The 142,443-nt window shown below is 49.0% G+C and overlaps 4 protein-coding genes across 5 annotated transcripts in view; all 4 read right to left on the minus strand.

Annotated features, from left to right (window-relative positions):
• Positions 1–8,825: 8,825 nt before the first annotated feature.
• Positions 8,826–24,614, minus strand: LOC125435544 (chromogranin-A-like). Its single transcript, XM_048501738.1, has 4 exons — positions 24,417–24,614; positions 13,358–13,404; positions 11,252–11,345; positions 8,826–8,953 (listed from the first exon to the last, which is right to left on the minus strand). Exons 1-4 carry the CDS (start codon positions 24,466–24,468, stop codon positions 8,826–8,828), a joined length of 321 nt encoding a protein of 106 aa, XP_048357695.1. The 5' UTR covers positions 24,469–24,614.
• Positions 24,615–32,258: 7,644 nt separating this feature from the next.
• Positions 32,259–92,666, minus strand: SARS2 (seryl-tRNA synthetase 2, mitochondrial). Its single transcript, XM_048501739.1, has 18 exons — positions 92,553–92,666; positions 92,430–92,501; positions 83,122–83,217; positions 82,156–82,185; positions 79,898–80,038; positions 74,573–74,627; positions 73,004–73,067; positions 67,791–67,896; positions 60,583–60,630; positions 59,128–59,236; positions 56,226–56,271; positions 53,147–53,234; positions 43,968–44,080; positions 41,530–41,623; positions 40,197–40,289; positions 39,820–39,888; positions 37,992–38,057; positions 32,259–32,939 (listed from the first exon to the last, which is right to left on the minus strand). The coding sequence occupies exons 1-18, from the start codon at positions 92,664–92,666 to the stop codon at positions 32,823–32,825; spliced, it is 1,521 nt and encodes a 506-aa protein (XP_048357696.1). The 3' UTR covers positions 32,259–32,822.
• A 3,632-nt stretch (positions 92,667–96,298) lies between these two features.
• QPCTL (glutaminyl-peptide cyclotransferase like) lies at positions 96,299–114,590 on the minus strand. Its single transcript, XM_048502366.1, has 7 exons — positions 114,303–114,590; positions 110,100–110,246; positions 107,170–107,457; positions 105,955–106,107; positions 105,272–105,371; positions 102,735–102,851; positions 96,299–97,147 (listed from the first exon to the last, which is right to left on the minus strand). Exons 1-7 carry the CDS (start codon positions 114,558–114,560, stop codon positions 97,002–97,004), a joined length of 1,209 nt encoding a protein of 402 aa, XP_048358323.1. The 5' UTR covers positions 114,561–114,590; the 3' UTR covers positions 96,299–97,001.
• A 10,511-nt stretch (positions 114,591–125,101) lies between these two features.
• FBXO46 (F-box protein 46) overlaps positions 125,102–142,443 on the minus strand; it is a 17,807-nt gene continuing 465 nt past the window's right edge. The window contains exons 2-3 of one of the 2 annotated variants that reach the window (XM_048502210.1): positions 133,397–133,484; positions 125,102–127,487 (exon numbers count right to left, since the gene is read on the minus strand). In XM_048502210.1, coding sequence (XP_048358167.1) covers positions 125,399–127,393 — 1,995 coding nt within the window. In that variant the 5' untranslated portion in view covers positions 127,394–127,487; positions 133,397–133,484 and the 3' untranslated portion in view covers positions 125,102–125,398. The remainder of the gene's footprint in view (positions 127,488–133,396; positions 133,485–142,443) is intronic. The other variant, XM_048502211.1, reaches the window with a different exon arrangement.

Here is a 142,443-nt window from a genome sequence, read left to right on the forward strand (position 1 = left end):
CGAGCTTACTCCCAGGTGAAGGATCACGCTTTAGCTCTTCGCATGAAAATCAGTGGGGTTTGACAGCACTTAACAGGGTTACCTACACTGCTTCCCCAAAACTAGGTCTTAGGTTTAATGCTAATACCGTGTTTCCCCGAAAATAAGACAGTGTCTTATATTAATTTTTGCTCCCAAAGATGTGCTATGTCTTATTTTCAGGGGATGTCTTATTTTTCTGTCGTCTGTTCATGTTAAGATCAGACATGCCTTCTAAACAAAAGAAACTTTTACTTTCGATCTCTGCTTTCAGGATTTTTAACCCATATTTCACACTCCATGAAACTACCTCTACTCCATCTTATTTTCAGGGGATGTGTCATGTTCAAGAGGGGAAACAGGAGTAGTTGGGCCCAGCTGGCCCAAAGGCCAGCCATGTATGTATTATTAATGGGGGGGGGGGGCAAGCTCTGTTTCTGCATTACCCACAGAGAGGGCTCTGAGTGCCACCTCTGGCACCCGTGCCATAGGTTCGCCACCACTGTCCTAGGAGATGAAGAGCCAGCGACGGGATCTTCCCATCAACTTTAAGTCAAAATAAAAATCCCATGAACCCCCAGTTTGGATCATGGTAGGTTTTTTGGGGGGGGGGGGAGAGATTACCTCTCCTCCCGCCCTTCACTTTTCCCCACTTCCATCAGGAGTTGGTTTGGATCCCTGGGCATCAAAACCTCTTTTCTCCCCCATGCCTGAAACTCACGATTCTTTAAAGAAACAGAACAGCAGGCTGTTTCCAGCTGGAGATCCTGCAGTATCTCAGCGGGTCTTTTTAGCCCGAGAGGCAACGTTTTCAGGGGAAATTCTAGAGCGGTAGCTGTCAGTGGCGTATCTGCCGAGGGACAAGGGCCCGGGCGCCACTCTTCTAGTCACGATAGAGAGCAGGCCAGGACTTCCTGCCTGCCACTTCCCGGCCTCCCTCAACCCCATCCTGGACTCCCCCCTCCCTTCCCCCCCTGCAGTCCCAGCCTCGAAGACTTTCTTTTATAAGCACTGAGGCTGGGGGTGGGACTTGGGGAGCAGGAAGTCCAGAGAGTGAGGGATGAGCTTTGCTGGAAGAGTCTGTTGGGGAGGAGGTGGCAGGCCCCTAGCGCACCCATGTCCATGAGTGACATGGGTGGAGTTCTCTAGAACAGTTAGGGAGGTGGAGCCTGGAGGCATCAGGGGAGGCCGAACTAGGAGTGAGTGAGGGCAGCAGAGGGGCAGCCAGGGCCTAGAAGCGTCCTGGGAACAGATTGTCTCCAAGAGCCATTACCCTGAATGCAGCTTCAGTGGCTAAAGCCATCTCCACCCCATCACCTAAAAAAACCTACAGGAGCCCAGCAGCACATTAAAGACGAACGAAAGGCTTTTTTGGGAGAAGCGTCGGAGGTCTGCATCCCCCTGGTTTGCGGAAGCCCAGTCCCTGCAGAAGTGTGCTGTAGCCCCCAAAAGCTTCCACTGTGCTAAAATGCTGTTGGGCTTTAAGATGCCTCCAGACTGTGGCTCGTGTTGGAGACGCAGTTGGAAGAAGGCGGGTCGCTGAGCCACGTTTCCACAGCAAGGAGCTGCCGGGGAGGAGATACTTAGCCAAAGGAGAGTCCCAGTTAACAGTCGAAAGCCAAGCTAGAGAGAGACAGTGAGAGTGTGTATATACAGAGAGGTTGCATGTGTCAAAGGGGACAGACGGAGAATGGAAGAGAGCCGTCTCTTCCTCCTCCTCCTCCTCCCCTAAACCTGCTGGTGACCTGACGGAAGAAGGGAACTTCTCTTCAGCTCCCGCAGCTTCTCAGCAGCCTTTTGAAGGTCACGCTCAATCTCTTCGAGCTTCTCCAGCTCCTGGTCCTAGAAGGTGGAGGGAGAAGAGAGGTGGTGAGACCAGGAATTCTGGACGGCTGCCTACCCTCGCCCCCCCAGCCCCGCCCCGGTTAACAGATTCAGAACAAAAGACCCCGATGTGGAGTGTGGGGGGGGGGAAGCAAACAAATAAGGTATCTCCCAAGTGGGCAGGTGCACATCAACCACATCAGGGGTCTGCAACCTGCGGCTCTCCAGGTGTTCATGGACTACAATTCCCATCAGCCCCTGCCAGCATGGCCAATTGGAGATGGCCCAGGTGTAAGCCCATGCTGACAGAGGCTGATGGGACTATGAGTCCATTGGAGGCTATCTGAAACATGCAGTCCTGAACCTAATTCGATGAACTTTGCATTTTGCAAGAGAGAAAATACAGCCATGGTGGCTGTGCTTAGAACCTCATGGTCAGCCAATATCTACCCTCCTGGAACTTGCCTTCGGGAGCTAGAGGGAATAAGTCCTGGCCCTCTTCCACAGGATGGTCCTGCAGGTATTTGAAGAGGACAGTAGGTTCGTAGTCCTCTTTTCCGGTTAAACCTGCCTCTTTCCTTTGACCAGTTCTCATAGGGCTGAATTTCCATGCACCCATACCACATCCAGCTCCTCTGAACAAATGTAGTTCAATGTAGCAAAATGTAAAGTGATGCACATAGGGGCAAAAAATCCAAACTTCACATATACACATGCTACAAGGGGTCAGTGCTATCGATGCAAAGACCAGGAAAGGGATTTAAGGTGTCTTGGTTGTCAGGTTCATAGGAGACTGGGGATCATTAGGAAAGGAATTGATAATAAGGGCTTGCAAAAGTTGTCATGCCCTTATATATAAAGCCATGGAGTGCGACCGCGCCAAGGGAGTTACTAATGTTCAGTTCTGGTCACCACATCTCAAAAAGGATATTGAAGAGATGGAAAAGAGATTATGAGACAGCAACGAGGATGATTGAGGGACTGGAGCACCTTCCTTATGAGGAACTTTTAAAGCGTTTGGGAGACTCTTTAGTTTGGAGAGAGATGTCTGAGGGGATATGATTGGAAGTCTATAAAATTATGCATGGGAGTAGAAAAGTATAGAATGATAGAGATAAATTTTTCTCTCTCTTTCTCACAATACACACGAACCAGGGGCATCAAATTTGTAAGAAAATGCTGGGGGCAGAGAATTAGGACTAATAAAAGGAAACACTTCTTCACACAGCGTGTGATTGGTGTTAGGAGATATACTGTTCACTTGAGGAGGTGGTGATGTGCCTCTCACCTGGATAGCTTTAAAAGGGGCCCGGAACAGATTTATGGAGGAGAAGTCGATCTATGGCTACCAATCTTGAGTCCTCTTTGATCTGAGATTGCAAATGCCTTAACAGACCAAATTTTCCAGGAAGGCCGCCTGGCAGCAGCAGAAGGCCATTGCTTTCACCTCCTGCATGTGAGCTCCCAAAGGCACCTGGTGGGCCACTGCGAGTAGCAGAGAGCTGGACTAGATGGACTCTGGTCTGATCCAGCAGGCTTGTTCTTATGTTCTTCTTAAATCCCACAACTACCTTGACTTCCAAAACTGAACCTAACTATTGCCCTGCTGACTCTCTTCCCGTCTTCCTCCTTCCTCCCCTTCTTATATCCCTCCCCCATCCCTGATAGCTTCTATCTCTCTTCCCATGCCACCTCCCCGGCCTTGCTCCCAGACTGCCCTGCCCAGGCACCAGCCATTTGCCCTGTTGATCCACCCTTTGGAGTGAGAGGGCAGGGCCTACTGCAGCCTCCTGGCTGCTTAGCAATTGGTGGGGCATGGCAGAGCATGCATGTGTCAATCCCAGGGCCTGTCCCTGCGGCACCTGCTGTGGCCTTGGGGCTTTCAAGAGCGGTCCCCGCACAAGTGCCACCAGGGGCCGGTCCAGGCTGCCCCTCTTAGATGGGTGGTCCAGTGAGCTGCAGCTGCTGATTCATGCTCTGGGCTATGCTGCAGCTGTTGGCTGTCAGTGCAGCAAGACCTGCCTGCTCCCAGCCTGGGGGTGTGTGTGATCACCATCCCCTCCCTTGGCCCCTTTCCTTTTCTCCCCACAGCCATCTTGGTAGGGGGAGGCTGGGGGCAGGCGGGCCCTGGACAACACAATTTTCTATTAAAGAACCAATTTTCTTCCAAACTAGATTGTCCAGGGATCCTGGAAGATTTTTTTACCCTCCTTGGGGCATAGAGCAGGGGTCACTGGGGAAATGGAGGGTAACTTTGAATTTCCTGCATTGTGCAGGGTTTGGAAAAGGTGACCCTTAAGGTTTCTTCCAGTTCTATATGTCTATATCCATCACAATGTCCAAGGTCAATTCCTCTACTCTGTGATCACATTCTTTTTGCCCAAAAACAAAACAGTGTGACCTGCATAATATGAAGGACCATTTATTACCTGAGGCAGGTCCATGGTTGTTCTGAAGGCCATGAAATCCTGAGACTTTCCTGACAACACAGCTCAGCACCAATGCTGGAGTTTGCTAGGACAACCAGCCTAAGAGTTCTTAACACCATCCCTGAGACCAGTTCTATCAGCTCAGGAAGGGAGATGGTTAGGGAGTGCGTGGTCAGTACACTAACAGAATCACAATCCTTTTCTCAATTGCTTGAAATACATCTTGAGTTCTACAAGTCAAAAGGTTTCCAATAAATATTTTAAATAAATAAATCCCAACTTTAGATACACAGCCTTAAAAACAGTACTGTCCTGGATGGGGTGCCATGCTAGGGGTTCAGAATCTTTATATACTCCAGCAACACTACCTCTCCACACTCTAAACCTATTCTGATATATTACCAAGTACCTCAGAGGAAACAATTGCTGCTGAATGTTGTTTAGGCATGGAGGAGATATGACAGTTTTCTAAATAGGTCTGTTTCTATTCAAGAGTATCTCATCAGCATGAATACAATAATGTAGAACAGAACAAGTATCTGGAGTAGTGCTATTATAAATTAATAATTCCACCAAGAACGCAACATACTTTGTTCAAGAAAAGCTGTATCCACACATTGTTCATTGAATTGTCCACACAGAAATTCTGTTGTGAATGAAAATCCAACTGCAAATGGTTCCTATAGCACAACACTAGTGCCATAGGTATACAGAATAAGGCCTAGAAAAGCAGCATTTTGAAGCATGTAATAAAACTCTGCAGTTTGTCTTCCATCACCACATCCTGCATAGATGAATATCCGCTGTGGATAAAATAAATGTCAAATACAAAAGCATAGTTCTGTCTGTTATACTAATAAAAATGCCTCTGTTGTCAAAATATGCTATTTTTGACTGGGTGGTTAAATGCCTCAGGGGATTGTAGAGAAGTTGAATACTTAATTGAATGTGTGTATTCAATTGTCCCTAAGGTACAACAATTTTCATGATTGCAACAAAACATTAAAACAGTTGCTTTCTATTTTTACAGACATGCAAATCAGGCATCAAAAATCATCAACACCTAAAAGTACTATTGTTAATCAATTCTTTAGTGCCACTACAATGCACTGTATAAAGAGAAAGTATTGTACTCTTCAACATTTTAAACTAGATAGATAGATAGATAGATAGATAGATAGATAGATAGATAGATAGATAGATAGATAGATAGATATAGATATAGATATAGATAGTTATATATAGTTATATTTATATAGTTCCTTCTGAGGGTTTTCAAGGCTATATATATAAAGCTAACCATGTATTTGTCAGTAACTGCCGGGCCAAGTCCTCTGAAAATTCCCAGCCACTGTAGTCAGCCAGGTGAGAGTGTTTTTAGATGTTCACATACCTGAAATTTCACACCTGGCCCAGGTAAAATGCCTTTTTCCTGGCGCTCCATGGTGAAGGCCATGCAGCTGCCTGTGTGTAACTGTCACCCTTAGAATGTTCATGCAGCTTACAATGTTCACTCAGATGGCCAGATAGGAGCAGTGGAAACAGTACATAGGCAGTAACTCGAGTGGAAGTGAAACACATACACATACATACACACGAGGGAGAGGGAAGGGAGGGAGGGGGAGGGAGGGAGGGAGGGGTGGCATGCAAGGGAAGAGAAGTGAGGGAGGGGAGAGAGTGAGGGGTGGCATGCAAGGGAGGGGAGGGAGGGGGCCCATCTGGATTTGACCCACCCACCCTAGCGGAGGGAGCGGGAAGGGTCAGCATCTGTTCCTTTCCCATTTCACCACAATAACCCACAGCAACGCGTGGCCGGGTACCGCTAGTATATATATAACATTTGACTTCTGAGCATATCTGCCCAATTCTTTGAATCTTGACTGCCCTTTGTGTATCTGGAGTGAGGAGAAGGCCCTCTTGCTCCCCTCAAAACAAGAACTGCAGCTCATGGAACAGAGCCAGCTGGCTGAGGAGATGGGAAGTAAAACCCACCCACCCCCCTCATGGAGGCCAGCTTGCTGTTCTTCCTGGCTGGGTGCCACGGGGGGGGGGGGGGGTGGGTGGGTAGGGAATATTACTCTGCCTTCTCTGCAGCCGGTTTGGTTTCCTCCCTGAGCGCCATCCTGGCGAAATAAGAGCACAGAGAAGAGGGGTGTTGGAGAGGATGGGCGGCCCTTTAATACCCACCATGGCACCAGGTCTGCAGCTCACAGCTTCCTTACCCACCATTCCCTTGGGCAGTGGCTGTTTCAAGAGGGAATGAATTTGCCCTTAAAGGACAATGAGTTTCCTGACTTTCCTAGAACGTGGGATGGGCGCTGCATCTGGGATCAGGACCCAAGAGAGCGCCAGGCGGCTCCCAAGCCACCGAGTGGGTATTCTTAGCCACCTTTTCATGGACTAAAATCCACTTGCCCTGTGTCCTCACTAGCAGGTGAGATTACGAAGGCTGGAAAAACACAAGTTCAGAGGGCGTCACGTAAGTGTCGAATGCTCTGCGGAAAAAGAGCAGGAAACGTTTGCCGCAGTCATGAGTGGCACGAGTGCAGCTCTTCGTTTTGCCCGGCAGCTCTCTGCCTGCAGTGGCTCAGGAACCCCAAGTCTTTCTGATGCTACATCAGGAGCAGCAGTGGCGTAGGGGGTTAAGAGCTCGTGTATCTAATCTGGAGGAACCGGGTTTGACTCCCAGCTCTGCCGCCTGAGCTGCGGAGGCTTCTCTGGGGAATTCAGATTAGCCTGCGCACTCCCACACACGCCAGCTGGGTGACCTTGGGCTAGTCACAGCTTCTCGGAGCTCTCTCAGCCCCACCCACCTCCCAGGGTGTTTGTTGTGAGGGGGGAAGGGCAAGGCGATTGTCAGCCCCTTTGAGTCTCCTGCAGGAGAGAAAGGGGGGATATAAATCCAAACTCCTCCTCTTCTTCTTCTACATTTGATAAGGATTCGTTGTGAGATCAAACTTGATGAGTTTTTTCTTCCCCACTAAAAAAGGAGACACACAGAATCAGTGTACCCTGACCCCGCCTGGCCCGGGCTACGCAAATCTCGTCACGCCTCAGAAGCGAAGCAGGGTCAGTCCTAGCTAGTACTTTAATGGGAGGCGTCGAGGAAGGCCTCAATCACTGTACAGAGGGAAGGCAACGGCAAACCGTCTCTGCGAGTTTCTTGCGATCAGTCAGCTGTAACTTGATAGCACTTTACATGCACAAATGGTATCAGAATAAGAGTTTGTATTTATACCCCACTTTTCTCAACCGTAAGGAGTCTCAAAGCACCTTATAAACTCCTTGCCTTCTTCTCCCCATAACAGACAACTGATGAGGTAGGTGGGGTGGAGTTCTGAGAGAACTGGGACTGGCCCAAGGCAACACAGCAGGCTTCATGTGCAGGAGCAGGGAAGCAAATCTAGTACACCACTCATGTGGAGGAGTGGGGAATCAAACCTGGCTCTCTGGATTAGACTCCACTACTTTTAACCACAATATCAGGCTAACCTGTTTGCTGTTGAAACCAGAACCAAACAGGTTTTTGATCAAACGTGCAAGATGCAAAGGCGTGTACGTGTGTGAGAGGGAGAGACTTTGAATGTGTGAGAAAGTGTGAGAGAAAAAGAGTTCGGATTTATTCCCCCCTTTCTCTCCTGCAAGGAGACTCAAAGCGGCTCACAAACTCCTTTCCCTTCCTCTCCCCACAACAGGCACCTTGTGACTCTCTCGGGTGAGGCTGAGAGAGTCTGTGACTAGCCCAAGGTCACCCAGCAGGCTTCATGTAGAGGAGCAGGGAGACAAACCCAGTTCACCAGATCAGAGTCCACTGCTCGCGTGGAGGAGGGGGGAATCAAACCCGGTTCCCCAGATTAGAGTCCACCTGCTCTTAACCACTGCACCACGCTGGCTCTCAGAAGCCTTTCTCACCAGGAAATAACGTGTGCATTATTTCATGGACAAGTCTCCAGCAGTGGCATAGGGGGTTAAGAGCTCGTGCATCTAATCTGGAGGAACCGGGTTTGATTCCCAGCTCTGCCGCCTGAGCTGTGGAGGCTTCTCTGGGGAATTCAGATTCGCCTGCGCACTCCCACACACGCCAGCTGGGTGACCTTGGGCTAGTCACAGCTTCTCGGAGCTCTCTCAGCCCCGCCCCCCTCACAGGGTGTTTGTTGTGAGGGGGGAAGGGCAAGGAGATTGTCAGCCCCTTTGAGTCTCCTACAGGAGAGAAAGGGGGGATATAAATCCAAACTCTTCTTCTTCTTCTTCCAGCTAAAAACATCAGGTAGTCGTTGCTGTGAACTCTTCAGGGCTGACCAGGTGTGTGTGTGTATGTGTGTGTGTGTGAGAGTGAGTGAGAGTGTGTGTGTGTGTGAGTGAGTGAGTGAGTGAGTGAGTGAGTGAGTGAGTGAGTGAGAGAGAGAGAGAGAGAGAGAGAGAGTGAAAGAGATGGTAGAGCTGTTACGAGTCCCTCACAGGGCCTTTCCAGAGCACTGAACTGGAAAGTTCGTTGCCAGCCAAGGGACCCCACTTCTTCGGCCAGACCCCCAGCCAAGAGTTAATCCTCAGCCTTTAGCAGCCGGCTCCCCCTCCTCGCCGGTAGGCAGCTAGCCGAGGCCAGCCCCATTTACCTTGATGAGCCAGGTCTTCCAGCTCGGTCAGCAGATGCTGGTGGTGGAGCATCGCCAAGACTCTTTCATCTGAAAGAGACACCCAGGCTGAATTCCCTGCAGGCAGACCCCAGTAACAGGAAACAACAACTGGATGGAAAACTCCTGGTGTCCTTTTACCGCTGTGCTATAGAGAGTGTCTTCACCTACTGCATCTGTGTATGGTTCTCCAGTTGCACAGTGGCGGATAGGAAGGCGCTCCAAAGGGTGATCACTACTGCCCAGAGGATTATCGGCTGCCCTCTCCCCTCCTTGGAAGAACTCTACAATTCCCGAAGCCGAAAGAAAGCCCAAAATATTCTGAGAGACCCGTCTCATCCGGCACACTCTCTTTTTGAACTGTGACCATCCGGCAGATGATACAGGTCTATCAAAACTGGGACAAAGAGGCTTAGAGACAGCTTCTACTCTAGAGCTGTGGCTATGCTGAACTCCGCGGCTTCGTGTTGATGTGTTTGGGGCTGTGTAGGGATGGGTGGAGGAAGGGGAAAGCGAGGATGGGGTATGAGTCTGAAATGGTGTGCATCGAGGAATGCTGCTGTAAATTTCGTTGTGCGTGCACAATGACAATTAAAAATGCTTATGCTATGTAAGGACACAAACAGCACAAAATGCACAACAGTCCGAGAGGCCGTAGCTCAGACGGAGGGAAGGGGAGAAGCCTTGCGCTGCACGCAGAAGGGTTTGGGTTCAAGTCCCCAGTGGCATAGCTAAAAGGGGACAGGGGTGTGCGCATTGCTCTGGGCACGTGCCTGGAGGGGGTGCGAAAATCACCCTTTACCCCGCCCTCTTCCCCCTCGTCCCGCCAGGTCTGGCTCCGCCCCACCAGCCCGGCCAGTTTTCAGTTGGCAGAAAGGTGTCTTCTGCTGGCTGGAAAAGCTAAGTGGGGGCCACGGGGAAGGGGTCGCGGCCAGTGGTGGGATCCAAAAATTTTAGTAACAGGTTCCCCCGCCAGCCCTGCCTCAGCAAAGTGGGCAGAGGCGTACCTAGGCAAACCTGAGCCCTGGGCAAAACCTGAGTTGGATGCCCCCCCGCCCCCATGGGCAGCCACTCCACCACATTTTTTTTGCACCCGGTCATTTCTAAATCATTATCACATTATAGAAAATGCCCCAACTCACAAATCTGAACACAGCAATGGTGAAACACACAGGTTCTTTGATAGAAACTGGTGAGATAAAAGGTACGAAAGGCTGAGAATCAGTGAATTGCAGTACCTGAAAGGGATTAACCCAGTTCATGGAGTTACATTATTAGTTGCAATTGTTATATGGAACCTTCACGTTCAAAGGCAGGATGCCTCTCGGGGAGGCGAGGGCGTGGAGGCGGAAAAGCGGACCCAATTAGTAACCCCCTCTCGGCACACACAAATAATTAGTAACCCACTCTCGGGAACTTACCTTTGGCCATGATCCGGAAACTGAAACTCGTACAGAATGCGGCAGCCAGACTCCTTTCCGGAGCAACAGCAAGGGACCGGATTACTCCGGTCCTATACCAACTGCACTGGCTGCCGATCGAGTACCGGGTCATGTTTAAAGTTTTGGTTTTGACCTTTAAAGCCATTCGCGGCCTTGGCCCTGCATATCTAAGAGACCGTCTCTCCCTATATCAGCCCTTCTAGGCCCCTCAGTTCATCGGAGCCGGACCTACTGGTGATCCCTGGCCCCAAAGGCGATCCGGCTGGCCTCTACAGGAGCCAGGGCACTTACGGCTCTAGCCCCTACCTGAGTGGAACAGGCTTCCAGGTGAGATCAGGGCCCTGCGGGATTTACAAAGTTTCCGCAGGGCCTGTAAAAACAGACCTGTTCCGCCAGGCATTTGGCCAGCCGGGATGATAACAACTGCAACAAAAAGCAAACATCTGGCCTCCCGTGGGTTCATAAAAGGGGGAATAGAATAGCTGAAGCCATCTTTAGTCTAATATTTTATGTATTTTAATTAATTTATATATATGATGTTTTAACTTTTTATTTTGTTGGAAACCGCCCTGAGCCTTCGGGGAGGGCGGTATACAAATACAATCAATCAATCAATCAATCAATCAATCAATAAACTGGTGAGAACCTGCTGGATCCCACCTCTGGTCGTGGGGGCAGAAAACATGGCGCACTCCTGCCCAGCTACACCTCTGCAGGCCCCTCTGGCCCCTCGGGTTTCGTCAAAGATCCTTCCCTACTGTAGACCCCAGAGAGCTGGCGCAGGTCTCTTTGCATCAGAGAAAAGCGCTGCCCTTAGCGGAACGGATCTGCCGGCTTCCTCCCAAGGCGCACGAACTTGCGTTGCCCTCTCGAAAATGCTTCTGCAAACCAAAACACCAAAACTCACCCTCCTGAAGGATCTTCATGCATTCGCTGGTCACCGGAACGGGGCTGGGTTTGGAAAGGGTGTCTGCGAGAATTTCCGTGATGCATTTCGTCACCTGGCCCAAAACAGAAGCGAAAGGGTTTTGCACGGTCGGACCCTGAACTCTTTGCCCAAAAGGAAAAGTCTGCTCCGGCTGCAGGGACAGAGGACCGCAGCAGCCTCTCCTGCCCCCCCCTCAGACTGCCTTTCCGCCCCCCTGCCCCTCTTGTGCAAGTCCCCTTTGCCTGGCAGCTTTGGGAAAGACGTCTGCCCAAAATACATTCATGAAGCATCTCCTGTTGAACTTCCGCCTGACTAATACTCCTAGTGCAGTGATGGTGAATCTATGGCACGGGTGCCAGAGGTGGCACTCGGAGCCCTTTCTGTGGGCACACACACAGAGTTCGTCATGTGGGGGGTGGAAATTCACCCCCCAAACACACATCTAGGCTGGCCTGGGCCAGTGAACACAACGTGCGTGCACCGCAGTGAGCAGGGATGACTCGGCTGGCAGGCCTGGTGCCTGGGCTCCGGGTGGTTGCTGCCCGAGGTGGGGGAGCGCAGAGGAGGCAGAGGTGCTAGAGAGGCACAGAGCAGTGCACCCAGGACTTGCTGGAGGCAAGAGCAGGCTGGCCCCTGCTCGAGCGGGTGGGGCAGAGAAAGAGAGAGCCAACCGTTTTTGTCTAAACGAAAACCTCAGCATTTCCGGTTAAATTGCCAGGTTGGCACTTTGTGATAAATAAGTGGGTTTTGGGTTGCAATTTGGGCACTCGGTCTCAAAAAGGTTCGCCATCACTGTCCTAGTGGCATTGGAGATGACGGTTCTAATCTCTCCCAGGTACCCATTCCCGTTCTGTACACCAGGAGGCCCCTGCTCCCTTACCGAAACGGAACCTCCCATATTTGCATATCTGTAGATTCCCAGCTTTATACCGGAAGCTACGCAGGGTCCACCCTGGTTAGTTCTTGGAAGGGAGACCACTGTGCAAGCCCAGGGCTGCTAAGCAGAGGCAGGCAAAGGCAAACCACCTCGCAGTGACTAATGCAGGGGTGTCCAACCGGCCATTCTGGCAGGGACCGATGGGAATCATAGTCCATGAACATCTGGGGCACCAGAGTTGGACACCCCTGGTGTAATGCCTTGAAAACCCTACAGGACTGCCACAAATTGGCTGCAACTTGAAGGCATTTTCCGCCACTCCCAGATTCCACGGCTTTCATTCAGATATGTGGAAACCCTGCCTCCAGCCCTCCCACCTCTTGAGTCCCACCAATCCATGATCCACGGCCTGATCTAATTTAATGATCCAGCTTGGGAAAGGATCGGAAAAAGCCGACTCTGGCCCCTTCCGCACATGCAGAATAATGCACTTTCAATCCACTTTCAATGCACTTTGCAGCTGCGCGGAATAGCAAAATCCACTTGCCAAGACGCAGGTAAGGGGAGGGGTTCTCGGGTTCAACCCCCCTCATTCATGTCCGAAGCTCCGCCCACCCGTTTGTGGGTTTTAAAAACATTTTTAGTGTTTTTCGGTTTTTGGCCTGCAGGGGGCGCATTGTTTAGGCTAGCAGCACCACACTTTCAGGGATTGTTTGGGGAACTCTCCTGATGATACTACCCAGGTTTGGTGAGGTTTGGTTCAGGGGGTCCAAAGTTATGGACTCCCAAAGGGGGTGCCCCCATCCTCCATTGTTTCCAATGGGAGCTAATAGAAGATGGGGGCTACACCTTTGAGGGTCCATAACGTTGGACCCCCTGAACCAAACTTCACCAAACCTGGCAGGTATGCTTTTATAAGCGCTAGGGCGGGGGCGGGGCTTGGGGAGGCGTGGCCATGCCCTAGGGGTGGGTGGGGGTGTGCCCCCACCCCGAACCCCCCCATTAAAAAATCTATACCTATGTCCCTGCCACTTGCAAACAATTGTAAAAGTGGATTGAAAGTGCATTATTCTGCACATGCGGAGGGGGCCTGTGTGTCGGCTGCTTCTCCGTTCTACTCAGTCGCTGCTCTGTCATTTCCCTTCAGCGAATATTCCAGCTTCCTCGACTCCAGCAGTCAACCCTCCCTCTTCCGTTTCCATCCTTACCTTCTCGTCTTCTTCTGAGAGCTGGTTTGCTAACGGTCGAGCATCGGCTGCAGAAATAAAAAGAGAGGAAAGAATCTCTTGAGTCCGTGTCAGATGTTACCAGATCTCCTGTTTGCTCTCACAACCAGTGCATTGCTATTTTGAAGCTGGGCAACAGGCTAAGCCTCACAGGGCTCTCCAGATGTTCATGGACTACAATTCCCATCAGTCCCTGCCAGCACGGCCAATTGGGGATTGTGGTCCATGAACATCTGGAGAGCCCCAGGTTGCAGACCCCATAAGCTGCACTCAAGAGGATACACTTCTAAGCAGAGACTCAACACCGCAGTCCAAGAAGGGCGATCCTGTGCGAAGGAGGACAGAGTTCTAGGTTTATTGATAGAGCTGGTCTGAGCAGTGGCGTATCTAGGCAAATTGGAGCCCTGGGCAAAACCTAAGTTTGATGCCCCCCCAACAACAACAATAACCTTTATTAGACATTGAAAGAAAGAAAGAAAGAAAGAAAGAAAGAAAGAAAGAAAGAAAGAAAGAAAGAAAGAAAGAAAGAAAGAAAGAAAGAAAGAAAGAAAGAAAGAAAGAAAGAAAGAAAGAAAACAAGCATTGGCAGGAAGAGGGTGGATTTAAAAAGAGAATCTGAGGACATTAAGAACATAAGAACATAAGAACAAGCCAGCTGGATCAGACCAGAGTCCATCTAGTCCAGCTCTCTGCTACTCGCAGTGGCCCACCAGGTGCCTTTGGGAGCTCACATGTAGGATGTGAACGCAATGGCATTCTGCTGCTGCTGCTCCCGAGCACCTGGTCTGCTAAGGCATTTGCAACCTCAGATCAAGGAGGATCAAGATTGGTAGCCATAAATCGACTTCTCCTCCATAAATCTGTCCAAGCCCCTTTTAAAGCTATCCAGGTTAGTGGCCATCACCACCTCCTGTGGCAGCATATTCCAAACACCAATCACATGTTGCGTGAAGAAGTGTTTCCTTTTATTAGTCCTAATTCTTCCCCCCAGCATTTTCAATGAATGCCCCCTGGTTCTAGTATTGTGAGAAAGAGAGAAAAATTTCTCTCTGTCAACATTTTCTATCCCATGCATAATTTTGTAGACATTTAGGGTGTGCCTGCTGTCAGGGGTGCAATTATTAAGATAGCAGCACCAAAATTTCAGAGTATCTTCATGAACCCCTACTGATGATACCGCCCATGTTTGGTGAAGTTTGGTTCAGGGGATTCAAAGTTATGGACCCCCGAAGGTGTAGCCCCCATCTCCTATTAGCTCCCATTGGAAACAATGGGGGATGAGGACACTCTCTATGGGAGTCCATAACTTTGGACTCCCTAAACCAAATCTCACCAAACCTGTGTGATATCATTAGGATAGTCTCCTGAAAAATCCCTGAAATTTTGGTGCTGATAGCCTAAAAACTGCTCCCCCTGCAGGCCAAAAACAGAAAAAACACTGAAAATTCAAAAAAATCCCACCTGCATTTTTGGCGCCCCCCACAAGGTGGCGCCCTGGGCAACTGTCCACTTTGCCCAATGGGAGGAACGCCTCTGGGTCTGAGGTAGCAGTTAAACTGGGACTAGAGTGAGAGAGACCGATTCAGATCTCTACTCTGCTATGAAAATCAGTTCCCAGTCTTGGGCTAGTCATTCTCTTTCCGGCCAACTTGCTCTGCAGGGTTGTTTTTAAGGATAAAACAAGGAAGACCTGTACATATATTCAAACACTGTATCTGGAGATCTCTAGAGGAGAAGCAAATCAAAAATAGTGATAACTGTGCAGCAAAGAAGATTCCAGCTGAATAAATTGTCTTTGCCCCTCCGGTTTGCATTTGCCAGAATTCTCTTTTGGTTGCACCACAATAGGGGTTAGGGCAGCAGAGGTAAGAACATAAGAAAGAGCCTGCTGGATCAGACCAGAGTCCATCTAGTCCAGCACTCTGCTACTCGCAGTGGCCCACCAGGTGCCTTTGGGAGCTCACATGCAGGATGTGAAAGCAAGGGCCTTAAGAACATAAGGAAGAGCCTGCTGGATCAGACCAGAGTCCATCTAGTCCAGCACTCTGCTACTCGCAGTGGCCCACCAGGTGCCTTTGGGAGCTCACATGCAGGATGTGAAAGCAAGGGCCTTAAGAACATAAGAAAGAGCCTGCTGGATCAGACCAGAGTCCATCTAGTCCAGCTCTCTGCTACTCGCAGTGGCCCACCAGGTGCCTTTGGGAGCTCACGTGCTGGAGGTGAAAGCAATGGCCTTCTGCTGCTGCTGCTGCTCCCGAGCACCTGGTCTGCTAAGGCATTTGCAATCTCAGATCAAAGAGGATCAAGATGGGTAGCCATAGATCGACTTCTCCTCCATAAATCTGTCCAAGCCCCTTTTAAAGCTATCCAGGTTAGTGGCCATCACCACCTCCTGTGGCAGCATATTCCAAACACCAATCGCACGTTGCGCGAAGAAGTGTTTCCTTTTATTAGTCCTAATTCTTCCCCCCAGCATTTTCAATGGATGCCCCCTGGTTCTAGTATTGTGAGAAAGAGAGGAAAATTTATCTCTGTTAGGTAAAAGAGAAAGCAGGTGGTACAGAGGAAAAAAAACACCCTAAAATATCTCCCCTTGCCTTAAAAAGACGAAGAGTTTGGATTTATATCCCCCTTTTCTCTCCTGCAGGAGACTCAAAGGGTCTGACAATCTCCTTGCCCTGCCCCCCTCGCAACAAACACCCTGTGAGGTGGGTGGGGCTGAGAGAGCTCCGAGAAGCTGTGACTAGCCCAAGGTCACCCAGCTGGCGTGTGTGGGAGTGCACAGGCTAATCTGAATTCCCCAGATAAGCCTCCACAGCTCAGGCGGCAGAGCTGGGAATCAAACCTGGTTCCTCCAGATTAGATACACGAGCTCTTAACCTCCTACGCCACTGCTGCCCGGGGAGGGGGGGGGGGCGGCGGGCACTTGGCAAGCCACTGGTGATGATGGAGAACTACGTTAAAAAGTGCAAAGACGCCGAATTTCACCTGGCAAGAGACTTGGGTCCCTTTGCAGTTATCTGTTTTCAAGCTCCCATCTTTAAATTGGCCATGAAATATAAATAAAATCAAGAGGAGGCCCCCCACTGTTAAAAAAATATATATGGGGAGGAAAACCACACGGCCAGGCTGTTGCAAACCAATCCTGTTCATTTCACGCCTACCCTGTTTCCCCTAATATAAGACATCCCCGAAAAATGAGACGTAGTAGAGGTTTTGCTGAAGTGCGAAATATAAGGCATCCCCCGAAAGTAAGACGTAGCAAAGTTTTTGTTTGGAAGCACCATGGCATGCAGCTGTGGAGCAGAAAAATAAGACATCCCCTGAAAATAAGACATAGCGCATCTTTGGGAGCAAAAATTAATATAAGACACTGTCTTATATTCGGGGAAACACGGTAGCAAGTGAGAAAGAGTGGCGGGCTTGTTACCTATCCAGGTGCAGTGGTGTGCGCGCTCTCTCTCCCCATTCTGCCAAAGCTTTACCTATTAAAATTGCATGGGACACAGCTGGTCACAAAGGCCTCCCGGAGGACACACAGCGTGCCCAGAAGGTGCGTCCCTCCATGGCATTGTAAAAACCAGTACAGTGTGTTCTGAATTGTCATGGAAAGAAGGGCCGCTCGGCTGTTTGCCAGCTGCTGAGGACTAGGGAACGACCAGCTTCTTTGCAAAGCAGGGCGGGCCTTCCTTATTGGTCAGGCAGGAGCATTTCCTGGATAGCACAGCCAGCCCATTAGAAGAAGAAGAAGAGTTTGGATCTATATCCCCCCTTTCTCTCCTGCAGGAGACTCAAAGGGGCTGACAATCTCCTTGCCCTTCCCCCCTCACAACAAACACCCCGTGAGGTAGGTGGGGCTGAGAGAGCTCCGAGAAGCTGTGACTAGCCCAAGGTCACCCAGCTGGCGGTGTGTGTGGGAGTGCACAGGCTAACTTGAATTCCCCAGAGAAGCCTCCACAGCTCAGGCGGCAGAGCGGGGAATCAAACCCGGTTCCTCCAGATTAGATACACGAGCTCTTAACCTCCTACGCCACTGCTGCTCAGGACTCTCAGCCCCTTCTACCTCCCAAGTGTCTGTTGTGGGGAAAGAAAGGGAAAGGAGCTTGTAAGCCACCTTGAACATCCTCACAAGAAAGAAAGGTGGGATATGAATCCAAAGTCTTCTTCGGCTACTCCAGATTAGATTCAATTGCTCATGTGGAGGAGTAGGGAATCAAACCCGATCCTCCAGATTAGAATCCATTGCTTGTAACCACTATACCAGTGGTGGCGAACCTATGGCACGGGTGCCAGAGGTGGTACTCAGAGCCCTCTCTGTGGGCACTCGCAAACAGAGTCCCCCCCCCCCACATCTAGGCTGGCCTGGGCCGCTGGGCTCGATTATTAGCATTAAACCTAAGACCTAGTTTTGGGGAAGCAGTGTAGGTAACCCTGTTAAGCGCTGTTAAGCCCCACTGATTTTCATGTAAAGAACTAAAGCGCAATCCTTTACCTGGGAGTAAGCTCGGTTGCTGGCAATGGGGCTTGCTTCTGAGTAAACCCTCCTGGGGTCATGATTCACCCGTTGGAAGAGTTGCACGGTTGCTTCAAAGCAAAGCCACCGACTACTACCAAGGTTACTCCTGAGTAATGCATGCCTCAGAGCCAACCGTTTTTTCTAAACGAAAACCTCAGTATTCAGGTTAAATTGCCGTGCTGGCACTTTGCGATAAATAAGTGGGTTTTGGGTTGCAGTTTGGGCACTCAGTCTCGAAAAGGTTCACTTTCCCAACTTTCCCAAGAGCAAATCTAGGAATGGAAAACTGTTTAGAAAACAGAGACACACACACAAAGAAGAGTTTGGATTGATATCCCCTCTTTCTGTCCTGTTAAGAGACTCAGAGGGGCTTACAATCTCCTTTCCCTCCCCACAACAAACACCCTGGGAGGTGGGTGGGGCTGAGAGAGCTCGGAAGAACTGGGACTAGCCCAAGGTCACCCAGCTGGCGTGTATGGGAGTGCACAGCCAGCAAAATTTAGACCAGCTCGGTTCAAGTCCAGTATCTGATGATTTGGCTTTCAAAACTCATGTCCTGAAAGTCTTCACCTTCCAAGTGCTACTGGGCTGAAATGTAGCTCAAATGCTGCAGACCCGCTTGACGATGCTGTGGAGCAAAATGTAGGGAAAGCTGGCTTGCTGCACAGAAGAGAAGAAGAAGAAGTGTTTGGATTTATATTCCCCCCTTTCTCTCCTGCAGGAGACTCAAAGGGGCTGACAATCTCCTTGCCCCTCCCCCCTCACAACAAACACCCTGTGAGGTGGGTGGGGCTGAGAGAGCTCCGAGAAGCTGTGACTAGCCCAAGGTCACCCAGCTGGCGTGTGTGGGAGTGCACAGGCTAATCTAGTTCCCCAGATAAGCCTCCACAGCTCAAGCAGCAGAGCTGGGAATCAAACCCGGTTCCTCCAGATCAGAGTGCACCTGCTCTTAGCCACTGCTCTTAGCCACTACGCCACTGCTGCTCCTAAGTCCCTTTGAGGAGACTCAAAGGGGCTTACAATCTCCTTGCCCTTCCCCCCTCACAACAAACACCCTGTGAGGTAGGTGGGGTCGAGAGAGCCCCGAGAAGCTGTGACTAGCCCAAGGTCACCCAGCTGGCGTGTGTGGGAGTGCACAGGCGAATCTGAATTCCCCAGAGAAGCCTCCACAGCTCAGGCGGCAGAGCTGGGAATCAAACCCGGTTCCTCCAGATTAGATACACGAGCTCTTAACCACCAGAAACTGAAGCTCAGGCTGTATTTGCAAGCGTTTAGACATGCAAGAGTCTCTCCTGCCCCAGATTTTGGGAGAAACGCAGGGAACCTGCAGGGTTCTCTTTTACCAGAAATCTACCTCAAAAAGGGCTATTGCATGTCGGATATCAAAGAAAGGGAGCCGTGGGCCTCCAAAGGGAGAAGATGATGGGATTTGACAGCCCATCTTCAGTCCACTTGCAACAGGCTAGAGCCAGCCCCCAATTGGCTGAGGAGGCTAGAAAAAAAAATCTCAGGTGAGCTTGCATAAGCCTGTTACATAACTCGGGATGCAGCAGAACAGAACAAAAGGTGGCTGACAATCCTGAAGGTGTTTACGACTGATAAACAGAAGACAAAAAGACCCCCACCCCCCATTTATATCCCCCCTTTCTCTCCTGCAGGAGACTCAAAGGGGCTGACAATCTCCTTGCCCTTTCCCCCTCACAACAAACACCCTGTGAGGTGGGTGGGGCTGAGAGAGCTCTGAGAAGCTGTGACTAGCCCAAGGTCACCCAGCTGGCACGTGTGGGAGTGCGCAGGCTAATCTGAATTCCCCAGATAAGCCTCCACAGCTCAGGCGGCAGAGCTGGGAATCAAATCCAGTTCCTCCAGATTGGATACACGAGCTCTTAACCTCCTACGCCACTGCCATGGACCTACCTCACAAGGTGTCTGTTGTGGGGAGAGGAAGGAAAAGGAGTTTGTGAGCTGCCTTGAGTCTCCTTGCAGGACAGAAAGGCAGGGTATAAATCCAAACTTTTCTTCTACCCATCCTGCCCCAAGCAAGCTTCTGGCTCAACTAGGTTGTGAATCCTTTGGCACACGGCTGTGTCCACAGGACAACACTGCCCTCCTCATTCTTGATCAGATTTTCTGTCCAGGTTGTAAAGCTGATAGCAGACCCAAAGAGAGCAAAATGGGCCGTCAGCCAGTGGACGGCATCCTCACATGCTACTGGGGCAGGTCTGTAGCAGAGTGGGAGACCGCCTACTATCCGTGGTGGCGAACCTTTGGCACTCCAGATGCTATGGACTACAATTCCCATCAGCCCCTGCCAGCATGGCCAAGTACTGCCCTGTGCTGAGTCAGACCGTTTTGGTCCATCCAGATCGGTATTGCCTGCTCCAACCGGCAGCAGTTCTCTGAGACCTCAGGCTGAGGTTGCTCACACCTCCTGCTTTCTAACAAGTCCGACCTCTGGGTCTGTCAAGATCCGTCTTCTCCATTCTGGCTGGCAGCAACTCTCTGTGGTCTTTCATATCATCCACTGCCCCAGGTGGGGATTGAACCGAGGGCCTTCTGTGTGCAATGCCCCCGCTCTGTTCACGAGCTGATCACTCCCTCCCACTGCCCCCATATTTCCTGCAGGATAAGAAACCGTGATTCCAATGGTTAAGAGCTCATGTATCTAATCTGGAGGAACCAGGTTTGATTCCCAGCTCTGCCGCCTGAGCTGTGGAGGCTTATCTGGGGAATTCAGATTAGCCTGGGCACTCCCACACATTGTGCCAGCTGGGTGACCTTGGGCTAGTCACAGCTTCTCGGAGCTGTCTCAGCCCCACCCACCTCACAGAGTGTTTGTTGTGAGGGGGGAAGGGCAAGGAGATTGTCAGCCCCTTTGAGTCTCCTGCAGGAGAGAAAGGGGGATATAAATCCAAACTCCTCCTGCTCCTGCTCCTGCTCCTGCTCCTGCTCCTCCTCCTCCTGCTCCTCCTCCTGCTTCCTCCTCCTCCTCCTCCTCCTCCTCCTCCTCCTCCTCCTCCTCCTCCTCCTCCTCCTTCTTCTTCTTCTTCTTCTTCTTCTTCTTCTTCTTCTTCTTCTTCTTCTTCTTCTTCTTCTTCTTCTTCTTCTTCTTCTTCTTCTTCTTCTTCTTCTTCTTCTTCTTCTTCTTCTTCTTCTTCTTCCTCGGGCCTCTATTTCATTGTGTTACTACGGACTTCACAACATAGCTATCCCACTTGCAGTTTAATAACTCAAGAAGAAGAGGAGGAGTTTGGGGTTCTACCCCACCTTTCTCTCCTGGAAGGAGACTCAAGGTGGCTTCCAATCGCCTTCCCTCCCCCTCCCCCAACAGACATCTTGTGAGGTAGGTGGAGCTGAGAGAGTTCTGAGAAAACTGTGACTGGCCCAAGATCACTAACCTGGATAGCTTTAAAAAGGGCTTGGACAGATTTATGGAGAAGAAGTCGATTTATGGCTACCCATTGTGATCCTCCTTGATCTGAGATTGCAAATGCCTTAACAGTCCAGGTGCTCGGGAGCAGCAGCAGCAGCAGCAGAAGGCCCTTGCTTTCACCTCCTGCAGGTGAGCTCCCAAAGGCACCTCGTGGGCCACTGTGAGTAGCAGAGAGCTGGACTAGATGGACTCTGGTCTGATCCAGCTGGCGTGTTCTTATGTTCTTATGTTCTAAAGGTCACCCAGCAGACTGCAAGTGGAGGAGCAGGGGAACAACCCCAGTTCACCAGATAAGAGTCTGCCACTCATGTAGATGAGTGGGGAATCAAACCCGGTTCCCCACGCTAGAGTCCAGCTGCTTTTGACCAAGCCCCCCCCCCCTCTCCCTGCAGGCTCTCCAAAACTAGTCCAAAGGAGTCTTTTCAGAGTGCCGATTTATGCGCCACGGAAGCCGATTTGGTAACTGAGGGGGGGTTTCAAAAACCAGTTTAGACTCTGCAGTTGAAAGGGGATTTCTTTATAAAGATCTACTATAACAGTGATGGCGAACCTTTTCGAGACCGAGTGCCCAAACTGCAACCCAAAACCCACTTATTTATCACAAAGTGCCAACACGGCAATTTAACCTGAATACTGAGGTTTTAGTTTAGAAAAAAGCGCAGTGATTTGGCTCTGAGAGCGTGCGTTACTTTCGGAAGCCAGTAACCTTGAGTGAGTGAGTCCGGTGAAAGCTTTGCTTTGGAAGCAACCGTGCAACTCTTCCAACGGGTGACTCATGACCCTAGGAGGGTTTACTCAGAAGCAAGCCCCATTGCCAGCAACCGAGCTCACTCCCAGGTAAAGGACTGCACTTTAGTTCTTTGCATGAAAATCAGTGGGGTTTAACAGCGCTTAACAGGGTTACCTGCACTGCTTCCCCAAAACTAGGTCTTAGGTTTAATGCTAATAATTGAACCCAGTGGCCCAGGCCAGCCTAGATGAGGGGGGGGGACTCTGTGTGCCCACAGAGAGGGCTCTGAGTGCCACCTCTGGCACCCGTGCCATAGGTTCGCCACCACTGTACTATAAGAAGATGCTTAGCTCTTTCCGGTTTGGCGGAGGTGCACGCGTGTGCGTGTGCGTGTGCGTGTGTCGCTGTCCAAGGTCCTGAAGTCCCTGCATTCCTCTGTCCGTCCGAGGGATGGGACTTGGTCCAGAGCCTTTCCCCTATGCTTTGCAGGGAATTGTCAAGCCTCAGTGCTGCTCTCCGGAGGAGAAAGACCTTCTAATGGGATTGGGCTTTTTAAATATATAACAGGACATTTTACAGTCTAGTAAACAAAGAGGGGGACGGGGAAAGGGAGAGAAGGAGGCGGGCAAAGGAGCTGGGGGGGGGGCAGGAAGAGGTCTCAGTTCTAACTTCGAAAAAGACCTGGGTTTCTCAAAGAGAACAGTTGAAAGGAGAAAGATGGGTGTCAGAGATCCTCTGGAACCATGTATACCAGGGGCGGCCAACCTATGGCGCTCCAGATGTTCATGGACTACAATCCCCATCAGCCCCTGCCAGCAGGGCTGATGGGAATTGTAGTTCATGGACATCTGGAGCCTCATGGGTTGGCCACTTCTGGTATACACCGTCCTGTCATGCAAGAATCAACGTTGGAAGTATCAGGTGATATCTAATACACGTACCCCAAAGTGCACACAAAGAGTGCCCCCCCTTGCAGAATTTGGCTGGCTGGGCTGCCTTCTTCTGGTGCTGCAGAGCTGAGAAGGATGCTGAGCAGCAGTGGCGTAGGAGGTTAAGAGCTCGTGTATCTAATCTGGAGGAACCGGGTTTGATTCCCAGCTCTGCCGCCTGAGCTGTGGAGGCTTCTCTGGGGAATTCAGATTAGCCTGCGCACTCCCACACATGCCAGCTGGGTGACCTTGGGCTAATCACAGCTTCTCGGAGCTCTCTCAGCCCCACCCACCTCACAGGGTGTTTGTTGTGAGTGGGGAAGGGCAAGGAGATTGTAAGCCCCTTTGAGTCTCCTACAGGAGAGAAAGGGGGGGATATAAATCCAAACTCCTCCTCCTCCTCCTCCTCCTCCTCTCCTCCTCCTCCTCCTCCTCCTCCTCCTCCTCCTCCTCCTCCTCCTCCTCCTCCTCCTCCTCCTCCTTCTTAGCACCAAACCTCCTTCTTAGCACCAAACCCCTTCTCGTCCTGCCTGAGCCACGGATGGGAGAGAAAGAGTCTGGTTATTCACAATGCCTCAAAGTTCATTTCGGGGCATTGATGGAAAAGGAGTGGGGGTTTTACAGAGCAGCTAAGTATAAATCCCAATCCAGGGAGGGCGAATCTTACTGGGGTAGCTGTGTCAAAAATTTGGAAAATGCCTAACTTGATTCTGCTGGCATGCCACCCTCCCCTCTCCTACAACATATTGATTTTTTTAAAAATACAGTCCAATAATGTGTGGTGCTAAGTATTATATAAAGCAACATCAAATAACTCCAAAAATGACTCAAAAAGGGGAATGGTTGTTGTTGGAGGGCTTTTGTCATCTTTGACTCGCGTGCCGTAGGTTTGCCCTAACCAGTAAATGGGGAAACTTTAGATAATTGGGGGTGGGTTAGAACAGAAGAAAGCTCCCACTGACTGTGAAGTTTGGGTGGGGGGAGTGGGTTGGGGGGGAAGCAGAGTCACCTGCCACTTCGCTTCCACAGCTCCTTCTCTACAGCTTAGGTAGGACCCCCACCGACCCACCCGCAAAGTAGAACCCCCACCGACCCACCTCCAAAGTAGAACCCCCACCCACCCGACCCACACCCATGAAGTAGGAACCCACACACCGACCCACTTACTCCCAAGAGTGAGAGACCCCCACCGACCCACTTACTTAAAGTGGGAGACTACCACCGTTACAGGCCCCCCCAAAGTAGACCCCCCACCGACCCACCTCCAAAGTAGAACCCCCACCGACCCACCCCCAAAGTAGAACCCCCACCGACCCACCCCCAAAGTAGAACCCCCACCGACCCACCCCCAAAGTAGAACCCCCACCGACCCACCCCCAAAGTAGAACCCCCACCGACCCACCCCCCAAACTTTGGGTCCCTTGCAGACTTACCTTGGCAGAAGATCAGAAGAAGCAGGGACGCAGCGGCTCCCTCCGAAAGCATCTCTGGGGTCCTGGCAGGGCTGCAGTCCTAAGACCGGCAGCGATCAACGGGGAAGGGATGCGGGGAAAAGGAGCCGCTGTCCTTGGTGCTGAAGGGCGAAAGACTTCTGCCAGGGCGAAAAACTCAGCATCTGAGCGGCATCTGAGACAAGGGGGGGGGGGGGGATTTTAAATAGGAGGGAGGTTGCAAAGGAAGTGATGTCAGCTACAGAAGATGGGGAAGGGAGACATTTCCCCCCTCCTGTATGCACTGAAAAGTCTTTGTGGGGGGGAAAACCCGCAACTCTAATTGTGCAGGATTCAAGGGCACAAAAGGCAGGACGTGCATGTTGTAAATAAATCTTTAAAAATGCATTTTAATCATGAGTTCCTTCCCTGCATCTCTCTTTAGCTACAAAGAGCTCAGTTTCCTATGGGATGCCGCAAGGGCTGCTCTCTGTGTAAAAAACGAAGCAAGGAAGCAGTGTGTGTGTGTGTGTGTGTGTGTGTGTGTGTGTGTGTGTGTGTGTGTGTGTGTGTGTGTGTGTGTGTGTGTGTGTGTGTGTGTGTGTGTGTGTGTAGTCGCAGTCCTCCCAACTACTTACCAAAGTCTCTACATATTGGTACCCAAAAGAGAAGAAGTTTGACAGAGCCCGAACCCATCCCAAAATTAATGGGATTTCCTTGTAAGGTTTCCCACACAGAATTATTCCGGAAAGTTACAATTCAGCGCATTTTCCCGCCCATCAAAACCTTCCTTGGAGGACTTTCCTCCTGCGCCCTCGCCACGGGGCCTCCTCTGCAGCGGCTTCTTCTTTAAAAAAAATTTTTTTATTGTATCATTTGAATATTACATTTTATATTAATGCTTTTCTTCGTTCGTTTTCAAACAATACATTTGCTCCTTTTTCCCCCTCCTATATTTTTTTCCATAGTTTTATCAAAACATACAGCTTGTAAGATTCATTCTTTGTAGTCTTTCTCTCCCATATCATCCTCATCGTGACTCTGGCAGCTTCTTTCATCCAAGTCCGCACGTCATATATGAGTCCAAGATTTACAGCTCTGTTTATCTTGCCACAGTTTATTCTTTGTTATTATTTCAAGAAATGTCCAGTGTCCCTTGTTCCCAGATGTATTCTGACCATTTCTGGATTGTCCATTTTTTCTTTTCTTTCCAGCCTAAAGCTATTGTTGCATGTGCTGCTTTGAAGTCATTATTTTATACATATAGCTGTATTTTTTATCTACCCTTCTATCCTCCACGACACTATGAAGACAGTAAATCATTATTTCATCCCAATATTAATCTCCACCAGTTTCTTGATATATAAGCATTCACGGTTGTCCAAAAGAATTTTTCACTTCCTATACGATTCAGTCCCACATATACTTGGCTACTCAAAATCTCTGCCTGTGGTGGCGAATCTTCTATAGAGTTCTCCACCAGCTAAGCCTCCTTGTGCTTCGGGGGTGATGTGAAACTTCTCTTATTCTCATGTGCCTTTCTCAGATTTTTTTTTTTTTTGGGGGGGGGTTCCCAACCACAACTACACATGAATCTTTTGCTCTATGGCAGGGAGAACTAAGATAAATCTAGAGAGGCTATTTTTAGGATTTTCCAGCTTGGGGATATACTAGATGTTACTGGTCGAGTTCCGCGCCTTACGTTGCGTTATCGACCCTAAGATTCGAGCTGGATTCGACCTAAATTCTCCGCTTTAGCCACTGGGATCAGCCGTGGTTTTGTACGCAGCTCAAGCCCGCCTTAGTCATGGTCAAACTCAGACTCCAGTTGGGAATGACTACTTTTCAAGGAACCAGCTCAAACTCAGCTTCGGTCTTCAGTAAGTCTTGGCGATCTCTGAACATAGAGTCCCCATTCAGCCAATCACAGCTGGGGTTTGGGCATGTGTATAGCTGGAAAACCACCCGAAATGGCCCATCAGCTAATCCCCCTTCTTTCTTTAGCGTTGAGAGAGATTGGCTGGTTAAGCTTTCATGCGGCTCTGAATTTCCAGCGTGCCAATGTAGCTGACCAATCAAAAGCATGCACCTTACGCCGTCCCTCAAACACCGTGGCAGTTTTGGAAATAGCGGTGTTAATGTGGGGATAGGCGGAACATGGCCGTAGGAACAGTAGCCAGATTGGAACCCAGGTGAAGAGGCACAGGATGATTCCGCCCTCCGAGGCTGGGATCAAGCGCTGGTTGCAGTGGGAACAACAATGAAAGCCGACCTAGGTCAGTTTACCCTTCTCCGGGGAACTGGTTGAACCTATTTTTACTCCTGTCTTGAAATCGCCCACTGTGGATTTTGTTGTCAGCTGCTGTCTTAAAGCTAACTACGGCTCTCTAGGGCGGACATATTTCTTATTCTATTGATCAGCCGTTTCAGCTTTTAACGATTACGTTTACGAGCTCCCTTTTTAAACAAGGTAGCAAGATAAGAGTTTTTATAATGAAGGCCGTTCCCTTATGGGAAGATGCAAGCCCTGCGGAGCAAGCAGGATTTGTTTCCAAGGTTCTTTGCCTCAGATCAGGCATCGTGCCTGGAATCGCACATAGCGCGGCACCCAAACACTTCAGAGTTTTTCACCGAAAATTAAAATCAGTTTCCCTGCGAGCAGAACCAACCTAGGAGAGTATCACAGCAGCTTAAATATAACATAGATTTCCAGCAACAGCTGCCTTCGTGGACTATAGAGCACTTCATCAGATGCACAAAATGTAGCTTCCATTGGCAGACTGATATAGATATGTGTGGAGGGGCAGGGGTAGGGATCCGTCTGGGTTGGCTGCGTGTGCGTGAAGAAGATGAAGAAGAGTTTGGGTTTGTACCCTGCCTCAAGGAGGCTAAAGGCGGCTTACTGGGTCCTTTCCCTTCCGCTCCCCACAGCAGACACCTTGTGAGGTAGGTGGGGCTGAGAGAGTTCAGAGAGAACAAGGTCACCCAGCAGGCTTCATGTGCAGGAGTGAGGAAACCAATCCAGTTTACCAGACAACTCATGGGGAGGAGTTGGGAATTGAGCCCAGTTCTCCAGTTTAGAGTCCACCTGCTCTTAACCTCTACAGTGGCGTAATGGCTAAGAGCAGTGGCTAAGAGCAGCAGTGGCGTAGTGGCTAAGAGCAGTGGCTAAGAGCAGTGAGGCGGACGTGGCTTAAAACAGTGGCTAAGAGCAGCGGTGGCATTAGTGGCTAAGAACTGGTAGCTAAGAGCAGGTACACTCTGATCTGGAGGAACCGGGGTTTGATTCCCCGCTCTGCCGCTTAGGAAGGAAGCTGGAAACTTATCCTGGGGAATTCAGATTAGCCTGTACATTCCCACACATCAGCTGGGTGACCTTGGACTAGTCACAGCTTTTTTGGAGCTCTCTCAGCCCCACCTACCTCACAGGGGTGTTTGTTGTGAGGGAAGGGCAAAGAGGTGTCAGCCCCGCTGGAGTCTCCTACAGGAGAGAAAGGGGGGGATATAAATCCAAACTACCCCTCCTCCTCCTCCTCCTCCTCCTCCGACTATAGAGCACTTCATCAGATGCACAAAATGTAGCTTCCATTGGCAGACTGATATAGATATGTGTGGAGGGGCAGAAGGTAGGGATCCGTATGGCTTGGCTGTGTATACAGTGGAACGTGTCCACTTGGAGGGAGCCATAACGGTCATTCACACAGCAAATGTACAGTGGGTTGCAGTCTTTATAAAGGAACCTGTTTTCCCGCTCACATGCATTCTGTGCAGACAGCGATTGGAGCCCGTGGAGCCCACAATCCAGGCTGCTTTTGCATCCTTGCATGGAGATGCGTCTCTCTTTTTAAAATTTCCTGCAACACATGCGTAGCTGCACAGGCAGTGGCGTAGCACCAAGAGCTTTGGCCACTCAGTTCTCCTTTCTCACCAGCTGTCCACTCCTCCGTCTCCTTGGCCCTCTTCCCCTTGGCCCAGACAGCCTCATTTCCTGGTTTGGCAAAGCTGCCTGCTCTCCGGATAGCCTGGATTCACGGGGATGGTGCTGAACTTTCCCAGAAAGGAGGGGGCAGCAGGCACCAGCAGTGGCGGAGGAAGCCCGGCCAGGGGCACGGACATGGTGCCTTCCCCCGCTCTGGCACTTCTGCCCGACTCACGGGAGCGGGAAGAAACAGAACCTGCCAGCGTGCACATGTTGATGCATGAAATGGAGACTGACTTGGGCCCATTCCCCCCAGAACCACAGTGGAGTGTTGGAGCAGAAGGATCTTGGGTCAAACACACACTCTCTCTCTTTCATTAGGTCTAACCTACCTCACAGGGATGTTGTAGTGACCAAATGGAAGAGAGGAGGTTGGGGAGAAACATTTCTAAGTAAATAAATAAAATTTAAATGTTCTGCCTTCTAAAAAAACAAAGCCTCAAGCCAGTTCGGCACCTACACTGGTAGAAGAATCCTGCGTCAGTTAAAAGTTCCCTGCTAACATTATGGAGAGCAGCTGCAGCAATTTTTTTTAGCTGCTTTGTGTAATTAGGAGAGAGTTAGGTTTGCACAGCAGCTCTTTCTGGCAGGGGGATTTCCATCTGTCTCCCGTTGCTGACCTCTCCTTTCTCTGTTCTGCTGTCTCTTTGTTGTAGGGTTATTGTTCACAGCTGTGTCCCGGGGAGCTTTCTGGCTTGAAACCTGTCTGTGGCATAAAAGGAAGGCAGGTGCGCCCGCCCTGGAGAGCTGTTGTGCACCAAGCTGGGGAAAGGCAATGGAGAAGCAGCTGGCTCAGGAAGCCACTTCACACACACACACACATAAAAGAGCAAGACATAGAAGCAGAGTAGCTGCCCCCTTCTGCCTTTCTTTGGACCCCCTGAGCACCAGCCTGGGAGACCCCCCACCCTCCACCAGCCTGACCACAAGAACTCGGGGAAGCTGGTGCATCCGAGGAAACGAGCATTTGGCCCACGGCAGCTAACATAAAACTCAAGGAAGCCACAAAGCTGTGTCTGACCTGGATCCAGAGGTGGGATCCAGCAGGTTCTCACAGGTTCCCGAGACTAGGTTACTAATTATTTGTGTGTGCCGAGAGGGGGTTACTAATGGGTGATTTTGCCACGTGGTTTTTGCCTCAGTTACGCCCCTCCTCTCAGCAGTAGCGCGCAGAACTTGAAGCAGTCTAGCAGGAGGTGCACCCGGCGTGCGTGGCAGCCCTGCGCCCTGCGTGCGATTCGTTCCAGCCCAGGACCGGTGGCGAAGCGGCTCGCGTCCTTACCACCAGGCCCGCCAGGAATGCCCCGCCCCCGGAATGCCCGGCCACACCCCCGTCGTGCCCCACCCAGCCCCATTGGTGCTATGCCACAGTTTGAATCCCACCACCATGGGAACCTGTTACTAAAATTTTTGGATCCCACCACTGCCTGGATCACTTCCCCCTCCCATGCAAAAATAAAATTACATTTGTGTTACAGATGTGCAGTGAACGGGTTGGTGTTATGTCTTGGACCTCAAATCAATAAGCTACTCTGGATTCTTGATCTGCAGTGTTTACAGAAGGCAGCAAGTCCCTAGCTTGAGAGAGCCAGTTCTGGAGGGGAACTGGCTTTCCCAGGTTGTTATATCTCTGTCCTGGAATGATGCTATCGCTACAGCAAAGGGAAGTCACATATGACTGTGAAAAGCATCTTTGCCTTTTGATCTCCTGGAGGGAGGACAGGAAGCCATACAAAGGTGCCAGGATGAAACGTCAAAGGCCTAAGTTACCTCGTGGCCTGAACAGAATTTTCCTGAGAAGGGGAAAACAAAGGTTTTGGAATTCCATCTTGAGACGTGGTCTCAATAATAATAACAATAGTAAGAATATTAGTTTGTTATTAAGATACAAGTAACTTGCTTACTAGAAACTTATTGCTGTTTGGGAACTAGAGGTTAGATCAGACCTGGGCATTATATATGGCCCACATGGCCACAATCGGCCCGCGCCGGATGACCACAACTAGCCCCGGCGTGCTGGGAGCGAAGCTGGCCTTTGAAAACCCGCTTGAAGCCCGGTTGCCCTTGGCTGCCCGGCTTCTCGCGGGGCCAACACGCTTACCGCCTGGCCTTTTATTGACCCTCCACAATATTTTCTGTTTCTTATGCGGTCCCATGGAAAAAATAATTGCCCACCCCTGGGTTAGATGGTAACAAATATATATAAACATACACACACACAGAGAGAGAGAGAGTGTGTGTTTATAGGTAACAGTAATTTCTTTTTTCCTCTTTCTATATTTTCTTTTCTGTTTTTAAATTATATTTGAGAAAATTAATAAAATATTATTTTTTTAAAAGTTCTGATATCACCAAGTTGCTTGATATTTACTTTTACTGTGTTTAAATGATGTAGGTTTTAAACTGAAATGTATTTTTTGTTAGATGGCTTTTCTGCCTGTTGTGTGTTGTGATGGGATGCTGCTGCCAGGGCGTGGAAGGGTATACATTTTGAAATAAAAGTAAAAATGGAAAGACGTCCTCCTGAGACCCCGGACAGCTGCTGCTGGTCTGAGCAGCCAATCTTGACTTCGATGGACTGATGGTTCGATTCCGTATCAGGCCACCTCGTGTGCATCATGCAGGGCACACGTTTAATTTTTGTCTATTTATTTGCCTGCCTAAATGGTCAATAGTTTTGATCGAGGCAATCAGTGAGGATTAATAGAGCAGACCTGGGCATTGCCTTATAAACCCGCGGGCCCATCCGACCGGCGGATGACCCTGACTACCCCTGCCGTTGCTGGGGGGCGAGCGCCTTTGGGCATACGCAGAAGCCGAATTCGCCTATGGCTGCCGGCTTCTCGCGGGCTTCAAAACTCACTGCATACCTGCTGGCCAGACCCTCCACAATGTACTTTCACAACTCTTATGCGGCCCCATGGAAAAAATAATTGCCCACCCCTGTAATAGAGGGTCAGTCTAGAACAGGGGTCTGCAACCTGCGGCTCTCCAGATGTTCATGGACTACAATTCCCATCAGCCCCTGCCAGCATGGCCAATTGGCCATGCTGGCGAACTGATAATTATGAACATGAGCTCTGGAGAAACCCGCGCAGGCCAAACCTGATCATATGAAACCACCGAGAAGACTGGAGTTCTAATTCCCACTCCGCCAGGAAGCTCACATGACAACCATCGGCCAGTCCTTACCTTTGCCATTAACCTACACTGCAAGGTTTTTGTGAAGATAAAAAGGAGAACAGAGCTTCTACGCTTTCCTGAGGAAGAGAGTCCAGCTATTTGGAAGAAGGAAAGAGGAACAAGGACAGATAATGACAGAAGTAAAGACATCTTGTCAATTACAATTGCAGATGGGTCACGACTAGAGCAAGGTGTAACTCTTTTCCGTCAGTACATCTCCAAGGTCGCTTCTCTAATATCCCACAAAATGAGCGTTGCTGTCGATGTTGTCCTGATACAACTGATTCACTTTCTCATACTCTGCTTCACTGTTCAAAATCTAACAACATCAGAACTGATCTGAGAACTGTATGACCAACAGGATTTATGCTTCTTTCTGATAAGGTAAAAATGGCTAAGCTTCTAAATAACTCTAATGCTGAAATCTCTGAAGCTGTTGCTACATTTTTTACTCTGTGTACTGCAAGTTGTGTAATAATGATCTTTTTACTGTATTTGGAATTCATGACACACACTGGTTTTATGCCTAATAAAGGTTTTGGATTTGGATTTGGACAGAAGTAAAGGTTGGGCGCTTTTTTGATAATGAGAATGCATGAGACGCAGAAATTTTATCTTTAAAACTCCCCTCAATGAGGCTTAAAGCAGACAAACAGGATACTGATGAATCAAAACAAATCCTCTTTTTTCTGTAAACCAGTCACTTTTATTGTATGACCACTTTCATCCCGTTTCATCGGCTATTCTATTCTCTTATGCCAAAGCCAAAACTTGACCCTCCAATAGAAGAGATCCCTGATTGGTTGGTGGGTTAAGAAGACCACATGAAGGAGAAAAGTCAGATTTCAGACTTGGGGTGGGGGGGAGAACAGTTCAGGAGTGCTGGTTAGGGAAGCTAGACCTCCCCCAACACATACACAATACTGGGGCCCGGCTCTTCTGGAAAACCTCTGGGCTGCTCAGACATCCCCCTGTGCGATAGATGTCAAAACCTCCAAATCGCAATGTGTCCGACACACCCAAGTCTGTGAGGCCTCCCATGAAGGCATGAGTCTTCCGTGGGGTGCAGGTGTGAAGATCACCTTGCTGCTGGCTTTTAACCCCTGCCAGCCCGGCTTCTGTCACCAGAGAGCAGAACTCCCAAGCAGTGGCACCCCCTTTGTTCCTTCTTGCCGTCCTCCCAGTCTGGATCTCGAGGGGTCTTTCCGCTCTTTCCCAACACGCCCCAGTTTCCTTTGGCCGCCACGTCAGGGTTTCCTGGGCTGGTTTGGGCCAATGTATTTCAGTGGGGTGTAGCCAGGCTTGCCGATGATTTCCTTGCCCACTAGCGACTGCAGGACCTCCGGCACTCGAACGCTGCCATCCTGCAGGTAGGAGGAGAACAGAAGAACATAAGAACAAGCCAGCTGGATCAGAGCAGAGTCCATCCAGTCCAGCTCTCTGCTACTCGCAGTAGCCCACCAGGTGCCATTGGGAGCTCACATGCAGGATGTGAAAGCAATGGCCTTCTGCGACTGTTGCTCCTGAGCACCTGGACTGTTAAGGCATTTGCAATCTCAGATCAAGGAGGATCAAGATTGGGAGCCATAGATCGACTTCTCCTCCATAAATCTGTCCAAGCCCCTTTTAAAGCTATCCAGGTTAGTGGCCATCACCACCTCCTGTGGCAGCATATTCCAAACACCAATCACACGTTGCGTGAAGAAGTGTTTCCTTTGGTGCTGTGTGGTTTCCTTTTATTAGTCCTAATTCTTCCCCCCCAGCATTTTCAATGGATGCCCCCTGGTTCTAGTATTGTGAGAAAGAGAGAAAAATTTATCTCTGTCGACATTTTCTACCCCATGCATAATTTGATAGACTTCAATCATATCCCCCCTCAGACGTCTCCTCTCCAAACTAAAGAGTTCCAAACGCTGCAGCCTCTCCTCATAGGGAAGGTGCTCCAGTCCCTCAATCATCCTCGTTGCCCTTCTCGGCACTTTTTCTATCTCTTCGATATCCTTTTTGAGATGTGGCGACCAGAACTGGACACAGGACTCCAAGTGCGGTCGCACCACGGCTTTATATAAGGGTATGACAATCTTTGCAGTTTTATTCTCAATTCCTTTCCTAATTATCCCCAGCATAGAGTTTGAGGGACAGAGGGACAGAGGCAGAGTTAACCCACTGTAGCAAGCCCAGGCCTTCTTTCTCACTGTCTATATCTGGGGTCCATGGTGCTCACCTGCCAAGGGTTTTTAGACGCTGGGCGGGACTTTTGCCACTGGAGATGTGATCAACTGTGCAGATTTTTAAAAAGATTGTTTTGGCAGCTCAGCACAAGGAAGAAGAAGAGAAGAAGAGTTTGGATTTATATCCCCCCTTTCCCTCCTGCAGGAGACTCAAAGGGGCTGACAATCTCCTTGCCCTTCCCCCCTCACAACAAACACCCTGTGAGGTAGGTGGGGCTGAGAGAGCTCCGAGAAGCTGTGACTAGCCCAAGGTCACCCAGCTGGTGTGTGTGGGAGTGCACAGGCTAATCTGAATTCCCCAGAGAAGCCTCCACAGCTCAGGCGGCAGAGCTGGGAATCAAACCCAGTTCCTCCAGATTAGATACATGAGCTCTTAACCTCCTACGCCACTGCTAGTAGGCCACGGAAGTCATTTCTGGGCTAGCCGTGCCTCCTACAGCGGCTCTTCTGTGGCAGCCATTACCACGCTATGTTGGAATTCTAAAAGTGCCCAAGGGTTCAAAAAGGCTGAGGCTGCTTGCTCTACATGACATAAAACTGAGTTAATAGAGCACATCAGATGTCACTCTAGCCAAGGATCCCAGGGGAAAGCCCCAGAGCAGAGTTGACTGGGGAACAGATGGCATTTAGACCCCTGCTTTGGACACTCAGGCCTCTCTTCAAACTTCAGGAGCGTGCTGAAAGATAGTCCCCTGCTACCGTCCCTACTGGGTACGTGGGGCAACCGAGGAGGGACAGTGGCACACTCAAAACGTTCTGGCTCACAGCTCAGGCTTTTGACCACTGTCTACTATGGGGTCCAGTGAAGGCGTGTTGCTGTCAAGAATACCCCTGTGCATGTACAAACTGCCGCTTGCACCCTCCGCTTCTCCCCCACTTCTCTTGCTTGTATCAGGGGTCTGGCACAAGCCCTACAGCAGTGGTGTAGGAGGTTAAGAGCTCGTGTATCTAATCTGGAGGAACCGGGTTTGATTCCCAGCTCTGCCGCCTGAGCTGTGGAGGCTTGTCTGGGGAATTCAGATTAGCCTGTACACTCCCACACACGCCAGCTGGGTGACCTTGGGCTAGTCACAGCTTCTCGGAGCTCTCTCAGCCCCACCTACCTCACAGGGTGCTTGTTATGAGGGGGGAAGGGCAAGGAGATTGTCAGCCCCTTTGAGTCTCCTGCAGGAGAGAAAGGGGGGATATAAATCCAAACTCTTCTTCTTCTTCTTTGCCAAGCTTCCCATGGGAACATGCTCCCTTCCGCCCCACTGACCGGCTCCAAGAGGAAGCCAGAAGACATTTTCTCGGGAGTTGCTGAGGAGCCTTTCTGACTGCCTCCCTGCAGAAAACCCAAACGTTCTGGCATGGGCACGACACCAACACAACCACAGCACAACTCGCAGCAGTGGCATAGGAGGTTAAGAGCTCGTGTATCTAATCTGGAGGAACCGGGTTTGATTCCCCGCTCTGCCGCTTGAGCTGTGGAGGCTTATCTGGGGAATTCAGATTAGCCTGTGCACTCCCACACACACCAGCTGGGTGACCTTGGGCTAGTCACAGCTTCTCGGAGCTCTCTCTGCCCCACCCACCTCACAGGGTGTTTGTTGTGAGGGGGGAAGGGCAAGGAGATTGTCAGCCCCTTTGAGTCTCCTGCAGGAGAGAAAGGGGGGATAAAAATCCAAACTCTTCTTCAAATCCAAACTCTGCCGTCAGCCAGGCTCAGCAAAAGGAGAGGGAAGCCGTGGAGGGGGAACCAGTTTTGGCAGCCCCGAGAGGGGAACAGAACGCAGCGTTTTCTCCCCACAACCTTGGGAGTGAAAAATTTGATGAGGCAAGAAGAGACAAGAATCTTGTTGATTGGTAAAGCCACAAGAGAGCTGACCAGGGCTTCCAGTTCTTTGGAGGGCGCAAGAGGCCAAGGCCCTTTCCGCACGGGCCAATAAACCTGGGATAACAACGGTTAAAAAACCCCTTGACTCCCTTCTACCCTTAACTTGTTCAGAATCGTATAAATTATTAAAACAAAAATTGTTGGTGAGAGAATGGAACTATTTAACTCTGGCAGCGAGGAAAACTTGTTCACCTTCACATCTATCAATCCCCTGACAACATAACAGAATGGCCTCCTATCTGTATCATCTGACCAATCCAGATCAGAGAAGAGTTTTTTCACTCGCTCGCTTCAATGTTTTCCCTTCTGCCATACTACGAGGTAGATATAACAATCTAGAAATGTGCAAAAGGGTGTGTTCATGTGGTACAAATCAATTAGAAACATCAACTCACCAATTATTCCGTTGTCCTAAATCGGCAAGTATTAGAGTCAAATACTCTAGGTTGCTTTCTATGATACCTAGCGAGCTGGATGAACTAAGCAGACTATTGTTCTTATTAAATAATTCTGATGCTATATTCTGTAAAATGGCTGCGAACTTTCTGCTGGAAATATCCCATAAGCAACAGTATGTATGAATCAACTTCATTTGTTATATGTTGCAAGCTTGTATTTTGATGCGATTTAGATATGATTTTATACTGTTTATGCCAAATAAAGGCTAAATGAATGAATGGTTAAAAAACCTGGTTTTTTGGAGGGGGGGGGACTTCGCACGGATCCCACCCCTAAAGCGAGTTTGCCCCACGTTATTTCCCCCAAAACGGGTTATTCCAGAATTGCACTATCCACGTTTTTGTTTTCTAAATCTCAGGTTGGAGCAGCTTCCGAGCAAACGGCCGGGCAGGAAGGCTCTTTATTCGGCTACGCATTCCTTTTTAAAAAAATGTCTTCGTGCCCATCAGCATAGCCATGCAGGCGCAAAGGGTCATAACGTCAGACAACATGGTTGCAGGGGTTCGCTCATGGCTATGCACCAGTGGGAGGTAAATAAAAAAAATCACACACCTCTGTGCAAAGCCGATTCACTCACTGACGGCCTGCCATGCGAACGGCCTGGGGCCACGCTGGACATTTATCCCGGCTGCAACCCGCTTTACATTTGCAGTGCGGAAAGGGCCTGAGTCTCATCTCGTTCCTTTGCTCCCACGAAGCAAGGAAAACCACCCACAACACCTCTCTGCAAACTGCCCCGCTCTTTCACACATCACAGAACTTTTGTCCCTGTTTGGCATCCCCTCAATGATCCCTCCTTCCCAACCAAGGTTTTTACGTTTTTAAATACCGTATATACTCATGTATAAGTTGACCCGCATATAAGTCGAGGCACCTAATTTTACCACAAAAAACTGGGAAAACTTATTGACTCGCGTAAAAGTCGAGGGTGGGAAATGCAGCAGCTACTGGCACATTTCAAAAATAAAAATAGATACCAATAAAATTACATTAATTGAGGCATCAGTAGGTTAAATGTTCTTGAATATTTATTTCAAGGAAAAACAGTAAACTAGCTCTGTAAGTGGAAAAGAGGGTCAACAAGAACAATATGGTATCAACAATAACTTTAAAAGTACAAAAACCTTAGCTCAACCAGCAAGCAAGCTAAAACACAAGAGCTAAAATCCTTCAAAACTGGATTTTTGGTCAGGGGAGGAATGTTTATGTTAGCAGAACCAACATCTCAAAGTATCTTTAGGAAACCCTCCTGATGATACCACCCAGGTTTGGTGAAGTTTGGTTCAGGGGGTCCAAAGTTATGGACCCACAAAAGGGTAGCCCCATCTACTATTAGCTTCCATTGGAAACAATGGGGGATGGGAGCACCCACTTTGGGGTTCCATAACTTTGGACCCCCTGAACCAAACTTTACCAAACTTGAGTCGTGTCATCAGGAGAGTCTCTTGAAAAATCCCTGAAATTTTGGTGCTGCTAGCCTAAAAACTGCACCCCCTGGCAGCTGACAAAATAAAAACCCCAAAATATTTTTTAAAATACACCTCACTCGCATATAAGTCGAGGGGGGCATTTTCAGCACAAAAAATGTGCTGAAAAATTCGACTTATATGCGAGTATATACAGTATATTTTAACAGTTCCGTGTGCATTTTAACTCTTTTAAAAACCGTTTTCACGACGTCCGTCTGGCAGCTGTGTGGATTTTATTAATGTAATTTCATCTTGTGCGTTTTAAACGGTTAGCGGCTTTGGTCGCCCTCGTAAGGGCAGAAAGGCGGGATCTAGTGTTGTAAACAACAATCACGGCGGCATCTCCTGGGTGCACAGAAACTTTTCAGTGCTGGAACAAACCTTGCGTTGGTTGGACTCAAGAATAGCGATCAGCATTCGGGGAACTGCGCAGGCCGTGCCGTTGAGCTGCGGAGAAGGACAGAGAAGGGGGAGGGGGTCAGGCGCACGACATTCTGGGCCCGGCAGTTTGCACGTCCAGCCCAGGCTGCGGATGGCCCAGCCATTATCATCGCTCAAGGCTACGGAGGCCTCCCGCTGCTCGCACGAAACTAGTCGACAGAGCTTAGCCGTTCATCCTTATCTGCCTTCCCGAAGGAGTGAACTGTCTGTCCTAAACAATGCAGTGACGTAGTGGTTAAGAGCCGGTGCATTCTAATCTGGAGGAACCGGGTTTGATTCCCCGCTCTGCTGCTTGAGCTGTGGAGGCTTATCTGGGGAATTCAGATTAGCCTGTGCACTCCCACACACGCCAGCTGGGTGACCTTGGGCTAGTCACAGCTTCTCGGAGCTCTCTCAGCCCCACCCACCTCACAGGGTTTTTGTTGTGAGGGGGGAAGGGCAAGGAGATTGTCAGCCCCTTTGAGTCTCCTGCAGGAGAGAAAGGGGGGGGGGTATAAATCCAAACTCCTCCTCCCCCTCCTCCTCCTCCTCCTCCCCAGTGGCCCACCAGGTGCCTTTGGGAGCTTACATGCAGGATTCTGCGGCTGTTGCTCCTGAGCACCTGGTCTGCTCAGGCATTTGCAATCTCAGTTCAAAGAGGATGAAGATTGGTAGCCATAGATCGACTTCTCCTCCATCAATCTGTCCAAGCCCTTTTTAAAGCTATCCAGGTTCGTGGCCATCACCACCTCCTGTGGCAGCATATTCCAAACACCAATCACATGTTGTGTGAAGAAGTGTTTCCTTTTATTAGTCCTAATTCTTCCCCCCAGCATTTTCAATGGATGCCCCCTGGTTCTAGTATTGTGAGAAAGAGAGAAAAATGTCTCTCTGTTGACATTTTCTACCCCAGGCATAATTTTATAGGCTTCAATCCTATCCCCCCTCAGACGTCTCCTCTCCAAACTAAAGAGTCCCAAACGCTGCAGCCTCTCCTCATAAGGAAGGGGCTCCACCAGAGCAAAAGGCAATCAGGATGCAAACGGATGACTAGCTTTGCATTTCTAATTTACTTTGTTTTGGGAACATCCTGGAATGTTTGGGAACTTCTACAAATGCTTGACGTGTGATAATTTGTTGCAATCCTAAATCTTTTTGAAATGTATATGACTCTGCTTTGATGTAACCCCAGAAGACCCTTTAAAACCTTGGACCTTTCAGCAGTTCGGGGCAGCTCTCCTCACTGGTGAGACCTGTGCTGGCTTAGAAATAAAACTTTGCTTTATTCTCTAAGACTTTGTCTGCGATTGGCTTTCTTTGCCTCTCTTCCTTCCCTCTGGCTTGAGGGGAGAAGGGTCCCTTGCCCCCTTGGCTTAGGAGGCTGACACGGAGACCCTAGCTAGAGAGGCATCTCTATTTCTCCTCTGGCTTGAGGAGAGAAGGATTCCCTGTCCTTTTGGCTTAAAGGGCTTAAGGGGAACTCCTAGGAAACATTTGGTCTGAATCACTACTTTTCCCTTGGCTTAGGGCAGTGATGGTGAACCTATGGCACGGGTGCCAGAGGTGGCACTCAGAGCCCTCTCTGTGGGCACGCACAAACAGAGTTCATCATTTGGGGTGTGGAAAATCACTCCCCCCACACACACACATCTAGGCTGGCCTGGGCTGCTGGGCTCGATTATTAGCATTAAAGCTAAGACCTAGTTTTGGGAAAGCAGTGTAGGTAACCCTGTTAAGCACTGTTAACCCCACTGATTTTCATGCGAAGAACTAAAGCGCGATCCTTTACCTGGGAGTAAGCTCGGTTGCTGGCAATGGGGCTTGCTTCTGAGTAAACCCTCCCAGGGTCGTGATTCACCTGTTCGAAGAGTTGCACAGTTGCTTCAAAGCAAAGCCAACGACTACCACCAAGCTTACTCCCGAGTAACCCAAGCCTCGGAGCCAGCCATTTTTTCTAAACTAAAACCTCAGTATTCAGGTTAAATGGCCACGTTGGCACTTTGTGATAAATAAGTGGGTTTTGGGTTGCAGTTGGGCACTCAGTCTGGAAAAGATTCGCCATCACTGGCTTAGGGAGAAGGGGTTCCTTGCTCTTTTGGCTTAAAGAGCTGAAAGGGAACCCGGGCAAATTGGTTACAATGCTGCGAATAAGCGACCTGTGCTCACCGTATGCGCGTAACGGAACTGCCTCTGCCTGTTGTAGTACATGATGTTCAGGCGCCGGCTCTGGTAGTCTGTGCAGTTGGAGGCGCTGGAGATCTGGAAGGGGAACGAAAAACCCACGGGCGGGGGTCAAAAAGCCCGAGCGCTCTGAGCAATCTCACAAATCACATCCTGATGCGATCCTGAAACAGGGTGGGGCTGGAGGGAGGCTGCAGGAGACAGCGTGGTGCAGTGGGTAAGAGCAGGTGGATTCTAATCTGGAGAACCGGGTTTGATGCCCCACTCCTCCACCTGAGTGGCGGAGGCTTATCTGGTGAACCAGCTGTGTTTCCCCGCTCCTACATTCCTGCTGGGTGACCTTGGGCCAGTCACAGTTCTTGGGAGCTCTCCCAGCCCCACCTGCCCCACAAGGTGGAGAGGAAGGGAAAGGAGCTTGTAAGCCAACTCGAGTCTCCTTACAGGAGAGAAAGGAGTGGGGTAAATCCAAACTCTTCTGGGAAGGAGGGAGAGAGGTGGTCACACCAGATTCCCCCAGGGGGAAGAAGAAGAGTTTGGATTTATATCCCCCCTTTCTCTCCTGCAGGAGACTCAAAGGGGCTGACAATCTCCTTGCCCTTCCCCCCTCACAACAAACACCCTGTGAGGTAGATGGGGCTGAGAGAGCTCCGAAGAACAGTGACTAGCCCAAGGTCACCCAGCTGGCGTGTGTGGGAGTGTACAGGCTAATCTGAATCCCCCAGATAAGCCTCCACAGCTCAGGCGGCAGAGCGGGGAATCAAACCCGGTTCCTCCAGATTAGATACACGAGCTCTTAACCTCCTACGCCACTGCGTTGGCCAGCTGCAATCTGTCTCCTGCGCTTCCGTGACAGCCGGCCAGTGACACCTGGTCTCCCATCCGGGAAGCAACGCGTCTCGGGTGGGAGACCTCCAAGGCCATCCAGGGCAGTGGCAGCCGACGGCAAACCACCTCTGAATGTCTCTTGCCTTCAAACACCTGCAGCGAGGTCACCGCAAACCGGCTTGACTTGACAGCAAAAAACCAACCAACAGGTATTCTTCTCTTGTGTGCGGAGCTCGCAGTTCCACACAGAAGGACTGACTCAAGAGACCAGCTGCAGCAGGACGGGGGGTGGGGGGGTGGCAGTCCCCAAATGTGCACCCTGCCAAACAAAACCCCACCTCACAGGAACTGTTTCTCTCAAGGAGGAACCTGCACCGTCCTCTCCCGGAAGTGCTCTCCCGCCTTGACCCGGAAGGACAAAGCCGGGAGGGTCTTCAGGACTGGGATGCCCACAACAACAGGCGAGTCCGCTTTCTCCTTCTTTGCCACTCACCTCTCCGTACGTACCCCGACCCGGCATCCAGGCCTCGATGTCAAACTTCCTGTAGGCCGGCAGGCCCAGTTCCTGTGTAGGCATATCCAGAACCCTGTCGGGAAAGAGAGAGACAAGCTGACGACAGCAGCAGCCTCTGGGTTTGGCCAACCCTTGGTCAGCTGATTAGCAGGCTAGAGCAGGGGTCTGCAACCTGCGGCCCTCCAGATGTTTATGGACTACAAATCCCATCAGCCCCTGCCAGCATGGCCAATTGGCTGCTGATTGATACTTCAGAGCTAGTTTATTGGCTTAAGGTTCCGAGACCTAACACAGCGGCTCTCCTGGGTCCCACTTAAGACTCTTTCGCAACCCCTACTGCTGGGTCCTTTTTAACTGGAGATGTGAAATACTAAATCTAGGACCTTCTCTAGGTAAAGCGGATGCTCTGCCACCTGATCCACAACCTCTTTCCCAGCCCCTATTGGTTCTGATTCACTTCTCCCCTGGCTGAGGACAGTCACGTTCAAAAAGCGACAACTGCGATACAAAACCCCCAAGCTGCATTTCTGCCAGGTGCGTTTGGAAAATGCTTCCCCCCCCCCAACCCCCCGCCTTTTAACTAGCCCTCAAAGATCTGTCAGGTTCCAGACCTAACAATTCTCCTCCCTTCCCCAGGCCTCGGAACCATCAGACTTTAATGAGATGCTTACTTTACAAGATGCAGACGGCCCACGGATTCCTGGTTGGCTCGGCTGGGTGTGTGTGTGTGTGTCTATGCTATATAACAAAGCTATTATTGCTGACAAATCGGCCAGCCGGGATGGGAACTGGGGCAGCGATTCGTCGTGTTGTTGGAGGGTTCGAAGATGGAGAACACATTTCCGCAGCAACTCGGGCCCGCTTAGCAGCAGCAGCCGGCATATTTCCAGGTGTGTTCTCAGCCGTTAAGCCCAACGGGGCACTCGACTGCCAGCCACTGCCTTTACGAGCGAGCTGGGAGGGGTCTCTAGGACGCAGACAGATCGTCGAAACAGAAGCTGAGAGGCTGGCGTGCCAAATGGCTAGTCCTAGTAGACCGCCCGTGCAGCCAAAAGCCAGCATGACGTGGTGGTTCAGAACGACGGGCTCTAATCTGGTGAACCAGGTTTGTTTCCCCACTCTGCCCTATGAAGCCTGCCGGGTGACCTTGGGCCAGTCACAGTTCTCTTAGGACTCTCTCAGCCCCACCTGCCTCACAAGGTGTCTGTTGCGGGGAGAAGAAGGGGAGGAGTTTGGAAACCACTTTGAGACTCCTTAAAGGTTGAGAAAAGTGGGCTAAAAATTGAAACACAGCATCTTTTACAGCGGCAAGCAGGGATCCCATCACAGCCAAGGAAAGGTCGGCACACAATGTCAATAGAAAGTGTTAGTGATTATTTCAGTGAATATGCATCACAATTTCATAAACAGACATATCAGAAATCGTAGTAGTAGTCTATCCTACTCATTCCTAAATCTTGTTAAGTAGTCCATTATTCACTCTCCTTGTGAATGAAATAACTCCAAAGTCTCTCTTAATTATCTCCAAAAACTTTGGAGTTATTTCATTCACAATGAGAGTGTGAATAATGGACTACTTAACAAGATTTATGAATGAATAGGATATACCGTGTTTCCCCGAATATAAGACAGTGTCTTATATTAATTTTTGCTCCCAAAGATGCGCTATGTCTTCTTTTCAGGGGATGTCTTATTTTTCCGCTCCACAGCTACATGCTCTGGTGTTCTGATCAACGGCTGTGCTTCCGAACAAAAACTTTGCTACGTCTTACTTTCGGGGGATGCCTTCTATTTCGCACTTCAGCAAAACCTCTACTACGTCTTATTTTTCGGGGATGTCTTATATTAGGGGAAACAGGGTACTACTACTATGATTTCTGATATGTCTGTTTATGAAATTGTGATGCATACTCACTGAAATAATCACTAACACTTTCTATTGACCTCCCCCCTTTTTTCTTTCTTCTTTTTGGCCTTTAGATCGGGCGCCTGTGTGTGTGTATAGGCTTTACACAATCTTGCTGTTTTAATCTATTTATTGTTATTGCCTGCTGTAAAGTTTTAATGGGTTAAGTTTTATGCTGTATTAATTGGCTGTTTGGAAACAGCCATGCTGTGAGCCGCCTCGAGCCCTTCGGGGATGAGGCGGCCTATAAATTTAATTTAATAAATAAATAATAAATAAATTGTGTGCCGACCTTTCCTTGCTTGCGCTTTGCGGTTTCGTTTTTTTGCCTCGGCCGGGCGGTTGCTTATTCCCTGCCTATTCACCGCTGCACGGTTCCATTTGTCTGATCCCACTGCATCCACCCTGTCCCACAGCGGTTAATTTGGACCCCGCTGCTCCTCCCACAAATCACGCCAGCTGGTGTGAACGCCCCCCCTCCCCCCCCGCGAGTCGCCCGTGTTTATCTCACTGGAAATGCAGCCCCAGCTCAGAGAAGATCTCTTTCTGCAGAGCCAAAAATTCCTCCAGCAGGGCCGTGCTCTCTTCCCCGGTCTCGTTTGCAGCAACCCCAAACATTTCCACCTTAAAAAAAAAGGGAGACAGGCTCATAAAACTCCGAGGAGCAAGAACTTGCGGGGTGGGAAAGGGATTTGGGTGTCTTAGTTGATAGTTCCATGGGAATGCCAACTCAATGCATGGCAGCTGTGAAAAAGGCAAACTCTATGCTGGGGATCATTAGGAAAGGAATTGAGAATAAAACTGCATAAGAACATAAGAACAAGCCAGCTGGATCAGACCAAAGTCCATCTAGTCCAGCTCTCTGCTACTCGCAGTGGCCCACCAGGTGCCTTTGGGAGCTCACATGTAGGATGTGAACGCAATGGCCTTCTGTGGCTGTTGCTCCCGAGCACCTGGTCTGTTAAGGCATTTGCAATCTCAGATCAAGGAGGATCAAGATTGGTAGCCATAAATCGACTTCTCCTCCATAAATCTGTCCAAGCCCCTTTTAAAGCTATCCAGGTGAGTGGCCATCACCACCTCCTGTGGCAGCATATTCCAAACACCAATCACACGTTGTGTGAAGAAGTGTTTCCTTTTATTAGTTCTAATTCTTCCCCCCAGCATTTTCAATGTATGCCCCCTGGTTCTAGTATTGTGAGAAAGAGAGAAAAATGTCTCTCTGTCAACATTTTCTACCCCATGCATAATTTTGTAGACTTCAATCATATCCCCCCTGTCAAGGAAGACTCCACAGTCCCCTTCTACTTGAATTGCTTATTGAGTCAATACACTCATAGAAACTTCTTCTTTTTTGTAGTTTATTACATATAACAGGCAAGCTTACAAGTTGCTCTAACGAATTAACAAAAGAAAACTTCAGGACCAAACGAACTGGGCTTCAGCTTCAGTTAAACCCTCACTCACTAACTGCCCTTCCTGTGTTCTGAGCCACATCCTCCAACTGACACTTTCAGAATGTTCCTGAACTCTTCACATGCCCCTTTTCAGCTGAAATTTAGGGGCTAAATGTCTCAAAATTTCAGTTAGATCCAATCATATCATACAGGCAATTATATATAATTAACCATTACCCTGACGACTTAGTGCATCAGCAATAATATTGTCCTTACCCTTTACATGTCGAATCTCAAATTCATAATCTTGTAGGGCTAAGGACCATCTCAAAATACGAGCATTGCTGTTTTCTCATCTTGCTCAAAAGGCCAAAGGATTATGGATAGATCTTACAATAAACTTACACCCTTTCTGGATCGTATGTTATTTTTTTATTGCCCATAAAATGGCTGAGGCATTCCTTCTCGATGGTTGGTATGCGCATTCTCGAGGTAACAGCTTTCTACTAAGGAAAACTATTGGGTGCATCAATTGGTCTTCGCCTTTCTGAACTAATGTAGCACCTAAACCTCGTCCGAAGCATCAGTATACACTTCAAATGGTTTGTTAAAATCAGGAGCAACTAATACTGGAGCATTTAGAACAACCCGTTTTACCCCGTCAAAGCAGTTTGACATCTATCGCTCCAAACAACTTTAAATGGAGCTCGCTTTTACATAAGTCTGATAATGGTGTAGCTAGTTCACTTAGTTGAGGTATGAACTTTCTATAAAACCCAACTAATCCTAAAAAGGACTGAATATCCTTTTTTGTGGTTGGAATAGGCCAATTCTTAATACTGGCAACCTTAGCTTCAAGAGGCTTAATTTGACCGTTGCCGACACAGTGACCAAGGTATATCACCTCCTTCCATCCAAATTGACACTTATCAGGTCTCAAAGTTAACCCAGCTTCCTGAACCTTCTGCAAAACCATTCGTATATGTTTCAAATGGGTCTCCCAGGAATCGGTAGACATGATGGCTATATCATCCTGATAACCAAAGGCATAATCTAACCCAGTAAGAACCTTATCAATCAACCTCTGGAAGGTTTTGGACCCCGTTGAACCCAAAAGGCATTCTCTTAAATTGAAAATGCCCAAGCCCGCATACAAAGGCTGTTTTCTAAGAGGCTGCTTTAGTTAGGGGAATTTGCCAAGTGCCCTTTGAACAGTCCAAGGTGCTTATAAACTTAGCACTAGCTAATCTTTCCACCAATTCCTCCAAACGGGGTGTGGGATAAGGATCAAGAGTTGTCATTAGATTAACCTTTCTAAAGTCTACACACAGTCTGAATTCAGGAGGGTCACCCTCAGACACTTGCTTTTTCTTCACTAGTACTATGGGTGCTCCCCATGCACTGTTACTAGGCTCAATAATATCCCACTTCAACATTTGTTTAACCTCCTTCTCCACAACTTCTTTCATACGATTGTTAATAGGGTATGGTGTGGTTTTAATAGGTGCGACACTTCCAGTGTCAATGTGGTGGGAAATCAGGTGAGTCAAACCGGGCTGTTCAGTAAACAACAATTCAAAGTCCTTTAACAAATGTCTAACTTGCTTACATTGCCCTTCTGATAAACCATCTGAATTCGAACTTTACTCACATCAGAACACTCCTCAAAATTCCATTCCACAAACTCATCTGCGTTAGTGTCAACTTGTACTGGAAAAAAAGTCATTACAGATCTCTCTGTCACGGTTTCAACCTATTAGCATGCACAGTTCTCTGCCCATCATCTTCTTGAATTACATAATTGTCATTGGGTAAAACCTGTATTATCACATAAGGTCCCTTCCAAATACATCCAACTTAACAGGCTTATCCACTGACAGTAATAAAACTTTATTACCCACTGCAAAGCTGTGTGGTCTAGCCTTAACATCAAAGTAGGTCTTTTGCTTTTGCTGAGCCTGCTTCAAATTCTCTGCTGCAGCTGTCCTTACTTCCTGCAGAGTTCTTTGCAGCTCACAGAAATATGCATTTACATCCTTGGGACAAGAGTTGTCAGTAAAAGCCCCAATTTCTAGCTAAGCCCAAAGGACCTCTGATAACTCTACCAAACAATAAGTGATTTGAAGTAAATCCTAGGGTTTCTTTTACTGAAGCACGGAGGTCAAGCTTCAAATATGGTACCGCTTGATCCCATGAATTTGAATGCTTTAGTACATAAGACTTCAACAATTGTCCGTAGTTCTGAATGGCCCTCTCCACTAAACCATTTGACTGAGGGTTATACGCCACTACAGGGGCATGCTGAACCTCAACCAACTCACAGAAAATTTTCATCACCTGTGACATCAAATTAGGGGCTTGATCAGTCATTAGTACTTTCATCACACCATATGTGGACACAAATTCCATTAAGGCCTTAGCTACTGACACAGATGTAATGTTTCTCACACAAAAGGCACAAGGAAATCTAGTTGCATGGTCAACTATAACTACAATATACTGTTTTCCCGAACTACTTTTAGGTAAAGGACCTAAAATGTCCAAACTGACCCTTGCAAAGGGTTCATCAATTACTGGGTGGTTAGCTCACACCTAGTTCTATCAGTAGCGTGCCCAACCCGTTGACATACATCACATGTCTTGCAAATCCTTAACTGCTTTAGTCAACCCTGGCCAAAACTGCCTTTGAGTTCTTTCCATAGTCCTTCTTATTCCTAGGTGTCCAGCCAATGGGACACTATGAGTCAGTTCTAAAATTTCTTCCCTGAACTTTCTTGGAATTACTAACTGTAAGGTTACTTCTCCCTTCTCAGAAAAGCCCTGACTCCACCGTTGGCGATACAATAAGCCAGATTGCCATATAAATTTCTCAGGATTTTCTTTAGATACTTCTCCAGAAGCAACCTCTGCCTTTTCACATAACTCTTTCAAAGTGGGACATGATCTTTGTTCAGTTTTAAACTGCTCAGACATTTCATGACATACATTTTCTTTATCCTCAAAATGAAAAGTTTCAACTTCCATAGCTGGACTAGAGTGCTTAATGACTCATCTTTCTTTCCCTCCAATTGTGACTTAGTTAACTCAGCTTTTGCTGTCAACTCCACTTCCACCCCACTTTTTCTTTTTTGCTCACCTATATTTGACTTAAGTTTTTTTCCAGCTTTAGGAATCCTAGTTGGAAACTTTTCATGTACATCTTCTAATTCCTCCACTTGATCCTTTTGTTTCTATTTTTTCTCAGTGCTTGTTTTAGCCTTTGACCTAGTAACTACTGCGTTCATTTTGTCTAGATTGGTACAACACATCTGCTCCAATTACCGGCATATCAGAAACATCATGTACAATGGCATATATGTCCTTTTCAATTCTGGGAGTCTGGATATGAATCAGTACTAAATCTAAGTACATAGGGGGTCCTTCATATGGGGTAACCTGCATCCTTCCCACCAACTGATGACTTATTTGCTTTAACAACTTTCTGTTGATAGAACTTATATCTGCCCTGTGTCAACAGAACCTTCCACCCACAACTTCCCCCCAAGTAACACTTTCATAGCCCTGAGATCTCCAACCCACTGTCTCTGTTCCTCAGATATCACACTATTTACATCAACCAGCTGTAACTCTCCCATTCTCACTCTTGGTTCTTGTTCAGTGGATTTAACAAGTTCCTCATCACCAGCATATCTCTTAGTTGTCAGCGCAGAGTTTCTCCAGGACTTAGCAGAGTTCTTCATCACCACGGTGACCGGCTCTTCTCCTTCACTGGAACAAGCAGAACTACCTGGTGAATCATTAATCTCCTCCCAATCTTCATTTTGCACCAAAACCCGATTATTTCCAACATGTTGCACTCTTGTTTCTCTCTTATTTCTTGCACATTGTGATTTGAAGTGACCCCTTTCTCCACACAAAAAGCATATGATATTCCTTGGTGTATAGATCTCAGCCGGTTTTCTGGGCCTTGGAAATAAGTCCTTTCTCTGAAGCAAAGTTTTTTCTCCATCTTTACCCGTAAACTCAATATTTCTCGGGTTGGTTTTAAACAATTCTCTCTTCTCTGATACAAAACGTGCTGGTTTTCTTTCCTTGCTTTTTATGGCGGCCATCTGGTCTGCGAAAGCTGAGATTTCTTCGGGGAGTGTGTGAAAAAATTGCTCTCTTGCTATCAAGTTGCAAAAGTCTTCTATGGACTGAACCTTTGCAGCTCTATACCATTGCTGAACTATAAGTTTCAATCGAGCCATAAAAGCAACATAGCTCTCCTTCCTCTTAGGGAAAGCTCCCCTCAGTTCTTCTCTCAACTGGATCTCGGATTTTCCAAATCTGGCTAAGGCCTGCCTTTTAAAATTCTCATAGGTGGCTTCTTCCCCAAGTGTAAGTTCACCTAATAACTGAGCTAAATCTCCAGCAACGCAAGGCCATAACGCCCTCACTTGCTCTCTTCTGGGAACTTCATTTTCTCTCAAGGCAGCTTCAAACAAAGCTAAAAAAACTTTCCACTGACTCACCCTGCTGATACCTGGGGAACTGTCTCTTCTGCCAAGCTGCAGCCGACTCCCTCTGTCTATCCTGCATCAGCAAGTTCATGGAGGTTTCTTGTGCGTGCATAAACGTTTGCAGCATCCTCATCCATCCCTCAGTGCTGGTTGGTACTGAGGAATCGTCTGTATCTATACTATCCCGTCTGGTTGCATTAACTCTGGGTAGTCCTCTGGGGTGTACTACAGACCTTTCTTGGTCATTCTCATCCATGTCTCTCAACTCCTTGCCATTCAACAGCTGTCCCGTGGCTCCCAACTCTTGAGCTACCACTCTGCTGCTTGATTCTGGCTCAGCTGAGAAAAATGGTGTGCATATTCTGGGCTCTTCCAGTGTGACCTGCACTTCATTCACCTTTTTAGATCGAGGTTTCACTACTGGTTCGTCCATCTGCACATTCAACTGAAATCTGTGGTTTGTACTAGAGCAAATTTACACTCTTTGCTTGCCAACAAAATGCTCACTGAGTGTATTTCAAAATCCCTCCGCTTGCCACCATGTCAAGGAAGACTCCACAGTCCCCTTCTACTTGAATTGCTTATTGAGTCAATACACTCATAGAAACTTCTTCTTTTTTGTAGTTTATTACATATAACAGGCAAGCTTACAAGTTGCTCTAACGAATTAACAAAAGAAAACTTCAGGACCAAACGAACTGGGCTTCAGCTTCAGTTAAACCCTCACTCACTAACTGCCCTTCCTGTGTTCTGAGCCACATCCTCCAACTGACACTTTCAGAATGTTCCTGAACTCTTCACACCCCCTCAGCCGCCTCCTCTCCAAACTAAAGAGTCCCAAACGCTGCAGCCTCTCCTCATAGGGAAGGTGCTCCAGTCCCTCAATCATCCTTGTTGCCCTTCTCTGCACTTTTTCTATCTCCTCAATATCCTTTTTGAGATGCGGCGACCAGAACTGGACACAGTACTCCAAGTGCGGTCGCACCACTGCTTTATATAAGGGCATGACAATCTTTGCAGTTTTATTATCAATTCCTTTTCTAATGATCCCCAGCATAGAGTTTGCCTTTTTTACAGCTGCCATGCATTGAGTTGACATTCCCATGGAACTATCAACTAAATCCCTTTCCTGGATGTGAAGTTTGGATTTTTTGCCCCTATGTGCATCACTTTACATTTTGCTACATTGAACTGCATTTGCCATTCTGAGCCCACTCACCTAATTTATCAAGGTCCGCTTGGAGCTCTTCGCAATCCTTTGTGGTTCTCACCACCCTACATAATTTGGTATCATCTGCAAACTTGGCCACCACGCTACCCACCCCTACTTCCAGGTCATTTATGAATAGGTTAAAGAGCACTGGTCCCAAAACGGATCCTTGGGGGACACCACTCCTGACATCATTCCATTGTGAGAACTTCCCATTTACACCCACTCTTTGTTTTCTGTTTCTCAACCAGTTTTTAATCCATAGGTGGACTTCCCCTCTTATTCCTTCATTGCTGAGTTTTCTCAACAGTCTCTGGTGAGGAACTTTGTCAAAAGCCTTTTGGAAATCCAAGTAGACAATGTCCACTGGTTCACCCCTGTCCACATGCCTGTTTACACCCTCAAAGAACTCTAGTAAGTTTGTAAGACAGGATTTGCCTCTGCAAAAGCCATGCTGACTCTTTCTCAGCAGGTCTTGCTTTTCGACATGTTTAATAATTTTATCTTTAATGATAGATTCTACTAATTTACCAGGAACAGATGTCAAACTGACTGGCCTGTAATTTCCCGGGTCCCCCCTAGATCCTTTCTTAAAGATTGGTGTGACATTGGCCATCTTCCAGTCTTCAGGGATGGAGCAAAGATTGCAAAGATTGTCATGCCCTTATATAAAGCAGTGTCATGCCCTTATATAAAGCCGTGGTGCGACCGCACTTGGAGCACTGTGTTCAGTTCTGGTCGCCACATCTCAAAAAGAATATCGAAGAGATAGAAAAAGTGCAGAGAAGGGCAACGAGGATGATTGAGGGGACTGGAGCACCTTCTTTATGATGAGAGGCTGCAGCGTTTGGGACTCTTTAGTTTGGAGAGGAGACATCTGAGGGGGGGATATGATTGACGTCTACAAAATTATGCATGGGGTAGAAAATGTTGACAGAGAGAAATTTTTCTCTCTTTCTCACAATACTAGAACCAGGGGGCATCCATTGAAAATGCTGGGGGAAAGAATTAGGACTAATAAAAGGAAACACTTCTTCACACAACGTGTGATTGGTATTTGGAATATGCTGCCACAGGAGGTGGTGATGGCCACTAACCTGGATAGCTTGGACAGATTTATGGAGGAGAAGTCGATCTCTGGCTACCAATCTTGATCCTCCTTGATCTGAGATTGCAAATGCCTTAACAGACCAGGTGCTCGGGAGCAGAAGGCCATTGCTTTCACACCCTGCAGGTGAGCTCCCAAAGGCACCTGGTGGGCCACTGCGAGTAGCAGAGAGCTGGACTAGATGGACTCTGGTGTGATCCAGCTGGCTTGTTCTTATGTTCTTATGTTCTTATGGGAGAGCTGAGAAAGGGAGAGTGGAGGAGACAGGGGCCAGTTAAACCAGCGACTCCCAACCAGGGTTCCGTGGTACCCTGGGGTGCCGTGAGCATGTCCCAGGGGTACCGCGGCAATGCTACCGGCCCCCCTCACTTTTGTGGTGTCTTCCCACCGGTGCCAGCAAGGACATGGAGCTGGCCCAGGGGACAGGGCCTACCGCAAGGTCAGCCACTCCCCCTACCTGTGCTTCCCTTCACCCTGGGAGGGGAAGGTGGGGGGGTGGCAAGCAGGTGAACTGGGAGAGGAAGGTGGGGGGAGGATGGCAGGGGTACCGTGATATGAAGAGTGAGGTCAAGGGTAACGTGACGTTGAAAAGGTTGGAAAACACTGAGTTAAACAATTGCATGCTTCCATTGCGCTCGTGGGGAATGGCGGAACACACACAGCCCTCCCTGACTGTCAGGACCAAGCCTGCCAGTGCCCGGATGTCTTGCTGTGTAAGAATTGCAAATGTTTTCCTGTAACTGCTTTTCTGTTTCCCTCTTCCCTTCCTGGCAATTCCCTGGCGCCAGCTCTCCTGCAAGAAGGTGCGAACGGTTCCCAGTTCTTTGAAGCTCTGTAGTGCAAATGTTGTAGAATTTGTAAGGCACATTTGGTGTGGGTCTAACTACAAAATGAACACAAACAGGTGTGCGGCGTAAAACTAATTAACCCAGGAAATTGCGCAGCACACCGGCTGGCTGGTAGTGAAACCATAAACAATTATGGTCAAATAAATAATCTACTATCGTCTCAAAAACTCAAATGTATCTTATTGACATAAGTTCTTAAACTATTGGTACAATTGCATCACAATACATGATACATAGCACTGAATAAGGAATTTTGCTTCTTATGAACTATACCTCTTTATATTTAAGAATTGTGATGCAATTGTACCAATAGTTTAAGAACTTATGTCAATAAGATACATTTGATGTGGGGGGGGGGGGGGGGGTTGAAGGATATAATCTCTGGATCTAAGCTGGAGAGCTTAGATTCAGATTTCTATTGTTACTCTACGCGTTAGAAATAAACTGCTTTAGGACTTTCCTATGGTCTCTTTCCACGTTCGAGAGCCTGACACTGACAACGGCAAGATCTCCAATTCCTTCTTAGTCTCTGCACGACACCCCAGGGTGCTGCCACAGTGATGCAAACCCCACCTTCCCCCCTTTTCTGAGTTTCGGACCGCATCTTGGTTTGTACAAGCAGTACCTTGGCAAACTGGTGCACTCTGTACAGTCCCCACGGATCCTTCCCGTTGTCCGTTTCAGTTCTGTAGCAGGTGCTGGAACACACCGTCCTGGCCAAGGACAAACAGAAGAACAAGTCAAGGAAAGGAACGGCGGCTGGGGGAAGAAGAGAGAGGACAGCAGCAAGCTAAGCTCATGGCTGAGCTGGAAGTGATCCTGATGGGGTACGTGAACGGGAGCACAGGATGGAGCTGTCACTTGGAAGGGAAAAAAACAAGGCACGGCTGGAATCCTGGCCTACTGGGTTGCTATCCCGGGAGGTCTTTTCCCCTAGTACAGGGTTCTGCAACCTGTGGTTCTCCAGATGTTCATGGACTACAATTCCCATCAGCCCCTGCCAGCATGGCCAATTGAAGAAGAAGAGTTTGGATTTATATCCCCCCTTTCTCTCCTGTAGGAGGCTCAAAGGGGCTGACAATCTCCTTGCCCTTCCCCCCTCACAACAAACACCCTGTGAGGTGGGTGGGCTGAGAGAGCTCTGAAGAACTGTGACTACCCCAAAGTCACCCAGCTGGCGTGTGCGGGAGTGCACAGGCTAATCTGAATTCCCCAGATAAGCCTCCACAGCTCAGGCGGCAGAGCGGGGAATCAAACCCGGTTCCTCCAGATTAGATACACAAGCTCTTAACCTCCTACGCCACTGCTGCTCCATTGGCCATGCTGGCAGGGGCTGATGGGATTTGTAGTCCATGAACATCTGGAGAGCCGCAGGTTGCAGACCCCTGCCCTAGTACAGTCTTCTCCCAGACATTCCTGCCTGGGAATTAAGATCGCGGGCAGAAGCCCTCCTGACTGTCACGTCAGACGAAGAACCTCGTTTGACAGTACACAAGAGAAGGCCTTTTGGCGGGTGGGGTGTGTGTGTGTCCTACGATTCCATATCAGGCTCCGTAGGCAGGTGTGGATTCCCTCTCGTCTCCAGTCTTTAGGAGGAAGTTGCGGATGGTTTTATTTAGGACAGCACTTGATCAAAGCAGTCCCAAATTGTGATTTTAGATTTTGGGTTTTATTTATTTTTATGTACTCGGTTTTATAAAAGTTATTCGCTGCCTCGGAGAGTGGTGGAGCCTCCTTCTTTGGAGGTTTTTAAACAGAGGCTGGATGAACATATGTCGGGAGTGCTTTGATTGTGTGTTCCTGCACGGCAGGGGGTTGGACTGGATGGCCCTTGGGGGTCTCTTCCAACTCTATGATTCTATACAAGTCCGGATTAGGGCAGCTGGTTGAAAGTGTCCTCACCTGCTGGAGTTACAATCCCAAAGCTCCTGTTCCCCTCTATACTTTGGGATCACACCCCCGAAATCTAGCCCTGCTGTATATTTAGAACAGCTTGTTAATTATAAGTGCAGACGGGTTATGACCAGAGCAAGGTGCAACTCATTCCCCTCTGTCTACCTTCACGGTCGTTTCCTTAACATTCTATGAAATTAATGTGCTACGTCCAAAACAATATAAGATTCACAAACACGCATGGCACATAGGTGCTGGCCCAAGCAATTTGTATTACCTGTTAGTTTCTTGTAAAGTATTCCAAATTGTTGGCTATTAGACTTATCAAACTATTATATCTTCATAACACATATATACACTTTAAATCCAATTCATGCAACAATTTATTACAAGACAAGCTTCTCTCAAGTCCATAATCATGTATTTGTTAAACCAACAATGTCCATAGCATTGTAAATATTACTGCGTCAATGTCACCCGTTGTGAATGTCACCCGTCTGAAAACAATGAGAAATTTGACTGCCCTTGAATTGGGACAGTATTTATAAGTAATTCAAGCCACCCATTCAGGATTTTCATTAATTGTCATGAACTTGTATTACAGTCACAACGGGTGACATTGACGCAATAATATTTACAAGACTATGGACATTGTTGGTTTAACAAATACATGATTATGGACTTGAGAGAAGGTTGTCTTGTAATAAATTGTTGCATGAATTGGATTTAAAGTGTATATATGTGTTATGAAGATATAACAGTTTGATAAGTCTAATAGCCAACCATTTGGCATACTTTACAAGAAACTAACAGGTAATATAAATTGCTTGGGCCAGCACCTGTGCCACGCGTGTTTGTGAATCTTATATAGTTTCCTTAACATCCCACAAAGTGAGCGTTGTTGTCGGTACTGTCCCAACGCTATGGACTCAATCCCTCATATCCTGCTTTACTGTCCGAGGTATAATGATATTAGAACCGATCTGGGAGCTTTACTACCTCTAGAATTTATGTTTCTCTCAGACAAACTAAAAATGTCTAAGCTATTGAACAGCCCTCATGTAGAAATTTCTGAAGCAGTTGCTACATTTTTAATCCGTGTTCTACATGATATATAACAATGATCCTGTTTTTGTACTTGGAATGTATGGTACTTCTGGTTTATGCCTAATAAAGGTTTTTGGATTGGACTGGAACTTATCCAAATCTATTGAACTTTGTATAATTTGTTCACACCACAGAATCCCACGTGTCCAGGTGTGGAATGTCAGCCATTTCTCCCTTTCAGCACAGACCTCTCCCGGTCCGGCTCGGCATTGCTGCAAAAAAGCCCTGCAGCAACTCTTACAAAGAAGGGGAGAGAACAAGCACGCGACTGGGCCGAAAAAGACGCACGTGAACACACTCGGGAAGTGCAAAACAAATACTAATTATTTGGGTGCTGTGTGGTTTCCGGGCTGTATGGCCGTGTTCTAGCAGCATTCTCTCCTGACGTTTCGCCTGCATCTGTGGCTGCCATCTTCAGAGGATCTTCTGAAGATGCCAGCCACAGATGCAGGCGAAACGTCAGGAGAGAATGCTGCTAAAATAAGGCCATACAGCCCGGAAACCACAAAGCACCCAAGTGATTCCGGCCGTGAAAGCCTTCGACAATACATTAAATACTAATTATCATTATCGTGTACCAAACCCAGCGCTGGATTTCTCCAGCATCTAGATATCCAGTGGCCAAAGTTCAGTTATGGCCAAAATGTTGACTCTTGGCAAAGCAGCTCTGAATGTCCTTCCAAGAGGAGGCAAAGCATCCTTACCTGACTGGCATGTCTTCTAGATTGACGGCATGATCCATGAAGTAGCCTGGTGGGGACAGAGTGGGGAACAAGGATTTATGTGGCAAATGGGGACACACAGCGTGGTGTAGTGGTTAAGAGCAGGTACATGCTAATCTGGAGAACCAGGTTTGATTCTTTGCTCTGCCGCTTGAGCTGTGGAGGCTTATCTGGGGAACCAGATTTGCATGTGTTCTCCATGCCAACTGGTGACTTTGGGCTAGTCACAATTCTTCAGAGCTCTCTCAGCCCCACCCACCTCACAGGGTGTTTGTTGTGAGGGAGGGGGAAGGGCAAGGAGATTGTCGGCCCCTTTGAGTCTCCTTACAGGAGAGAAAGGGTGGGGGGGATATAAATCCAAACTCTTCTTCTTTTAGCTGGGGATGCCCTGGACTGAACTTGTGGCCCTCTGGATACAAAGCAGAGAGTTTTCTACTGAGCCACAAGCACTTGTCCGTCTGTCCTTTCATCCAAGCTCTTGGTCTATGCACCTGGCAGCCAGGGATAAGAAGGAAGCCCTTCCAGCACAGATTAATACAGGAGCAGATTAATACAGGAGCAGATTAATACAGGAGCAGCAGTGGCGTAGGAGGTTAAGAGCTCGTGTATCTAATCTGGAGGAACCGGGTTTGATTCCCAGCTCCTCCGCCTGAGCTGTGGAGGCTTATCTGGGGAATTCAGATTAGCCTGTTCACTCCCACACCCGCCAGCTGGGTGACCTTGGGCTAGTCACAGCTTCTCGGAGCTCTCTCAGCCCCACCCACCTCACAGGGTGTTTGTTGTGAGGGGGAAAGGGCAAGGAGATTATAAGCCCCTTTGAGTCTCCTGCAGGAGAGAAAGAGGGGATATAAATCCAAACTCTTCTTCTTCTCTTCTTCAGAGCGCATCAGAAGGAGCAAAACGACACGCCTCAGCAAACAGCCCCTCTGGGGCTCCCGCGCAGCCCTGCCCCCATGACAAGCTCTCCTAGAGGCCAACATTTGCAAGCGTCAAGAGGAGTTTTAAGAAGGCATCAAAGAAAGAGGTGCACTCAAGCCACAGCCTGGCTGACAACCGACTCCAGAGCGCTCAGCCACAGTTAAGAACTATTATGTCGTTCAGAAATGGATCAGCCGCAATACTGATGGAGTTCAGACTTAAACACACGAAGCGGCCTTATAAGGAATCAAACCTTTGGTCCGTCAAGGTCAGCACTGTCTACTCCAGAGGCGTAGCTGGGTCATTCTGCACCCGGTGCGCACTCTGCGTTCACTGGAGGCTGAAAACGGCCTGGTGGCAACTACACTTCCCAGGAAACCTTGGGGCTCGCAAGGTCTCCTGGGAAGTGTAGTTCCCACCAGGCCGTTTTCAGCCTCCAGTGAATAGGCCACTTTTTCCAGCCTGCACTTTCAGGCTGAACTAAGGTACGGGGGGGAGGGGAGGCGATTTTCTGCCCCCCAAGGAGCGCGCCTGGTGCAATGCCCTTCCCCCTGGTAGCTCCGCCTCTGGTCTACTTAAACTGCCAGCAGCTCTCCAGGATCTCAAGAGGTCCCTCACATCACCTATGACCAGATTCTTTCAATGGGCGATTCCAGGGATGGAACCTGGGAACTTCTGTGTGCTAAGCAGATGCTCTACCACTGAGCCACGGCCCCTGGATAGAGGGCTGAAGGCGACAGCTTCTTTTGCGAAGCCAGCTGCTGCTCTCTCTCATAAGAACATAAGAACTAGCCTGCTGGATCAGAGCAGAGTCTATCTAGTCCAGCTCTCTGCTACTCGCAGTGGCCCACCAGGTGCCTTTGGGAGCTCCCGTGCAGGAGGTGAAAGCAATGGCCTTCTGCTGCTGCTGCTCCCGAGCACCTGGTCTGCTAAGGCATTTGTAATCTCAGATCAAGGAGGATCAAGATTGGTAGCCATAGATCGACTTCTCCAGTTGCACAGTGGCAGATAGGAAGGCGCTCCAAAGGGTGATCACTACTGCACAGAGGATTATCGGCTGCCCTCTCCCCTCCTTGGAAGAACTCTATAATTCCCGAAGCCTAAAAAAAGCCCAAAATATTCTGAGGGACTCGTCTCATCCAGCACACTCTCTTTTTGAACTGTTACCATCCGGCAGACGCTACAGGTCTATCAAAACTAGGACAAAGAGGCTCAGAGACAGCTTCTACTCTAGAGCTGTGGCGTTGCTGAACTCCGCGGATTCGTGTTGATGTGTTTGGGGCTGTGTAGGGATGGGTGGAGGAAGGGAAAGTGAGGATGGGGTATGAGTCCGAAATTGTGTGCATCGAGGAATGCTGCTGTAAATTTTGTTGTGCGTGCACAATGACAATAAATGCTTATGCTTATAAATCTGTCCAAGCCCTTTTTAAAGCTATCCAGGTTAGTGGCCATCACCACCTCCTACGGCAGCAGATTCCAAACACCAATCACACATTGCGTGAAGAAGGGTTTCCTTTTATTAGTCCTAATTCTTCCCCCCAGCATGTTCAATGGATGCCCCCTGGTTCTAGTATTGTGAGAAAGAGAGAAAAATGTCTCTCTGTCAACATTTTCTACCCCATGCATAATTTTATAGACTTCAATCATATCCCCCCTCAGACGTCTCCTCTCCAAACTAGAGAGTCCCAAACGCTGCAGCCTCTCCTCATAGGGAAGGTGCTCCAGTCCCTCATCATCCTCGTTGCCCTTCTCGGCACTTTTTCTATCTCTTCGATATCCTTTTTGAGATGTGGTGACCAGAACTGGACACAGGACTCCAAGTGCGGTTGCACCACGGCTTTATAAAAGGGCATCTCTTTCGCTCTCGGCACACGATTTAAGAGAGCACTGAGGAACACAGGAGTGGAGACCCCTCCCTCCAGATTTCCCAGGAACCCTGGCAAGAGCCCCGCCTCTTCCGTCCTACCTGCAATTCCCACCTCAGAGGTGCCCGCCAGACTCAAGTCTTCGAAGCGAGAAGGGTCTATGCTGTACACCTGAGAAGAACTGGCGTCGGGAAGCATGCCGCAGCCTTCCTGGGAGTAGAAGGACACTTGCATTAGTTCACGCACAAAGTGCAAATATCGAGAATGTCACAGATAGTCAGGGTCTTTAGGGGACTGTAGTTATGTGAGGCTCTTGTCTTCTATCAGTTAACATTAGGAAAAACATTCATGGCCATAATTTTGATGCACCATCTAATCAACTGTTTAATTAACAACAACAACCACCACCACCACCTTTATTTGGCATTTAAAAATAGGTTCTAGAGCATTGCCAGACATTTTTGAAATACAAATCAAGAGTACATTCAAAGCGCAGACAGGAAGACTGTATATAGCAGTATACATTACTTAGAAAGTTCTGTCACTTGTAAAAGAAATTTTGCTACTTTTTCCAAGAGCACGACATCTGTGTTGTTTAACAGAAGCTCCACAACAGAACAGTCAGAGTCACGTTCAGATTTGTCTAGGACCAGCCTGGGAGAGAAATTCCTGATGCTCACATATCTTGGACAGTCAAGAATAATGTGAGCAAGAGTCTCCACTTGATTTTTACAGTGTGGACAAACCCGATCCTGGAGAGGGATGGATAAGTAGCGACCCTTTGTAATGGCTGATGGGAAGGTATTGGATACTGTTTAATTATCTTAACAATATCTGATTTTCCAAAATTATAGATAGTTTATTGTATGTTTAGTTTGTATATATTTTAGCCTATATTTGTTTTGATTATGGTGTCGTGGCCTCAACAACAAACGTATTCATTCTGCTCCAGCGTAGTGTGGTGGATAAGAGCAGGTGGCCTCTGATCCGCAGAACTGGGTTTGATTTCCCCACTCCTCCACCTGAGTGACAATTGAAGTCAGTGGGCTTAGATTGGAGTAACTCTGTTCTGGATTGAACTGGGAGTCTGATCTGGTGAACCGGATTTGCTTCCCTACTCCTACATTCCTGCGGGGTGACTTTGGGCTGCTCACAGTTCTTGGGAACTCTTTCAGTCCCACTTGCTTCACAAGGTGTCTGTTGTTGGGAGAGGAAAAGAAAAGGAGTTTCCTTACAGGAAAGAAAGGTGGGGCATAAATCCAAACTCTTCTTCTTCCATTGCAAATAGTCAACCATATTGGGATCGGTGCTCATATTCTGCTACAGAGCTTCAATAAAGAATATAATATATTACCACTGAGTCCTTCAATTGAGCCTATGGTCAAGGGGCACGACACAGAGGCACACCTGCAGGGCGTGGCTGTTGAGCCTGTGGCTCCACAGACACAGAAAGGGTCATGCAGGTGCCAGAACGCACAACTGAACACACAAAACAAGCTCAGGCACCATCACCGTCAATGGAAAGCGTGTGAGAAACAGACAGAGAAATGCCTTACAAAGACAGCTCCTCTGAGCAGATCGGGGACAGTCATCGGGGTGAAGCCCTGCGGAAAGAGAGGGGAGAGGGAGAGGAGTCAAAGCGGCGGGTGGTTGGGGAGCCCAGCCCTCTCAGGCGCACTCAGCCCAAAAGCCGAGAAAGACGTTCCTCGAGCCCCTTCCCAGCCGCTGCGAAGAGGAAATGCTCTGAGCAAACCAGTCTCACAGCTAGGAGAGGAGGAGCCCACATTCCTGGTTTCTAGTGACCCGATACCGAGAAGGGTAGCGGACGGGCAATCAACTCTGAATGGACCAACCAAGACCGGCCAGCCGCTGGGAACCTTGCAAGGTGCGCTGGACCAGGTGAGCTCCTCTGCAACCCAGTGTCAGGCTCTCGAGCATAGAAATAACGGAGACCGTGAAAAGGTTCTACAGCGTTTATTCTAGATACGAAGAGTAACATACTAAAGTTGGATCTGAGCGGGACGCTCAGATCTCGCTACTTTATTTCACTAGCCCCCCTCCCCCCGTTGCAGGCCACACCAAATGGTTACTGCGACAATACTACAACACATCAAAGGACTTGGGAACCTTTCACACCTCTTTGAAGAGGTAGACCGGTGCCCGGAGGTTGTTGAGAGGAAGTAAGAGAGGGACATTGCAATAGCAATAACATTTGCATTTCACTCACAGAAAACATCAAACACAGTCAGCATAATCCTGACATTCCGCCCCCCTTAAGACCTTCCCCCCCCCATTTGACGAAGAGGAGATTACAAAAATTACCCCCCAATGGTCAGTTCTACTTAATACAGAGACCTGCTACTTACAGTCCCTAAATCCATGATCTCCACAACATTAATCATAAGTCAATAAAACGCAGAGAGACATAACTTCAGAGTAATAGTCAAAACATCAGCATAACAGCGCATAACAATTCGCCCCCAATATTTTGAGACAGTACAGCGATACATGAACTCCACAAGCCATACATGAAACAATGCAATGAAATTAATAACAATCACTGAGACTACCCCTCATCAAAACTAAACGGCTGCACCAACCTAAAACACTACCTAGTTTAAGAAACAAGCTACCCCCCAAGAGTAGCTTACTCTCCCCAAGAGCCCTTTTCCCATGCCCCCTAGCGTGAAACGGGATGCTGCTGCTTTCAACAGGTACCGGATTGGCCACATCGATGGCGTTGGCTGGTTGTGTAAGCACAGTTGAATTGCCCCTTGGTGAGATGAAGTCTGTAAGCTCCATGATCACATTCCACAACTTCCAAATAATACTGTTGGCATGGTGTCATGTGTTGCTAGCTAATACATAGTTCAGCTAACTATTTTCCATCACACGCCCCCTTTTCAGAGAGGGAATCTGCAGGCTAAGGACTACACATTACACCCATCCATATAGACAAGATTGCATGTTTTACATTCACCTCCGTCATCTCTAATACAGAGTTGAGCTAACTAAAATTCCTTTCATGCATAACATATTCCTTATGATAGCATCACAATACAGAATGAAGAAAATCATGTTAATACAAAACACAATTTCCGGCTAATACATACTTTCAGACTATTAAGCAATGCAATACTCAAGGGTATTGAACAACAGTACTCATGCTCACTTTCAACCATAGTCTGACACCTTCTTCTCTGGAGAAACCACAGTAGCATCTCTCCATTTCGAAGTTTTCTTCCTGGTAGCTCCAAGATGCAACATCCGTAACATGTCCCTACCCACACTTTGCTTCACTTTGCTTTCCGTGTCAAAGTAAAACACATCTTTGAAATCTGAGCAAATTACATTGAACTGATGCTGCTGCAGCTTCTGTACATCAGACCAACCCACAGCATACCGATAGTCTGCATCCACAGAGAATTTCTCTCCCTCCGCATTTACACATACTGATGCAACTAGTTGAGTAATTACAGTTGTATCACCTTGTGGAAAATCCACCTTCTCACTAACATCACAATTTTCGCAAAATTCTAGCAAATCTTTGTGCATGTCCGGCCAAAAGAAACCTCTGTGCACTTTACCTCCATCCCCCTTAGCTTGAAGTGGAATGCTGCTGCTTTTGGCCGTGACAGGATCCGCCAAGTCAATACAGACTGCTTTGACTGGTTGTGTAGTCACAATTGCATCACCTTGTGGAAAGTCCACACTCTCCTTCAAGGGGCCTGCTTGCATCTCCAGGTATCCTGCTGTGCTAGGCTTTTCGCTAACTTCTGGCTCCTGTTGCAAATCACTGTCAAGTCCCTGGGGAATGGCATCCTTCCATCCTTCAGTAACATTGCCCTCCCCTACTAGCTCACTACAATTGGGCAAAGGCAATTCACTGAGAGCATCTACGCTCTGTTCAGGACTCCCTTCTGGCAAAGTTGTTTCACACATCCCCCCCTGCTGCTCCTCTGGAGGGCTGGCGGCCGGAGTTGACCCTTTCTCCCCTCTCTGTTCACACAATAAGTCATCTTCCCCAACCCCATCACAAAAACCACTTTCCTGGGGGTTAGTGGAACCATTCATTTGAGCATTTCTAAAGAGTAAGCCAGTACCAAGTATGAAATCCTTATTTCCTTTCTCATGGGTCAAAACACGAATTTTCCCATTACACTTTTTAAAACTTACATGTAATCCCACCAAATCCATTAATTTTACATCAACTTCACAAGGCAATTTAACATACATCTGCCCGCAATGTTTGTATAGGGTTCCCTTCCGTAGTTCCATGTCGATGGGGGGTAGATCCGATGCTGTCCGCATTGAGCCACCCACTCGAATGGGTTGTCCCCGACTCCACGGCTTACCTCCCATTCCCCCAGCCCAGAGTCTCTGTCCCTGGGGAATGGCATCCTTCCCGCCGACTCTCTGCTGCCCGATGACTGCCATGGAGCCCATTTGAACCGCTGGCTCCTGCGAAGTCACACATGCCGGAAACACTTCGGGCTGGCGATTTCCTTCCCCCTCCACCATGTTCGTTTTCGGCTTGTCGCCCTCCGTCTCTTCAAATACCCTCTGGAGCTCTCGGTAGGGCTGGGGGATGGCTGAGACGACCAGTGCGCTTCCAGCCTGCTCGTGGGAGACCCCCGCCTGCATCTGCGGGGACCCAGACATATGGTCGCCGCAAGGGGGGTCAACAAATCGAAACGAGTTGGAGGGCCAAGGCACCCCCAGCACCAGGGAATAGTTGGCCACCTTCGCGATGATGAACTGCTGCTCCTCCCAGTGTCCCCAGCATTGGGTCAGGACCAACACTGTTCGATGCGTGGCCGGTGCACCCCCCAAGGTGGCCGCATCCATCTGCTCAGACAGAATGGGGCAGGGCAGGGGAACCCGCCGCAGCCCCAACTGGTTTACAAGGGCCTGCGTCTGCACACTAATCCCACAAGCCTGATTCAACACAGTCCCTGGGAGAAGGAAAGGGCCTTTGGTTTCACTCACCGTCGATTTCGCACCCTTCAAAGGGGCCTGGCATCGGGCGCGCATCAGGCCAGGTCGCTGTCGTTTACAGCCGACTCTTCGCTGGGATCGGGGCCACCCGCCTCCTCGGGAGTCGAGCTCGCCTTGCACAGTGCTGCTCGTAGGCCCGATCCCATCTGGGGCGAGGACTTCCCCCCTAGGCTCTTGGTTGCCCCGACCTTCGCCACGCCGTTCGCGGCAGACACTGGAGAAGCTGGAGAAGCTGGCAGCGGGGTCTCGAGCCTGAGGGCGGCTCTGCTGTTCCAGCAGCTGCACTCTGCGCCCACGGATCTCTGCCATCCCCGCCTGTGTGAACCACCCCACCAGGGATGTCGGCTTCACTGGCATCGTGGACCACTGGGCCATCTCGGGGAGAAGCCCCTCGCGAAAGAAGGAGGCCTTCACCGGCTCTGGCCAGCCCTGAGCCACCCTGGCTAGTTGGTGGGACTCAGCGACGTATTCGCTCACGGGTTGGGGCCTCCTCAAGATCTGCTGCGACTGGGGATGGACCTCCTCCTCCCAAAACTGTTCCTCGAGCCGCCGCTGCAGAGCTAACATGAAGCGCGGGACGGGGGACAGTTCGAGTGCCCGGCCGTTGCAAAGCGCCAAGTCCCAGCCGGCCACCGCCCCTCCCAGGAGGGCCCTCACCACCTGCACGCGAAAGTCGGGCAGCGTCTCTGTCAACCCGGCGAGATGGATTTTCAACCGCCGCCGCCGCCGGGTCCGCGGCGGCCCTGGCCCAGGCGGCCCTAGAGGCCCCGGCAACCCAGGCGGCACGTTGATGGGGGGTGCGGGCATGGGCAGTCCCCCTCCTGTGAGTGGCGGCAGCTGCGCAGCGAGGTTCCCCCGGAATCCCACTCCGCCGCCTCTGTACGGGCCAACATGAAGTGGGGAAAGGAACGCAATTCAAGTGCCCAGCTCTTGTAAAGTCCTGCATCACAACGGGCCGCCGCTCCCTCCAGGAGAGCCCCCACCTCATGTACCTGCTCGCCCTCATCCACGTAGTCACTGATGTGCCTTTTCATCTGCACCTCGACCGGTCCGAGGAAGTCGGTCAGCTTCTCCATCGTCCCATCAAAACTGGCCTTCAAGCGCCGCTGCCGCTGCAGGGCCGGTAGCGGCTGCGGCCCAGGAGGGCCCGATGGCCCCGGCTGCCCGGACACTTCGTCTTTGGAGGGCGCGGGCACCGGCCGCTCCCCCTCTGGAGAAGGCGGCGGCGGCAACAGCGGCGGATCCTGACGATCCCGCTCTGCCGCCTCTATGCGGGCCAAGAGGAGCTCTATGTTGCGCCGTAGGAATTGTATCTCCAGTCGCATTTCAGCTCGCTCTCGCCACCAGGCAACTCTATCTCTCTCAGGGGGCCCTGTCCCAGTTCGGACCTGGGTCCGCGACCACTCGCTCGGTGCCGCCGGATCCCACTCCAAGTACATGTCCCAGTCCATTGACTGCGTGAGCCAAGGGAACTCACGTCTCCCCGCTTCCTTGGTTCCCCAGCACGGCTTCCGAGAGGGGACCCCCGAGTACGGCAACTCTGTACTCGCTGCAAGGTTGGTGCTTCGCGCTGCACCAGCGCGGGGGTTTCTTCTGTTGGGACCGAGGGAACTCTCTACCTCGTCCACTTCGTTCGAGCCGTGGGGCACTGCGTCCTCGTCCGGGGTTCGCTCAGCCACTCCAACCAGCTCACCAGTGAGGGGCCAGCTTGCAGCTCCATCCGTTTCGGCCATGGATCCGAGTGCGGGTCAAACTGGGAGATCCAACTTAATGTCAGGCTCTTGAGCATAGAAATAACGGAGACCGTGAAAAGGTTCTACAGCGTTTATTCTAGATACGAAGAGTAACATACTAAAGTTGGATCTGAGCGGGACGCTCAGATCTCGCTACTTTATTTCACTAGCCCCCCTCCCCCCGTTGCAGGCCACACCAAATGGTTACTGCGACAATACTACAACACATCAAAGGACTTGGGAACCTTTCACACCTCTTTGAAGAGGTAGACCGGTGCCCGGAGGTTGTTGAGAGGAAGTAAGAGAGGGACATTGCAATAGCAATAACATTTGCATTTCACTCACAGAAAACATCAAACACAGTCAGCATAATCCTGACACCCAGCACGGTTCTTTCAGCAACAACGCAACTGGCTCAGGATTAAGAGGACTTGTCAGGTCAGTGTAAGGTTGTGGTTTGATTTCAGTCAGGCAGCCTGGCCTTGGAAGCATTCCTCGGACTGGGCTAAGTGCCCAGGACTGCCGTTATCGGTAACCTTGCTGTCTATCTGTGCTTTCTACATGTGTGGAATCTTACTTTCTGTTTGTGTGAGAACCTACATTGGAGGTTGGAGTTTTGGAATTGTTTTCCTTATGCGTTGGGCGGGGGACGGAGGAGCTCGTAAAAGCAGCTGCCCGTCGGGGGAAGGTCAGAGTCTGCATTTCCTGTATGGTGCGTCATGGAAGTTTAAGAAATAAAGAACTGCTAAAGTTCTTTATTTGTGCTTTCATAATGTAAGGAATCAGCAAGGACCAGACTTAAAGTAACTTTAGCAGTTCTTTATTTCTTAAACTTCCATGATGCACCATACAGGAAATGCAGACTCTGACCTTCCCCCGACGGGCAGCTGCTTTTACGAGCTCCTCCGTCCCCCGCCCAACGCATAAGGAAAACAATTCCAAAACTCCAACCTCCAATGTAGGTTCTCACACAAACAGAAAGTAAGATTCCACACATGTAGAAAGCACAGATAGACAGCAAGGTTACCGATAACGGCAGTCCTGGGCACTCAGCCCAGTCCGAGGAATGCTTCCAAGGCCAGGCTGCCTGACTGAAATCAAACCACAACCTTACACTCAGGGGTAGGGAAAACCCTTAATAATGTAGGCTGCCCAGAACGGAAGCCCCCTCCCCCAAAATGCACAAGCCTTTTCCAGTAGTGGGAGGAAACCCAGATAAATCTTCAAAGGTCCCCCAACACCTTCCTCTCCTGAGAGCGGCCACGAGCCCCCAGAGATCTTTTCTAGCGCACGTGGAACCCCTGTGTAAGAATGGGATGACCCAGAAAGGGGTGGAGTCTGGAAAGAAGCAGAATGCTGCAGAACTCATGAGGCTGGAGAAAGCGAGGCTACCAGGCTGGGACCTGGATTGATTTTATTAAGCCCTTAACACCTTGTTTCAGGGTTTTTGTGTATGTAAATGGTGAGAGTTTTCTGGGAACCTTCCATCATCTTGAATCCCGTTCACCAAGCCTCTGAAGTCTTCAAAACCAACCACCAGCCAAGAAGAATTGGACTTGGCAATATCAGTAGACTGCAAATATAAGGACTTGAAAATGCAAACTTAACAGGACTGTAAAGTGTAAATGTTAAATGTTTTAAAAGTGTTATTTGTTAAGAGAAGTAAACTATTTTGTTTAAATTTAGTTCTTTGCAACTCCTTCCAAGTATTGCCCCACAGAACCCACAGAAAGAGGTTACACACGCACTTTGTAGAGCCAGAAATGCTGCTCATTCCTAACCATCAAGACGCTGAATCTTATCCCCCCCCCCACACACACACACATAACCGAGGAATTCACTCCATCCGTGCTTCCTCTTCCCCAACCAGGAAGTCAATTTGGAAATCCCTTGCTGCTTAATTAACCCCACCGCCCTCGGCAGCTCTCTCAATCGAGCCGGAGAAAGAGGACCCCAACGCCCAGGCGAGCAGGTTGTAACCACTCCTCCCCGCTCTCTCTATGCCCCAAGAGACACTTTCGTGTTTCTGGTACCTTTTTCACGAGCTTGTTGAGGGTGAACTGGATCAAGGCCTGCTGGAGGAGGGCCCCCGCACCGCGCAGGTAGTAGGACCGCTGGCCCGAGACGTGGGACAAGCGCCTGGGAAAAGAAGAAGAAGAAGGAGGAGGAGGAGGAGGAGGAGGAGGAGGAGGAAGGAGGAGAACGAGGAGAAGGAGAAGAAGAAGAAGAGGAGGAGGAGGAGGAGGAGGAGTTTGGATTTATATCCCCCCTTCTCACCTGTAGGAGACTCAAAGGGGCTGACAATCTCCTTGCCCTTCCCTCCTCACAACAAACACCCTGTGAGGTGGGTGGGGCTGAGAGAGCTCCGAGAAGCTGTGACTAGCCCAAGGTCACCCAGCTGGCGTGTGTGGGAGTGCCCAGGCTAATCTGAATTCCCCAGATAAGCCTCCACAGATCAGGTGGCAGAGCTGGGAATCAAACCCGGTTCCTCCAGATTAGAATAGAAGAAGAAGAAGAGTTTGGATTTATATCCCTCCTTTCTATCGTGCAGGAGACTTAAAGGGGCTTACAATCTCCTTGCCCTTCCCCCCTCACAACAAATACCCTGTGAGGTGGGTGGGGCTGAGAGAGCTCCGAGAAGCTGTGAAAGTGGTTTGAAAACACATTATTTCGCCTGTGCGGAAGGGGCCCAAGATTTAAACCAGTCCTGAGACAGACAATAGGAAGTCCAACCTCACCAACTGGGCAGTTGTCCTGTGGAATTCACTGCTACAAGATGTGGCTTAAGTGGATCGAACAGGGGCCTGGACACATTTATGGAGCAGAGTGGCTGCAGCTTTTGGCTTGCAGGCCTTGCTTGTGGCACTAAATGGCCACTGTTGGAAGCAGGATGCCGGACTAGCTGGACCACTGATCTGATTCAGCAGGGTGGCTCTTATTTTCCTGTACTTGGGACTCCTGCTTTGGGCACAAGGGACAAAGAGTTGCGATTTGGACGTGTTAAACTGAAGGTCGCCATGAGGAGACACATGAGGAAGGGGGAGCCCATAGATTTCCAAGGCTCACTTCACAATGAGAAATTAACAAGCAGCTCCGGAAGATTCCCAGGTTCTCCGCCGGGCTCACACGGCTTGGCCTCCAGGCTGCCTCGGCATCCTCACCCTCTCTGGAGGAAACTGGTGATGGATGCCAGCACTTCCTGGTTCTAAGGCTGGCAAAGCTACCCTGTTTCCCCGAATATAAGACATCCCCTGAAAATAAGACATAGTAGAGGTTTTGCTGAAGTGCAAAATATAAGGCATCCCCGAAAATAAGACATAAGAACATAAGAACAAGCCTGCTGGATCAGACCAGAGTCCATCTAGTTCAGCTCTTTGCTACTCGCAGTGGCCCACCAGGTGCCTTTGGGACCTCACATGCAGGAGGTGAAAGCCTTCTGCGGCTGTTGCTCCCGAGCACCTGGACTGTTAAGGCCTTTGCAATCTCAGATCAAAGAGGATCAAGATTGGTAGCCATAGATCGACTTCTCCTCCATCAATCTGTCCAAGCCCCCTTTAAAGCTATCCAGGTTCATGGCCATCACCACCTCCTGTGGCAGCATATTCCAAACACCAATCACACGTTGCGTGAAGAAGTGTTTCCTTTTATTAGTCCTAATTCTTCCCCCCAGCATTTTCAATGTATGCCAGACATAGCAAAGTTTTTGTTTGGAAGCGTGCCCGACGAACAGAACACAGAAAAAGAAGTCATCCCCTGAAAATAAGACATAGCGCATCTTTGGGAGCAAAAATTAATATAAGACACTGTCTTATATTCGGGGAAACACGGTACCACCCTGGCCTTGCCCAAACCAGCTTGGGCGCAGCCAGCCAGAACCGGACTGCCCCAGCTGGAACGATGTCTTCCGGGATACCTGAACCTGTAGTTCCTCGCTTGGCAGCTCCAAGACACACGTGAGCTAGTGCCACGTTGGGAAACAGCTGCTTCCTTCCACAGGGGGCCGGGCCACCTGCTTTGCCTAAGGTCTGGGCGGGGCTTTGTGGAATGGAGGAGAAAGCAGCCTGATGCTGGAAAACGCCCCAGGGTGAGTGGGTGGGTGGGTTTGGAAATCAAAAGCCGCCCATCAAATATTTATTTAGGCTCGTTATTGCTCCAGGAATCAAAGGCGTTCCCAATCAGCTAATGGCCACCTACAGATTGCTTGACGGCCTGCAGGGGTCTGGAGGTGTCTCTCAGAGACTTGGCTGGTGACCTATCAGGGGGACTATGTATTGTCGAAGGCTTTCACGGCCGGATTCAACTGGTTCTGGTGGGTTTTCCAGGCTGCGTGGCCGTGGTCTGGTGGATTTTGTTCCTAACGTTTCGCCTGCATCTGTGGCTGGCATCTTCAGAGGTGTGTTACAGAGAAAAGTCTGTTTCACACTGTGTCTAAGTGAGAAGGGAAAGTTTAGTGGGATATATTGTCCATGTCCCAGGGTGGGGAACCAATCAGTAAGTGTTTGGGTGGAACTTGCTATGCAAAGGTGTGGTTGAGTGCATTGTATTGCGGGTGGGGTTATCAGTCCATTTTTTAAGTACTGGGAGCCAAGCTTTGCTAATTTTCAGAGTCTCTTCTTATTGAAGTTGTCCTGGTTGGCTTAACCACCCTGAAAAATCTGCAGTTGCAGAACATGTGTTAAACAAAACTGGACATAATATTTTATTTGAGAACACTGAAATTCTGGACAATTCAGAAGCTTACTATGTCAGACTGCAAAGGGAGGCCATTGAAATTCACAAACACCAGGACAACTTCAATAAGAAAGAAGAGACATTAAAAATTAGCAAAGTGTAGTTAGTTTCTCCTTGGAGTAAATTAGGTAGTACTGTTAAGCAGTGGTGGGATCCAAAAATTTTAGTAACAGGTTCCCATAGTGGTGGGATTCAAACTGTGGCGTAGCACCAATGGGGCTGGGCGGGGCACGATGGAGGCGGGGGCGGGCATTCGAGGCGGGAGGCATTCCCTGGAGCGGGGCTGTGGCTTGACGGATGCAGCAGCATCGCGTCGTTAGAATCCCTTAGGCGGGGAAAGCCGAAGATGCCGCGAAGCGCGAGGCTGCCCACACGCACGCCGGTGCACCTCCTGCTAGACTGCTTCAAGTTCTGCGCGCTACTGCTGAGAGGAGGGGCGTAACTAAGGCAAAAATCACGTGGAAAAATCACCCATTAGTAACCCCCTCTCGGCACACACAAATAATTAGTAACCTACTCTCGGGAACCTGTGAGAACCTGCGGGATCCCACCTCTGCTGTTAAGTTTATTTTTTAGCAGTTATAGTATTTTTACAGTAGTTATAGTCTCAGTGTAGAGAAATTTAGCTGTACTGTAAATGAACTGATTTAGAACTGTGATTATTGCAAGGGGTTTATTGATTTTAGTGCTGCTGTTATTGCTATCGATACTGCTAGGTCTGATGTGTTAAATCGCCCTTGTTATATTTAAATTTGATTTGCATTTTACTATTATATCTACTTTATTGATATCTAATTTGTTTATTGTTTATTTGTTTATTCTCTATCGCTGTGATGTATTATTATGTTGTTGGTGCTGTTTAGGCTACTTTATATTGTTCTTATTCATTGCTGTTGCTTCGGTGCCGCCCTGAGCCCTTCGGGGGAGGGCGGGATGTAAAAGAAATGTGAAATGAAAAATAAAAATGAAGATTCTTCGGCATGCGTGGCTGCCACATGGTGGATTCGACTGGTTTGAAGCTAACTGCGGCTGGTATTGAGATTCTGCCCACCCAGGAGGGACAGAGGAATTCACAATGCGAAACGGAGAATAAGAATGGTGGAATCTGACTGCTTCTTTCTCATCAAAGATCAGGACCATTTTGTTTCCTGTCATTCTAAGAGGCAGTGTAGCCCCCCTGGGTGTGTTAACAAGAAATACCAGAGAAATTCCCGATGGGAGTTGGTGTTTCCCAACGGTCTGAGAATCAGCCACGCTTCAGAAAGCCTCTAGTTCTAATCATAGCCCATCACAAACATCCTGCGTGGGTTTAGGCAACCCGGGGAAAATACTGGTCTACCTTTCAGGGCTGTTTGATGGATGACAACAAGACAATGGAAGTGAAATGCTTTGAGCACTTGCTGTTATCAGGCCAAAGGAAGTTTTAAGTGCCCTCTTGCTCCAGTGCAAATCCTCTCCCCTCCTGCAGCAGCTGACGTTTTCTTTAAATTAGGTCTGGAGACTTGGTCACCAATCCCCAGAGCCAGTGGTGGGATCCAAAAATTTTAGTAACAGGTTCCCATGGTGGTGGGATTCAAACTGTGGCGTAGCACCAATGGGGCTGGGCGGGGCACGATGGAGGCGGGGGCGGGCATTCCGGGGGCGGGGCATTCCTGGGCGGGGCTGTGGCAAGAACCCAGCCGCTGCGCCGGTCCTTGGGCGGGAAACGAATGCACACAGGTGCAGGCTGCCACGCACGCCGGTGCACCTCCTGCTAGACTGCTTCAAGTTCTGCGCGCTACTGCTGAGAGGAGGGGCGTAACTAAGCCAAAGATCATGTGGCAAAATCACCAATGAGTAACCCCCTCTCGGCACACACAAATAATTAGTAACCTACTCTCGGGAACCTGTGAGAACCTGCTGGATCCCACCTCTGCCCAGAGCCCTCTGCTTTCTTCCATGCTGAGACAATTCCCATTATCTGCACCAGGCATATTCCAAGGGGAGAAACTCTTGGGGGCAACTGAAGATTCATAAAACAGTGAAGGATTCATGAAGAGAGATATTATTTTGTGTGTGTGTTAAGTGTCCATGAAACAGCATGCCCTTCCTTTTTCCCCATCTTGGCTAAGTTCTCTTCCAGCAGGGGGAGCTCCTCGCCCGGTTCCAGAAATGGTTTCCTGCGGAGCCAGCGTGGTGCCGTGGTTAAGAGTGGGGGACTCTAATCTGGGGAACTGGGTTTGATTCCCCACTCCTCCTGTAAGTGAACGGCGGACTCTTATCTGGTGAACTGGACTTGTTTCCCCACTCCTGCACATGAAGCCTGCTGGGTGACCTTGGGTTAGTCGCAGTTCTCTCAGAACTCTCTCAGCCCCCCTGCTTCACAACGTGGGGAAAGGAAAGGAAAAGGAGCTTGTAAGTCACCTTGAGACTCCTTGCAGAACGGAAAGGCGGGATATGAATCCAAACTCTTCTTCTCCCACCCTGAGAGGGATTGGGAACCCCCATAAGGAAATTGCCAGCCTGTCACACTAACCTTTGCCTTATGATATCCAGACCTTCTCCTATTTCCAAGTGTCCTTTCACCTTGAAGTCAAAAGCTGTTTTCGAAACAAGAAGGCGACAGGCGAGAAGCTGTTTAAGACCGGAACTAAAACTGAATTCGACACCTCAAAAGCAGAGAAAATCCTGCCAGGAAAGGAGCAGGCAGTGCCCACCCCCACCCCAATGGGGGCCAAAGAATTGATTTGATTTCGAATACCTTTAATGGCATATAAATAGTTTAACGTTAACATTGCAAGATAATAACCGCCTTTACAACTTCTGACGAGTTAAAATAACACCATTTAAAAATTTAGCCACCGCTTCCAACAGCTCGTAGTTGTGGCTGTTTAAAAGATATATACCGTATATACTCGCGTATAAGTCGACCCGCATATAAGTCGAGGCACCTAATTTTACCACAAAAAGCTGGGAAAACTTATTGACTCGCGTATAAGTCGAGGGTGGGAAATGCAGCAGCTACTGGTAAATTTCAAAAATAAAAATAGATACAATAAAATTATATTAATTGAGGCATCAGTAGGTTAAATGTTTCTGAATATTTATTTCAAAGAAAAACAGTAAACTAGCTCTGTAAGTGGAAAAGAGGGTCAACAAGAACAATATGGTATCAACAATAATTTTAAAAGTACAAAAACCTAAGCTCAATCAGCAACCAAGCTAAAACACAAGAGTGAAAATCCTTCAAAACTGGATTCCTCATCATCTATGTCCAAATGTAACCCAACTTAGATTTTATGTAACCCAACTTAGATTTTATGTAACCCAAAATGTAACCCAAAATGTAACCCAACTTAGATTTTAAGAGGGATTTTAAGAGAGATTTTAAGAGGGATATTAAGAGAGATTTTAAGAGAGATTTTAAGAGGGATATTATCAGAAATGGAAAATCTACTATTTCTAAATTTTCTAAATGGAAAATCTACTATTAGCTTCCATTGTAAACAATGGGGGATGGGGCACCCCTTTGGGGATCCCCTGACCCAAACTTCACCAAACCTGGCTGGTATCATAAAGAGACTCTCCTGATGAGACCAGCCAGGTTTGGTGAAGTTTGGTTCAGAGGGTCCAAAGTTATGGACCCTCAAAAGGGTAGCCCCATCTACTAATAGCTCCCATTGAAAACAATGGGGAATGGGGCACTCCCTTTGGGAGTCCATAACTTTGGACCCCCTGAACCAAACTTTACCAAACTTGGCTGGTATCATCACGAGTGTCTTCTGAGGGTACCCTGAAATTTTGGTGTCGTTATCATAAAAACTGCGCCCCCTGCTGGCCGGCAAAGTAAAAACACACAAAAATTTTAATGACCCGCATATAAGTCGAGGGGAGCTTTTTCAGCATTAAAAATGTGCTGAAAAATTCGACTTATACGGTAACCTTCTGTTTATCTGTAATGCCTTCACTTCCATGCAGGAAGGGGATTATGTGCTTCTTGCTATCTATCTCATAAAAAGGACAATTGAACAGCATATAAGATACTGTTTCCACAGAACCCATGCCACATGGGCATGGCCAAAGAATCTTCTTTCCAGCTTCTCACCTGGTTTCTCGCCAACAACCTCTACCACCCGGGCTTGGCTCTCATCTCCAATTGGCTGTGGAAGGAAAGGCCAAAGATTCAGGTGCAGAAACAACCAAGAACATGCAGACTTTTCATCCTCCGTGTCCTGATGCTCTTCAGATACCTCAGGCCTCTGCTCTGGCCGACTTTTCAGCCCCCTATCCTGGCAAAACCTGAGCTGTGCAGCCCACGTCGGGCTAAACTCTTCCTTGCTTCCAGCTGTGACACACAGGTTGCGTTGCTAGAAAACCTCAGCACTTTAGGAGATGCCAGTTAGGTCTTGCACAGTGTTACGTACCCAGGACAGCCACATCGGCAAGGGAGAAGCACGGCTCAGTCATAGAGGTTCTGTTTGGGATGCACAAGGCCCCAAGTTCAATTACCAGCATCTCCAGTTAAAGGATCAGGTCGTCGGTGATGTGAGAGACCTTGTCCTCAGACCTGTAGAGCAGGGGTGGGCAATTATTTTTTCCATGGGGCCGCATAAGAAACAGAACATATTGTGGAGGGCCGGGCCAAAAGGCTGAACTCAGTTCTGCATAATAGGGGCTGGTAAGTGACAGACAGGTGCACAGATCAACTTGGAATCAGTGGCAACAGTTCTGCATACAACACTATTTGGCACCAAGAATCACAGGCTTAACCTACCTGCATAGTTGTCCACTGTGACAATCAAGCAAGTGGGGAGACTTAAGTCACTTGACCTACTTTTTTCATCAACTGGTGCTTTTGAAAGCCCCGCAGAAGCCGGCAGCCAAGGCAACCAGCTTTTGCGGGGCTTTCAAAGGCGCCTCGCTCCCCAGCAAGGCAGGGGGGCCAGTCAGGGTCATCCGGCGGGCCGGATGTGGCCTGCGGGCCGTATAATGTCCAGGTCTGCTGTAGAGTCACTGCCAGTCTGAACAGGCAATACTAGCTTGGATGGACCAAGAGTCCGATTTAGTGAAAGGCAGTTTCATATGTTCACGGGGGAGATATCGTTCCTTTTGGTGGTTGAAAAGGGGGAATGCGTGCAGGTGAGGACCCGGCTCCACGTATCCACCCTAGGAAGCACTGAACGGGGGAAGAAGATGCCTTCTCCAAGAGCCCACCCCTCTCTCCTCACCTGTTTGGAGCACTGATATCTAGGGAAGGCTGACCCAACTAGAGAGGCACCAGAGGGCACTAGAGTGCCATCCTGTTTGGAGCACTGATATCTAGGGAAGGCTGACCCAACTAGAGGGGCACCAGAGGGCACTAGAGTGCCATCCTGTTTGGAGCACTGATATCTAGGGAAGGCTGACCCAACTAGAGGGGCACCAGAGGGCACTAGAGTGCCATCCTGTTTGGAGCACTGATATCTAGGGAAGGCTGACCCAACTAGAGGGGCACCAGAGGGCACTAGAGTGCCATCCTGTTTGGAGCACTGATATCCTAGGGAAGGCTGACTCCAACCAGAGGGGGGCACCAGAGGGGCACTAGAGTGCCATCCTGTTTGGAGACACTGGATATTCATAGGGAAGGCTGACCCAACCAAGAGAGGGGGCACCAGAGGGCACCATAGAGTGCCATCCTGTTTGGGAGCACTGGATATCTAGGGAAGGCTGACTCCAACCAGAGGGGGCACCAGAGGCACTAGAGTGCGCCATCCTTGTTTGGAGCACTGGATGATCTAGGGAAGGCTGACCCAACCAGAGGGGCACCAGAGGGCACTAGAGTGCCATCCTGTTTGGAGCACTGATATCTAGGGAAGGCTGACCCAACTAGAGGGGCACCAGAGGGCACTAGAGTGCCATCCTGTTTGGAGCACTGATATCTAGGGAAGGCTGACCCAACTAGAGGGGCACCAGAGGGGCACTAGAGTGCTGCATCCTGTTTTGGAGCACGATATCTAGGGAAGGCTGACCCAACTAGAGAGGCACCAGAGGGCACTAGAGTGCCATCCTGTTTGGAGCACTGATATCTAGGGAAGGCTGACCCAACCAGAGGGGCACCAGAGGGCACTAGAGTGCCATCCTGTTTGGAGCACTGATATCTAGGGAAGGCTGACCCAACCAGAGGGGCACCAGAGGGCACTAGAGTGCCATCCTGTTTGGAGCACTGATATCTAGGGAAGGCTGACCCAACTAGAGGGGCACCAGAGGGCACTAGAGTGCCATCCTGTTTGGAGCACTGATATCTAGGGAAGGCTGACCCAACTAGAGGGGCACCAGAGGGCACTAGAGTGCCATCCTGTTTGGAGCACTGATATCTAGGGAAGGCTGACCCAACTAGAGAGGCACCAGAGGGCACTAGAGTGCCATCCTGTTTGGAGCACTGATATCTAGGGAAGGCTGACCCAACCAGAGGGGCACCAGAGGGCACTAGAGTGCCATCCTGTTTGGAGCACTGATATCTAGGGAAGGCTGACCCAACCAGAGGGGCACCAGAGGGCACTAGAGTGCCATCCTGCTTGAGCACTGGATATCCTAGGGAAGGCTGACCCAAATCCAGAGGGGGGCACCAGAGGGCACTCAGGAGTGCCATCCTGTTTGGAGCACTGATATCTAGGGAAGGCTGACTCCAACCAGAGGGGGGCACCTCAGAGGGCACTAGAGTGCCATCGTGTTTGGCGCACTTTCACCTAGGGAAGGCTGACCCATCCAGAGGGGCACCAGAGGGCACTAGAGTGCCATCCTGTTTGGAGCACTTTTGGATATACTAGGGAAGGCTGGACTCCAACTAGAGAGGCAGGCGCAGAGGGCACTAGAGTGCCATCCTGTTTGGAGCACTGATATCTAGGGAAGGCTGACCCAACTAGAGAGGCACCAGAGGGCACTAGAGTGCCATCCTGTTTGGAGCACTGATATCTAGGGAAGGCTGACCCAACTAGAGGGGCACCAGAGGGCACTAGAGTGCCATCCTGTTTGGAGCACTGATATCTAGGGAAGGCTGACCCAACTAGAGGGGCACCAGAGGGCACTAGAGTGCCATCCTGTTTGGAGCACTGATATCTAGGGAAGGCTGACCCAACTAGAGGGGCACCAGAGGGCACTAGAGTGCCATCCTGTTTGGAGCACTGATATCTAGGGAAGGCTGACCCAACTAGAGGGGCACCAGAGGGCACTAGAGTGCCATCCCATGTGTCCCGAACCGGCCTCTGCGCTCTGCAGAGGCCAATTTGCTGGTGATCCCTGGCCCCTCCATGATGCGGCTAGCCCAGGGGTAGGGAACCTTTAACACTCAAAGAGCCATTTGGACCCGTTTTCCACGGAAAAGAAAACACATGGAGCCGCAAATACTTTTTGACATTTAAAATGAAGATAACACTGTATACATTGTTTTTTTTTTTACCAATTATAGTGTGTTGCTTATGAAAGCAGTGGCTTTCACATCATGCACGGGCTGCACACACACAGAAAGCCACACACACACCCATTTACCTCCCCTATGGTTTTGAGCACTCGGAGTGCATGCAAAATAAATATATTTTATAAATATGAATATAATAATGGAGATGGGGAAAAGGAGCATTGGCCGCCTAATTCTGTTCCGTTTTGGGAGGGGTTTTTTTTGTGGGTGGGGGTTGCTTTTAAAGGATGCATGCTTATATAGTCATTATGGCTTTCCCTTTCTCCTCCTGGGCCTCCGAGTCCTAGAGTCCCTGGCTAGGGAGGCTTGTGGGGAGGGGGTCGCTCTTTCCCACAGAGACTCTTCTCCCCCCCGTCTCCTCCCCTTCTCTCTCTCTTGCTCCATTCTCTTTTCTCTGCTTCTCTCTTCCTCCGTTCTCTGTCCTCTGCTTCTCTCCCTCTCCTCTCACCCCGTCTCCTCCGCTTCTCCAGCTCTACTCTCTACTGTCCTGTCCTTCTCCGGCACTCCCAAACTGCCACCCACTCTTTCCCTCCATCCGGCCCGAGCACGCTCCATCTGCACCTCTCTTTAAAAGCCTCCCCACTGCCTTCTGGGGCGTTCCTGTTCTGGCAGCTCTCTCTCAGCTGTTCTCCTCCCAGCCACTCAATAAGCCTTGCCGGGCCATCCAGCTGCAGCTCCTTGCCGCGCTCTTAGCGCTACCCTCCCAGCTCTGGTTGCGGCCCCTCCCTCTTCCCAGCTGCTGCACGCTGCGGCGACGGGGCCATAACTGGGCTCCGGACCCCAGCACTGACCCGCCCGGCTAAGTCCGGGGCGGGGTGACTCGCCCACCCCCGGACACCGGGGTGAGAAAGCAGAGCAGCACCCCGCCCCCCTCGCAGCTGCCCGAAGGCGACTTGGGCACCTCAGGCGAGCCGGACTGCACGTGGAATGGTCATGGCGGAGTGTGGGGGTCGGGCGGCTCAAGGTGGGCGGGAGGGCACGAGGCGGGCGAAGCGGTGCAGTAAAGCGCAGCACTTAAAGGTTCCAGCCGTTCTTCCGGCGCGCACAAGAAACGCTCTTCCGGCACAGAGGAGAGGAGAGGAGGGGAGGCAAAACGCTCTTCCAGCACAGAGGAGAGGAGGGGAGGAGCCGAGTAGAGATCTAAACAATGCAGAGACAAGCCTCGTGAGCCAACATGAGGCCCCAGGAAGGGGCAGCCACGCCGGGAGCCGCACTGCAAGTAGTCAGGAGCCGTTTGCGGCTCGCGAGCCGCGGGTTCCCGACCCCTGGGCTAGCCTCTACCCGGGCCAGAGCCTTTACAGCTCTGGGCCCCGCCTGGTGGAACGCTCTCCCTCCAGCTGTGCGGGCCCTGCGGGATCTCAATGAGTTCCGCAGGGCCTGCAAGACTGAGCTGTTCCGCCGGGCCTTTGGGGAGGCTGGCCGCTGATGCCCCCCCACCCCCGCTAACATCTGTGGATCCTGCCCTCCCCTCTTTTAGGGGATTAGTTAGTAGGTCGCCTCCTGTTGTATTATTTATTGTATTTGATACTAATATGCTGCTTTTAATGGGGTTTTAATGATTCAAAGAATATAGAGCCATTTTATTATGATTTATTTAATTATTTGAGATTTATTGATTTTATTTTGTGCTCTATTTGTATATTCATGTTCAGCACCCTGAGCCCTTCGGGGGAGGGCGGTAAATAAATAAATAAATAAATAAATAAATAATTCGATCAATCAATCAATCAATCAATCAATCAATCAATCAATCAATCAATCAATCAATCAATCCTAGTCGCAGAGCAGGGGTCTCCAAACTATGGCCCTCCAGATGTTCATGGATTACAATTCCCATCAGTCCCTGCCAGACCATGCTGGCAGGGGCTGATGGGAATTGTAGTCCATGAACACCTGACCCCTGTTCTAGAACCTTTCACCTAGACTGGCCCACCTGAACCCCAGATCTACACTGTTTCTCTGTGCCACATCCTTTACCGCATCAGGGTGGGTCCTGTTGGGCATCTTGAGGGCACTCAGGTAGTACTTTTCATCCAACACTGTCTCCTCATGGCGCAAGACGTTGAGCTGGAGGCGGAGTTCTCTCCCTCGCTCTCGCAAAGTCTGGTAAGCAGGGAGCTGGACGGGAAAAGGAGGAAGCAGTCAGATCCAAGCACATGTGGATAAAAGAACAGATCTCATAGCCAAGTTTAACTGAGGACAAAACTCCAGGGGCCTTGGCCACTCGGGAGGGGGTGGGGTTCATGGAATGGGACAAACCATGTGACTTTTTTATGGGCAAAGTCTGGCTGATGTGGTCTGGAGGAATCTATAGGGGCTCCCAGCAAGTGTGAACTTAATGGAAACATAGATAAGAAATTTTTGCAAAGAAAATGGCTTTTTAATTGTATTGTCAACATAGTTTTTGCTGCTAATGTTTTGTCTGCATCTATGGCTGGCATCTTCAGAGGCATCTAACATAAGAAAAGGGGGTGCAACAGTAAATATTAATAATAATAGAACTACCACTACTGTTGCACTCTGGCTATAACTAATATTTCAGATACGTATATCTATATACATGAGTTTATATCATTGTTCATATTTTTTATATTTCATTAGTTATAAATACAATCATTTCTTGTCGACTACATCCAACAGGTAAGTTCAACTTATTTTTAACAATTATAACAAATAAATTCAGGGTCATCTGTATTAATTCAGGTAAGTATTTAGTTCATACTCTCCCATCAGTTTAACATCCTTAAGGTAAGTATTCAATCAATGCAAAAACATGTATATACATACATATATTCAGTCCATCTTGGTTCATCAACATTTTATATGAATCCACTGACGGAATTAGAGTATTCTATGCATTATTCAATGATAACGCCGGATTAGCGCACATGCTTCCTCCTTGTGCTTTTAAACACAAGGAGGAAGCACATTGACTTATGCTCATCAGCGTTTCTTGGACTTAAGCCGTCATTGAATACGCATAGATGCATATATTCAGTACCTGAGGGATCATCAGCATTTTATATGAATCCGGGGTTTAGCCATCGAAAACGCTGGATTAGAGCTTGGCAATGCGTTTTCCTCCTTGTGTTTAAAAGAATTTGGACTTATGCCTGTGCACAATTTTGGACTTATCATTGAATACGTACAGAATACTTACCTGAGTGGATTCATATAAAATGTTGATGAACCAAGATGGACTGAATATATGTATGTATATACATGTTTTTGCATTGATTGAATACTTACCTTAAGGATGTTAAACTGATGGGAGAGTATGAACTAAATACTTACCTGAATTAATACAGATGACCCTGAATTTATTTGTTATAATTGTTAAAAATAAGTTGAACTGACCTGTTGGATGTAGTCGACAAGAAATGATTGTATTTATAACTAATGAAATATAAAAAAATATGAACAATGATATAAACTCATGTATATAGATATACGTATCTGAAATCTTCAGAGGCGTGGATGGATGGATGAGATTTTTATACCGCCCAACCCCCAAAGGGCTCTGGGCGGTGCACAACACAGATTTTACATACAATATATACAAAAAAAAACCCATTAGATTAAAATTTAAATTTAAGAACTTAAAACACAGCGGTGAATTCTAATAAAAAATGGCGCCAGCAATGTCTCACTAAACCCCTCCCAAGGAGGGGAACAGAACAAAAGTGGGTCCCCTAGATGATAGGGGACTAAATCGAGGAATAGAATAGAAGGCACCTCGGACAAGCTGCTGGACACTCCAAAAGCCCGGTGGAATCAACTTCAGTCTTACAGGCCCCAAATTCACTCAAGATCCGCAGGGCCTGGACAGCTGGAGTGAAGAGGTTCCACCAGGCAGGGGCTGTTGTTGAAAAGGCCCTGGCCCGAAAGTGGGAGGCCAGCCGATCATTGAGGGCCAGGAACCACATATGGGGTAATGGTCCCAAGTAAAGACATGAGGGTCCCAGGCCACGTAAGGCCTTAAAGGTCAATACCCACACCTTGAAGATGATTCGGAACTCAACTGGGAGCCAGTGGCATTTTGGGGTGGCATTCACCGTTCCATTGTAAAATTCCAAAGGTGCTCACAGGCTCAAAAGGGTTGAGGATCTCGCGAGTTACTGCAGTCTCAATATATTGAAATCAATGGATTTACACTGGATTAACTCCACAAAGGAATGGCACCATGAGTCATCCAGAAAGCAAAAAAAAAAAAAAGGGGGTGGAACTGCTCTTACCGACTGCAGCGCAGTCTTCTCTTGGTTTTTCTGAAATTGGGAAGAGAAAAGAGAAAAGTAAAAGGTTTGCCTCCCTGCACCAACAACATAATTTAGCAATTGCTGCAGGCTATATGCCACAAAACTCGACAAGTCTAACAATGTGGTGTCAATACATCTCCACCCTCACCTACCCCATAAATGCGGTAGGCAGTTTCTCGAGTCACAGTTTTGCAACATTTATGATGCAGAGAAATAAGGATATGAGCACCTTCCTTATGAGGAGAGGCTGCAGCGTTTGGGACTCTTTAGTTTGGAGAGGTCTGAGGGGGATATGATTGAAGTCTATAAATTATGCATGGGGTAGAAAAATGCTCTAGCAGAAAGAAATGCTTCTCTTCTCACAATATTTCAGGAAACCAGGGGCATTCATTGAAAATGGTGTTGGGGAAGAATTAGGACAACCCGTGCTGAAACACTTCTTCACTTCCAACGCAGATTGGCGCTTGGAAAATGTTGCCACAGGAGGTGGTGATGGGCCACTCACCTGATAGCTTCTTTAAAGCGGGGTTTGACAGATTTTCCCAGGGAGGAGAAGCTCCATCTATGGTCACCAATCTTGGATCCTCCTGATCTCCTCCTACAGACCAGGTGCTCCGGAGCAGCAGCAGCAGGCGGCCATTGCTTTCACCTCCTGCAGGTGAGCTCCCAAAGGCACCTGGTGGGCCACTGCGAGTAGCAGAGCTGGACTAGGTGGACTCTGGTCTGATCCAGCTGGCTTGTTCTTATGTTCTTATGAGTCACAATTTTGCAAAATTTATGATGCAGAGAAATACTAACAAAATTTTTAAAAAGATGCCACGTGATAGCAGAGAAATTCTAAACCAAGTATCAGGGAAAGGGATGTGCCCACAGTTTCAGAAGAGTTGCAATTTTTTCTATTTGTATGAGCTTTCCAGTGGGGTTCTTCTACAACAGCAAACTCACCACAAGTTTCTGTACACTTCTGGCCACTTCCTCTTTCTCAGCTTCAACTTTTGTGATCTCCTCTTGTACCTCAGAAAGCCTCTTCCAAGTAGCAAGCTGGCAAGGGGTCATTGAAAAAAGCAAAGAATTGTGAGCTGGACAGGGGTGAAGAAAGTGAGCTTCAAAAGTGGGTATTTTAAATAAACCAACCAAAATGGGCCACCTTGAGCCAAGAGGAAAGGTGGGGTATACAACTTTAATAAATAGAGATGTTGTATTGTCGAAGGCTTTCATGGCCGGAATCACTGGGGTGCTGTGTGGTTTCCGGGCTGTATGGTCGCCGCCGTATCTTTCCTGATGTTTCGCCTGCATCTGTGGCTGGCATCTTCAGAGGATCTAGAGCAGGGGTCTGCAACCTGCGGCTCTCCAGATGTTCATGGGCTACAAATCGCAGTGCAGTCCATGAACATCTGGAGGGCCAGAACTTGACACCCTCCTCTTTGGCATCAGATCCTCTGAAGATGCCAGCCACAGATGCAGGCGAAACGTCAGGAGAGAATGCTGCTAGAACATGGCCATACAGCCCCAAAACCAGCACAGCACCAATGAGATGTTACTGCAAAGAGCGAATGCTACTTGTGGGCTTTAACAGAAGGTGACAGTGTCGGTTACAAAAGAAACAGTGCTACTCTGCTGTGAATTAACAAACCGAATCTAGAGGAGTTTAAGGTACCAAACTTTAAAATGACAAAGAGTTTGTTTTTAAAATCTGCCCTTTCTCTACTCTAAAGAGTCTCAAAACAGCTTACAATCACTTTCCCTTCCCACCCCCTACAAGAGCCCCTTGTGAGGCAAGTGGCCTGAGAGAGTTCTGAGAGAACTGTGAGTGGCCCAAGGTCACCCAGCAGCCTTCATGTGGAGGAGCAGGGAGTCAAACCCAGATTAGAGTCCATCACCCTTAACCACTACACCATGCTGGTTAGAAAGTTGGTTGACCAACTGAAGCAGGTTCAGATGAGGGGTCGTAGTGGTGGTCTGGGATACACATCCCATGAGGAAAGGTTGAAGAAATGGGATGAGTTGGACCTAGAAAAAAAAACAGCTGAAGGACAGCAGGAGGATATCAGTGTCAAGACCCGAGTGTTCGGTATTGCCATGAATCTCCAGGTGGGAGCAGGGGATGGTGGCATCTGGGGTCGCTCTGACTGATCTCAGGCTGCTTACAGGAGCAGCAGTGGCGTAGGAGGTTATGAGAGCCTGCATCTAATTCAAGAGGAATCCGGCTTGATTCCCAGCTCTGCCACTTCGAACTGTGGAAGCTTATCTGGGGAACGGATTAGGCCTCAAGCACTCCCACACACACCAGCTGGGTGACCTTGGGCTAGTCACAGCTTCTCGGAGCTCTCTCAGCCCCACCTACCTCACAGGGTGTTTGTTGTGAGGGGAGCGCGGTTGAGGATTGTAAGCCCTTTGAGTCTCCTGCAGAGAAAGGACATAAACTAAACTCTCTGCTTCTTCTACTTTCACTTTCCCAAACTTTGTTTCTTTGAAACAACCTTCCCACGAGATCTTCTAAGAGAGCTATTTTCTGGTCTGGGGCAGTGGGAGGTACACAGCAGACTTCATGTGCAGGAGCAGGGAAACAAGTCCAGTTCACCAGATAAGAGTCCGCTGCTCAAATGGAGGAGTGGGGAATCAAAACTGGTTTTCTTTATATGATAACGGCTGCTAGAATTGAAATTGCTAAACGATGGAAAAAGAAAGAGGTGCCAACAGTGAGAAATTGGGAAGACAAACTGCAGGAAATAATGAGTCTTGATCAGTTAACCTGGAGGCTGAAAGATAATACTGAAAGATTTGAAGAAATATGGAAACCATTTATACAATTTTATAAACTATAAATTTTGTTTAAAATATAAAATGATATATTATATAGACAGCTATAGGGAAAGGAGTGAGAACTTCTGTAAAAGGTTTTATTTCGCTAATGTCATACCACATTTAGTTTTTCTTTGGAAACAAAGCAATTAGTTAAAAAGAATCAAAGTTGCTGAGGTTTTTCTTTCTTTCTAACATGTTGATGGTTAGAACTATATGGCATTACGGAGATAAAGTTTGCCACTGCATTTTATCTAAATTGTAATGAAGATAATCAATAGAAAGACAGGATGTGATATGTATAATTACTTAATTATTAACCGAAATGTGTTATGTATTTATTTATTTATTTATTTGTTTGTTTGTTTCACTTTTATACCGCCCTCCCCCAGGGGGCTCAGGGCGGTTCACATCATAATACAGCAAGTGAATAACAAAATAAAATACTAAAACTTCATAATAGTTAAAAGCAACTCACTTAAAGCCAGCCAAAACAATTAAAACAGATGGCGACAGCTGATAGCTCCCCCCGCCCTAAGAGGGGAACAGCCGGCCCTAGCTGTTATTAATGGGCATTCATCGTTGTCGGCCTCCCCAAAAGCCTCCGGAATAACTCTCATTTACAGGCCCTGCGGAACTTTGCAGGTCCCCAAGAGGGGCCCTACGAAATGGAGGAAGAGCATCTCCACTGAGGCAGGGCCAGGGCCGTGAAAGCCCTGGCCCTGGTGGAGGCCAGCCGCATCAATACAGAGGGGCAGGGATCTCCAGTAGGTTGGCCTCCGGCCTAACGCAGAGATCGACGTGGGACATATGGGGCCAGACGGTCCCTAAGGTACGAGGGTCCCAGAGACCGCCAGGTGAAGGCCTTAAAGGCTAACACCCAATACCTTTGAAGACGCACTCGAATTCAACTGAGCCAGTGCAGGCGTGCAACACGGGTGTGATATGATCTCTGCTGCACCACCCGCGGAGCAGAGACGAGCCGCCGCGATGCTGGACCAGTTTCAGCTTCCTCGATCAGCCTCAAGGGTGGCAGGCCCGCCAGAGAGCGAAAGGCAATAGTCTAATCTGGAGGTGACCGCTGCATGAATCACTGTGGCCAGATCCGGCCCGGAGAGGAGGCCAGCCGCCGGCTCAGCTTTTAAGATGGCAAACGCAACCGTGGGTTACATGGGCCAATTTGGCCCCATAGAAAGAGATTTAATCTAGGTGGGACCCCAGGCTGCTTAACTGAGGGGCCCGGTGCTAATAAGGCCCTCCCACACCGGGCGCGGCTGGAAAACCTCCGCTTCTGCGACGGCAGCTGACTTCGTTTTCGCTGGATTCAGTTTTAATCCCGTTTTGCATCAACTAACCAGCAACCGGGCCTTCCAAAACAATGCTGTAGAGCTGCAGGGCGGGCGCTCTGCCCTCCATCGACAGAATGAGCTGGTATCATCAGCGCATTTCGATGGCACTCCAGCCCAAAGCCCGCATTCAGCTGAGCAAGGGGTCGATATAGATGTTAAATAACAGCTGGGACAACAACGCCTCCCTGCTGAGGCACGCCGCGAATGAAATGGCACTGGCGAAGCTCGTCCCCGCGACCACACTTTGTGCTGACTCCGTCCCGGAGAAACGAGGCAATCCATTGAAGGACAGCAATTCGCGACTCCCCGAAACGCCAGGCGGTGGGTCAAAAGGTCGGTTTCCACTACATCGGGAACGCCAGCGGTGAGATCCAATAGCACCAGCAGCCGATCCGCTTTGGTCAAGCTTTCGCATAATGGAGCGATCTGTGATAGCTTACTTGAGAACAGTCTCCTCGTCTCCATGCCCAGCACGAAGCCGACTGGAAGGGGATCAAAGGCCGATGCGCCCTCCAGAAATCCCTGAAGCTGCTCCAGCCATTTCAATTACCTTCCCCAGAAACGGCGATCTCTGGAACGGGCGTAATTGGCCGGATCACTAGGATCTAACGACGGCCTTTTAAGAGTGGGCGACCACGTTCTCAACCTAATTCGACAAACTCCCTGCTCAAGGGAGCAATTGGATAATAGCTAACAGGTGGGGTCGTAACTCCTCCGGCTATGCTTTAATAAGCCAGAGGGGCAATGGATCCAGAGCATGGTGTAGGTCTAACAGCAGCTAGGGGCTCTGTCAACATCGCCAGAGAGCAGGGAAAACTGGGCCATGCAAGGGCCAGAAGACGCAAGGGAGCCTCCATTCGCTAATTGCCCCCCAAGGTGGCAGGAAGGTCCTGGCGGAGTTTAATGCCATTTATCTGCAAATAGCCTATAAAAGCCTCGCTGCGCCATAATGGCCAATTGATCATTTTGAACCTCTGATAAAGAGGTAAGGGATCAATGATGCTAAACAGTTACAGCTCGGCGAGAGCTAGCAGACGCGAAGCAGGAGGAGAAGAAAACTTCTTTGCTCCTCCTTTCTTCACCGCCATCTCATAGGCCTTCTCATAAGCCGCCCCATAAGATGTCTTCGCGAGTTCGGCCACGACTTCTCCACACTCGCCTAGCCGCCTAAGCTCCCACTTCAAACAGCTCCTCCGTATTCACGAGCCAGCCGGTGAGCCAGTCAAGAGGGCCGCCGGGGAGCAATAATCTCGATGGCATCTGAAAGGCGGGCATTCCAGTCCGCTACTAGGCCATCGAGTGCCGGGTGGGTTCAGGATCCCGTGAGAGCATTCAGGAATCCATCAGATCCATAGCCCGCTGGCTGTGCATAAATACGCCGTCAGACGGGTGTTGCGCATGCTCATCCGGAGCCTTCAGGGCATAGTGGTCGCGACTACGCACTCTGTCAGTAGAGGATATGACCACATCAACACTCCGACCCAAAGACCAAATCCAGTGTGTGACCGCCTCGGGTGGAGTGGGGCCAGAATTTACCAGGAGAGGCCCAGCGCCGCCATGGATGACACCACTCAGGTCCGCAGGGCCATCGCGGCATGAGGGCGTGGTACGATGGACGCGGCAGTCCTCCCCAGAACAATAATTCTGGGGTACCTCAACCACCAGTCTGCCATCACCACTTCCAGCAGTCGCTGCAGGCCGCCTCTGGGGCGCCAGGCTTAATCGGGTACACCAGGAGAACAGCCAACCTCCAATGCCAACCACCCAGGCCGACACCACTCCATACCAATGATCCAGGGATGATATCCCCTAAAGGATGGTATCTCGACTAACAATGCCACGCCACCGCCCTGTGTTCGACGGGTGGGAGGCAATTCTGTAAACCTGGGGCTGATCTCACCTGCTTACAGTCTCTCGCCGCGACCCAGGTTTCCCGTGACACAAGCAGGGTCCATCTGTTGAACTCCAAGAAAGTCCCGAGAACAGCGGTCTTATTGTTTGCGACCGGCATTTATCAACACTAAAAAGACTAAGCAGGGTGTCTTCGAACTCCAGCTACTCTTCGGCCCCTGGGATAGGTCGAGGTCAGAAAGTGAACGAGCATAAATCATTATCTCTCGGCCCACCTTCTCTCATATGGCCGGCCACCGGGCCACTTGCCCTCATTGGCCCCCCCATTAACACTGGGATCCCCATTCCCAGGAAAGGTGCTGCCCTCATCCCCGGCTGTCCCTCCTAACCCAACCCCGCAACAACTTCCACCGTAGGTGGACTCAGCTTGCCACCACTAGCTAGTCTATTTACACTAACACTACACAATACAACAGGCAAGCCAATACAAATATACTAATAATTAACCCCATTTACTATTCTAATGCTAACCTACTACAATCCTATAATCAACAGTTTTTATATAATAGCAATAGTAGCTATACAGAATTACAAATGGTAGTTTCGTATGATTAGGTGCAAAGCGAAATATGTCCAGATGTCCGCTATACAGTTACCCAGAGCTTCCTCACCAATGGGCTGTTGATGGAATCTACAAAGCGGCTACACAACAAGCTGGTCTTTGGGAATGAAGGTTAAGGGCTTCGAGGGCATGGCCAGTGGCCACGATAACCAGGAGATGGCACTAGATCATATTCATCATCGGGTGGAAGCTTTCTGCCACTCACCAGTTTCCAACCCTTCAGGATTGAACCATAAAATAGTTAGTAATTATATTATAGTAGCTGCCAAAAGACTCCTTACCAATAGTACATCTCCTTGAACACAGTCTCCTCGGGTTCTCTCCTTCATCACCGGCCCTGCCATTGGTGAAATCTTGGTCTCCAGTCTCAGGTACTGAGGAGGAGGAGGACTTCACCAAAACTCCGGATTAAAACCAAGGTAACGCCTCTGCCACCGACTCCACCCCCCAACTCTGAAGGGAAATCCCTGATCCCGCCAATTCTCCGACCGGAGTCTCAAGATGTATTTTTTTTCTGTGTATGTTGCTTGCCGCCTCACAGAAGATGGTTCTCCCTCGCCTTTAAACACCCGGTCCGTTCTCCACACTGTTCCCAGCCCTTCGCCAAACGCCCAAATCCACGCCTTTGTGCCCAGCTAGGGTTTCTGCCACAACCTCCTTGCAGTATTCGCCACTGACTTCTAATTCGCGGCCTTTGCTGGGGGGCGAAGGCTGGGCGCCATCAAGTAGGACGGAGAAATGTATTATGAGCAGGAAATGGCTAGCCGACATCAGCCGGCGAGGGCGGACTGTTCCATGAAGGCAAAAGGCACAGAAAGCTAAAGGTCCGAGAGGTCTCCGCCACTCACCTTCTTTGATGGTAACACCTTATTGACAAGGAGTCCAAGTGCTTAGCAAAGTCCGAGACACCGCCAGCATCAGAAGAAGGTGAAGACGGCGGCAGGCGCATGGAGGCGAGAAGCGAGGGGCACAGCAGGAGGTAGATATCGCGATGCCGCTGTAATTCACTGTTTTCCCTAATTGGGAGATTTTCAAGCTCCTAAAATGAATAGTGCTATCAGTATACTGTAGATAGCTAAAACCCCTTTTCCGGCTGAAATATGCAGAGGAGATCTTAAAACCTCATTGCTATGAGCCCGCTGTTGAGCTCCGGCTATGCCTAATCTTATTAGAATTCTATCTAAGTTCGTTTTCTTGTTTTAAACAACTGTAATTAGAAATCTTAATAAACTTTATTTAAAAAACCTGGTTCTCCGGATTCCACTGCTTTTCACCTCTACGCCCAGTGTGTAATTTTTTTTCATGTACCCCCAAATGCTCTGGTGGGCTGTGTCCCCCAAGCTATGAAGCCTGAGGTTGCCCACCCAAACACTAAGGAGGGTTGACTGCTCAGCTAGCTTCTGAGATCTGGCTTTTCTTGGAGCAGCAGCTGCCAACCTTTTCACTCACATACCTCTTTGAAGAAGAAGAAGAGTTTGGATTTATATCCCCCCCTTCTCTCTCCTGCAGGAGACTCAAAGGGCTGACACCTCTTTGCCTTACAATCCCCCCCTCACAACAAACACCCTGTGAGGTAGGTGGGCCGAGAGAGCCCGAGAAGATGACTAGCCCAAGGTCACCCAGCTGGCATGGAGTGCACAGGCTAATCTGAATTCTGCGGTGGCAGAGCTGGGGAATCAAACCCAGTTCCTCCAGATTAGATACACATGAGCTCTTAACCTCCCACGCCAATCGCTCTCTTGGCAACCCATTTCCCTAAAACTGAACCCCCATATCATAAAGAAGAAGATGTCAAGACATTTCTACCTTACTCTAAATACATGAATGAGTGACTGGGGGGATGTAAGTCTTGGCAGGGACATTTTTGCCAGCTACGTTCTGTATGCTTGTTAGGTCTCGAAGCCCTGAAACTATAAATGAACTCTGTCTTGTTGATCAGTAGTGGTTATTGATAGGCAACGAAGCACCCAGCTGGTAAAAGCCAGTTATGCTGGACATGGCTTTTGCTAACCCTTTATACAGAAGTTAACCCCCCCCCCGCTTTCCCGTTTTCCCAAAGATTGTGAGAAAGAAGTGTTCTGGAGCTTAGGTGCCCCAAAGTCGGCGACAGATAGAGACAAAGCCATCTGGTCTCTTGCCTCCACAGGACAATGGAAACATCCTTGCCTCCACAGGACAATGGAAACATCCATGGGACCAAGAGTGTCAGGAGTGATAGGCACAGGGCAAAGGCCCTGTCCACAGAGCAATAACCATCCAAAAGCTTCTTCAGTGTTCAGAGATGTATTGTTTCTTCAATTCTTGCTGAAAGAGAAGAGGAGCCTCCTCTGTTAGCAGCAGGGAGGAGGTCTAAAGGCCAAGCTGCTTGCGTAGCCATAATTTATACCCTCTTACAAACATCCCTCCTTGTCTTCTGATGAGCCTAAGAAGGTGCCAGGACCTGGTCATCTCATCCCACCTTTTACCACACCTTGCCCATTCCCATATTTGGTGAAACTTAAGTTTTAAGCGTAACGAGGCAGCCCTGGGCAAACTGTAGCCCTGGGCAAACCTGAGTTGGATGCCCCCCCCCCACCCCCCCCCATGGGCAGCCACCCACCACGACCACCAACCCTTTTTTTGCACCAGGACACTGGTGCCTGCAGGGGGTGCATTTTTGTGACATATCAGCACCAACATTTCAGATACCAACTGCATCTCAAACCTTGGGGTGCCACCATGACAGTCCCCAGATGATACCCTGAAATTTTGGTGCTGATACGTCCAAGAATGTCCCTCCCCTGCAAGAACATCCTAGAAATTTTGCCCAAGAATCTTTGTTCTGTACTTCATTGAGTTTTCTGCATTGTTGTCAATGGGGTTGCAGGCTGGGGCACATTTGAAAGCATTGAACCAAATCCAGTTCTCATCAGGAGATCGTTCTATCTCCCCCAACTTTGTGCAGTTTGGTTCAGGGGCCAAAGTTATGGACCTCAAAACTGTAGCCCTATCTCCTATTAGCCATTGGGAAATGGGGATAAGACCCCTTTGGGGAGTCCATAAACTTTGGGACTCCTGAACCAAACCTCACCAAACTTGGGAGGTAGCATAGCAGTACAGTCTCCCTGATGATAGCCGCTGAAATTGTGGTGCCGCTTAGTTTAAAATCTGCACCTCCTGCAGGCCAAAAATGGAAACTACTAAAATAACAATTCTAAAACGAACTCCAGCATTTTGATGTTTCCGCCTCCTTAAGGTGATGCTCCTGGTAGTTCACCTTGCCCAATACCGGGTATTATGCCAGTGGGGAAGGGCATGAAATTGTCAGGCCCCTTTGAGTCTCCTACAGGGAGAGAAGGGGATATAAATCCAAACTCCTCTTCTTCCTCTTCTTCTTCTTAATGTGTGAAGCCATAAAAGATCAAGGAAAGAATGTCCCAGTACAGCAGCGGTAACATATAGCTGGCTGGTTACATATATTTTGCTGCAATTACGTTGAGTCAGGAATGCATCTCAATCAATCGGATACAACCTTCAGCAATATATTTTCTAACAAACACAGCAGACCAGGAACGCACTGCGATCAGTCAGGCGCAGCACGAATCCAGCCTCCACCCCAAACCACTCGCCGCCCCGCCGGGGCCGCTTACAATCTGGCGCAGGTCGCCGGGCGCCAGGGGCCCCTTCCGCCTCTCCAGCTCCCGCTCGGCCTCCTCCGGCCGCTACCAGCGCCTTCCATGTCCAGGCGGCCGCGCCGTCCAGCCGTTCTGCACCTGTTCGTACAGCCGGCTCTTCCCAGCGGCGGCGCGGCGGCTCTCCGTCCTCGCCAGCGGCCGGGCCCACCATTGCCGCCCCAGGTGCCAGGAGAGCCGCATGGGCGCCGCCATGTTGGGAGGTCACATGACACCGCGCGGCCGCCGGCCCATGTCGCAGCGCCTCCTGACCACGTGCCAACGACGGACCAATCAGGAGCGGACGCTGAGATGTAGTTGCCATGGGGAACATAAGGTGGGAGGGACTGGTGTACCAGTCGTGTGATATAGAGAAGAATGCAATTTTTCTCCACTGCACGTGGTGGAGTTTAAAAAAGGGGAAAGGAGGACAGCAAAAGCCTAGGTGTCTTTGTGTGCACCAGACCCGCAAACATCCCCCCTAGAAAATTAGGATTTTACCCTTTGCAGGAGGAAATGTTGGAGATTTGGGGTGGAGCCAGGGGAAGGCAGTGCTCAGGTAGTTTAAGCAGGATCTGATGCCAAAGAGGAGGGTGTCAAGTTTTCAGCCCTCCAGATGTTCATGGACTGCCAGGGCTGATGGGATTTGTAGTCCATGAACATCTGGAGAGCCGCAGGTTGCGTAAGTAGACCTCGCTCTAGAGTGCACCCATGCTTGGACTGCAGAGGAAGCCAAATTGTCCGCAGGGAATTGTGTTGAAGAAAAACTGACTGGCGCTTTTCCTCAGCATGCCCATTTGCATTGTGGCAATGACTAGCAGTCAAAAAAAGACTGCAGTTGGCATTTCAATGCAGCTTCTTGCCAAGTCAGCAATGTGAACAACATCCGCATCGTTATATTAGTGGCACTACACTCTCCGATGGATCATACTTATCAGTCTCGCCAGCATGGCTAATTGGCCATGCTGGCAGGGCTGATGGGAATTGAAGTCCATACCATCTGGAGTGCCAAAGCAAGTTCGCCACCTCATGCCCCGCCGCCACATCATTATACGGGCTATCATTTAGAATCCTTCATACACGCCAAGAGATTCTAAAGTATTCTTGAAAACCCACAAAATGAGTTGACAGAACTCTGGCCAACAAAATCTTCAAAGGCTCATAGCATTTTCAATAGTCATCAAATATATCCCATAATCAAATCGTTTATACAGTTCAAGTTGGACTGTGGTTATCTCTGTGCTGCTGTTCTCCAGTCACAAACATCCAGGTGGAGGCTAAGAATCTCTTGAGATTACAACTGATCTCCAGGGAACAGAGATCAGTTCACCTGAGAAAATGGAGGCATTGAAGATGGATTCTATGGCATTGATACCCAGAGGTGGGATCCAGCAGGTTCTCACAGGTTCCCCGAGTAGGTTACTAATTATTTCATGCAGCCAAGAGGGGGTTACTAATTGGTGATTTTGCCACGCGGGATTTTGGCCTTAGCACGCCTCCTCCCTGTGCCAGTACCGCCACAGAACTTGAAGCAGTCTAGAAGAGAGGCACTGCTACATGGCAGCTCATACCAAGTGCGCCGCATTTGTTTCCTCCCACCTGCGACCAGTGCAGCTGCCAAGCGGCCCTGCCACTGATAGATCTGTCATGACAGCCACAGCCCCGTCCCTGGAATGCCCGGCCACGCCTCTGGCCATGCCCCGGCCCCAGCCCCATCGGCGCCTACGCCACAGTTGAATCCCACCACCATGGGAACCTGTTATTAGGCCCCTTTGGATCCCAAATTCACTGATTATAATTCCCATTGAAATCTTCCCTCACTCCAGGCCCCACCACCAAAATCTCCAGTTATTTCGCAACACAGAGCTGGCAACCCTAATTTCAATTAATCTCCACACAACAGAGATTAGCTCTCCTGGAGAAATGGCTGCTTTGGAAAGTGAACCTATAGTAATGTACCCAGGTGAGGTTACTTCCACAAACCTGCCCCACCCAGCCAGGTTACCATGTACAAGCTAGTGAAGGGATGGGAAGGAACCAGAGGTGGATCCAGCAGGTTCAGGTTCCTGAGAATAGGTTACCACCATTTGTGTGTGCCAGAGGGGCCAAGGGTGATTTTGCCAATGCGATTTTGCCTTAGTTATGCCCCCCTCCCTTCCCAGCAGTAGCTGCAGAACTTGACGCGAGTCTAGCAGGAGGTGCACCGGGCGCGTGGCAGCCTGCACCCAGCATGCATTCGCTTCCCACCCGGCGATCGCACAGCGCTGCATCCTTGCCACAGCCCCACCCAGAAATGCCCGCCACGCCCCTGTCATGCCCAGCCCAGCCCCATTGGCACTACAACACAGTTTGAATCCCACCACTATGGGAACCTGTTAATAAAATTTTTGGATCCCACCACTGGAAGGAACAGTGGGTAATATGATGAGATAAGGCTGACTCATGGATCAGAATGCGGTGGAGCCCAGAAAACAAAACAAACCGTAAACAGATTCCCAAACCGGAACATCTGCTAGGTTGGCGTTTTGCTAAGTGAGACATTTGCATCATACCAATGCCTTTGAAAGCAAGACAAAGATGATAGAGACGAATAAAAAAGTAAACCTTTTATTTTTAACTCCTCCAAGAGTGAAGGGAGGGGCTGATGTATTGACACACACCACCAAAGGAACTAGTACAGTCCTAATTGAGAAGAAAGGACTCTACCGCTTCCACTCTTGAAGGTGGAAAGGGAGGGAAATCAGCTGAATGCTTCTCTATATAAAATAAAGTCCTCTATGACAGAGGAAGAAGGCTGCTATGAGACCCTTCCTCCATTTACCTGAGAGTTTATTTATTAAACCCCGGTTACCAGTTAGATGCTGTAAAAATCCCACTTAAACCTTCTCTGGCTTCTACTGCAGCAGCTGGTGGATGCAGAATTCATTACCCAGTTAGAAGATTCCTTCACGGAAGAAATAACACGAAAAATGCACACAATGGGTATCCCATCACATACAGGCTCAAAGCAGTTTCCAGGAAGGACTCGGCTTACCCCTTTGAAGCTGTCTTATGACCCTTCAATAAATACTTAAGAATATCAACCTGTATTGTCGAAGGCTTTCACGTCGATCATTGTGTTGTGGTTTCGGTGTGGTTGCATTCTAGTAGTATCTCCTGACGTTTCGCCTGCATCTGTGGCTAGCATCTTCAGAGGATCAGGTAAAACGCCAGAGAGAATGCTGCTAGACACGGGCTATACAGCCTCGAAACCACATGTTAAATATCAAACCTTGCCTCTGCTTGGTACAAAACAGGATGACTGGAGAGTATACGGTGGCTAAAGTCAAGACTGGAAGTCCCATGACCCTTCACAGTCCAAACGAGGTTTGAATTGTACATCTCTCAAAACAAAGACGCTTCTGCCTTCAGGAACAGGTGCGTTTTAAAATCTAGGTAACTGAACGAGCTGTGGAAGCATAAAAGCAACTCTTAACAAAGTCTAAAAAGGAAACCTGGGACCCACAGCTCCAGGCTGTTTTGGGGAAGAGCATGGCTTCGGCATACCTCCCACTAAGAGTTCCTCATCCCCGTCCCCCAACAAGTAGGAGCTACTCTCACAGTGGGCTCATCCTCACTTTGTAAGAGTGGCACCTTCCTGGACCAATGGGCAAGGGTGAGTTGTGCCATGGAATATAGGGAGTCAGTAGGAGACTCTTATACTCCAGATACAGGATCACAATTCCCATCAGCCCCTTCCAGCATGGCCAATTGGCCATGCTGGAAGGGGCTGATGGGAATTGTAGTCCATAACATCTGGAGTGCCAAAGGTTCGCCACCACTGGTCTATGGCAGTGGTGGCGAACCTTTGGCACTCCAGATGTCATGGACTACAATTCCCATCAGCCTCTGCCAATTGGCCATACTGGCAGGGGCTGATGGGAATTTTGTCCATAACATCTGGAGTGCCCAAGGTTCGCCACCACGGATCTATGTTCTCAACAAAGGCTCCGAGGTGCCCGCCTCCCCAGAAGAGTCATCCAAAGTTAATTTCCGGCCCCAACAAATCACAAACACAAGAACAGATTGCTAACGCTTTGTGGACGGGTGGAGCAACTTTGCGGAGCGCCTGGAAGTCCCCCGCTCTTTCAATCATCGGGTCCACAGGATCAGACAGGAAGAATCCAGAGTGCAAGAAAGTCTCTTTTTCTTTGCTCTTCATCGAGAGGTCTGCCTCGACTCATTAGCCACAGGCCTTGTGGGACTCCTGATACCAGACTGGAGGCCACGGCTGCGGGAGGCCACGTTCTGCCTCTCCCTTCCTCCTGTAGGACAATGTTTCTGCAAGGGTTACGCTTCCAAGTCTTAGTCGCCGATTAAGAGAACTCTGACTTTCGAAAGCTTATACCCACGAAGTCTTGTTAGCCTCCGAGGGGCTATTGGACTGGAATCAAGCTGTTTGAGGTCTGAAGAAGGCAACCGTACCTTCTGCTCAACGCAAGCATACTTTGTGGCTATTCCTTGTGCCACTGGACGGAGAACAAAGAGGATTTCTGGGTCAGTAAGATCCCCTTACAGCCACAAATATTCTGCCACGAAAGCTGCCAGGATTTTACACAGGTTCTCCACTGTGGGTCGGTGCAAGTTCGCCTCTGTGTCCTCCATGGTGTGCCAGAACTCGGGGAAAGGTGTGGCGATGAGGTGAAGGACCGGAACACCTGCCAAAAATACAGACAGTCACATACATTTTAAGTCCAGGGATGCTTGCAAACGAGAACTTCCACACTGAGAGATCGTTTGAACTCTAAAAGGAGCAGCAGTGGCGTAGGAGGCTAAGAGCTCGTGTATCTAATCTGGAGGAACCGGGTTTGATTCCCAGCTCTGCCGCCTGAGCTGTGGAGGCTTATCTGGGGGATTCAGATTCGCCTGTACACTCCCACACACGCCAGCTGGGTGACCTTGGGCTAGTCACATCTTCTCGGAGCTCTCTCAGCCCCACCTACCTCACAGGGTGTTTGTTGTGAGGGGGGAAGGGCAAGGAGATTGTCAGCCCCTTTGAGTCTCCTGCAGGAGAGAAAGGGGGATATAAATCCAAACTCCTCCTCCTCCTCCTTCTTCTTAAAGGGGGTTATTTGACCAGAAACATCAAATTCTAATTGGGAAAGCTGACGGGTCTTGCTCCCCACGCCCTTTGGGAATTCCATAGACAGCGGAGTTAAGTACCTTCACCATTTAACTTCGCCTAGCCTTTGAAGATCAATTTCTGTTGCTAGGTGTAATGTTCTACCTTTGGTAATAAAAGGGAGGAGGCATCTAGACACCCCCTATCAACAAAGATTATGTGCGTGCTGTTCGAAAGATTATGTGCGTGCTGTTCGAAGAGCAGGATCTTTCCCCCACCCTGGATATTCCCAACAGGTATATATACTCCACTTGCTTCCCTACTATCAGATCCTCTGAAGATGCCAGCCACAGATGCAGGCGAAACGTCAGGAGAGAATGCTGCTAGAACACGGCCATACAGCCTGGAAACCGGACAGCACCCAAGTTTTTGAGGAACTATTTGGTCAGGCGCAATCACTGCCTACATAGTAGTAACGGCTAAATTATTTTATGTGTGCGTGAATGTTGTGAATGTTCAACGTTGTTTTAATGTATTTTAATGTTTTAATGTCTCAGTTAGTAGATAAATGCCCCTTTTTACTAACTCTGTAACTTATAATGCCAATAAAGGCTTTGGAATTGGAATTGGAATGTCTAGTTTATTGCTGATATGCCAGTGAATGTTTGATGAAACTCCCATACTGAGCTGAGAATTCGAAATCCCCCAAATGCCCAGCAGTCAAAAACTAGAACAAACCCAAATGCCCCCTAAGAAAAGCGATGGGAGGGACTCCAGGTATTCCATTTTGCTTCATCCTGTTTAGGCCCAGGAAGAGCAGCCTAGAAAAGGACTGAGCTCACATCATAAGAACATAAGAACAAGCCAGCTGGATCAGACCAGAGTCCATCTAGTCCAGCTCTCTGCTACTCGCAGTGGCCCACCAGGTGCCTTTGGGAGCTCACATGCAGGAGGTGAAAGCAATGGCCTTAAGAACATAAGAACAAGCCAGCTGGATCAGACCAGAGTCCATCTAGTCCAGCTCTCTGCTACTCGCAGTGGCCCACCAGGTGCCTTTGGGAGCTCACGTGCAGGAGGTGAAAGCAATGGCCTTAAGAACATAAGAAAAAGCCAGCTGGATCAGACCAGAGTCCATCTAGTCCAGCTCTCTGCTACTCGCAGTGGCCCACCAGGTGCCATTGGGAGCTCACATGCAGGATGTGAAAGCAATGGCCTTAAGAACATAAGAACAAGCCAGCTGGATCAGACCAGAGTCCATCTAGTCCAGCTCTCTGCTACTCGCAGTGGCCCACCAGGTGCCTTTGGGAGCTCACGTGCAGGATGGGAAAGCAAGGGCCTTAAGAACATAAGAACAAGCCTGCTGGATCAGACCAGAGTCCATCTAGTCCAGCTCTCTGCTACTCGCAGTGGCCCACCAGGTGCCTTTGGGAGCTCACGTGCAGGATGGGAAAGCAAGGGCCTTAAGAACATAAGAACAAGCCTGCTGGATCAGACCAGAGTCCATCTAGTTCAGCTCTCTGCTACTCGCAGTGGCCCACCAGGTGCCTTTGGGAGCTCACATGCAGGATGTGAAAGCAAGGGCCTTAAGAACATAAGAACAAGCCAGCTGGATCAGACCAGAGCCCATCTAGTCCAGCTCTCTGCTACTCGCAGTGGCCCACCAGGTGCCTTTGGGAGCTCATATGCAGGATGGGAAAGCAAGGGCCTTCTGCGGCTGTTGCTCCCAGCTTCTCCAAAGCCCTGCGCAAAGTAATCACCTCCCAAACCGTTCACGCGTGCCCTACGATGCCAAAAGATTGCATGCAGTTCTGATGCCCCAAATCCTTTAACTAGAAATGCCAGGAACTGGGCCTTGGAATCAGCACATCCTCCACGGCATAGAACATGATGAGCTACAAAATGAACACAAACAGGTGTGCGGCGTGAAACTAATTAACCCAGGAAATAGCGCGGCACACCGGCTGGCTGGCAGTGAAAACGTCAACAATTATAGTCAAATGAATAATCTGCTGTAGTCTCAAAACTCAAATGTCTCTTATTGACATAAGTTCTTAAACTGTTGGTACAATTTTGCATAGTAATGTGTGGAGACGGAGCAGAATGTGTATAAAAATTTGTATTTGATCAAGAAATATGGAAGTCATAGAACCAAAGATTGCAAAGAATCAAAATGGGAGCTTCTGTATAGTGACCAGAAGCCTGCATTTTTGCAGTAGGTCAAAAAGGCATGTTACCAGCTTGTCAGTGACTATGCAGGCAAGCAAGATAACATCTTTAGTATCTTGTCACTGAGGGCCAACGTGACATCAGAAATATGCAATTTATAACTTTGGTTTTTGGGTTAGAAATGAATGTGATTAGTTAAATTACAAAGTGTTTTTCTATATAGTTAAATGAACACAGAAATGATAATGAGAGATTCACATGTATTTGTATTTCACTATAATTCTATTGTTTTAGAATCAGTGTTTGTAGAATCATTTGAAGTTTTAACATTTCAAACTGGAGAACTGAAGGAAGTTTTATGATCCTAAAGAATGCTGCATAGCTTAAGGACATCTCTCTCTGGGAGAAAACAGGTTTTTCTTGGAGACAGAGGCTAGCTTTATTGCTGCCCCTTTTGCATATGCGCAGAGAGGGCACGCACTAACAGCATGCAGTTTGAGTAACAGAGATTTAAGGTACATGCTTGTAGCACGTGAAAGAGGTATGGATTAGTACGTGAAACTTAAGGGGATGGATTGTGTGACGTCTGTACTCTTTGTAACTATAAAAATTAAGGTTCTTCCTCTACTAGGTGTGTCTCTTTCGAGAGCCACCCAGGAGGGGTAACCTCCTGTAACTTTCTGTATTTTTGTGTCTATAAAATTGGTTCCTTTGTATGAAGTGTGGGTGCCTCTTACCCTTAAGGGGACACCCTGGTCAGATACTTATGCTGTCCAGTAAACTTACCTTCTGTTTCAAAATTGCTTCTTGCTTGTTTTCTAACTTTAAGTTTTTCTTAAACTAATTCAGCTGTGTAGGACCAGAGACGCGGTCCTGGCCCTACAAATGTACTGAGATGCAGCACCTCTTTATGTTTAGGTATAGTTCATAAGAAGCTAGATTCCTTATTCAGTGCTATGTATCTAAAACAGCAGAAAGCAAACCGCAAAAGTCCATAATAGAGTGCGGTGCCGGCAATATCTTGCCCAAGAGTTTGAGTGCTGCTCCGCTGTTGCGAAATTCAAGCGTCACTGTCTGTAAGCTGCTCCGCTGCGGTAATGCCAGCCTCGATTTATGATGATATGAATAGTTCAATAGTTCAATTCAAACGCAATCGCGTATTTGCGTTTTCAATCATCCATCTTCTTCAGGAACATGCTAGTTTACTACAACTTAATTAAGCCAACTGGCTGTAATCTAAAAATAATAACATATCATATAACATTATTCTTAATATCATAGTGACACTTTTCATAATTACATATTACATGGCATCAGCAATACCGTATATACTCATGTATAAGTCGAATTTTTCAGCACATTTTTAATGCTGAAAAAGCTCCCCTCGACTTATATGCGGGTCATTAAAATTTTTGTTTTTACTTTGCCGGCCAGCAGGGGGCGCAGTTTTTATGCTAGCGGCACCAAAATTTCAGGGTACCCTCAGAAGACACTTCTGATGATACCAGCCAAGTTTGGTAAAGTTTGGTTCAGGGGGTCCAAAGTTATGGACCCCCAAAAGAGGTGCCCCCATTCCCCATTGTTTTCAATGGGAGCTATTAGTCGATGGGGCTACCCTTTTGAGGGTCCATAACATTGATCCTTTCTGAATCCAACTACTTCACCAAACCTGGCTGGTCTCATCAGGAGAGTCTCTTTATGATACCAGCCAGGTTTGGTGAAGTTTGGGTCAGGGGATCCAAAGTTATTGACCCCCAAAAGGGGTGCCCCATCCCCCATTGTTTACAATGGAAGCTAATAGTAGATTTTCCATTTCTGATAATATCCCTCTTAAAATCTAAGTTGGGTTACATTTGGACATACAGATGATGATGAGGAATCCAGTTTTGAAGCATTTTAACTCCTGTGTTTTAGCTTGGTTGCTGGTTGAGCTAAGGTTTTTGTACTTTTAAAGTTATTGTTGATACCATATTGTTCTTGTTGACCCTCTTTTCCACTTACAGAGCCAGTTTACTGTTTTTCTTTGAAACAAATATTCAAAAACATTTAACCTACTGATGCCTCAATTGATGTAATTTTATTGGTATCTATTTTTATTTTTGAAATTTACCAGCAGCTGCTGCATTTCCCACCCTCGACTTATATGCGAGCCAATACGTTTTCCCAGTTTTCTGTGGTAAAATTAGGTGCCTCGACTTATATACGAGTATATACGGTATATATATACATATGTTTTGCTCTAAGAACTTACATTAGACAAGATATCTTAGACCTCAGCCTTTAGCTATCCATGTGTTGTCTGTGTGCTACTGCCTAGTGACAGTAATTATATGTTCTTCCTAATCAATCACAGGTGTGAACTACTCTGCTTGCATTCAGTTGGCAGGAAAAATCAAGATCTTTATTTAACCCAAATATATGGCTTTGGGATTTGAAAATGAACTAATTTTCTTCCTGTAAAACAAATTTGTTTAAATCAACAAATATTTTTTAAGAACCAGAAATCTCATATCATTTTCTGTGTGTCCATGTTCCCTAAAGTGTGTTACCAAGGGGGCTTCTTCTCTGCTATGGTGTACATTGGTAAAACGACACGTGCTATCAAATTGAGGATCTCCGAGCATAAATCAAATATTAAACATAGCAGAGAAGAAGCCCCCGGGTAACACATTTTAGGGAACATGGACACACAGAAAATGGTATGAGATTTCTAGTTCTTAAAAAATACAAACAAATCCCATTTGTTGATGTAAACAAATTGTACCAACCGTTTAAGAACTTATGTCAATAAGATACATTTGAGTTTTGAGACTACAGCAGATTATTCATTTGACTATAATTGTTGCCGTTTTCACTACCAGCCATCCGGTGTGCTGCGCTATTTCCTGGGTTAAATAGAATATGATGAAAAACAAATAATCCCCATTATGGGAAATTTTATTCTGGTCACAGAGTTCACACTGCTGGACCCGACAGCAAGAGAAAACAACTTGTCTGTAGTGGGAAGGGGGCGTTACCTCTCTGGAGGAAGGGAATGTGGTCATCTTGGACAGGGCCATAGAGGGGATGCCGGCTGAAGTAGAGCTGCTCTTGGGGGTGGGATGCCAGAAGGCCCAGGCGGTGGAGCCGTCTTTCTGTGTAATGCAACAAAACCCCAGAATTCACATCTGAGCACTTTCAACAACAATCTCAAACGGGTGTACCAGCCATGCACTGGTTCCAAACATCTTGTATTTCTCTATCAGGGCTGCTGGATCACATGGAAATTGGCCTCTGGATGCACCAATCAAACACCCAGAACTAGAAACTTTTGCATGCATTGTGAAGTCGTTACGATGACGCAATGAAGAGACGAGACGCAGCGATATCAGGAAACCGGTGGAGAGAAGCCAGCGGCTAATCTAGCTGATCTGGCTAGCCTGCCGAGCTGGGGTCCCTGGCACCTTTATTAAGGGTTTGGGAAGGCAGGAGAAAGTTGCGCAATTCATGACTCAGTGGAGGGCTGCGTACGTGCAGGGGGAAACATTCCTGTCTGGGTCGAATCTACATTCAGGCATCTTGTGACCCGGGTGTCTGGGGGATCTCGTGATGTGCGTACGTGTGAGCCCAGGGTGGGGACAGATGGCGCAGGCATTCCTGTGCACTTTCTGAAGCTCTACTGGGTTCGCTAACGCACCCCTACATTGCTTGCTGCCCAGGAAATGAGTCAGACAACTTAGCAGGGCAGGAAATAGCTGGGTCTCACTATTTAAACACGCTTTCCTGGCCTGCCATTCAGACGGGTCTTCACGACAGCTTCTAGAAGTCCTAACTGCAACTGAGGTGCTTGATCAATTAAATGGGCGCAGGACAGCAAATGACAAGTCAAAATCACAAAGTAGACTAGAGTTTTTGGAAAAAAGAAGGGAAGGGCCCAGCCTTATCCAAGAAATAGTTTGAAAGGATCTGCAGGTGAGTCAGCCCACTAGCTCCCTGAAACCTCCATGGTCTATTTATTTATTTATTTATTTATTTATTTATTTATTTGTTTGTTTGTTTGTTTGTTGGATTTATAGGCCGCCTCATCCCCGAAGGGCTCGAGGCAGCTCACAACATACTATACAGGTGCCAACACACAACCCTGTTTTACCCCCTTTGAGACCTAGGCTCATTCCGCACATGCAGAATAATGCACTTTCAAACTGCTTTCAGTGCTCTTTGAAGCTGTGCGGAATAGCAAAATCCACTGGCAAACAGTTGTGAAAGTGGTTTGAAAACGCATTATTTTGCGTGTGCGGAAGGGGCCCAATATTTTGGGTGTCAAAGGACCTGATGACGAACATCTTATCTGGCAGGTGGGATTACTATATAGAGACTTAATTAGTAAAAGAAGCCTGGGTTCTATACACCAACAATCCGTAAAATGCATAACAACAATCTCATTAAGACAAATCATTAAAATAATCAGTTAATTTAAGAGCAGCAACAATTTACTTTAAATAATAAGATTAAGGTATTGTCGAAGGCTTTCACGGCCAGAATCACTGGGGTGCTGTGTGGTTTCCGGGCTGTCTGGCCGTGTTCTAGCAGCATTCTCTCCTGACGTTTCGCCTGCATCTGTGGCTGGCCTCTTCAGAGGATCCTCTGAAGATGCCAGCCACAGATGCAGGCGAAACGGTCAGGAGAGAATGCTACTAGAACACGGCCAGACAGCCCGGAAACCACACAGCACCCAAATAAGATTAAGGCAAGCAAATTAACTAAATAATAAGATTAAGGCAAGCAAATTAACAACAACATTGTTGTGTAGACTTTCAGGCCCCCAGTGAAATTTTGCCTGGCCTGCAAGAAAAGCAGCTTGTCCTTTCAGAATCCAGATTCTGTGGGGACTAGCTGTATCACCTGCCCAGATGAGGAATTATCCCCTTGTTCTGTGTTTGTGTCCCTTTCCCATATGGCTCACCTGGGATCCAGCACCCTGATGCTTGGGGGAGGGGCACTTGATGAAATATTACAGAAGCCTCAGATAGGCCAAACTTTCAGACCGTTGCTTCAGGCCACATCAGTTCACCATATTTTTTTATCTGGTCCTTGCTCTGAAGAGTTCAGAATACTTTACTTCATTCTTCCAGCTTCCCTTCTCCCCCCCCCTCCCAATGACCCCAGGACTCTGCGTTAGGCAGAGTCGAGGATCACCCACTGAACTTTGAGGCTAAGTGGAGATTAGAACTCAAGCCCCACCACACTGACCCTGTTAAGTCTGGAAAATCAGCTCCTCCACGTCAGTCTGGGAACTCACCAATGCCTCAGATAGGCCAAACTTTCAGACCGTTGCTTCAGGCCATATCAGTTCACCATATTTATTATCTGGCCCTTGCTCTGAAGAGTTCAGAATACTTCACTTCATTCTTCCAGCTTCTCCCCCCCCCCCCCCCCAATGACTCCTGCGTTAGGCAGAGTCGAGGATCGCCCACTGAACTTTGTGGCTAAGTGGAGATTAGAACTCAAGCCCCACTACACTAACCCTGGTTAGGTCTGGTAAAATCAGCTCCTCCACGTCAGTCTGGGAACTCACCAATGCCAACAAGCCTATCAAACCACCCGGCGGTGTCCAAAAAATGATTCTGGATGTTCAGCCGGTCTGCGCCCAAAAGGTCCAGTAAAACAAACAGAGCCTGCAAAGGAAGGAAAGGTTTTAAACTGAAACTCCCTTCTCCAGCACCCCCTCCCTTGACTGAGGGAACAAGGAGACTTGGGCTCATTCCGCACACGCAGAATAATGCACTTTCAAACTGCTTTCACTGCTCTTTCAAGCTGTGCGGAATAGGCAAAATCTACTTGCGAAGCTGATGAAGACAATGGAATACGCTGGTTATGCGCAAAGCGTTTCCCTCTATAATTTGATGGATTACTGCATACTGGTCACTTACCTGTTTTGGATGTAAAAAAAAACTTTTCTACTTGATTGACTAATTCTCTTACTTACCTGATAGACTTTGATACAGGAAACTGATTTGCTTAAGAAGTTGTTGTTATGGATTGAAAAAATATGAATTGTTACTAAAAAGGAAACGTTTCATGTTTCTGAATTTGTGAATGATACTTTGACTCAGACAATTGCAGCCGGAGTGCAAAGGGTGGTTATTGTGTTACTGGAGAAAAATGAACGACCAGGAGGCAGAGAAATGGGCCGCTGGATTGAGCTCATTGTGCAAACCAGGGTAAACGTCACACATGACGGTTCAAAAGAACACTCACCATGGCCTGCAGCTGGGAGACACCCGGGCGGAGTGAGGCTTTGGCCATGCGCTCTGCCAAATGGCGTGCCCCGTAGAGGGAGTCGGTGTCAGTCCACTCCTCAAAGGCCTCTTCCCCATCGAGAAACAGCAGCTGCAGAGATACCTGGGAGCCCTAAAATGCAAAGAACTGTCTGGCTCAAGAATGCCAAAAGCCAGAGTAATTAAACAGGGGGAGCTCACTGCTTCTGGACGTAGGGAAACACTGGAAGTTTGTCTGGCTTTAAAAAGGGATGAGGGCGATCCAGGGGAGGAGAAATACAGCAGCGGCTATTAGTCATGATGACCCAACAGAAGCTCCACATGCAGAGGTAGTAAAGCAGAATAGTATGAAGAAGAAGAAGAAGAAGAAGAAGAAGAAGAAGAAGAAGAAGAAGAAGAAGAAGAAGAAGAAGAAGAAGAAGAAGAAGAAGAAGAAGAAGAAGAAGAAGAAGAAGAAGAAGAAGAAGAAGAAGAAGAAGAAGAAGAAGAAGAAAGCTCAAGTGGCAGAGTGGGGAATCAAACCCGGTTCCTCCAGATCAGAGTGCACCTGCTCTTAACCACTACGCCACTGCTGCTCCCAATGGATTTATACCCTGCTTTTCTCAACCTTAAGGAGTCTCAAAGGGGCTTACGACAGAGACCTCGTGAGGTAGGTGGGGCTGAGAAGGGAGCAGCAGTGGCGTAGTGGCTAAGAGCAGTGGCTAAGAGCAGGTGCACTCTGATCTGGAGGAACCAGGTTTGATTCCCAGCTCTGCCGCTTGAGTTGTGGAGGCTTATCTGGGGAATTCAGATTAGCCTGTGCACTTCCACACACGCCAGCTGGGTGACCTTGGGCTAGTCACAGCTTCTCGGAGATCTCTCAGCCCCACCTACCTCACAGGGTGTTTGTTGTGAGGGGGGAGGGGCAAGGAGATTGTCAGCCCCTTTGAGTCTCCTGCAGGAGAGAAAGGGGGGATAAAAATCCAAACTCTTCTTCTTCTTCTGAAGAACCAAGGTGACCAAGCAGGTTTCATGTGGACGAGCAGGGAAACAAACCCAGTTCACCAGATAAGATCCCGCCGCTCATGTGGAGGAGTGGAGAATGAAAACCCGGTTCTCCAGATTGGAGCCCACCGCTCTTAACCACTACACCACACTGTCCCTCCCTCCTCAGGAGCATTTCCGTGTTCTCGACCCTTCCACCAGCATCCCTCACCTGCTCCTTGGACCTCAGCAGCTCCTGGTCGAGAGCGGTCACCAGTTCCAGCAGGATCGAGCAGGGCACGGCTGAGTCCGTAGCTCCCAGGAAGGCCCGGCCATGCCTGTCACGTGGGAAATACTTTGAGTCGTAGTGGCAGGCCAGCACTAAGCGCCAGGGGGCAGTAGGGTCCAGAGTGGCCACCACGTTAGCAAAACTCACTGGGCCACGAGGGGTCTGGTCCTCAAAGGAGTCCAGCTCGACATGCCAGGACGCGAGCAGCCCTTTTAGGCTTTCCATGATGACCTGGAGCAGGGAAAGAGAAGAAGAAGCAAGCCTTTATTGGCATAGACAGCAGTACAACAACAACAATAATGATGATAATGATAATAATAATGATGATGATAATAATAATGTTAATAATGTTAATAATGATAATATCGATAATAATGATAATAATAATAATAGGATTAAAAAGCATACACAATACAGGAAATACATGTTAGGTCGAAGGAAATCTACTGGCGTTTAGTAATTTCCAGGAGAAAGTCTGCCACTATCATACAGAGAGAAGGATCAGGGTTGTCCAACAAGTAGTGCAATCTAATTAAATCGGGGAGATCGGGTAAATGTAAAGGAGTAAGATTCACATACTTGGATGTGACTTCCTTGAATCTGAGACAGTGAAGTCATTAGTGGGCCAGAGATTCAACGGAACCATTGTTACATGGGCACAATCTTTTAGTCTTTTCTTGCTTATTAAATCTGCCACGTAACAGGGCAGAAGGCATAACATTAAACCTGGCGAGCATTTTGGCTCTCCTTTGAGCAGGGTTTATTAAGCAATACAGGTAGTGTGCTAAGTGGCCCCGTTCAAATCTGAGAGAAAAATACAGGGGGGAGAATGTTGCAGGGGAAGAGTGAAAAACCAAGGGCTACGGTCAGGCGTACCGCACTAGTGTCCACCCATGTCCCCGGGCACACGCCTTTCGGTCACGTGGGGGGGGGGGGCCAGATGCCACTCCTCCTGACAAAACGGCGTGTGCCCAAGCCACCAGATGAAGTGCCCCCACTCCCCGGCTTCCTGCAGGCCAGATTCTGCCCTCCCCAGACCCTGTTTACATGCCTCTTATGCCTCTGGCTAAGGTGCCAACACAAGTCCCAGAGCCTCACAGAGTTCTGATGATACTACTGGCTGGCCAGCTATACCCTGATGCTCTTTCCCACAACATGTTTCCTTTGGGGCAGAGATTTCCTTGCAGACAGTGGCGTAGGAGGTTAAGAGCTCGTGTATCTAATCTGGAGGAACCGGGTTTGATTCCCCGCTCCGCCGCCTGAGCTGTGGAGGCTTATCTGGGGAATTCAGATTAGCCTGCGCACTCCCACACACGCCAGCTGGGTGACCTTGGGCTAGTCACAGCTTCTCAGAGCTCTCTCAGCCCCACCTACCTCACAGGGTGTTTGTTGTGAGGGGGGAAGGGCAAGGAGATTGTAAGCCCCTTTGAGTCTCCTGCAGGAGAGAAAGGGGGGATATAAATCCAAACTCTTCTTCTACTCTTCTTCTTCAGACATCCCATGACACACAAGGAAGCCATGGCTTCCTCTTGCTTTGTTTTCTCTTGCTTTGGGGTTTCTGCTCCCTCCAGTCTCTCCCGCCACCCACACTCCTTACAGGCATTTCCTGGAGATCTGCAGCCGGCTTCTGCGAAAAGCACAAAAATATGGAGATAACACCGAAATATCAATATAAAAATTTAAAGGGCTTTAAAAACAAAGCCAGCAATCTTGGGACAACCCAGGAGCGACCCGGAAGAGAAACGTGAGGAGACTCCACTGCAGAGTGAAGAGCCCTGAGGAAAGCACTCCGTGCATAAAGGGCTAGAAACAGATATGATGCTGCTCAGCACGCCTCGTTAAAGCACTCAGCGGCTTGGAGAATGAAGTGTGGTCTGGTAAGCGTAGCACAGGGGTCTGCAACCTGCGGCTCTCCAGATGTTCATGGACTACAAATCCCATCAGCCCCTGCCAGCATGGCCCATTGGGATTTGTAGTCCATTAACATCTGGAGAGCTGCAGGGTGCAGACCCCTGGCGTAGCAGATGCTGTGGCAATCAAAGACCTTGGGGGCCCCAGGTTGGAATCCTCACTTTGACAACAGAATCTCGCTGGGTGATCTGGGGCCTACCACAAACTCTCAGCCGGATCTATTTCACAGGGCTGCTGTTGTAACAAAACGGAGAGGGCAGCTGCTTTTGAGTCCTGTCCTGGGGAAGAAAGCGGGATATAAACAAAGAAGTACAAATCCTCCCTGCCACTCCAGCCTCTTCTATGTAGGCCGCTGTCTCTCAACTCCAGTTTGTCAGGTGCAATAGAAGAAGAAGAAGAAGAAGAAGAAGAAGAAGAAGAAGAAGAAGAAGAATTTTGGATTTATATCCCCCCTTTCTCTCCTGCAGGAGACTCAAAGGGGCTTACAATCTCCTTGCCCTTCCCCCCTCACAACAAACACCCTGTGAGGTAGGTGGGGTTGAGAGAGCTTTGAGAAGCTGTGACTAGCCCAAGGTCACCCAGCTGGCATGTGTGGGAGTGTACAGGCTAATCTGAATTCCCCAGATAAGCCTCCACAGCTCAGGCGGCAGAGCTGGGAATCAAACCCGGTTCCTCCAGTTTAGATACACAAGCTTTTAACCTCCTACGCCACTGCTGCAGGTCTATCTTAAAGGGCTGTTGTAAAAATTATTGAACGAAGGTTTTGTTTAAGCACTGGAAACGAACTGTATAAACACGTATTAATATTAGTTGTTGTTTTTTTAAATCAGGAGGAGTGGAAGAACAGAATAACGCACACACGCACACTCAGATTCTGTGTGGAAATGTAAAATTTTGCAGGCACACAATTTGGTTGGAGGTCAGGTGAGAGGTTCCGGGATGGGCAGGGGCCCTGAACTTACCAGCTGGACTTGGCGGCTTCCTCTGCTACCTGGGTACCTCTCGATGAGTATGGGTTGCAGATAGCTATGCCAAAGCCGCTGGAGGTTCACCTGGGAGGCCAGGTGCCTCAGCCGGTTGCTGGACAGGCTCCGGGGCTTGTGGCTCAGCTGCCAGAAAGGGGAGACGGCACATCAGAATTCAAAGATTGCCAATTACCCCCTCTTCAAAACCACCTGCTGCTCTTAACACCATCCCCCTTAGCAAGGTTGCCCCCGGGCAAAGCTTTTCCGTGCATACAGCGATCAACAGCTGGACAGAAGCATCCCTAACAAATTCTGCCATCTCTGACTGCTTGTGTAACCCCCATGCTCAGAATGGGTTGACCCAGAAAGGGGTGGAGACTCAAAGCTGCAGAGCTCATGTAGTTTGGAGGAGACCAGGCTACCAGACTCGGACCTTGATTTCTATAAGCCCTTAATACCTTGTTAAGGTAACTGCAATGTTGTTGGGAACTACTGGGAAGGTCATTGAACATAACAACAAGCCAGCTGGATCAGACCAGAGTGCATCTAGTCCAGCTCTCTGCTACTCGCAGTGGCCCACCAGGTGCCTTTGGGAGCTCACATGCAGGAGGTGAAAGCAATGGCCTTCTGTGGCTGTTGCTCCCGATCACCTGGTCTGTTAAGGCATTTGCAATCTCAGATCAAAGTGGATCAAGATTGGTAGCCATAGATCGACTTCTCCTCCATAAATCTGTCCAAGCCCCTTTTAAAGCTATCCAGGTTAATGGCCATCACCACCTCCTGTGGCAGCATATTCCAAACACCAATCACACGTTGCGTGAAGAAGTGTTTCCTTTTATTAGTCCTAATTCTTCCCCCCATTGCTTTCACATCCTGCATGTGAGCTCCCAAAGGCACCTGGTGGGCCACTGCGAGTAGCAGAGTGCTGGACTAGATGGACTCTGGTCTGATCCAGCAGGCTTGTTCTTATGTTCTTAAGGCCATTGCTTTCACCTCCTGCATGTGAGCTCCCAAAGGCACCTGGTGGGCCACTGCGAGTAGCAGAGAGCTGAACTAGATGGACTCTGGTCTGATCCAGCTGGCTTGTTCTTATGTTCTTAAGGTAGTTGTTTATTTTTGCTATGTTGTAAATGTTGGAGTTTATTGTTTCAGGGGTTTTTTATGTTTGTAATGGGTGAGAGTTCTCCTGGAAACCTTCCTCATGTTGAATCCTGTTCATCAAGCCCTTGGAGTCTTCAGGGGCCAACCCACTTGCAAAGAAGAATTGGACTCGGCAGATTCAGTAGACTGTAAATATAAGGACTTGAAAATGCAACCTGAACAGGACCTTGAAGTGTGATGTTAAATGTTGATGTTATATGTTAAGAAAGTAAACCATTTTGTTTTTAAAATGTGTTGTTGCAAACTCATTCCAAGTTCTGCCCCACAGAACCCACAGTTAGAGGTTACACTTGCAAAAGCTCCAGGAACAGAACCGGTTAAAAAAACCCAACAATTGGTAGACTGGAAGTTCCCTTCTCTCCCACCTCAGTTTCCATCTGCTGACATTCCCACAGAACCGTCAATAATCAAGGCCCAAACCAGTGGTGGGATTCAGCAGGTTTGCACAGGCAGAACCGGTTATTAAAATGGTGCTTGTAAACAACCAGTTGTTAAAATTATTTTAACCCCACCACCGGAACCGGTTGTTAAATTATTTGAATCCTACCACTGGCCCAAACCATTATGCAACATGTTAAGAACACATGGAATCAGAGGTGGGATCCAGCAGGTTCTCACCAGTTCCCGAGAGTGGGTTACTAATTATCTGTGTGTGCCGAGAGGGGGTTACTAATTGGGTCTGCTTTTCCCTTAGAAATTCCATTAGATCCAAAAATCATAAAGTCCTGTTGTTTCCTCTGTGGCTGGTTAGCGAAGGTAGAAAACGGGTAATTCTCCCTGTTGGGCTGTTTTTATTAAAAACATGTTTTAGAAATATGGTACAGTTCCTTGTTTAAGGAAAGTCTCCTTCTTTTGATTTCTAGAAACAAAATTAAGTACTTGAAAGTATTAAGTATTTGACAGGCAGTCAATTCGAGGAGAAGTCGTTGTTTCTGTTGGCAGTGGACGATAGGACTTGCTATAATGAATTTAAATTATGGACAGAAAGATACCAGCTGGAAATTAGGAACTTTTTTTTACAGTAAGAGTTTTTTACAGTAACAGAGAAATTATTAATGCCCCGCCCCCAGAATGCCCACCCACGCCCCCGTCGTGCCCCGTCCAGCCCCATTGGCGCTACGCCACTGTTTGAATCCCACCACCATGGGAACCTGTTACTAAAATTTTTGGATTCCACCACTGCATGGAATTCATGTGGTGGACATGCTTAAAAGCAAGGAAATGTTGGATTATGGTGCATAATGAAATGCAAAAGATATTGAAAGTTAAGTTTATATTAGGTTTGAAAAGTATATATTTTGCCAAATAACGTACCAGCAGGGTATAATGACTTTTTAAATACAGTGGAACCTTGGTTTTCATTGGTTTCAATTGATTTTTTCAGTGAAAAATTTGTCTTGGTTTTCATCGATTTGCAGTAAGGTGCAGGAGTTTGTGGAGAAAAATCACCCAGACAAAGCTGTTGCAAGCCATGTCTGCAACTTGTTTAATGACAATGTCTTGCCACATTTCAGACAAATCTTAAGGAGGCGTCAGAAACAGACCTCTTGGGACAGCTTTCTGGTGTGACGTTGGTCCACTGGCTCTGAAGCTGGTCCTAGTGTTATTGTTTGTGACTGTTTTCAGCATTAAACACTATGTTGATACACCAAAAAATGTGGTTTTGGTATGTTTTTGGGAGTGCCTAGAACGGATTAATTGGATTTACATTGATTCCTATGGAAAAGTTTGCCTCGGTTTTCATCGGTTTCGGTTTTCATCGATTCTTTTCGGACGAATTACCAACGAAAACCAAGGTTCCACTGTATATGGTCACAGCGGCCAGAATGGCATTTGCCATTCTGCAAAGCAAACCTCCACCTAGATCTTATAGAATGGATGAATAAATTAATAGAATATTCAATAATGGCTAAACTAAGTATGGAAGAAAGTGGAATGGAAGAAAATACGTCATTTTGGACTATGTAAACCAACGAATAATCAGGAACTGCCCCAAATGCGAGGAAGCTAGGACTCGGCTTTTGACTTTCCTTCCTGCTAAGTTTAAGGAATGCTCTGTTGCTGGGAAGGTTGCATTCTTACTAAACAACTCTTCTTCTGTGATTTTAAATTCTGTAGCTAGGTTCCTTTTAGGAACTTTGGAATAATACCTGTGATGGTTTTGTGCATGGAACATTTGCCTGGACAATGCTGGCTGTTATATTGGTATTATGCCTAATAAAGGTTTTGTGTATGTACGAATAATCAGGAACAATAAGGACTGTATGTATTGTTAATTTCATTGTATATGGTAAATTGTATCGTCTTATTATACTGTTGTAAGCGGCTGAAGTGCTGCAGCAGGTAAAAATCAAATCAGTAAATAATAGGCAGTGGTACTTTGCTAGCCTGGCAAGCAACTTGGGGAGGGGGCTCTGTTACCGGATGGTGTTGTGCCGGGAGCTGTATGGGGATTTTCCAGGGAGGGCTGTGGGTTTGGCTTTTTGCCCCGAAACCCAACCAACCTGACCTAGCATTTTCAGGAGGGGTGTCAAACTCTGGCCCTCCAGATGTTCATGGACTACAATTCCCACCAGCTCCTTCACCCCTGGTCGATTCAAACCCTTGTCCAACTCTGGCCCTGCAGATGTCCATGGACTACGATTCCCATCAGCCCCTGCCAGCATGGCCTAATCATTAGACATGCCGGCAGGGGCTGATGGGAATCGTAGCCCATGGACATCTGCAGGGCCAGAGTTGACACCCCTGCTTCACAGGAAGACATTATGCAGGCTAGTGTGTGAATGTGGGTAGGGGGGTTCAGCAGAGAAGAGAATTGCAAGGAAGGATGATCGGAAAACCCAGCGGGGGCTTCTAGCAAAAGCACAGGGCCCAGGTGGGCATGCTGGCAGGGGCTGATGGGACTCGTAGTCCATGGACATCTGCAGGGCCAGAGTTGGACACCCCCCCCTGCCCCAGCCCATCTCCCCACAAATTCCACATGGCCCAGTCTCACAGCTCCTCCCCAGAGATACCCGCGCGCCCCCCCCGCCCACCTACCTGGAAACCCCCGATCTGCTGCAGCTGCGGCGCTTCTCCCTCGGTCCCCAAGTTCGCGTCCGCCGCCTCCCTCCAGGGCAGGTAGAATTCCAACAGGTAGAGCCCCAGCAGCGCTGCAGCGGCCAGGGCCAGCAAGAGGAGCCCCAGGCGCAGGGGGCGGACGGGGCTCCGCCGGCGGGGCGCAGAGGGACCCCCCAGGCCCAGCGACCCCGGGGCTGCCCCCATGGCCGGCCGGAGCCTGCGCGGCCCTTGGCGCATGGCGGCGCTTGCTTGCCTCGACCAGCAGCGGCAGGGGCGGGGCCTGGCCGAAAGCTCCGCCCCCCCGGCGGGAAGCATGAATGGGCGGGACGCCACGCCCACGCGGCTGCCTCGGGGGGAGCCACGCCCACTCGCGAGGGCGGTGCGGGCTCGGGAAAGGCTTGTAACCAATCCGGGAGCCCACCGCCATCCAGAGGCCCGCCTCCCCCCCCCCCAGTTTAGGCCACGCCTCCCGAGCAGAGAAGGCGGGAGATAGGCTACTGAAATCCACATCAGCACAGAGCAGGCACGATTGTGGGTCGTTGTGGGTCATTTCTCCCCCTCGTGCCCGTGGCGTTAAGGGGGCAGCGGTGCCGTCGCTCATTCATTTTTTCTGGGGGCCATGAGTCCTTTGATGACTACTATATTGGGGGGGGGGGCGCAGCAAGAGATTGGGGTGTGGGGGGGGAGTCTGAAGCCCTTGTAATTCATACAGCCTTGACAACGAAGAAGAAGAAGAAGAAGAAGAAGAAGAAGAAGAAGAGGAGGAGGAGGAGTTTGGATTTATATCCCCCCTTTCTCTCCTGTAGGAGACTCAAATGGGCTTACAATCTCCTTTCCCTTCCCAACCCCCCCAACAAACACCCTGTGAGGTAGGTGGGGCTGAGAGAGCTCCGAAGAACCGTGACTAGCCCAAGGTAACCCAGCTGGCGTGTGTGGGAGTGCACAGGCTAATCTGAATTCCCCAGATAAGCTTCCACAGCTCAGGCGGCAGAGCGGAGAATCAAACCCAGTTCCTCCAGATCAGAGTGCACCTGCTCTTAGCCACTGCTCTTAGCCACTACGCCACGGCTGCTCCTTACAATCTCCTTTCCCTTCCCAACCCCCCAAACTCCCCAACACCCAAAGGCTTACATCCCCTTTCCCTTCCCAACCCCCCAAACAAACACCCTGTGAGGTGGGTGGGGCTGAGAGACCTCTGAGAAGCTGTGACTAGCCCAAGGTCACCCAGCTGGCGTGTGTGGGAGTGCACAGGCTAATCTGAATTCCACAGATAAGCCTCCACAGCTCAGGCGGCAGAGCGGGGAATCAAACCTGGTTCCTCCAGATCAGAGTGCACCTGCTCTTAGCCACTGCTCTTAGCCACTACACCACTGCTGCTCCTTACAATCTCCTTTCCCTTCCCAACCCCCCAAACAAACACCCTGTGAGGTGGGTGGGGCTGAGAGAGCTCCGAAGAACTGTGACTAGCCCAAAGTCACTCAGTTGGTACAATGTGTTAGAGTGCACAGGCTAATCTGAATTCCCCAGATAAGCCTCCACAGCTCAGGCGGCAGAGCTGGGAATCAAACCCGGTTCCTCCAGATTAGAACGCACCTGCTCTTAACCACTGCGCCACTGCTGCTCCTTGCGGTCTGACAATATTTCATTTTGCCGCTTTTGTTTTTGGCAGTCTCATTGAACCTTCATAACACGGGCGTGTTTCTCAAAGGTTTGTAGCAAAAGTGTGTAGCAAAATGTGCATGTAAAAATAAAAAAATGTGTAAGATCGGTTCGTGCCTGGCAGCTCTCAAACGTCTGAGGTTTGTACAATTAGCCTTTTAGATTAAGAAATCTGGCCAGCCCTACTCCAGTCTATCCCACTGCTCAATGCAGTATCAGCCCAAAGGCCAGATCCATCCTTTCCCTGTCCTGGATGGGGATTTTCCCGGGGGGGTGTGTGTGTGTGTGTGTGTGGATTTGGCTTTTTGCCGTGCATCCCAACGGTCAACCAACTTGACCCAGCATTCTCAGGAGGGGTGTCCAATTCTGGTCCTCCAGATGTTCATGGGCTACGATTCCCATCCGCCCTGCCAGCATGGCCAAATCAGTCCATGAATATCTGAAGGGCCAGAGTTTGACACCCCTGCTCCAGAAGAAGAAGAAGAGTTTGGATTTATATCCCCCCTTTCTCTCCTGCAGGAGACTCAAAGGGGCTGACAATCTCCTTGCCCTTCCCCCCTCACAACAAACACCCTGTGAGGTGGGTGGGGCTGAGAGAGCTCCGAGAAACTGTGACTAGCCCAAGGTCACCCAGCTGGCGTGTGTGGGAGTGCACAGGCTAATCTGAATTCCCCAGATAAGCCTCCACAGCTCAGGCGGCAGAGCGGGGAATCAAACCCGGTTCCTCCAGATTAGATACACGAGCTCTTAACCTCCTACGCCACATTATCATGTGGGCTTGTGTGTGAATGTGGGTAGGGGCCTAGGGGGGTTGTGCGGAGAACAGAATTGCAACGGAGGTAGGGGCTGATGGGAATTGTAGTTCCTGAACATCTGGAGAGCCACAGGTTCCCTACCCCTGAACTAGCCCAAGGTCACCTTGACAACGTATCAGCCGCAACGAAGACATAGAAGAAGAAGAAGAAGAAGAAGAGGAGGAGGAGGAGAAGAAGAAAAAGAGGAGGAGGAGGAGGAGGAGGAGTTTGGATTTATATCCCCCCCCTTTCTCTCCTGTAGGAGACTCAAAGGGGCTTACAATCTGCTTTCCCTTCCCAACCCCAACCCCCCCACTCTGTGAGGTGGGTGGGGCTGAGAGAGCTCCGAAGAACCGTGTTGGAGCATGTGTTGGAGTGCACAAACTAATCTGATTCACCAGATAAGCCTCCACAGCTCAAGTGGGGAATCAAACCCGGTTCTCCAGATTAGAGTGCACCTGCTCTTAACTACTGCGCCACTGCTGCTCCTGAGCCCATTATTGTGGCTCCAGATGTCCTTTGCTGCCAACAGGAACGGCTCCCTGATATCTTAAGTGACAACCATTCGAATACTTCGAGAGAGCAAACATGTCCCCCCTCAACCTCCTTGTCTCCAGACTGGGCGTCACCAAGATGTCCCACCCTTCTTAGACAAACACTGCCAGAAGAGCCTTAGACCAGCCTGCTTCGTGATTCTAAGCTGAACTGAATCTGATAGAACTCCCCCCGCCCCCCCGCCCCCCCATGGATACCCTGCTGAGTTGCACATTGGGGGACGGGGCAGGAATGTTGAGAGTAACACAGACTGATTTGCAAATTTTGAAATCTGGTGCCAACTAGACAGGCAGACTGTAACCAAAATAAAATTTAATCTAACGTGCAACAGCCAGAGGTGGGATCCGGCAGGTTCTCGCACGTTCCCGAGAGTAGGTTACTAATTATTTGTGTGTGCCGAGAGGGGGTTACTAACTGGTGATTTTGCCACGTGATTTTTGCCTTAGTCACGCCCCTCCTCTCAGCAGTAGCGTGCAGAACTGGAAGCAGTCCAGCAGGAGGTGCATCGGCGTGTGAGGCAGCCTGCGCCTGCGTGCATTCGTTTCCCGCCCAAGGACCGGCGCAGCGGCTGCGTCCTTGCCACAGCCCCGCCCAGGAATGCCCCGCCCCCGGAATGCCCAGCGACACCCCCGTTGTGCCCCGCCCAGTCCCTTTGGCGCTACGCCACAGTTTGAATCCCACCACCATGGGAACCTGTTACTAAAATTTTGGGATCCCACCACTGCAGACACATATAACTGAAGCGAGCAAATCCAACCAAGAAATAGCAGCAAAAGGAAATTAAGGCAGGCATCTCCCATGGACAGGCTTAGTGGCTTTGGACCGGCAGCATCTGTCCCACCGTGACTTCTGGTGGCCAGAAGCCCGAGAGCCGGGAAGATGTATTTTTAGCTGGTCCCCAAGAGGCTGCTGCACCAGGTACGTTCTGTTCCAAGCGCTTCTTTGATGCATCTGTTGGGCTTCTGCCACGGCTGAGAACATCGCTGCAGAAAAGTACTGTGGTTAGACGGAGCGCTGCATTAGGGCTGACACAGGAGCCAAGAGAGGGGCTTGGGATTCCAGCTCAGATCTCCAGCAGGAAAGAGACTGCAATTGAGCCATATATATATATATATAGGTCTCTTGCCTTGAAAACCTCCCCAGGGGTCAGCATAAGTCAGATGTGACTTGACATCAAACACACACATTACACACACACAAACACACAATTGAGCCAGATATATATATGGCGATAAAACCCCACCCCTCCCCACTGAGCCCATATATATATATATATATTGTGTGTATGGCTCAATTGTGTGTGTGTGTGTGTGCGTGTATGTGTATATAGTGTATATAATGTGTGTTTGTATACACACACACATTTGGCTGCGGGCTCAGTGGGGAGGACACACACACACACACACAAACACACACAAACACACAAGCTCCCTGTTCCATAGGAATGATAAAACCTAGGGACGGGGGCCCAGGATTTCCCTGTAGTATAAGAATGTATTATCATCCTCGTTGCCTTCTCTGCACTTTTCCTATCTCTTCCCCATTTTCTTTATTTATTGGATTTATTGGCCGCCCTCCCCCAAAGGGCTCAGGGTGACGCACAACATAATGTAATAATATATAATAACAGTATAAAAACTACACAATACAGTGTATTAAAATAAAGCCAAAATAAGACTCAGATGGCGATAAAACCCCACACCTCCCCACTGAGCCCACCGGAGGCTGGGACGATGGAATCACACTCAGCCCGGCTGGCCAAATGCCTGGTAGAACAGGTCCGTTTTGCAGGCCCTGCGGAAACTTGACAAGTCCCGCAGGGCCCTGGTCTCCCTAGGGAGCCTGTTCCACCAGAGGTGGGCCAGGACCACAAAGGCCAGCTGGACGTGTTTTGGGCCGTATGCATTGCATATGCAACCAAGTACAGACTAGTCAAGTGAAAAAAGATCCCCATAAGCTAGTCACATCATCTCAAAAAGGATATTGAAGAGATAGAAAAAATGCAAAGAAGGGCAACGAGGATGATTGCGGGACTGGAGCACCTTCCTTATGAGGAGAGGCTGCAGCGTTTGGGACTCTTTAGTTTGGAGAGGAGGCATCTGAGGGGGGATATGATTGAAGTCTATAAAATTGTGCGTGGGGTAGAAAATGTTGACAGAGAGAAATGTCTCTTTCTCACAACGCTAGAACCAGGGAGCATACATTGAAAATGCTGGGGGGGAGAATTAAGACGAATAAAAGGAAACACTTCTTCACGCAAGGCGTGATTGGTGTTTGGAATATGCTGCCACAGGAGGTGGTGATGGCCACTAACCTGGATAGCTTTAAAAAGGGCTTGGACAGATTTATGGAGGAGAAGTCGATCTATGGCTACCAATCTTGATCCTCCTTGCAATCTGAGATTGCAAAGGCCTTAACAGACCAGGTGATCGGGAGCAACAGCCGCAGAAGGCCCTTGCTTTCACTTCCTGCATGTGAGCTCCCAAAGGCACCTGGTGGGCCACTGCGAGTAGCAGAGTGCTGGACTAGATGGACTCCGGTCTTATCCAGCAGGCTCGTTCTTATGTTCTAATGGTCAGATAAAACTCCTGGACAAGAGTTCCCTGCCAATTTTGTCTGCGTGGTTCAATTCTTTTCTTTTTCAAGCACAGCCACTTAGACCCAAACCAGGCCTCTTAAAGCCAAGCCCGCAAGATGGGGGTTGGATCGCCAGCAAATGTATTTACTTGTATATTTATTTAGGATATTCCTATGTTGCCTTTTCAGAGTCCTGCAGACGTTTTGCTGGTGTTAAAGACCTGAATTCACTTAGAGCCAGCGTGGTGTAGTGGTCAAGAACGGCGGACTCTAGTTTGGAGAACTGGGTTCGATTCCCCACCCCTCCACATGAGCAGCAGATTCTAAAATGGTGAACAGGGTTTGTTTTCCTGCTCCTCCACATGGAGCCTGCTGGGGTGACCTTGGGCCAGACGCAGTTCTCTCAGAACTCTCTCGGCCCCACCAGCCTCACAAGGTGCTTGTTGTGGGGAGAGGAAGGGAAAGGAGTTGGTAAGCCACTTTGAGGAAAAGCTGGGTACAAATTTAAACTCCTCTTCTTAGCTCTCTCTTCCACTCCCAGCTTTCCTGACCTAAAATACTCCTTCTTATTCCACACACCCACACAAGTATTTGCTGTTAGGGAACACATTTAGTACCAGTTTTCCCTTGGTCAACAGGCATATACCAGCCTCCGAGAGACGTTTCCATTCAGAATGTTGCTCCAGGAGAGGGAACAATTAATCCTACCCCTCTGAACTTGACATCCCTCAATGTCTGAAACTCTTCGCAGCGCACCAGAAAGCAAATGATAGAACCTCTGCAGTATTGCAATTGACTCTGAGCATGTGCAGTTATTCCTACCCTCCAGAGATGAAGGACAAGGATAATACAGCTCCTTCAACTGCATGTCAAAGATACACCTGCAAAAGCGGGCCGGGAAACTTTTTTTAAAAAATTGAAACTGTGGTTGCGTAAACTCACTGCCAGTTTATGTGAGCACCCTGAGCAGACAGCAGCTTTCCTGGTTTAAGAACATAAGGACAAGCCTGCTGGATCAGACCAGAGTCCATCTAGTCCAGCTCTCTGCTACTCGCAGTGGCCCACCAGGTGCCTTTGGGAGCTCACGTGCAGGATGTGAAAGCAATGGCCTTCTGCGGCTGTTGCTCCCGAGCACCTGGTCTGCTGAGGCATTTGCAATCTCAGATCAAAGAGGATCAAGATTGGTAGCCGTAGATTGACTTCTCCTCCATAAATCTGTCCAAACCCCTTTTAAAGCTATCCAGGTTAGTGGCCATCACCTTCTCCTGTGGCAGCATATTCCAAACACCCATCACACGTTGCGTGAAGAAGCGTTTCCTTTTATGAGTCCTAATTCTTCCCCCCAGCATTTTCAATGGATGCCCCCTGGTTCTAGTACTGTGAGAAAGAGAGGAAAACTTCTCTCTTATTTATTTGATTACATTATCGTAGAAGCGCTCTGGGCATCTTCTTAGCTCTGCCCACCCCTCCATCCCCGCAGAAAGCTGGACTCTGCTCGGGTCAAAACGGCAGCATAGGATTTGGGAGATCTCCGCTCGAATCTCCTCTCTGTCATGTCTCTACTTGGAGACCTTGTGTATCAACCACTCGCTCTTTCAGTCTAACCTACCTCGCAGGATTGTCATGCGAGTGACACAGAAAAGGGTGAATTGGTTAAGCGATCCTAAACTCCTCTGGAAAGCAGGGCAAAAACGCAAGTGAAGAAGTCGACCCTCTCTCAGCAACGGGACAATAAGCGAAATCCAACTCCAGAAATCACATTCTTTTTTTCTTTCCTGCAGTTTAATTTTTTTTTTAAATTCCTCCACTGAACAGTCATTTGAAAATGTCACACATGTACAGAGACAAAAAACAGGCATATAAATACCGGCGTGCTCAGGGATGGAGGGGACGGGGGAGATGGCAAAGGGACGCTTTCTGCTCTTTGCCAGCTTCTGTAACGCACGGGGCGGCATGGGAAGATGCTGAACACAGGCCCAGTCAAACATGGGAAGGCGGTGAGCGGAAACGCCAACCCTGCGACCATGCCAGGAATACAAAGATACTGGAGAAAAACTGGTACCCAGGGCTGATGTAGAGGCATACGTGGCGCTGTGGACCGATGCACAGTGTAAGGGCCTAAAGCACTTAAAGGCCACCCGTGGAAAGGGGCGGAGAAACGGGGAAGCTGCCGATTGAAAAATGGGCCTGAAAGTCTGCATAAACCGGAGCGTTGACAGCTGCGCGGAAGCGAAACGTTTGAGAAGCCGCGATCTCTTTGGCTCACCCTGGCTGTCGGTTCGGCCGAGGCTTTGGGGTGATGATCGGGAAACGACAAGGCAAACTTGCTTCTCGTGGTTCGGAGAAACAGGACGGCCAACCTCTCTATACCCTTTTTCAACGAGAAGAACTAATCAGAACTGTAACTTCGTCTGCCTTGTACTCCAGTGGTGGTGAACCTTTGGCACTCCAGATGTTATGGACTACAATTCCCATCAGCCCCTTCCAGCATGGCCAATACATAAAAATACATCTTCCCGGCTCTCGGGCTTCTGGCCACCAGAAGTCATGGTGGGACAGATACTGGAAGAGGCTGATGAGAATTGTAGTCCATAACATCTGGAGTGCCAAAAGTTCGCCAACACGGTACTGGACCATCTCCACAAAGTGGAGCATTCTAAAACAAAGACGGTCCAGTTATGTGGCGGATGGTGACAATTCTGCTTAGTTCTTTTTGTTGAAAATGGAATAGGTAGGTACAGTCTGGGAAGCGATGACATGGTGTTTGGGGGCGGGGGGGGTCATGACCCCCTACAGAAGACGTTCTCCAGTTCTGGGACACTCACTGGAGCATGGAATGAGGGAGAAAGTGAGACGTGTTATCCCAGAGATGACCGGTGCTCCTTACATGGGGCCCCATCACATCATTATCCTTGTAACAGCCCAGAGGAACTCCAGAGGTCAACTCCTTTGCTTGGGCATTTTAAAAAAACAGTAAGAAAGAAGCCCTGGGCTGGGAGTTGCCCCCCACTCCCCCAAACTGCATTATTGTACCCGCACACGCGCCATCGAGACGGCAGCCGAGCAGAGATGACGTGGGGTTGAACCAAAAGATGCAAGATCAGCCCTTTTTCAGCCTTCGCCGAATGCATCAGCCCTTTCCCCCCGCGTGGTTCGACGGCTCCCCCCCCCAGCCAAAGAGGGGCCCCCCGCTCCGAGCCCTTTAGAAGAGATTCAAGAGTTCACAGTCCTAAGACGATGCAGCCAGGATTAAGGCAGCAGGACAAGCGGGGCAGGCCGAGGCCGTTGCGGGAGACAGACCTTTCCTTGCTGTGGAAAACGGCCCTAAGAGGCCGAAAGCCCGCCCCGCAGGGCTGTTAGGTTTGCAGCAGTTTCTAGGCAGGATTAAAGACAGCAGCATGGAGTCACTCCCCACCCGTCCGACTACTAAGCGAGCCAGCATCTGAGGAAAAACGCCAGTGGCTCCGGGAAGGAAGCAGCGGAGTAGAAAAGCGGGAGCCACGCTACGCTGCAAACTCCCGGCTGTCAGCAGAACCACAGCCGCGGAGGCGCAGTTAAGTTGCCCGAGCTAAAGGTGGGCCTCCCGCCCCGATATGTTCTTGCACGGGAAGTTCCAGTTAAAGCCGTTTGCACCGTTGTACCCGTAACCCCGTGCAGCTCACAAACAGACGCCTCGGGACCCGACAAGAAACGGAAACCGGCTGTTTACAAAACCGGTGTTGAGCATCCTCGACTCGTGCCCTAGAGACTGCCCTTTGACAGAAGGGTGAATAATTCCACATTTGAGACCCTTCCCCCTTCCAGAGGAATTACACACCAGAGTGCTCGTCCGGACTGGCCTCCGCTGGGAAAGGGGGTTTAGGTTTGTGCCAGAGACGCCTGCTCTGGCGAAAATGCGGGAACCGTTTGGAATCATGCAGGTTGGAAACAGTGGGGCCCGATTTGTGGCTACTGGGTTGGAAGGGGCCGGGGGGGGGGGGCACATGCAATTCCACAGCAAGGGAGTGCCGTGACACGTCAGACAGGGAAAGGGAGAGGAAACTGGAAAGCCGAGCTTCGTGGAGCAAAGCAGGAGGCAGCGAAGAAGAGGATGGGGCAGGGGGACAGGCCGATGAGATGGGGCAGGTGTGTGTGTGTGTGTGGGGGGGGGGGCACAGAGAGTCTTGACGTGGTCTGAAGGGGGTTAGCAGAAGCAGGACAGCCAGATCTCTTTATCGGGTAGTTATCTGCATCTTGGGAACGGAAAGAGAACGACTCTACCGTCTGCAGAGGGAGCGTGTTCAGCTAAGGACTTAAGACACAGCTAAGATTCCCTATCTCAGAGGTGGCGAACCTTTGGCACTCCAGATGTTATGGACTACAATTCCCATCAGCCCCTGCCAGCATGGCCAATTGGCCTGTCAATTGGCCATGCTGGCAGGGGCTGATGGGAATTGTAGTCCTTAACATCTGGAGCATTCCAAATGTTATGGACTACAATTCCCATCAGCCTCTGCCAATTGGCCATGCTGGAAGGGGCTGATGGGAATTGTAGTCCATAACATCTGGAGTGCCAAAGGTTCGCCACCACGGCCTGTCTTATCTTAGTGCTTTGCTTCTTTACCCACCCCCCGAATTGCAAAGTGTGGCACCCCTCTGGACTGCAATCACGAACCCAGTTGGCATCTTTTCTCCTAAGATCCTCTCTCTCTGCCAGGGCGTTGAGGATACGTTCCACCGGACTACAATTTCCAGAGTTCCTCGGCGGCAGTCGTGAGCAAAAGCACCCTGAAACCAGTTTAAATGGACAGTGCAGGCCAGCTCGGCACGAGCGCGGGATGATCTGACGCAAAGGAAACCGGGTGCCTCCTTGCGCGCCAGCGATTTGTTAAGCGTGGCAAGGGCTGGAAGCTCACAAGGGAAGAGTGCTGGGGCACGGGCGGGAGAGAGAGAAGAATGCTATCCCAAAAAGAGGTTCAGAACCAACCAGCGTCACCTGTAGGTCAAGCTTTACTTCGAGGAGACCTGTCCCGTGCCGTGTGACGGGCAACAGATGGCTTTACGGACCCCAAAGCGAACAGCCTAATGTCTGGCATTCGATTTGTTTTATCGCCCGAAACCTGGAAATGAGCTGCAACGGCCGTCAAAGATATGAGAAGATGCCCGTCTCCCCTCCCCTCCGCCGAGGCATGTCGAACAGGGAACCCGTGGCTCTTTTTGAATTTATTTTTTTTTATTCTTTATACTTCTTTTTTCCCCCTCCCCGCTTTTTCCTTTCTGTAACAGGAGGAGGAGGAGGAGGAGGAGGAAAGGGGACAAATGAAATTCAATCTGCAAACACAACCGGGGGCAGCGAGGAACAACCCCCCCCACCCCCCCCAAAACAAACCTCAACACAACAAAATTTCTCATAAAGCACACTCACACTACCACACCCTTTTGCACACAAGCACAGCGGAGAGAGAAATGAGGATCCCTTCCTCAAAATCTCCCCTCCCTGCGCTCCGCCCCTCACCTCCCGTCCTCCCTCCGGGCAGCTCTCTCCCGCAACATGTCACACGGTTGCACCCAGTTGTTGTCGTGGAGTCCCACCCGGCACCCGGGCGTGTCCTTGTCCGTTTGCCGGCAGCACATCCAGTAAGAACGTCCGTAAGGCAGGTCGTGATGATAGGGTTTGGGGTGCCAGCGGCAGAGGGAGACGTCCCCCTTCTCGTAATGTTTCTTGCACTGCTTGCAGGGGTCGTCGCGATACAAGGGGTCCCTATTCCACCGGGAGTCCGTGGCTTGCACGCCAAACGTCTCGATGATATACTTGAAATAGTGGCAGGAGCATTTTAAGGCGGCCAGCGACTGCGTGGGCAAGTAGCGGAAGATTTTCACCATGATATGGTCGGGCAGCAGCAGCATGTACTGGCGGGGCTCCAGCAAGCGCTGAATCTTGAAGCGGATCTCCAAGAAATCGTGGGAGACGTGGCGGTAGAGGCGGCACAAAGAGGTATCCGAGGCGGCCGGCTCCAGTCCAGACCCGTCGGGCCGCTCCGACCCTCCGTCGCCCGCGCTGGTGGCATCCAAAAAGGGACAGTCCCCCTCCTTGCTGTCTTCGGGCCGGGGGGGTTGGGCATGGAGGAAGAAGAGCTGTCCCGGAGGCGGGTCGTCGCAAGACGAACACAGCACTTCCTGGGTCGGAGAGCCGACGGTCAGGCACACGGTCTCCTCCTTCATATTCTTGGTGCTGTCCTTGCCGAAGAAGACGCACTGGTCCACCACGCCGGTGACGACCACGTCAACGTGGAAGCCTGACACGCAGTCCCTGGAGATGGGGCCTGGTGGGCAACCCAGCTTCTCTCCGCTGGGCCGGCCCCCCTCTGGGATAGCCTCCAGTTTGCCAGAGCTACCTTGACTCTCCCCGCAAGTCATCTCGATATCCGGGGGCTCCAAGCCAGAACCATCTGCCGCTTTGGGGGAGGCACTTGCCAGTAGGAAGTCGACGTTGTTGGGGAGGGTGTCTCGGGAAGGGCTGATGAGCTGATAGAGGTCGCAGGTGATCTTGTCTTTGGCACGGGCCGCGTTGCTGGTCGGCGAGCCCCCGCAGCTCATAAACACGCAGTTGGGGCGAGCGCCGGAGCTGCCCTCCGTGGGCGAGCGCGGCTCCCGGCTGCTGGAGATCCGGAAAGCGATGCGGACTTCGCCGGGGCTGTGCTGGGAGTTGGCCACGCACTCGGGGGACTCTCGGCACAGGCCGTTCTGCCGCAGGACGTTCCGCTCCCGCTGCTGAGATTCAAAGTGGGCCACGGCCTCGGCGACCCGGCTGCAGTCCGAGCTGCCCCCCGACGACGGCGTCTTCTTCTCCCCACCATCTCCTTGTTCTTGGTCCGTGGACACAAAAACCATGGGGGGCGACGGCGCGGCAAGGGGGCTCGGTCTGGGGTAGTTCTGCAGAGCCAGCGCCGTTCGCTGTTCCACCAAAGCCACCATCTCGGCCACCGAGAGCAGGTCAGTGTCGCCACCCGGATCGGCGTGGGACTCTGGACAAAGGCACACGTCCTCGGCTTCCTTGCTGGCGTCCTTCGCCTTGACGGGGCAGGCTTTGCTCTTGCTGGGGTCGTGCGACCGCCGCCGGCGCTTGGCCTTGGAGCTATCGCTCCCCCAGTTACCTTTGACCTTCATGGCGCTCGCCCGGCTCCCGCTGCTGCACTGGTGGGCCACGAAAAAGGCTATCTTCTCCTTGGTGTTGCCCGGCTTGATCACATACCACGTGTCCAAAAGCACCCGCCCCTCCTCCACCTGGCCGGAGTTGGGGGAGACAGCGGGGGGCGGTGGAGGCGGGGCGGGCGGGGTGTTCTCCGAGCAGGCCTCGCTCCCGCTCTCTTCCTCCTCCTTGGCTTTGGAGGCGAAGTCGCCAAAGGTCTTCTTCACCTGGCCTCCGCCGCATTGCTTGTTCTGGGAGTAGGTGCCGAAGGGGCGCGGGCACCACAGCTGGATGTGGGAGAATGTGTTCTGATCCATCGCTCTCTCATGGCCAAGCGACAGGAGGAAGGCGGCTGCCCCCTAGCTCATGACAAGCTGCTCTTCAGGAGACTCCGGGGAGATATCTAGAGACCTGCGGGGAGAGAAAGAGGCGTTATCCGGCAGGCAAAGCTCAAAAAGCAAAGTCACAATACAATACAGCAACCTTTATTAGGCATATTAAAATAGGCTCCAGAGCGTTACAGACATTTCTGGAGTACAAATCAAAAGTACGTTCAAAACACAGACAGATCAACTGTATCTAGCATTGGACGTTACTTAGAAAGTTCTGTCACTTGTAAAAGAAATTCTGCTACTTTTTCCAAGAGCACGGCCTCTGTGTTATTTATCAACAGCTCCACAACAGAGTTGTCAGAGTCTCCTTCAGGTTTGTCTAAGACCCGCCCAGGAGAGAAATTCCTAATACCCACATATCTCGGACAGTCAAGTATAATGTGAGCAAGAGTCTCCACTTGGTTTTTACAGTGTGGACAGACCCGATCCTGGAGAGGGATAGATAGGTGGCGACCCTTTGTAATGGCCGATGGGAAAGTATTGCAGCTGGCCCTTGTAAGAATCCATCTCTGTTGGGGTTCAGTTAATAGTTCAAGATATTTGGCTATGTGCCCCTGTTCTGGTACTATTCCGACAGAAAGGGGTGAGCGTGATTTATTTGCTTGCCCCAACAAGATATGGTATTCCTGTTCTAAAAGTCTGCAAAAAGCAAAGTCCAAAAGCGGGGTGGCATCTATGCTGCCAGCCCTCACTAGCACAAGAATTTAGCTTCCTGAAAATGTCAGCTTTCACTTTTAAACACAGGTTTCTTGTCCTCGTGGCCCGACAGCAACATGGGCAGTATCTAACAAAAAATTTCAGGAAAGATAAGAACGTGAAATGCTGATCACGGAACGCTTGTCTCTCTTACTGGGTTGGCTCCCCAAAAATCTTGTCGGTTTCCAAGGCAGTCCTGAACTCGAACCTAGCTGTCGCCATGCTTAATTTATTCATGTACACAGCGCGCCCAGACCTATTTGCCTCCGAATGGTATCAACTTCTCAAATCAAAAATTTACTCAATAGGTTTATTACTGGAAGATCTCTGTATGCTGACACCCAGAGAAATTTTCCAAACCTTGAAAAGTAAACTTCTAGAACAGGAATATCATATCTTGTTGGGGCAAGCAAATAAATCATGCTCACCCCTCTCTGTCGGAATAATACCGGAACAGGGGCACATAGCCAAATATCTTGAATTATTAACTGAACCCCAACAGAGATGGATTATCACAAGGGCCAGATCCAATACCTTCCCATCGGCCATTACAAAGGGTCGCTACTTATCCATCCCTCTCCAGGATCGGGTTTGTCCACACTGTAAAAATCAAGTGGAGACTCTTGCTCCCATTATTCTTGACTGTCCGAGATATGTGGGCATCAGGAATTTCTCTCCCAGGCTGGCCCTAGACAAATCTGAAAGTGACTTTGACTGTTCTGTTGTGGAGCTTCTGTTAAACAACACAGATGTCATGCTCTTGGAAAAAGTAGCAAAATTTCTTTTACAAGTGACCGAACTTTCTAAGTAATGTATACTGCTATATACAGTCTTCCTGTCTGCACTTTGAATGTACCCTTGATTTGCATTTCAAAAATGTCTGACAATGCTCTAGAACCTATTTTTAAATGCCAAATAAAGGTTGTTGTTGTTTTTTAAAAAATGTATTCATGACACCCTCCTGCTTTTCATCCCATTCATCTTATCAATGCCCATTCCAGGAACAATTTTCTAAATTTCTAAACTGCTTCCTTCAATCTGCACACCGTTCCTTTTTCTTGCATCTCGGAAATGACACCGTTCTGTTTTTCGATGCCAAGCTGATAGTCCTCACGACTGCCACAAAAAAACCCTGGCAACTTTAAAAAAAGACAGGGAAATACGGAAGGTGTCAGAGTTCTCTTTCTGGCCTGCAGCTCCTGCACGCACATCTACGGATCCGCTGGATCGTGCCTTCGTCCTGGCCTTCCCTCGTCCAACCCACACAGTGGCTGTCAGAACACAGCTTGGCACTCTGTGCCCGCTACGCAGGCTGCCAGCTCAGGTTCTATACAACTTCCTGCATAATTTACACTCAAGAGTTCACCGCAGAAGAAAAGGAAGCTGGACCACAGCCAGGATCTGACTACTGCCCTTTAAGGGCAGGGCAGGGCAGAGGCGGTCACACGGCAGCTGAGGAAAGGGGCGCTTGTCAGGATGGGGATGACACAGCACAGAAGCGCTGAGAGGGGGAAGAGACGGCCTTTCCCTGAAGACACTTTTGCACACGGTAACGCATAGGTGTCAAACTCGCGCCCCTCCACATGTTATGGACTACAGTTCCCATCACCCCCTGCCAGCATCCTGCTGGCAGGGGATGGTGGGAACTGTAGTCCATAACATCTGGAGGGGCGTGAGTTTGACACCTGTGCGGTAACTGATCAGCAGAGGAAACACTGCAAGAGGCACAGGATTCTGGGATACACTCCCGGGCGGTCATAAGAACATAAGAACATAAGAACTAGCCTGCTGGATCAGACCAGAGTCCATCTAGTCCAGCATTCTGCTACTCGCAGTGGCCCACCAGGTGCCTTTGGGAGCTCACATGCAGGAGGTGAAAGCAATGGCCTTCTGCTGCTGCTGCTCCTGAGCACCTGGTCTGCTAAGACATTTGCAATCTGAGATCAAGGAGGATCAAGATTGGTAGCCATAGATTGACTTCTCCTCCATAAATCTGTCCAAGCCCCTTTTTAAAGCTAGGTCATTCCTAAGGACATCAGAAGAGCCCTGATGGATCAGACATGTCGTCCATCTAGCCCAGCATCCTTTCTCACACGGCGACCAGCCAGTTCTTCTGGAGGTCAACCACGGGGCAGAGAGGCTGAGGCCTTCTCCTGATGTTGCCTCCTGGCACTGCTAGTCAGGTGGACTGCCTTGGAACATGGAGGTTCCATTCAGAAGAAGAAGAGGAGGAGGAGGAGGAGTTTGGATTTATATCCCACCCAGTGGTGGGATCCAAAAATGTTAGTAACAGGTTCCCATGGTGGTGGGATTCAAACAGTGGCGTAGCGCCAATGGGGCGAGGCATTAATAATTTCTCTGTTACTGTAAAAAACTCTTACTGTAAAAAAAGTTCCTAGTTTCCAGCTGGTATCTTTCTGTCCATAATTTAAACTCATTATAGCAAGTCCTACCGTCTACTGCCAACAGAAACAACGAATTCTCCTCTAATTGACTGCCTGTCAAATACTTAATACTTTCAAATACTTAATTTTGTTTCTAGAAATCAAAAGAAGGAGACTTTCCTTAAACAAGGAACTTTACCATCTTTCTAAAACAGGTTTTTAAAACAGCCCAACAGGGAGAATGATCCCGTTTTCTACCTTCGCTAACCAGCCACATAGGAAACAACAGGACTTTATGATTTTTGGACCTAATGGAATTTCTAACAGAAAAGCAGACCCAATTAGTAACCCCCTCTCGGCACACACAAAGAATTAGTAACCCACTCTCGGGAACTGGTGAGAACCTGCTGGATCCCACCTCTGATCCCACCTTTCTCTCCTATAAGGAGACTCAAAGTGCTCTCCTCGGCATGCCCTGCATTTGCTAGTAGAGCTCTTCCACATGACTTTGGGTGCTAGGTCTGCAAATAGGTCTGAGAGGAGGACAGAGGGCCACTGCGGCAACCCCAAAAGAATGGGGAAGCGATACTTTCCTCCTATGCCGTTCTGGTGGGAGGGACAGGAGCATCTGGGGGTGTTTCCACCGCATGGTAGGCCAGTAAGCCAGTTCAAATCCTCACTAAACCAGGGAAGTCTACTTGCTGGGTTACCTGAGTGAGTCACATACTAACCTACTTCAAAGGGTTGTTGTGAAAATAAAATGGAGAAGAGGAGGATATTGTAATTCACTCTAGGTGCCCCCCCTTGGGGGGGGGAAGAAGAAGAAGAAGAAGAAGAAGAAGAAGAGGAGGAGGAGGAGGAGGAGTTTGGATTTATATCCCCCCTTTCTCTCCTATAGGAGACTCAAAGGGGCTTACAATCTCCTTGCCCTTCCCCCTCACAACAAACACCCTGAGGTAGGTGGGGCTGAGAGAGCTCCGTAGAGCTGTGACTAGCCCAAGGTCACCCAGCTGGCATGTGTGGGAGTGTACAGGCTAATCTGAATTCCCCAGATAAGCCTCCACAGCTCAGGCAGCAATGCTGGGAATCAAACCCGGTTCCTCCAGATCAGAGTGCACCTACTCTTAGCCACTGCTCTTAGCCACTACGCCACTGCGTAGGTTTGTGGACATCTAAGCCTATATTAAAGATTCTCAGACCCCAGCTTGAGATACTGGGGAGACCCAAATATTGGGGAGGGCAGCAAGAAACAAATTAATGGGGCTGTACTCTAATGTTGGAGATGGTAAACCTGCATTTGAACTGTACCATCTACAAATGGGGGGGGGTGGGGGGTGAGGGCAGGGACTAAGACTCCCATGGCCTAAGGCACTTCCAAACCAACCTCCTTGCAGACAGAAAGTTAGCAAGTAAAGACAAAGAGTTCTAGTCCAGCCAAAGCTTCTGCCCAAAGATCAGTATCCCAGGCAAATGAATTCTGCCACATGAAGTGCTTCAGGTAGGGAGAAACAGAACAGCCCTAGTGCCTATTTAAACCACCATAAGAAGCATCGATCTTCTGGCCCCAGCTAGAAAGTTGTCCCCCCCTTGCCCTGTGGGGCAAACGTCTCTAAATGCTTCCCAGCAAATAAATATGGCACATCGGTTGCTACTTCTGACTCCCCCCCTACCTGCAACAGGTAAACGCTTCTCCCTCTCCCCAAATTTCTCCTGACCCTGGTCACTTCAAAGTTGTCTTTCGCTCCGAAGCAACTAGGGGAGGGGGCCACACGAGATTACTTTAGTGGGGAAATTCTTCGGAAAAGCAGACTGCTCTCCGCAGGGGGAGATCGAGAAGACCCTCCCGCACAGACTAGGACAGCGATGGCGAATCTTTTCGAGGCCGAGTGCCCAAACTGCAACCCAAAACCCACTTATTTATCGCAAAGTGCCAACACGGCAATTTAACCTGAACACTGAGGTTTTCGTTTAGAAAAAAACGGTTGCTCCGAGGCGTGCGTTACTCGGGAGTAAGCTTGGTGGCAGTCGATGGCTTTGCTTTGAAGCAACCGTGCAACTCTTCCAACGGGTGAATCACGACCCTAGGAGGGTTTGCTCAGAAGCAAGCCCCATTGCCAGCAACCGAGCTCACTCCCAGGTAAAGGATCGCGCTTTAGTTCTTCGCATGAAAATCAGTGGGGTTTAACAGCGCTTAACAGGGTTACCTACACTGCTTCCCCAAAACTAGGTCTTAGGTTTAATGCTAATAATCGAGCCCAGCGGCCCAGGCCAGCCTAGATGTGGGGGGGGGGGGGGCACTCTGTTTGCGTGTGCCCACAGAGAGGGCTCTGAGTGCCACCTCTGGCACCCGTGCCAGAGGTTCGCCACCACTGGACTAGGAAGTGCATTCTGGTTTAGGAACGCACCCTGCTTTTTGCAAAATTGTTTGCAAAAATCCACATTTTAAAGGGGTCATGTTTTTTGGGGGGGGGGCAGGGAAAGAGATGGGATCCCCCCCCCCCCCCAAGCAAACCCTCAGCAGCCCAAGTGCAGGGAAGCTGCAAGGGACCAGGTCACGTCAAGCTGGGCCATCTGGGTCGGCCTTCCGGCCTGGAACCCCCGTCTCTTTGGGTAGGGCGGTGGAAGTCTGTGGATTCCGCACGGGAGCATGGCCGAGGGTGGGCGTGTTGAGCGCGCCCGCCCCACCACCCACGCCTGGCTCCGCTGCACCAGCTGCTTTGAAGCGCTTCGCACTGGGGGCTCCCACCGTGCAGCACCCCCTCTCACACCCACCGGACGCAGAGCCCCGTTGCAAAAACAACCACAACAAGCCAGCTGCCAAAGCCCCCCAAAGGGGAAGTTTCCTTACCTGTGATCCCAAAAGAGAGAGGGGGGGGGGGATGCTATCTGGAAAAGGAAGGCCTCCCCGTTGCACCCTACATCCCTGCTTTGGGGGCCTGGAAAACAAAATATATATACATATATATTTTAAATTAAACCCACAGGTTGCAATTCAGAACCCTCTTTATTTTATTTTTTTGCAAACACAAGGAGAAAGGGGGAGGGTTCCGGGTGAGCAAAAAAAAAACAGGGGGGGGTGTACATTGGATTTTCTTGGCAACCCCCCCCCCCTCCTGTCTGGGGAGGGACGGCTGGGTCTCTTAAAGGGCCAGCATCCCCATTCCACCGGCCCCTTTTATGCCCCCCTTGCAATACAACAAGAGCCCTGGATTCTCTAGATTGCAAACATCCCCCCCCCCCTTTTTCCGGGCTCGCGCACGCGCACGGACATCACGGGGCCAGCCGCTGCCATTTGTTGACAGACATATGCATGGAGGCGGGCAGCCAATCGCAAAGCCACGTTTGGGGCATGCCCATATATGGATGACAGCAGAGTCTCAGCCTACCCAGGGTTGGATTCCCCCCCTTCCCCCCCGTCCCTCTCCCAGTTAGGGACCGTCTTGCAAATCATGCTGTAAATGAGCAACGGAGGAGAGAAGGGGGCAGAGGGAGAGATGGGGCGTTGCTTTTGGGAAACTGTCCGCACGCTGCGGGAAAAAGAAACGTTTTATTGCAAATGCTAAGAAACCAGGGAACCACCCGGCTACTTTTAATTTTTTTTTTGATGTATTCATTATTTATTCATTATTCTGATTGCTATTTTTTAAAGTGCATGTTTCAGAGCCAAGCCAGGCATTCGGAATAGAACATTAACGTGAATGTTTCTGTCCGGGACGCTCGGCACTGAATTGAGAGAAGGGCGGCGTTTCTTGGCCTGACTGTTTTTCCTTTCACTCCAAGGAGCACGACATCCTCACAACAACCCTGCGAAGTAGGTTAGGTGGCAATCATTGCAAAGAAAAATCACTCAAGGTTAAGAATGCTGGCAAGTCACTCATTTACGTGCTCGGCACTGAATTGAGAGAAGGGCGGCGTTTCTTGGCCTGACTGTTTTTCCTTTCACTCCAAGGAGCACGACATCCTCACAACAACCCTGCGAAGTAGGTTAGGTGGCAATCGTTGCGAAGAAAAATCACTCAAGGTTAAGAATGCTGGCAAGTCACTCATTTACGTGCTCGGCACTGAATTGAGAGAAGGGCAGCGTTTCTTGGCCTGACTGTTTTTCCTTTCACTTCAAGGAGCACGACATCCTCACAACAACCCTGCGAAGTAGGTTAGGTGGCAATCATTGCAAAGAAAAATCACTCAAGGTTAAGAATGCTGGCAAGTCACTCATTTACGTGCTCGGCACTGAATTGAGAGAAGGGCGGCGTTTCTTGGCCTGACTGTTTTTCCTTTCCTCCAAGGAGCACGACATCCTCACAACAACCCTGCGAAGTAGGTTAGGTGGCAATCATTGCAAAGAAAAATCACTCAAGGTTAAGAATGCTGGCAAGTCACTCATTTCACGCTGCTACCGGCACTGGAATTGGAGAGAAGGGCTACGTTTCTTGGCCTGGACTGTTTCCTTTCAATTCACTCCAAGGAGCACTGACATCCCTCACAAACAACTCCTGTGAAGCGGTAGGTTAGGTGGCAATCATTGCAAAGAAAAATCACTCAAAGTTAAGAATGCTGGCAAGTCACTCATTTACGTGCTCGGCACTGAATTGAGAGAAGGGCAGCGTTTCTTGGCCTGACTGTTTTTCCTTTCCTCCAAGGAGCACGACATCCTCACAACAACCCTGCGAAGTAGGTTAGGTGGCAATCATTGCTAAGAAAAATCACTCAAGGTTAAGAAAAATCATTTACGTGCCACTCTTTGTACAGCCTCTGAAGTGGGCTCTTTAAACCTGCACCTGGTTTTCAGGCAAGAAAATCTTCTACCCTACAGCTCTCTTCAAAAATTACAAAAAAGGTATTTTTTTCCTTTCCACCCAAAGAAACTGTTTGCAAAGGCACAGAAATTACTTTGACTCAGCCTATTGCTGGATGGGTCAAATCGTGCAAGTTCAAAACTTCTGTGTGACTCAAAAGCTTGTATACGCCAAGTCTGGGGCAGGTTTTGGAGGCCTTGACTAGTACCTTCAATAGGATATGAAGATATACACATGAACATACAACCAGTGGTGGCGAGCCTATGGCGCTCCAGATGTTCATGGACTACAATTCCCATTCGCTCCTGACAGCATGGCCAATTGGCTGATGGGAATTGTAGTCCATGAACATCTGGAGCGCCATAGGTTTGCCAGCACGGACATACACCCAGCAACTTTCTTGTGGTGGGGTGGGATTTGGAGCTAAATTTATGGTCCTTTGGGGGACAAGATTGCAAATATAACAGCATGGATTTGGACCTTCCTGCGCGCCGAGTATGCAGTTTTGCAAACAGCTAAATCCCGGTTCCTAAACACATCCCCTGTCTACATTTACATAGATTTTGCCAGGGCCAATTCAAGATTGAATATTAAGTTATATTAGATTAAACCTTCTTGGTTTTTTTTTATTAGGTGTAAGGGTTACATAGGATAGAAAACTATTAAGAAACAATATTTATAGAGTAACAGAATGTACTAATATAAAACACTTATTATAGACAAACTTTTTTCCTTTTCTTTAATTGTTAAATGAATTAAGAACAGTCAGGTGTAATAGCGAGATTCTAGAACAAAGTATATGAAATAGGTTGAAGGGGAAGTTTCTACAATTGTCTTTCTTTATAACAGCTTCTGAGATTTATCGGTTTGGATTGTATAGAACTTGTTATACAGTCATAGCCGTGGAAGCTTGACATGTAAAATATTTGTGTTTGTTGTTGTTTGTCTGTTATTTGTTGTTCTATGTGGGTGTGTTTGCTACATGCCCTTTTCTTTCTTTTTTTAAAACAATAAAGTATATTCAAGCAAGATTTCTTTTCAACTGATCATCAAGTTGTTTTACAGTTTCAAAAACATGTATTCCGTTGTTGTTTTTAAGACATTGCTGTGGCAGAGTGTGCTAACATTTGATGTTATAATCGGGGGTCGGGGGTGGTGGTGGTCCGTCTTCTTTGGTTCCAATTTCAGCCAGCAATTGCGAATAAGCATGGCAAAGTTCCGAAAAGATTGATGGGCTGTGATCAGTGTTGACAATAATAAAAATTCAAATGGGTAAAGTGCTTTCTGAACGGCTGAAGTGCCTCACACACATGAGGACACACGATCCTGATCCTTATACCGGTCTAGCCTCATCTCCAGATTGTGGGAGAGAGACAAAGGAGACCTAATGAATTCACAGCGAAAGAGAGATTTGAATGGGAGACTTCCCCTCTTTACAGCATGCTCCTAGCCCAGTGATAGCGAACCTTTTCCAGACCGAGTGCCCAAACTGCAACCCAAAACCCACTTATTGATCGCAAAGTGCCAACACGGCAATCGAACCTGAATACTGAGGTTTTAGTTTAGAAAAACCGGTTGGCTCCAAGTGCGTTACTCGGGAGTAAGCTTGGTGGCAGTCGGTGGCTTTGCTTTGAAGCAACTGTGCAACTCTTCCAACCGGTGAATCACGACCCTAGGAGGGTTTACTCAGAAGCAAGCCCCATTGCCAGCAACAGAGCTTACTCCCAGGCAAAGGATCGTGCTTGACTTCTTTGCATGAAAATCAGTGGGGTTTAGCAACGCTTAACAGCGTTACCTACACTGCTTCCCCAAAACTAGGTCTTAGGTTTAATGCTAATAATTGAGCCCAGCGGCCCAGGCCAGCCTAGATGTGTGTGTGTGTGGGGGGGGTGACTCTGTTTGAGCGTGCCCACAGAGAGGGCTCTGAGTGCCACCTCTGGCACCTGTGCCATAAGTTCGCCACCACTGTCCTAGCCCTTACCAGCTTACCCGAGAACGCAAAAAGATGCAGCCTGTAAAGAACTTCTCAACCACCTCAAAACCAGGATGGCCGAGAGTCCCAAGGCCGATCGAAGAAAGTGCCTCTGCGCAGGAAGAGCGGAAGCGCTCCGCTGCTGATCTCCTGCCAAATGTCACACTCAAAACTAAATCTCACCATCAACCGCTTTGCCTGGAACTGTGTAATTAACCCGTGTAAGTCTCCAACGCAGAGCAAGGCAAAGAAAGTTTACAGGCTGGCCGCACTGATAAAGTCGAGGCGAAAACTGCACAGGGTACAGAACTAAGCGCTCCCGGGCATTGCTGAACAACCTGATGTGCGAACACACCCCTGTAAGTATTTCCGAGGCCTTTGATTTCGGAGCTCTAATTGCATTCCACCTTTCGCAACTGTGCGGCAGAACGCTCTCCGACAGGGACCTTCCTGTGCCGGCAGCTGCCGAAAGCCGGTTAGGAAAATGTCAGGATTTTACACTCTTCAAAACGGCATTCCAGCAATAGTGATTGCGGGGTTGTCTTGTGGCTCGCGCCCAGGCTATCCTAAACTTCCTGGGTGGAAGAGTGGCAGGCAAGCAAACTGAAATAAACTTTATTCATTCCATTCCATTTCCAGCAGTAGACATGATATACAACCAGAGGTGGGATCCAGCAGGTTCTCACCAGTTCCCTAGAGTGGGTTACTAATTATTGGTGTGTGCCGAGAGGGGGATACTAATTAGGTCTGCTTTTCCGTTAGAAATTCCATTAGGTCCAAAAATCACAAAGTCCTGTTGTTTCCTATGTGGCTGGTTAGCGAAGGTAGAAAACGGGATAATTCTCCCTGTTGGGCTGTTTTAAAAACATGTTTTAGAAAGATGGTCAAGTTCCTTGTTTAAGGAAAGTCTCCTTCTTTTGATTTCTAGAAACAAAATTAAGTATTTGAAAGTATTAAGTATTTGACAGGCAATCAATTAGAGGAGAAGTAGTTGTTTCTGTTGGCAGTAGACCATAGAACTTGCTAGAATGAGTTTAAATTATGGACAGAAAGATACCAGCTGAAAATTAGGAACTTTTTGGTTTACAGTAAGAGTTTTTTACAGTAACAGAGAAATTATTAATGCCCCGCCCCCGGAATGCCCGGCCCCGCCCTCGTCGTGCCCCGCCCAGCCCCATTGGCGCTACGCCACTGTTTGAATCCCACCACCATGGGAACCTGTTACTAAAATTTTTGGATCCCACCACTGTATACAACCCTAGTCTGTGGCTATTGTAACACAAAGATCACCGGAATAAAGTATCACAGGGTCACAGTGCATACACTCACAAATGGGTGCTCTTCTGGATGCTGGCTTTGGCCCTGGGGATTCTGATTACTGATATCTGGAGCATGGCATATCCAGGACCCCAACAGAAACTCAAGCCCCCAAAGTCCAGTTTTCTTCCAACACCTTCCCTGCAGGACAATTTAGCTTCCTCTGCAGTCAAAACATAGACTGCACTCTAGAGCAGGGGTCTGCAACCTGCGGCTCTCCAGATGTTCATGGACTACAAATCCCATCAGCCTGGCTAATCATTATAAAATTCTGGTTAAATATTCACTACCGAAGCTCCAGAAACTCAATTGACCCAACTTACCTTGAGTGAACTCCACCATTCAAAATGGTGCACAATAGTTACAGCAAAGATCGAGGAACTGGGTTATGACAGTGACTCCTTCAATATGCTAACCTTCACTGAAACTTTTGCCCTCATTAAAGAGAGGCTGTTAGCAATGGACTATCAACAACTGCAGAGCTTGGCAAATAAATCTTGTTCACCGACAAATATGTCAATTCCTTTCACGCAGGGAGACCCAGCCTATTATATTACAGCGCTCACAAATCCCATACACAGGAGAGCCTATATGCTGGCTAGATTTAACATCATGCCATCTCCGCTGCACAGAGGAAGACTTAAAGGTCTTCCAAGCGATAAGAGGTTCTGTCCCTGTAGCATAGGACAGCTGGACTCCATCCCACACATTCTCCCGAACTGCTTATTATACCAAGAACTCCGATCCAGCCTGTTATCCCAAGCTATAGACCCTGTGATTGATTATACTGAATCAGATAAGGTACCAGTAGTTACGCTTTTAAATTGTCAGGATTTTCATTGTTGCCTTATAGCGGCAAAGTTGTTGTCAGAAGTTTGTAAGCTGAATGTATGACAAACGCGAAGTTTTTTACTCTTCACTTTTTAACTGGAACTGTAATTTTATACTATCGTGTATATGCCAATAAAGGCTTATTGAAATTAATTAAATCCCATCAGCCCAGAACAGCGGGTGTCATTTTTGGTTCCCCTCTTCCCTCGCCAGAGGAGTCACTCCCTCCTCCCTTTGCAAACCAGCCCAATGCTCCCACCCCTGGCCGCCAGCTGTTTTTCCCACCAGCTGTTTTTCCTGCTTTCCCCAAGGGGGGGTTGCCATCTTCTCCAAGAAGAGCACTAAATGAGGGGAGCGGGGTTTGGTACACGATACTATAGTAAACAACAAAGGCGTGAACTGTACCAGATATAATTCCATTAAACACACTATTCTGTTGCAGAATAAATCAAACAGTTTATAATCACTGCTCGTTGTTTTCTCTATAGTAACTGGACTTATTTGAAACACAGTTTTCCCTATATGACAAAGGTCAAGTTTACACCTCAAATCAAATAGATTTCCAACCAAAAAGTAATCCAACTGGATTTTTCAGTGCAAAGAATTTCGGTACAAATATCTCAGTAAACAAAGGCGTAAAGGAAGATTGTGTGTTCACACCGTACCTCTTCAATCTTTTCATCAGCGATCTGGCTCTTCATCTAGGGGGGTTTGATGGTCATCCACCCAAGCTAGGAAACCATCCGACCCCTCGTCTACACTATGCCAGTGGCGGCGATCCTATGGCACGGGTGCCAGAGGTGGCACTCAGAGCCCTCTCTGTGGGCACGCACAAACAGAGTGCCCCCTCCCCCCACACATCTAGGCTGTCCTGGGCCGCTAGGCTTGATTATTAGCATTAAACCTAAGACCTAGTTTTGGGGAAGCAGTGTAGGTAACCCTGTTAAGCACTGTTAAACCCCACTGATTTTCATGCGAAAAGCTAAAGCGTGATCCTTTACCTGGGAGTAAGCTCGGTTGCTGGCAATGGGGCTTGCTTTTGAGTAAACCCTCCTAGGGTCGTGATTCACCCGCTATTGAAGAGAGTTGCAAGCCGGTTGCTTCCGCAAAGTAGAAGCTTCGTACCTCCACTACCACCAAGCTTACTGCATCTGATGGTAACGCACACCTCGGAGTCAACCATTTTTTCTAAACTAAAACCTCAGTATTAAATTAAATTGCCATGTTGGCACTTTGCAATAAACAAGTGGGTTTTGAGTTGTGGTTTGGGCACTCGGGCTCGAAAAGGTTCGCCATCACTGCTCTATGCCAATGACACTCCAATTCTATTCCACAGTCAAATTGGCTTAAAATGTTACCTCCAAGAATCCAGCTACTTCTGCCAACAAAATTCACTTGCCATTAATTTTGACAAATCCAAAATAGTTATATTTGTGAGAAGATACTTGTGAAGATACTTTACAAATGGAAGGTTGGCAACTCAATCTGGTGAGACACTCCAAGTATCTAGGTCTAAATTTCCATTATAACATGAAATGGACGACCCACAGAACACAATCAAACTAGCTAAATGTACATCTTAGGCCCCTTCTGCAAATGCAGAATAATGCACTTTCAATCCACTTTCACAACTGTTTGCAAGTGGATTTTTCTATTCCACATAGCCGCAAAGTGCATTCAAAGTGCATTATTCTGCATGTGCGAAAGGGACTATTCTCATTTCTGCTTTCATCAAGGTAACCGATTCCAGTGGCAATGCGTATCTTTAACGCTAAAGTGATCCCACAACTACTTCACACACTTCTAATCTGGATCCACACCTTTTCTGATGAGGCGGAGTGAAATCAGGCCTGATTTCTACACCAGTTTGGCTGGCCAAACTGTGTTAGACACATGACAATTTGTGCTGAGACCAGAAAATGGCTAGTTGATACGAGAGCTGGGATCACTACAATCAAATATTGGTTGAAAATACATTTCCAAGACACCGCCCCCAAGCCTAATCACACACATGCTAGAGCTAGAAGATATCCACCTTCCCAGCTGGTCCAAGAAGATATGCCAAAAGGTTGAATATATACAAATTGATCTCAGTCCTAGGCTCTCTTAGATGTACACTCTAGCCTAAGAATAGTTAAGCAAAGACTAAAAGTTAATGAGGAACAATTACTGCATCCAGCTGAACCAAAAATCTGCTCTCCTTAATTCCTTGGTAACTTGGCGACCTAATTCAAAATATCTTTCTACTCTAGATACACTTTATCTTCGTAAAGCTTTCATGCAAGCTAGGACGAAGGTATTTCCCTTATCTGTCCTGTCTGGTAGATTCCAACAAATCTCTTATTCAGAAGGACACTGTACCTGTGGAGACAAAACTCCTGACACAGTGATGCACATTCTTTTGGACAATCACCTTTATGACAAACTAAGAGACACATTCATATGACCTATAACTGCTGTTAAGAAAAACTTTAGAGTCAAACTTTTTAAAGTTCAATGTATCGAACACAATCTTTCACATTCTGCTTCAAAAGCACGTCGTTTAATTTATGCCAATAAAGGTTTGAAATGGAAAAGTACATTTTTTCTTAACACAACTTTAGGCATAAACTTACCCTTTGCTGCGTATGTAAAACAGCATATAAAGCCAGTTACCATAAGGAAAACAGACCCAAGAACAGTGTTGATAAACAGTTTTAATTTATTTTGGAACATACACTGTGTTTAATAGAATTATACCTGGCATGGTTCTCTCCTTGCTACCTTCTGCAAGCAACACCAAACACCCCACGGCTCCAACGCTATGAAACTGCAGTGCTCTAAATTCAGTGGCAATATCCAGATACAAATTGCAGACAATATTAAAAAAAATGCTAAGATACAATTATACAAAAGCCGGATTCCACTGTGACAACGTTACACTATCCAGCCACACAAAAAGATGCTTTGTTGGTGGGCACATTATTTGGCTCTTAAGGC

Source organism: Sphaerodactylus townsendi, linkage group LG06 (assembly GCF_021028975.2).
Source record: "Sphaerodactylus townsendi isolate TG3544 linkage group LG06, MPM_Stown_v2.3, whole genome shotgun sequence".
NCBI lineage: Eukaryota > Metazoa > Chordata > Lepidosauria > Squamata > Sphaerodactylidae > Sphaerodactylus > Sphaerodactylus townsendi.

Coding starts and splice junctions, on each gene's coding strand:
- LOC125435544 (XM_048501738.1), bottom strand. CDS start 24,468: ATGCTTTCGGAGGGAGCCGCTGCGTCCCTGCTTCTTCTGATCTTCTGC. Junction 11,346..13,357: donor TCTCAGAAGAAGACGAGAAG/GTAAGGATGGAA, acceptor GTTTTGGGCCAG/GTGACGAAATGCATCACGGA. Junction 8,954..11,251: donor CATGAAGATCCTTCAGGAGG/GTGAGTTTTGGT, acceptor TGTCTCTTTCAG/ATGAAAGAGTCTTGGCGATG.
- SARS2 (XM_048501739.1), bottom strand. CDS start 92,666: ATGGCGGCGCCCATGCGGCTCTCCTGGCACCTGGGGCGGCAATGGTGG. Junction 74,628..79,897: donor ACAGGACCCACCCTGATGCG/GTAAAGGATGTG, acceptor TTCCTTCCACAG/CCAATTGGAGATGAGAGCCA. Junction 41,624..43,967: donor GAGCTGGGGCTGCATTTCCA/GTGAGATAAACA, acceptor CTTTCCCGACAG/GGTTCTGGATATGCCTACAC.
- QPCTL (XM_048502366.1), bottom strand. CDS start 114,560: ATGCGCCAAGGGCCGCGCAGGCTCCGGCCGGCCATGGGGGCAGCCCCG. Junction 106,108..107,169: donor TGCTGAGGTCCAAGGAGCAG/GTGAGGGATGCT, acceptor TTTGCATTTTAG/GGCTCCCAGGTATCTCTGCA. Junction 105,372..105,954: donor TCTCCCAGCTGCAGGCCATG/GTGAGTGTTCTT, acceptor CTTCCTTTGCAG/GCTCTGTTTGTTTTACTGGA.